The 109,877-nt window shown below is 41.5% G+C and overlaps 1 protein-coding gene, 1 long non-coding RNA gene and 1 pseudogene across 2 annotated transcripts; 2 read left to right on the forward strand and 1 right to left on the reverse strand.

Annotated features, from left to right (window-relative positions):
* Nucleotides 1-816: 816 nt before the first annotated feature.
* GXYLT2 (glucoside xylosyltransferase 2) lies at nt 817-97,501 on the forward strand. The gene is made up of 7 exons (XM_053896688.1): nt 817-1,228; nt 23,708-23,900; nt 32,236-32,367; nt 77,480-77,731; nt 78,841-78,964; nt 89,769-89,941; nt 95,262-97,501. Exons 1-7 carry the CDS (start codon nt 954-956, stop codon nt 95,442-95,444), a joined length of 1,332 nt encoding a protein of 443 aa, XP_053752663.1. The 5' UTR covers nt 817-953; the 3' UTR covers nt 95,445-97,501.
* LOC109254498 (ferritin light chain-like) lies at nt 38,742-40,734 on the forward strand (annotated as a pseudogene).
* Nucleotides 93,810-101,367, reverse strand: LOC128775448 (uncharacterized). Its single transcript, XR_008420145.1, has 2 exons — nt 101,255-101,367; nt 93,810-94,139 (listed from the first exon to the last, which is right to left on the reverse strand). It is a non-coding gene; the product is annotated as an uncharacterized LOC128775448 (long non-coding RNA).
* Nucleotides 101,368-109,877: the final 8,510 nt, after the last annotated feature.

The following is a 109,877-nucleotide window of genomic DNA, read 5'->3' on the forward strand; positions in this document are numbered from 1 at the left end:
AAAAATATTTGCATTTACATATTTATGATAAGCTACGTTTTATTGTAGTGATTATCACAGAGCTTTTATTGGGCACCTATTGTGAGCCAGGTACTGTGCTAGTTTCTTTGAATGTGTTTTTAAATTTAATGATAATACTGCCGCTGTGGAGAGCAGTATTATCATTCCCAGTTTGCATGTAAGGACATGAAGGTTCTAATTGTGCCACTTGCTCAGGATCACTAAGCCAGTAGGAGACTGAGTCAGATTTTAAACCCAGACTTTGAAATTTTTTCTATGACTTCTTTAGACTACGTGGACCTGGAGTGATTTGGTCCAACAGATATCCACCAAGTGCCAGGCCCTGCATTGGGCAAACAGAACAGAGATGCCCCTGCCTGAATGGAAGTGTATAAATAGGTGCACGGGTGTGTGGAAAGACGGATAAAAATAAATGATGGGGAGAATGCATACAATAATGAGATGCAACCGGAGGGTAAGTGAGTGAGTGACCGAATGAGGGAGGAAATGGAATGGTTAGGGAGGGAATGAATGGATGGATGGATGGACGAGTAGATGGAAGGATGAATTAAAGAATGAATGAATGAATGAATGAATGAATGAATGAATGAATGAATGAAGAGGTATTGAGGCTGCCCTACCTGAATCCGAAGCGCCAGTCTCCCGGCTGCTGCCGGGTGGGTGGACGGGCGGCTACTCCACACAGTACGGTAGACGCGGGCCGCTCCTCCTCGAGCCCCGCTCGCGCCTCCTCCTTCCCTCCCGCCCCCTCCTCGTCCTCCTCCTCCTTCGTCGCCCGCCCGCCGGCCGGCCGCCCGGACCCCAGTCCCCGGCGGGCGGGCAGAGGAGGCGGCCGCCCCGCTCTACTGCGCTGGCCCCGCCGCAGCCGCCCGGCGCGCAGCGATGCGCAGAGGGGCCGCGCCGCCCGGGGGCCGCCGCCGCCGCGCCGCACCATGAAGCTCCGCAGCAAGGCGGCGGCGCTGCTCCTGCTCGCGCTGGCCGCGCTGCTGCTCGCGCTGCTGTCTCTGCGCGCCAGCCGCGCCGAGCCCCCCGCGCCGCCCGCGCGCCCCGCGTCCGCCCCGCAGCGCCACCCCGCGTCGGCCCCCGCGCGCCTCCCGGGCCCGGGCGCCTTCCCGGGGGCCGGTCCGCGCGCTCGGCGGCGCCGGCCCCCGCGTCCGCGCCCCCGAGCCGGCCGCCGGGGTGCCGCGAGCCTGGAGAAGTTGGCGAGGTGAGTCGTGGCAGCCCCAGAATCCCCTCTGGGACCCGTGTCTCACTCCCTCAGCCGGTGCCGAGTCCAGGGGAGGCTTTGGGCTGGAGGGACGGACTCCCAAGTTCACCCGCGGGCTGCCCACTTCTGTTTCTTGCTCCGCTGGAAAGTAAGAGCCACCTTCGTGGAGTCCTGTTGACAGCCCAGTGCTGTTGATCACGTACATTTTTGAAAGAGAAGTGTCAGGGAGGGTGGCTTATATATTACATTTCTTAACAGTCAGGGCAAGGCGTGTGTTTGCATTCTTGCAAACGTGCGCCCTTTGTTTAATCTTTCAAAAGCCATCACGATGCAAGAATGCTTTATCTAATTCTCATGTTTCACTGGAGGATTTTTTTTTTTATATATATACCAAAAACTTAGATGTAACTGAGTTGGAAAAGTTAGATGTTTACCAAAGACTAGCTGCCTCTCATTGAACCTTGAATCGCCCTGTGCTTAGAACAGAAGAGGCACTCGACCTAAGTTTATTAAAAAGTTTTCTTCTTGGAAGGAGCGTGGCGTGGCACGGGCAAAATAGAGTGATGGTTTCCCTGTTCCTCGTTGTGTTTCAGACTTAAGTACGGTCCAAGTGTCTTACAAGCAAAACATCTTAACCTTTGACATTATGTTTGATATTCTCTTTCTCTGCGTGGAGTTTAACCCGCCACAGCTTTTCATCGGAGCGTTTTATCTTTGTCCTCAGGGTTGCTGGACCGCCCCCAGGTTAGGGATTTGCGTTCATTTCCTTTGTTGTGGAGAGCTTTTTAACAATCCCCTTGCAGCGAGTCTGTTTCCTCTGCCCTTTGGAAGCTGGTGATGTTTGTAACTGCTGTTGCTGCGTCTGCGTGTGCTGGGCTCTTTAATTACTTGAACTGAGTTGAAGAATTCTTTTTGGCTGTAATGACTAAATCTGTTTTGCCGCTTTTACTGTAAGAGAAAAGACACAAAACCTCAAGAAGTAGCTGTGTCAGCTTTTGTTTCTCTTCTGCCTCATAATAAATGTACAGATGGGTAGTGACAAGTTTTAGAGGGGGAAAAAAACCCCAATGATCTACAGAGTCGCTTTTAAGCCGTTAGAGCCATTTACGGCATTTTATGAATGTATGCATACTTTAAGGCTATATCTGTTAGGAACTGAGGTTTCTTAGAATGTATTATGTTAAGGTTCAACTGCAAGTTTACTATGATTTGGAGTGGATGGTACAACTTTTACTCAATAATAATTGACGCCATTTAACATAGCTAATAACCTTTTGCCAGGTACAGTGCTCACAGGGGTATGTAAAGATAGTCATTGTTGACATATACCGTGCATATATTAACCATGTCAACTACACGGCAACCCTATGACAGTGGTTCTCAAAGTGCAGTCTGAACCAGCAGCAGCCGTGTCACCTGGAGACTTGTTAGAAATGCAGATTCTCAGGCCCTACCCTAGCCCCATGAAATCAGAACCCCTTGGGATGAGGTCAGTAATCCGTGTTCTAACAAGCCCTCCTATTGTTTCTAACACACACCAGCGTTTGAGAGCCTGCTCTATGAAGTAGGCACTAATATCATCCCCATTTTACAGTTAAGGAAGGTAATGCACACAGTTTAGCCGCCTGTTCAAGGTTCATAGATCACGTGTGATAGATAAGGATGAAGATTCAGGCAGCCTGGGCCCCGTACATTCTTACCTGCTATGCTGATGTCCTATGCTAACTAGTCTTGCCTGTGTTTCGTAAGTTTTTCTGAGATTTTTCTAAAGAAACATCATAGATTTTTATAGCGGTCTCATTCTTCAAGGTATTGGGAACATGGGACAGCATCTTCTTGTCTCTATCTTGAACAAATTGGCTCTGACTAGGAAGAGATCATGAACAGAATCCAGATGGATGTTTTAGGAAAGGACTATTTCCATGAGCAGCAGTAGCTCCTGAAGCCATTTTTCTTTTTGAACATATCTCTTATATCATCATGGAAGTCATGGCCAACACCATAGGAATATAGAACAAAATTTAAAAACTCAGGGCAGAGTGGAAAACAAAAAAGCCACCAGAAGTCTCAAGCTCAAATGCATAAAGATGAAAGTCTAGTGTCCTCTGGAGAAGTTGACATTTTCTGGGACGTAATAACTTTTTTTTTTTTTTTTTTTACTACCTGGACAGAAATGGCGACAGAAGATTCTGAGACACTGAGGGAGCAAAAGGAAAGATCTCTGCATGGGCTCCTTTATTGCTTTCCTAATCCTGCTTGGGTTAAATTTTTGTGGTTTAGAAGGAATTTCATTTTAGGGAGGGAAAAGAAAGCCTCGTGTTTTTAGAAATTGGGTGCTTTAATCTCGTTATGTGGCTAGAATCCAGAAGAGATGAAGGTTACGTGATCTCATTTCTCGGGCCTGGGGAGTAGTGAGAGCAAGCTTGCAGTTGGATGTGATACAGTCCACCACCTGCTGACCATCCGTGGACCCGGCTGCCTTGCCTCCCCCAGGGTACTGTTGGAAGTGAAGTTCTGCCACGTCAGCGCAGGAAACATAGCCCTCTCCTTCCACATCTTGTTTTCATTTCAGAGAAGTTTCCAGGGACTTGCCTAGTTAGCAGACAGACCCTACAATTTTATAACTAGTCATTTGTATGCAATCTGTCCTGCGGTGGCCTCTCCTCTCTATAAATATAAAGCCCGGAGGTAAGGTCTAAGCTTTTAGGTCAGGGGTGGGATCTGAAAATGGATACCACGATCTAAGTAGCAGTTCCAAGCACACAAGCGAAATGAAATCTTCCTTTTGTTTTGGTTTATTCGTGATTTATACCTGGCTGACTTCCATAGAGAATTTGAGATGACTTTCAGTAAAAAAAAACATATATAATAAGGCCATTGAAATCATCATAAAAAATGAAAAGTCATAAAAAGGAGGAGGAAATAAGCACTGTTTGTCAAAAACTGAGCCACCATTGTTATGAGGATTAAGTATTAAATTTAGCTTTAAGCTTCCTGGCAGCCATGTCAAAAAGAGAATCACGATGGGCTACCTTATTTTCACTGAATGATAAGAGGAAGAGTTGCTCATGAGGGATGATTTGGTTTTCATGGAAATGAATTCCAAAAAGAATTTTACTGGAGAGTAAACTTTAGCCGACTGTCTCTCCAGTTTGCTTCTGAAAACCTCCTCTGTGGGCCTACGTATGCTAAATGCAGTTGAATAGCACTGCTAATCAGTGCAATGTAGAAAAGAATTTGGCATCTCGAGGCCAGAAAATTGGGTTCTAGTCCCCAAGCCATTTCACCTTAATTTCCTCATCTGTGAACTGAGCACATCAATCCAAAAGTTTTCCAAGATCTCTTCCAGCTCTGACAGTTGATGATCCCGTGATGAGATCATCCAGTTTAGCTGTGAAATCCCAACAATGGCTATTGCTAGGCCCTGTGTGCCATCTCTTGCAAAATCAGTTTCTCATTTATTGGCTGTAGCCTAGAACCCTTACTGATTACTCAATCTCAACCCTCTCCTGAACTTTATTCTTTTTATTCTTGCACTAGCCTGGATATTGCTGTTTTCTCTCTTAAAATATGGTTTCTACACTACTCTAAACTCTGCAGAGGTCCCCTGCCATTTTATTCTGCATTCAGCAAATGTTTATTGCACGTATATTCTGGACCAGGCACTCATTGTACAGTGGTGAAAGGAGTTGGTGCCCTCCCAGAATTTGGGAGGGATGGGGGCGGGGAGACAATAGAGAAACACGTTACACTTGGCAGCCGCCCCGGCTGCCCCAGTGAGAGGAAGTGTGTTTACTCGCTCGTCAAGAGACACCATTTCCTGCGGTTCCCTTTGGTGTCTGAGATAAGTCTTCTCAGAGGGTTCAAGCCTGAATAAAGGTCTCACTTAAGCAGCATGGTGTTACAGAGCAAAATGCCAACACTGCGGCGATCCTGTAATTGTCCGGTAGCCCCACGACACGTTGAAGGTACTGTCTGTGATATTCTGTACTGCTGAGTCTTGATTCTGTTCACATTCATTTTTGTGGATTGGTCCATGATTCCGCCTTGTATCGATCAGCAAGCCATTCTGGTTCAATCTCAAAATATATGCCCCCTCTTGGGGCACCTGGGTGGGCTCAGTCGGTTAAGTGTCCAACTCTTGATTTGGGCTCAGGTCATGATCTCATGATTCGTGAGATGGAACCCCATGTTGGGTTCTGTGCTGAAAGTGCAGAGCCTGCTTGGGATTCTCTCCCCCTCCTCCTCCCCCACTTGTGCACATGCATTCTTTCTCTCAAACTAAATAACCCCCCCACCCCCAAAAAAAAGTAAAAAAAAAAAAAATACCCCCACTCTCACCTTTTCTACTGCTGCCATGCTTACCACTGGCTTCTAACCACCATCTTTTACACGTGGACCTCCACAGCAGCACAGGATCGGGTTGGCATCCCTCCACTCTAGCACCCTCTACAGTTTGTTTTCTGTACAGCTGCTGGGATAATGTTAAAGATGGCAGACCACATCAGGTCTTTTGCTGGTGAAAGCCCTTCGGTGACAGACTTCTTGTCACTGTGAGAAAATTCAGTTTCTTAGTCCGGCCTTCAAGCCCTTGTCTGATTTCAGCCCCATTTAGGTCTCTGACATCATTTTCTACCACTCTGCTTCAGCTACACTAGCCTTCAGACACCCTCAGCTCATTCCTGCCTCAGCACTTTTTACTTGTTCTCTGTGCTGGAATATTCTTTGCTCACATCCTTGGGTTGCTAGCTCCCTTCTTTCAAACTATGCTTTCGTGTTTTCTTCTCAGACGGGTCTTCCCAGCTGCTCTAGAAAAAAGGACCCTTCCCACCATTCTCCACACCCTTACCCTGGTTCGTGTTGTTGTTTTATAGCATGCGTTTTATATGATCATTCTATTTTATTTGCTCCTTTCCTACAATGTACACTTCATGTCTTATTAATCACTGCACCTTGCCACCTAGAACAGAGTGATCTCTTAGCAGGTACTCAATACATATTTGTCAAATGACCTAATGAATGAATTCAGCACCCACCTTGTGCCAGCATTATGCTAAGATTTTACTTATATGAGTAAATTACATATTTAATAATGTTCAAAATAATCTCATAGTGAAGAACAATGAGAAGCATAGTGAGGATCTTTAATTATAAAGATCTTTAATTATAAAATCCTTAAAAGAGAGGGATTCTTTTTTCTTAAAAAAAATTTTTTTTAAGTTTATTTCTTTTTAATGTTTTTACTTATTTTTGAGACAGAGAGAGACAGAGCATGAGCAGGGGAGGGGCAGAGAGGGAGAGAGAAATCCCAAGCAGGCTCCATGCTGTCAGTGCAGAGCCCTATGCAGGGCTCAAACCCATGAACCCTGAGATCATGACCTGAGCAGAAATCAAGAGTTGGACATTTAACCAACTGAGCCACATGGGCTCTCCAATAGATGTTAATTGTTAGTGCAGTTTGGGATTTTTAGAAAAACTGAGAAAGTAGTACAGGGTTTCCCAATACCCTGCACCCAGTTTCCTCCATCATTAAAACCTTACAGTAGTATATTTGTTATAATTAATGAATTAATAGTGTACATTATTACTAGTGTTTCGTTTTTTTTACATTTCCTTAGTTTTTATAGAATGTCCCTTTTCTGTTCCAGGATCCCAGCCAGGATAGCACATGACATGTAGTTGTCATATGTCCTTAGGCTCCTCTTTATTGTGGCAGTTTCTCAGACTTTCCTTGTTTTTGGTGACCTTGAGAGTTTTGACGAGGTCAGATATTTTGTAGGATGCCCCACTATTGGAATGTGTCTAATGCTTTACTCATTATAGTACTAAGTTATGGGTTATTGGGAGGATAGCCGAGAGGTAAAGTACCATTTCCATCACATCATATCAAGTGTATACGCTATTGACATGATTTATGACTGCTATTATTGGCCTTCATCACCTGGGACAGGTGGTGTGTATTTGTTCAGGTTTTTCTACTGGCAGCTTGCCCTTCCCCCCACTCCCTTTCCATACTGTGAAACTTAGAAGGAAGTTTCTGCACAGCCCACACACCTGAAGAGTGGGAAGTGATGCTCTCTCTCCCTCCTTGAAGGTAGAGTATCTATATAAATTATTTGAAATTGTCCTGCAGGGGAGATTTGATTCTTCTCCTCCATTTATTAATGTATTTAGTCATTATATCACTATGAGCCTGTGGATATTTATTTTATACTTTGAGTTACAAGCCAGTAGGACTATTTTGTTGCTGGAATTGTTTCTTTATTGGCCATCAGGAGCTCTTACAGTTGGCCTTTGTTCTTCTTTGACATAATCCCATCGGTGTGTTTTTGGTTTTTGTTTTCATTTCTAGTTTTTTGAGCATTTCCTTACTCTCTGGCCCTACAGGATGCCCCAGGCTCGTCTTGTATATTTTTCTGCTTCAGTTTTTGAATCAGCCATTTCTTCAAAGGGCCCTGATTCCTCTTATTGGAGCCTGGTATTAGAAACCAAGATCTGGGTATGAGGCATGCTAGTTGCTACCGGGATACCATTTCTTTTAGACCCTCACAGCTGACAGATCAAAACATGTATGTGTTAATACTAGCCTACTTATTTACACATATACATATTTCCATATGTAACCGCCTCTGTGTTAAGCTAAACATTACTACCTGGACCATTATAGCTTCCTTCCCTTACCTGTTGGGGAGAGAGAATTTTTTTGGTTCCCCAAGCCCCAGTTTTTTCACATCTCATTGACTTTGATTGGCTTAAATGCCTGTGGTATGGAGAAGGGACTGGAAAGGAGTGGAGGGGTAGGATAGGATTGACTACTTGACTGAAACCGAGCAAAACCCAACACCTGAGTTAGAGATGAGGCCATGACCACCCAAACCACCTGGGGAAGGTGATATGGTAGATCTTATGATTGGCTCCAACCTACATTCCTCCCACCCCTTGCAGTTTGTGGGTGGACCATACATACCTCCAGGAGATGGTCTACACCAGGCCCCACCACTTTCATGGTATGAACTGCATGTATCTAGGACTGAAACATTCAATAAATTCATTTCTTGGCAATGGTTATTGGTCCACAGGTGTTACCTGACCCAAGTTGACCGAATCGACAGACATATTTTATATTATTAGATGAAAGACTCCATGTGCTAGATATGGACAAGGAAATGAATAGTCCTAGTTACTACCATAATTCTTGTAGCAGCACCTTTAGGATGAAGCCATCACTGTGAGCAGTAGAATAGAAAGGAGAATATGGATCCTTGAGGACATCGCTGAGTCCAAGAATCAGCGAATCCTGACTCCTGCCCTGTCTTGGGCCCTCTAGTTACATACTTTGGAGTTGAGGTTTCTGGCATTTTTATCCAAAGTCATCTTGCCCAAACCAGATGGTTCTTCAGATCAAAATCTGCTGCTGTTGATGGAGAGAAAGGGGAATGGTTGCACGGAGCACATAGGAAATGAATGTCCACCACACCATAGAGCAACCATTTTGTGCCTTCAACCTTGTCCCAGTTGGCAGGTGATTCAGAGATAGGTTCTTGGGCCAAATTAGACCCTTTCTTAGGGATTTAAAAAATTGGAGCAGAGACAGTATAATGGCAAACTGTTTCTAGTGGCTAAGACTAAGGTATGAAATTCAGGATTGACAGCCATGTTTCTGCCATGTGGAGAAAGTTGGTGTGCCCTGAGAGTACATGAACCCGAAGTGAGAAACTACACAGAGCAATGGGGGTGGGGGGCGAGGCCTAATGTTGTTCCCAAGGCCAGCTTCTGCCCCTTGCTGACCATGTTGTTTCATCCCTTTCCTAGAATCTGTGAATTGAGTTTCTGTCACTTACCACCAAGGAGTTCTGACTAATTTCGATACGTAGCTACTGCTTTTAACACCTTCACTAAGTTCAGTAAATAGTAGCTATAGTGACTCTTATCCCCATACACATTCACAGATGAGATTCTTTGGAAGAAAATTTGACAACAGATTTTGTTTTTCCCTTTGGAGATAACTCCCTTCACATTATCTCACTGCAAGAAAATAAAAGAATTATATATGTTATATATTTTACTACCATTTAAAATATTTCTTAGAAAAGAGAAAATAAGAGATTTCTGTTGAAGAGGAAATTCCTTTTGTGTTCCTTTCCAAATCTTCCCCAGCACTTGATTTATTCCAGATCATGAAATTCTAAAAATTGCCCCTGGAAAGAGGAATTTCTTGACTTGATGCCTTTATTGGGACTCCTTGATTTTGTGCCAGCAAAGAGTGACTTTGATATATATGAAGGTGATGTTTTGACGTTTGCCCATGCTCCCCCCCCCCCAACCTCTTTTGGCAACAGACAGACTGAAATGGTCTAGTAGAAATTCATCACGGTACCATTTAGAATCCAAGCTTTACATTAAGTAAGAGACAATGGAGAACACGACCCCTTTTCACGGGGAAGGAAACTGAAGTCCAAAGAGGTAAAATGATAATAATAATGTACATAAAGTACCTAGCACAGGGCTAGCTCGTGGTGGCTGCTCAACAAATGACTCATTGTTCCAAGTACTGTTATTATCCACTGTTGTTTATTAGTCAGGAACTGAATCTTAACTAGACCCAGCTAACTGGCAGTCTAACTTTGAATTATTCCTCCTTGGCAAATCATGGCTTTCTCCTAAGTTCAATGATGAAATGAACTATCACAGGTAGAATGCTGGCACAGTATGTAGCACGCAAGAAACTCTCAGCAAACGGGAGCTGGGGCTCAGATGCAGATTAGGGCAGGCTTTTCTTGGATTATGAATTAAGGAAATCAAGACTCAGCTTTCATATGTGATAAATAATACAGGGGCACCTGGGTGGCTCAATTGGTTAAGCATCTGCCTTCGGCTCAGGTCACGATCTTGTGGTTCGTGAGTTCGAGTCCTGGATCCTCTGTCCCCTTGTCTCTGCCTCTCCTCTGCTCATGTTCATTCTCTCTCTCTCTCTCTCTCTCTCTCTCTCTCTCTCTCTATCATAAATAAACATTAAAAAAAAAAATAATACACCACCCCCAGTCTTCTGATCCTCAGTAGAAGCTGAAGGAGTAGATTAGGGAGGATCGTTTTGACTGCCTCTCAGGCAGTTGGACTGTTGATCTGGAGAGTGTCAAGCCTGGAATAGTGGCTCTCTGTAGCTTTGATGTCTCCTCAAGGGCAGGGAGCTATTGTTTGCCAGCTCAGAAAAGTGGAGGGTGAGTGAAGCGTTCACGTTCATGTGCATAGAAATTAGGAGGTTGTTCTCGGGGCACCCAAATGCAGAATTTTGTCCACTGTCGCTGCTATTCAAGGGGCCTGCCTCTCCAGGTTGAGCTTGAAAAGGCTCTGCATTTTCCTCCCTCCAGTTTGGTGAGACTCACGAGGACCTCAGCTGTCTGGCTGCCAGCCTTAAAGTAACAAGCTCTGATGTTCGAGTATCAGATTTTACCCCTCAGGGAGAATGGGTTGTTAGGAATTCCTGCCTTATTTTATTTTATTTTTTTTTTTCCTTTTTAGAGAGAGAGGGACTCTCAAGCAGGCTCCATGCTTAGCTTGGAGCTCGACACAGGGCTCAATCCCACGACCTTGGGATCATGACCTGAGTGGAAATCAAGAGTCTGACTGAACTACCCACGGGCCCCCAAATTGCTGGCTTAGAAGAAACACAAGAGAAGTTGGAAATACATTGGAAATTGGCATTTTAGAAGAAACATTTAGAGTTTAAAAAGTGTACAAAAACTTCAAATCTGATCTGCAGTAAGATAGAGTACTGATACTGCAGTAAGATAGAGTACTGATATGCTTTTTACTGCTCTGCCTAGCCTGTTTTTATCATGGATTTGAAATAGAGAAAAATAAAGGCTTCCTATACATTTCAAGTTATTTAATAATAACAATGATGGTAATAACTAATATTTAATGAAGACTTAAAATATGCAATGCTGCTGTATGAAGCACTTCCACGCATTATTTCATTTCACCTTCCTAAAAGCCTACGAGGTACTATTACTGGATAGGTCAGAACACTTTCTGTTGCAAGAGTTAGAGTCTCAGCTCATCAGCTTATACCACTTAGTCATAAAAGGGGGTTTACTGGATCAGTGCATGGGCACCTTGGATGGCTCAGTCACTTGAGCATCTGACTGTTGATTTCTGCTCAGGTCATGGTCTTGGGGTCGTGGGTTTGAGCCCCAAGTCAGGCTCTGCACGGAGCTTGGAGCCTGCTTGAGATTCATTCATTCTCTCTCTTCCTCTCTCTCTCTCTCTCTCTCTCTCTACCCCTCCCTCCCTCCGGCCAACCCTCCCCCACTCACATTCTTTCTCTCTCTGTCAAAAAAATAAATAAACTCTCTTAAACTTAAAAAAAAAAACAAAACAAAACAGCTGTAAAGTGCAAAGGTTACAGGTATATCCCGGATTTCTAGCCATCTTGCCTCTGTCTTCAACGTTTTTGTTTTTTTTTTTTTTTTTTTTTTATTTATTTGTGGGACAGAGAGAGACAGAGCATGAACGGGGGAGGGACAGAGAGAGAGGGAGACACAGAATCGGAAACAGGCTCCAGGCTCTGAGCCATCAGCCCAGAGCCTGACGCGGGGCTCGAACTCACGGACCGTGAGATCGTGACCTGGCTGAAGTCGGACGCTTAACCGACTGCGCCACCCAGGCGCCCCTTGCCTCTGTCTTCAATCTCTGCTGCCTTCTATGTGGCCACACCCTCACGTGGGTTTCTCCATTGGAGAATTCCAGCAGGTCTGGGCTTACCTTTTCCTCCTTCAGTCACTGCCAAAGGAAAAACTTCATCCAACGAGAGTCCCAGAGTTGCCTCTATTGACCTGATATGGATCCCATGCATATCTGATTGTTGATGTCATTGCCTAGGGAGTGGATGAATCAGCCCCTCCAAACCTCATGGACTGAGAGCAGAAAAGGAATGGTTTCCCCAAAAGACAATTAAGGTTCTCTTATCAGAAAGAAACTCTTGGAAATGGATGCTAGTAAGAAACACCAAAACCAGAAGCAGATGTCCACTATAATCAGTATGCCCATTTTACAGATGTGGAAATTGAGGGTTAGAGGTGGTTAAAGCATTTGCCCGAGATGGAGCAGCCAAGAATTTGAAGCCAGGCCCATGTGCTTTTGAAGTCAAACTGCTTATCACCATGCTGTCCTTGGGAACAGATCTTGCAATTTGAACTACTCGATTGCTTTCTAGAATCCCTTTGAAGAAGATCCTTTGATAAAGTCTCTCTTTATTTTCAAAGATTTTTTGTATTTGTAAGGGAAAAATAGGCTATAAAAATTATCCCTTAAAAATGTCTTAATGTATTTACATAGTTATATATACACATTCACATATATTGAATGTAACTCTGGAAGGTTATTCCATTGTATGTTAACAGTGGTTATGGAATTGGAATTATGGTGCCCCCCCCCTTTGGCTTGTCTGTATTTAAAATTTTTTCTGTGATGAATGTTTGCATTCCTTTTTTTTTTTTTTTTTTTTTTTTTGCATTCCTTTTATAACTTACAAAATAAGTTAAAATATATAAATTATAAAAATTAAAAATCCCTTATTTTTAATCCTAGGAGGATGGAAATTAAATGGAGAGACCATTTCTCCTCCCCTTAAGTTGGTGTTTCATGTTCTTTTTTCGGAAATGGGCTAGAAGTGTCCATTTGCAGAATATGTAATCCTCATTCTTTTCCCTCGTATGTCACCAGCCATTTATTTATCTCAAACTAGCACTGCTAGTTCATATTTTACCATCTCAATAACAGCTTAATTTGAAAAGAAGAGGGAGATGGAGAAATAGAATCTCTTGTGTGTCAGAAACAATCATAAGGGGAACAAATGAAATGAGAATTAGTCCAGGCAGTATCACAGATTTAGAGGGAGAGGAATATGTATAAATACGTTTGTGCATGATGTCAGGTAATGGCGGATGCATGGGTTACGAAGGCAGAGTTGGTAAAGGTGTGCATTGAGCATCCTGCCCCGGGGGGCTGTGCATGGATCGGGTCTAAAATCCTATCCAAGCTCAGATCACTGAGTGTCGAGCCCTGAGTACAGATAAAGGGTTTATTTGCCCGAAGCAGGCTCCTTTTCTAGATCACTGGTGTATAGCTCCAAATAGAGCATAATGATGAAATAATTTTTTGAGAGAATCTCAAAAAAAAAAAAAAAAAAAAAAAAGCTCCAGCTTTTCAAAGTCCAGCTTCCTGAGTCTGAATCCTTGCATTGCCACTTACTCACCATAAAGGAGGTATATGTGTCCAAGGGTTTCTAAAAGCAGACACGCACACATATAGACATATAGATAAGAATGACAACTTCAGGCTTTGAACATCTCCTATGTTTTGAACCTAGACTTTGTTTAGGAGCACAGCCATATTTTAGATATTGTGATCCAAACTAAAAATATGCTATTCGTAATCGAGCATACTTATCAAATAATTGTATTATGCACTCCCCCCCCCCCAGCAGTTTTTTGGCACTGTGTACACACTATTCGTATAATAGCATGGCTTCAAGGCAAACGTCAGCTTCTCTGCCTATCGTGGAAGATTAATGATACTTGATTTAACTCCAAACCATGGGTCATTAAAAGTGATTTAACTGTTAGCACGGTCCTCAGCGTCATGTCTGGGTTTCTAAGTGAAGGCTGTACTCACAGCTCCAGCAGGGAAATTTTTTGTCAGGGGACGAACGTGTTCCCAGACCTGTGGTTTGCAGGGAACTTTATTAGTGTCTCTCACTGCCAACATGTAACGTGGATATAATTACCCATTACCAGACTCCTTCCAGGGGCTGAATCGAGGTGTTTCCACTTCTAAACTGCCACTCTGGCCTCATCTGCAGACCTTCTGCAGGTTCCAAATAGCTATGGTTTCATCTGGAAGGATTCCGCTTGGGAGGGAATCTATTCTTCCCCTACATGTGATTTCTTCAAATTCATCTTCTGCCCTTTTTCCCCCCAAAATATTTCTATATTTCCTTCCCTCTTAAAACAAGTTACCAACAGCACGGTTTTAGACTGTATTTAAAATTTTTTTTCTTTCTAATGTTTATTTATTTACTTATTTTTGAGAGACACAGAGAGACAGAATGTCAGTGAGGGAGAGGCAGAGAGAGAGGGAGACACGGAATCCAAAGCAGGCTCCAGGCTCTGAGCTGTCAGCACCAAGCCCGACAAGAGACTCGAACCCACAAACTACGAGATCATGATGTGAGCAGAAGTTGGATGCCCAATCGATGAGGCACCCCTGTGCCCCAGACTGTATTTTGAAGAACTGGGATTTTCTGCGAAGCTTCCACTGCTTGTCTGTATCACAGCATCAGGTTTATCTGAGTTAATTTAGCTTGTCAGTTCAGGAGAAGCCCTGGTAAGAGAGGTAGCAAGAGACAGCAGGAAAGAGGGTCTGAGTGCAACCAATTACTTGCTTTAATAATTCAGTGTGTTTTGCAGTAATAGGCTACAAAGTAAATAGTGCTACACATAAGTGCCGTATTTCATTATTTATACACTCCAGAAATTGAAGTTTAATTAAGTCACACTCCTGAGACTTTTAACGATTAAGGAGACGCCTCGTGTCGGACAGTGTGGGGCTGGTGAGGCAGCTCTCCCTCTGAGCCTTCTCTGAATATCATTTTTCGTTTGTACAGGGAGGGGTTGAGCCAGGACAGTTGAGGCAGTGTTTTCCAAACTGCAGGCAATCCCGCATCAGAGCCATCATTCTTATAATATGGCTCTACTACCATTGCTAACCTGAAACATTAAAAAAAAAAAAGTTGTCATTAAACATCAGTGATTTATTTACTTAATTAATAGCTTGATAGCGATACAATCCAAATACCCTTTTGAGGTGTACAAGACAGTGGTTTTTTAGTTTTTTTGCAGAGTCGTGCAACCATGACCACATCTAATTTCAGAATATGTTCTTCACCCAAAGAAGAAACCCTGCACCCAGTAAGCAATCAGTCCACATTTGCCTCTTCCCCTAGTCCCTGGTAACCACTAATCTGCTTTATGTCTGTATGGATTTTCCTCTCGTGGACTTTTCCTGTGTATGGAATCATCAATATGCGGTCTGCTGTATTTCCGCAAGGTTCACACTTGTTTAAGGTTCATCCATGCTATAGTTACGTCACCACTTCATTCCTTTAATTGACAAATCGTTTTCCATTTTATGGATATGCCACCTTCTGTTTGTCCATTCATCAGTTGGTGGACTTTTGGGTTAGACTCTTTGGCTATTATGAATAATGCTGCTGTGAACCCTTGTATACAAGTTTGCGTGTGGATGTATGTTCTCATTTCTCTAGGGTAGATAACGTAGGACTGGAATTGTCAGGTCACATGGTGGCTCTGCGTATAGCCTTCTGCAGCACTGGGGAACTGTTTTCCAAAGTGGCTGCACCATTTTACAGCCCCACTAGCAGTGCGTGAGGGTTCTAATTTCTGCACATTCTAAGTTTATTCATTTATTTTTGAGAGAGAGGTGGGGGAGGGGCAGAGAGAGAATCTTAAGCAGGCCCCGCCCTCAGGGCAGAAGCCAGTGTGAGGCTCACCATCGGTGAGATCATGACCTGAGCCAAAATCAAGAGTTGAGCGCTTAACTGACTGAACCGCCCAGGCACCCTCTTAGTGTATTTATTTTAGGGGAAACTTTTCTATCGCGGCCATGGATTGTCGGCAGTAATGTAAATAAGAAATAATCATCAAAGGAGACACTGAGAAGATGAAACAACGTTGCGCATTTCTAACTTGGCCGTTGAAGGTTCTGTATCTGAGTTCTGCTGTCTTTTTAGTTGAAAGGGAGGATTAGGCAACATTAGAAAGCTGTTCAAGACATGTTAGCACCAAGCTGAGACTCTCTCATTGACATTGTTGAAAAAGAGCCGGAAGTGGAATAGCTTTCTCACTCAGACTCAGAGTGATTTGATGCGGTGTCTTAATGATAATTGTAACTGACACATCACCCTCTAGAACATGCGGAATTTGGAGGCACAGATGCCGTATGCAAACCCATCTCATCGTGTTTCCACAGTCGGCTCCATGATTATGTCATACAAATACTCAGAGGTGTAGGGGATCGTGTTTGTTACATTTGGGGGGGTTGTTTTTTCTCATGGTATGGTGTTTTCTAATAACTCTTGGGTAAATTTGAGAAACTGTCAAGGTTACTACATTCTTGATAGGATGATGACCCACTAATGTCATTTCTGGGAATGTGGTCAAAGGACATAATGAAAAGAAGAAAACAGAATGTTGGCACCCACATGTTTAGTGTCAGACTTTTTTTTTTTTTTTTAATGTTTATTTATTTTTGAGACAGAGAGAGACAGAGCATGAATGGGGGAGGGTCAGAGAGAGAGGGAGACACAGAATCTGAAACAGGCTCCAGGCTCTGAGCTGTCAGCACAGAGCCCGACGCGGGGCTCGAACTCACAGACTGTGAGATCATGACCTGAGCTGAAGTCGGACGCTTAACCGACTGAGCCACCCAGGCGCCCCCAGACTTTTTTTTTTTTTTTTTTAACGTTTATTTATTTTTGAGACAGAGAGAGACAGAGACAGAGCATGAACGGGGGAGGGTCAGAGAGAGGGAGACACAGAATCTGAAACAGGCTCCAGGCTCTGAGCTGTCAGCACAGAGCCCGACACAGGGCTCGAACTCACGGACCGCGAGATCATGACCTGAGCTGAAGTCGGCCGCTTAACCGACTGAGCCACCCAGGCGCCCCCAGACTTTTTTTTTTAAATACGACAGAACAGTTGGAAACACCCAACAAAAGGGAAATGCTGATAAGCTGTGGTGTTTTAGTTGGAGGGAATAGTAGAGAGGCAGTGAAAATGATGGTTCTAAAGACTTAGAAAGTGACAAGAAGAATAAAAATCAGAAGAGAAACATAGAATATAAAATTGAAAACAAAAAAAAAATTGAATGCATACTATTAATATAGCTGTGAAAATATGTATTCAGTGGAATAAAGACCAGGATATAACATGTAAAAAGTAGTCATATAGGGCAAGATCCTTTTTCATTTACCAACTTTAATATTTCAACACATCTGTTTTATATTTTTTAGTTGGAAGTGTACATTGTGTATTTTTTCTGATCTTTTTTATTTTTTTTATTATCAGTTTTTTTTTTTAATGTTTATTTATTTTTGAGACAGAGAGAGACAGAGCATGAACGGGGGAGGGGCAGAGAGAGAGGGAGACGCAGAATCGGAAGCAGTCTCCAGGCTCTGAGCCATCAGCCCAGAGCCCGACGCGGGGCTCAAACTCACGGACCGTGAGATCGTGACCTGAGCTGAAGTCGGACGCTTAACCGACTGAACCACCCAGGCGCCCCTGATCTTTTTTATTTTTTAAATTTTTATTTATTTTTGAGAGACACAGAGCACGAACAGGGGAGGGGCAGAGAGAGAGGGAGACACAGAGCTGGAAGCAAGCTCTAGGCTCTGAGCTGTCAGCACAGTGCCCGACGTGGGTCTCAAACCCATGAACTGCGAGATCATGACCTGAGCTGAATTCGGAGACTTAACAACTGACTGAGCCACTCAGGCATCCCTATTCTGTTCATTTTTTTAAAGATAGAGATTTTTTGTTTACTTACATGGCCTTATTTTGATGGTATATAATGTGCCCTTGATATAAATTAAAAGGAAAGAATTTGTAACCACCAGCAGAAATAAGATTTTGGAAGAAAATAAGCAAAAACTGACAGAGAATAAAAGGGAGGGTGTTCCTTTGATGAGGTAGTCAGGGAAGCTCATCCTGCTGTTTAAAAGAAAAGGAGGATCTGAGCAAAGGGAAGAATATTCCAGGCAGAGGACACAGTTTGTTGTAAAGGTCCAGGATGTGAGCATAGCACTGGGTGTCTCAGGTAGAAAGAAGGAAAGGTGGTGGGTGCAGAGGTCACGAAACACAAGGGTCAGGAGGCTCGAGCATCTTCTGAACAGTGGGTGAAGTCCTCAAGAATGCTAGCAGGGATTGGTGGGGGAAGGAATTCTGTGAGTGAGGAGCTAAGTCTCAGGAAGCTGGGAGATGCCAGCAAGAAAGAGAAGGTAGAAGAGTTTTTATCTACAGACTTCACTCTGAAGACACGTGCCATGTCTGGGTGTAGCAGTGAGAAACAAGGAGGACACCAGTCCTCTTATTGCCCCGGGGGCTCCCGGGGCAGGGGAGGAAGAGCAGCCTCCACTTGGAGGTTCTGCTGGGGGGGTGGCATCCTCACAAAGCGGCCATGTTTTCATTAAGTCAGGATGCGAAGAGAATTCCCTAAGGAAAAGCTGAGCATAGAGTGGGTTTTCCTGAGTGCCTGGAGGGAGAGTTTGGGAGAGAAAGGGGAGGTGACAGGTCAGCTCAGATCTTTAGTTCTTGGCTATAGCTGAACTATGGGTGGTTGTGGTACAACTGTGTTAATAAGCAAGCTCCAGGATCTCTCCCAAGCCCCACTGATTCGGAATCTCTGGGGTGTGGAAGTTTGCATATTAACAGGCACCTAGCATGACTATAATGTGCAGCTGGGTAGGGAATCCCCTGCGCTAGATGCTAATTGGTATCTCTTCCAGCTATAAAACTGTAAGAAGGATGAGCCTTTGGATCAGGGCCCTAGCACTGAGCAACAAGGAAGAAATGGATTCAGTGAGCATTTCAAAAGCTGACTCAAGGTGAGAATATGAAAGAGGTGGCGCTAGTCAAAGGGGGTTGGAAACATTTTTAAGCCCCACATTAGGACTCTTTTGTGGTTGCTACACCGTAAGTTTGTTTCCATGTGGCTTAAGTAAAAGGAAATGTATTGGCTTAAGAATCGAACTGTATCCAGTTATGGTCAGGGGCACCTGGAGGCAAGTATTCAAGTAATGCCAGCAGACATGTGACCCCACCCCACCCCCATCACCTTTTGGCTCTGCTTTCTACTGTGTTGACTCCCATTCAGATTCTACCAGTGTGGTGGCCAAGATGGGTACCATCAGTTCCCACCTTCGCTGGAAGTTCCTCAAAATCCTGGACAGCAAGTGTCTACTCCAGTCTCCTTTTATAAAGTATAAATAAGAACATAGTTAGCCATCCGTCAGAACAGTGTTCCGTTCCCTATCACCCATTCCCTGCCCAAACTCTGTAATTCAAGGCGTTAAGGAGTTTTAGGTTTGTAGACTGGACTTGCTTGATCCTCAAAGGTCTCAAGTGACATCGGAGAGGTGCTGAGTGCGTCATTGGTAGGAGCTGGTGAAAGGCACACCATTTCAGTGCCCTTAAACTTGACTATTCATTGTGATCACATGACAGAAATGCTTACTACCTGAAGCCTGAGATTTTTAATGTAATGTGAGAAGTAAGAGAGTGGGGGCAGCAAAGGTCTCGTTAATCCCAACCACTGATACTTGACCTGCCACCAGGAGAGGCCTTTATTTTTCTTTTTTAATACCTGTCACCAGACACCAAGAAAGAATGCAGTCCCTAGCCCCTGCTTTTTGTACTGTGCAGTCCCAAATCATGGAAGTCTGCAGAGAGTAGCCTGTAGGCTGCAGAGGAGGGCAAGCTTTTTTTAATTAAAAAAAAAAATTGTCTGGACACCTGGTTCAGTTGGTTAAGTGTCTGACTTCGGCCTGGGTCATGATCTCACTGTTCGTGAGTTCGAGCCCTATGTCGGGCTCTGTGCTGACAGCTCAGAGCCTGGAGCCTGCTTTGGATTCTGTGTCTCCCTCTCTCTCTCTCTCTTTCTCTCTGTGCCCCTCCCCTGCTCACGCTCTCTCTCTGTCTCTCAAAAATAATAAACATTAAAAAAAATTGTCAAGTAGTTTGGGCATACAAAATAATACAGATATTAACATAATGAATTTCTGTGTACCTAGCACTCATCTTAAGAAATAAAAATTTAGGGGCACCTGGGCAGCTCAGTCGGTAGAGCATCTGACTCTTGATATCTGCTGAAGTCATTGTATGATTGAGCCCCATGTTGGGCTCTGCACTGACAGCCTGGAGCCCGCTTGGCATTCTCACTCTCCCTCTCTCTGCTCCTGCCCTGCTCTTGCTTTCTCTCTCTCACTCTCAGAATGAAGAAATAAACTTAAAAAAATTTAAATCCCCAGAGATAACCACCATCCTGCATCTGATGTTTATCATCCTCCCGTATGTTTACTTTTACTACATGAGTCTGTGAACAACACAGAGTGCTACTTTGCTTGCTTTCAAGCTTCATCTAAGGTATTATTCTTTTGAAAGTTGCTTTTTTCCTCTTTGGCTATGTGACATTCTGGTTTGTTCATTTTCACTGCTATGTAGTATTCCTCTTAAATACATTATAGGGGCGCCTGGGTGGCTCAGTCGGTTAAGCGTCCGACTTCAGCTCAGGTCACGATCTCGCAGTCCGTGAGTTCAAGCCCCGCGTCGGGCTCTGGGCTGATGGCTCAGAGCCTGGAGCCTGCTTCCGATTCTGTGTCTCCCTCTCTCTCTGCCCCTGCCCCGTTCATGCTCTGTCTCTCTCTGTCTCAAAAATCAATAAAAAAAAAAAAAGTTAAATTAAAAAAAAACACATTACATATATTCATGTTCTCCTTTGCATGGACAGCAATGTTATTTTTAGTTCTTCACTATTACAAACCGGGCTGCTGTGAACATTGTTGCATGGGTCTTGTGTAAATGTAAAAGATTTCTTTAGGTTACATATGTAGGTGTAGGACTACAGGGCTGGAGGGTGTATGCGCATCTTCATTCCTCCTAGACATTCCCAAATGGTTGTCCAAAATGTTTGGGTCAACTTATATTGCCCCGGTTCTTTCTGAGCTGTCCCCCACACTCATATCCACTCTGAAGCTTGGATGATCCAACGTTTATTTTATTCCTTAATTTTTGCCAATCTGAAAATAAAATGGAATCGCTTTATTGTTTACATTTGTATTTCCCTGATTACTAATGTCAAAGCCTTTGTTCAAGCAGAAGCTCAATATGTAAAGCTAAACTGGACAGAGTTATTTGGAACGGGGCAGTATTTCATATTTAAGGTAGCTATGCTATTACATTGACTGTTTTCGAACCTTTGGATGATACCTGTGCTCCTAAATGGAGCATAATTTCAAGGAAACGAGTTTTCATTGAATCTTATCAGTAGCATATTTTGGCCAGTCTTTTGCATGATTTGTAACTGACTGTGATTTTAGCATTATCTGTGACACAGCCTTCTGATCCTTTTACATAAGTTATTGGGAGCTGGCTTCAATAGTAGGTATGAAAACCCACCCACAGGGCTCAGGAAGGGAAGACATCAGAGTCCTTATGGCAGGGGTCCTTGAATTTACCAGACATGCTCCTGATTGTGTATCTTTGCTCTCACTGTCTCCTCTGCCTGGAATGCTCCTCACCCAGAAATGCCCATGACTCATATCCTCACCTCCTTCAAGTTGTCGTCAGATCTCACCATCTTAGTGAGGATGTTCCCAACTTTGCACTGCATAAAAATATCTACCAGCCCATCGGCCACTCCTGTATCCCTCCCTGTTCAAGGGTATACCTCCTTCATAGTCCTTATCGCCGGATAACTTTCTATATAAGCTATTTAGTTACTATTTGCCTTGAGTGCTACTTCCTTCTTTGTCTTTCCCCTACCACCTTGACAGTGTAATTTCTTCAAGGGCAGGCATCTATGTCCGTTTTGTTCACTGCTGTCTTCCTGGTACCTAAAGCAGTGCCTGGCGCATGGTAGGTACTCAGTATAGATTTGTTGGTTAATAAATGGCCTGAAGTTAGCAAGAAAAAGAGCAGAGGGGAAAATTTCTGAGAGACACGCACAGAGAGAAAGAGAGAGAGAGAATACATGTGCCAAGACCTGGAGACAACTCAGCAGTCTGCTGACCAGAAGTGAAAATGGATAGAAAGTATGAATATGTGACTGTGGCCACGGTTATGAAGGGCTGTCCACCGAGGCTGGAGGTGCTGGAGGCAGTTGCTAGAGATGTAAATACGAGCCATGATCATCATCACTTTGGACTCAATCTTGAGGGCAGTCAGGAGCCCTTACCTTATTGTAATCAAAAGAATAACACAATACTAATTGCATTTTAGAAGAACTTCACTCTGGTGCCAACAAGAAGAAATCAGAGGGTGGGAGTTAAGGATAAGACTGGAGGCAAGTGGACCATCTAGGGAGCTGACAGAGCAATCGAGGTGAGAGAAGATGGTGGCCTCATCAGGTAGCAGGAGGAGGACGAAGAGAAGAGGACAACATTGGAAGATGCTTAGGACATCTCAAGTGTCTTCCTGTGATCCCTGAAGTCAGTGGAATCTGAGTGTCTCTCGGCATCTGGACTTCGTTGAGCTTCCCCTGAGCATGCTCGTAAGTAACTGAATTGGAAAGCTGTCCGGAGTGCCCCACCCACATCTTCACCTCTCCTCTTGATGAAAGAAATCTGGAGCAAGACTTCCATTATTCAGCAGAGCAGTGGATAATGGAGCAGTGCACTGATTGGACTCGAAGCTTTTGGAAGGAAGGTAGCATTCCTCGTCCAAGTTTCCCTGGCCTCCAACTCTTTTGTGCAAGTAAATTAGTTTCATTTGTCTCAGGGCACCTTTTCCAGGCCAACTCCTTCCAACTTGCCTGCGAATGTCTCTCAGTGGTGTGTTTGAGGCTTGGCTGCATCTCCTTGTCTGGAACAAATCTTTTATTACAAGGAAATAGCTGGATGATGATTCTGGACTCTTGGACCCTATTCCCCTCTCAGCTGTTGACTCAGTATCTGATACCTTGGTAATTTTCAGCTCAACCTGCCTCCTCTCCTGCCTGTTTCTCATTAATATGACTTACATGCTGGAGGCTGAATTTCAAGTCTACCACCTCAGGAATCTTGAGCGAGACAGTTAGGATTAACACCTGTTTCTTCAAGACTTTCCGAGGATGTGATGGAGGCACATATGTTCTTTTCTTTGCTCACCTCCTGGACTCGCATGGTTTTCCTTTGGTGCGGTGGTCATGCATTCCACCGCAACCTAAAACCATCCAGATGATGGAAGTATCATGTTGCTCGTTTCACATGGGAAAGCCACGACCCACCCTTGTCTTGTTCATGTTGCGTTCAAATCTAATTTGCGTGGTCTCTCTGAGTGTGAGCACCACAACCCCTGTGTCAGCTGTTGAAGCTTAGCAATGCTATTTCCAAACATGGGCCATTCGGCAGGCAGCAGGCACTCGACAGCTGAGTGGGGCAGAAAAAGTCTCAGACACCTAAGGCAGGCCAAACAGTGACTCATGCTGCTATTGCCAGGATAAATATGGGAATAAATGGTATTTTTCTCTAAGCAGGAAGAATTGTCAAAATGCTTATCACTTTATAAAATATAACAGATTGTGCCTGTTCATGTTTTGAAATGTTCCAACTATTCACTAGCTGGGTTGTTTTGGGTTTTTTTGTTTTGTTTTGTTTTGTTTTTTATGAGTTTAGTAATAGCTTTAATTTGTTTTTCCTCTTCCTAGGAGGCCTGGAGAACTCAGGAGTTTCCAGGCTGTGCTGCCTCCAGAGCTCTGGATCCACTTGGCCGTGGTGGCCTGTGGCAATCGGCTGGAGGAGACACTGGTCATGCTCAAATCAGCTGTACTCTTTAGCCACAGGAAGATCCAGTTCCACATCTTCACAGAAGACTCTCTGAAGCCCGAGTTTGAGAAGCAGGTGAATGTGTATAAATGGCAGCACCATGTTCCTGAGTGCAGACAGACTGCATTTTGGGAAATGCATATCCTGGTTGCTAATGTATTTCTGCTGTGGACTCAGCTGTGTGGCCATAAACTCTTGACTGTCAGTCTTACTGTTCTTACTTATAATGCGGGGATCATTACACTTGCCTTACAGAGATCGTAAGGGTTCTATGTGATGATGCCCTTGAAGCCCAGGGCTTGAGCCTCTGGTGTCGTTAACATTGTTCTTATTTGGGGGACAGGTAGCTTTTTAAAAAAATCTATTTATATATGTTTTTTGAATGACAAGTAATAGATGTTCATTAAAATAAATTCAAATGATACAGATGTTATGAATTAAAAGGTACGAGTCCTTGCTACCCTCAGTCTCACATAAGATACTATCAGAGTTAATGATTTTGAGTTATTTTTCCATGTTTTTTCATGTGCAGATGTGTGTGTGTGTATGTATGTATCTGTGTGAGTATATGTATATGTGTGTACATGTGTATTTGTATATATAAACATCTGCATGTTTGGGGAGCTATTCCTGCCCGTGGGTCCTATCCCTGTGCTTTAATAAAGTCACCTTTTGGCACTGAAAAAAAATTAAACATCTACATGTTTAACACATGCAATTGTATGTGCCTGGATTCAAGTATGTTTCTTTTACAAAATCAGAGTTATTCTCTATGTGTTGTTCTGGAACTTGCTTTTCCCCCCTTAAAACCATATTGTCAGCATCATTCCAGGTCAGGACTCAAACATTCTTACCTCTTCTCTTCTGGTGGCTGAACAGTATTTTGTTGTATATCTGGATCCTTGTTTATTTGACTTTTCCTACAGTGAGGAACAAGTAATGATTTTTTACCAGTACACAAGGAGAACTTTGGAACCACCTCTTGTCCTCAGTCTAGGTACATGTGTGACTTTGCAGACCAAACTTTGCTTTGTCTCGGAAGTTTTCTCTTGTGGTAAGGCCTCAAGTACTGGGAGAGTGAGACCCTGTTTTGCTCTGTGTCTATTGACTGGGGTCAAAGCAGGGCGGCCTCCTGTCGCCAGGTTGGCCGTACTAATGAGAAATGCCAGAGAGGCATGTTGAGCAGAGAAAGGCTAATAACAGAAAGCTAGAAAACATGTTAGGTTTCCTAAAGAAAAATGTCATCTTGACATCCTCACCAAGGGAAGCCAAAGAACAAATAGTCTTGAAGCTTTGAAATTGATTGGAAACTGCCTTGAAAAAGATCTGAGTCAAAGGAAGGGAAAGGGGATAGAACACACATGGTTAGCTGCTCTGAAGCTGTGGGGACAGGAGATGGTGATGATGGTGATGGTGATGGTGATTATCATCTATCAAGGGCTTCTGATTTGTTTCTTTTTTTTTTTTAATTTTTTTTTAATGTTTATTTTTGAGACAGAGAGAGACAGAACATGAACGGGGGAGGGGCAGAGAGAGAGGGAGACACAGAATCAGAAGCAGGCTCCAGGCTCTGAGCCATCAGCCCAGAGCCCGATGCGGGGCTCGAACTCACGGACTGCGAGATCGTGACCTAAGCTGAAGTCGGACGCTTAACCGACTGAGCCACCCAGGCGCCCCAAGGGCTTCTGATTTGTGATGTACTCTTCTTTAACCCTTACGGGAAGGTAGCACTCCTGTTTCTGTTTTGCAAACAGATCATCGAGGCACAGAGAGTGTTAGTGGTTTGCTCATCAGGTGTCAGTTCAAGGTCACAGACTCAAAGCTCCGTGAGCCTAACCACTGTACCGTACTCCATCTCAAGCTAGTAGGCAGAAGACTCAAATGCAAACCTCACCTCCACTGTGCACCTTCTGCTTGATCTCCAGCAAGCCTGGTGGCCTTTTAGAGCTTCAGCTTCCCTGTTTGTAACTTGAAGCTAGTAGCATTGATCAAAAGAGCTAAGGTATCTGGAATCAGGATAGGCTAGGTCAGGCTGCTGTAACACCTCCTGAAAAGCTCAGAGACTTGCCTTGTGCCTGCTACATGTTTCACACAGGCACTCAGGTCTGGGACCGAAGATGGCAAAGACTGTTCATGCTCTTTTTTTTTTTTTTTTAAGTTTATATATATATATTTTTTAGTAATCTCTGTACCCAACGTGGGGCTCAAACTCACAACCCTGAGATCAAGAGTCTTACGCTCTTCTGACTGAGCCAGGCAGGTGTTCCAAGACTATTCATGCTTTGAGTTGCACCTGCTGGAACATTTGGCCTCTAATGTTCTTGGGATGCCATACAGGAAAGAGAGAGACAAGTGCTTCATGACTATGCATTTCACTCCCTAAGCTTGACAGCGATGTGAGTCTTTTCTGCTCACATGTAACTGCCCAGAAGCAGTCACGAGGCTCACCCAGCGGCAAGGGGCTGAGAAGTGCTCAGTGTGCAGGAAGGGAGGATAAACTAGCTGTGGGCAAACTCTAGCAATGTCTTACACAATATCCATCTAACACGTATTTCTTGAGTACCCACTGTGTGCTAGAGGCTGGGACATGAGACAGAGCAGAACAAACTAGACTTGAACTTAAAAAAGATGAGGGGAAGGAAGATGCGTGTATGTACAATTATGTATATGGGGCAGACTGTGTTTTCCAGAGAAGCCCCAGCGCCCCCACCTTGTGTTACTCGCATCCTCCTGTGCTTCCCTCCTTCATTGACCCAGGATTGGCCTCTGTGACCAGCAGCATAGGGAGGATGCGATGCAACATCAGTTCTGAAGTTAGGATTTATTTATGTATGTATGTATTTATTTATTTATTTATTCATTTAATTTATTTTTTTAATAAATTTTTAATGTTTATTTATTTTTGAGACAGAGAGAGGCAGAGCATCAGTGGGGGTGGGGCACAGAGCGAGGGAGACACAGAGTCCAAAGCAGGCTCCAGGCTCTGAGCTGTCAGCACAGAGCCTGATGCAGGGCTCAAACCCACAAACAGTGAGATCATGACCTGAGCCGAAGTCAGACACTTAACCAACTGAGCCACTCGGGGCCCCTGAAATTACGTTTTAAAAGGCACTGCGCTTCCTATCTTGGTCACATTCACTTTCCCCTTGGGTCACTTGCCGTGGGGTAAGCCACTTTCATGTCAGAGCAGCCGTTGTAGAGGTCGACATGATAAGGATTGAAAGCTGCTTGTAACACACGAGTGAGCTTGGAAATGGAAGGTCCCGCCCCATGAAGCCTTCAGATGACTGTAGCCCCAGTCACAACTTGGACTGCACTCTCATGAGCCACCCAAGCCAGAACAGCCCAGCTTACAGAATTTTGACTCTAGGAAACTACATGAGAGAATACGTTTTTGTGGTTTTGAGCTACTAAGTTTTGGGGATAACTTGTTATAAGGTAATAGCTAATGCATACACATCTACTTATGTCTTACATATGTATGTATGTATAAAAGAGAGTATGCTAATGTAATATTCAGGTGACATTTGAGGCTAGGGCATGGAAAGGATACAGCTTCTGCCTCACTCTTTCTTGGGTTACCTGCCCCAGGAACCTGGCCAACATGTGAGGAAGCCCAAACTAGTCCATACAGAGGGTTCGTGTGGAGAGGCCTGCTCAGAGAGGAGCTGAGGTCCCCAGCACATAGCTAGCCTCCACTGCCAGGCATGTGAGTGGACCAGATTTCAGATTCTAGCCTCCAGCCTTTCAAGTTCCTAGCCGAGGCCACAGACATCATACAGCAGTGTAAGCCATCCTTCTGTGCCTTGTCCGAACACCTGAGCCGTGGAATCTGTGAACATAATAAATGGTTGTTTTACACTGCTAAGTTGGGGGGTAATTTGCCATGAGCCATAGTAATGGGCACATTATAAATTAGGAACTGACTTGCATGGGAAAATCATTGAATTTGAAAAATCATTTGAATTGCTCTGATGACTTTATTCCTTTGATGGCTCATTTCCTCAGGTCTTTGTCAGACCAGTGAAGCTCAACTAACAAAGGAAATTGTACTAGGGTGCTAAAAGACAGGCAGGGCATATGGCCTCATCCCTTTCTCTCCCATGCAAGGATTATGGTGCCAGTTTAGATTAAAAAACCTTGTCTCCTATGTAAGTTACAGAACTTCTCTCAGTCACAATTTCTTCACCTGTATCGAAGGGCAAATGAATCTTACTGTAGAGCATACTTGTGAAGCTGACTCAGATCATCTATTTATTCTTTCATTCCACGAAGATTCTTTGGAGTATCTCCAGTATGTTGGGCACTTTGTTAGCTCCGAAGTAGTAGATTAGCAGCAGTTAGTCTGTGTGAAGCCACAGGAGATGCCGGTGTGCAGGGGCAAGTTACGCCTCCCTCCTCGAAAGTGTCCCTTACAAAACCGAGGCATTGTGGGAATATCCAGTTTCTTGTGATAACTTCTGGTGAAGCTCAGGGCCATATATCTTAGGGCAAAACACAAAACAAAGTGCCAGTTGATATCATGACTCCTCTAGAAGCTGTTTTATGGGTGAATTCTACTATATTTAAGTAGACTTTAAAAAATAATTTTTTAAGCTGTGTGAGTCCAGTATGTCTGGTGATATTTACCAAGTATAATATAGATACTTAATATTTTGGAGTTTCATTTGGTCTTGTCATCTCCCAATATAGAAGCTGAAAATGCCAGCTGGTTGATTTCCTTGCCTCTCTAGGCAACTCACGAATCAGACGTGTGCTTTAGGCTTGGCTCATCTGTCAGGAAAAAGTGGGACCCGGAAGTGGGGATAACCACCGTTGCATTCTGGTGATAGGTAGGGCCAGTGGGATGGCAGCCTTCTTGGTGGGTGTGGTGTGTGGTTCTGCCACAGGAATAGGTGTCAGCAGGAACTTTCAGTGGCTGGAGTTCAAATACATGCATTGATTTAAATGTAAAAGGACTGAACAGTCCAGTTAAAAGACATAGATTGGTAAAGGTAGATAAACCCTTCTAGAAGGTAGGATCCTAAAGATCAAGGAATCAAGGGAAGCAACAGACCATGGGACCTTCCCATTCCCCTTCCAGGGCTGATTTTGGGCTGTTGTGCCGTCGCACAGTTGTACTGAGTGTTTGTGCCCCGTGTCCGTTCTGATGTGTCAGTGCAGTTGTGCTGGGTATTTGTGCCTGGTTGTGGCTTCTCATTGGTCAGTGCCCTTTATAAATCAGTTATTAAATCCTTTATCACTCTTCCTCTTTCTCATTCTGAGATTTCCCTCCCATATATCCATCTCAAAATTGCAAAGTTATTCATTTTTGAAGTTTATTTATTTATTTTGAGAGAGAGAGTGCGTGCACAGTGTGTGCGAGCTGAGGAGGGGCAGAGAGAGAGAATCACAAGCAGGCTCTAGGGAGCCCAACACAGGGCTTGAACTCATGAACCATGAGATCATGACCTGAGCTGAAATCAGAAGTCAGATGCCTAACCAATTGAGCCATCCAGGTGCCCCTCTTCAAACATTTTTATGTGACCATATAAACATTATATGTACATTGTTAAAAAATCATAAAACTATAAAGGAAAAAAATCAACCTTCCTATTAATGGTCAGGGAGAGCAATTTTTATGTATTTATTTATATTCTTTTTCTTTTCATATAAACATCAGAAATGAGATCGTGTCCTACATTCCCTTTTATACCACTGAGTCTTATATTATTGAATTTCTTCTAAAACTGGGGTTAACTACTTTCTTATGTAAAGTACCAGACGGTAACTTTTTTAGGCTTTGCATGCTGTGTGGTCTCGTAGCTACTCAGCTCTGATATTCATTGTAAAAGCAGCCATAGAAATATGTAAATAATTAGGTGTGGCAGTGTTCCAATAAAACTTTTATTTATGGACACCGAAATTCAAATCTCATGTCGTTTTCACATGTCTCAGAATATTACATTTGTTTTTATTTTTTTAACTATTTGAAAATATCAAATCATTCTTGGCTATGTGCTTGTGGTAGCAGGTTGGATTTGATCCTTGTACAACCAACAGCTTGCCAACGCTCATTGTACATTGTTGTCATTAGTTGCTGCATCATATTCTGTTCTGTAGACAAACCCCAGAGCTTATTTAACCAAATTGTTATTTAGGTTGTTTCCAACTTTTCACTGTCACAGACAACATTATGATAAACAACCTTGTAATAAATATTAATGTACTTTTGGAATTTTTCCTTAGAAAATTCTTAGAAGTAGAACTATGGTGTCAGTGGGGAAGCAGATAAGCATACGGAAGGATGCTCAGCATCAAATGTCCTTGGGGAACTGCAGCTGAAGACAGTGAGATACCTACATGCCTATCAGAATGGCTAAAATCCACAACACTAAGTGCTATCGAGGAGGTAGAGCAACAGAAAATCTCATTGCTGGTGGGAACACAAGACAGCACAGCAACTTTGGAAAGCAGTTTGACCATTTCTTAGAAAGCTACATGGAGACTGACCATACAATCCAGCAATCAGACTCTTTGACATTTTCCCTAGATGAATTGAAAAATTGTCCACACAGAAACCTGCACATGAATGTTTATAGCAGCTTTATTTGTAATCACCCCAAATTGGAAGCAAGCAAGATATCTTTCTATGGGTAAATGTAGAAACAAACCATTGTATATCCATACAATGGAACGTTAGTCTGCTCTAAAAAATAAATAAGCTATTGGGGCACCTGGATTTCTCAGTCGGTTAAGCGTCCGACTTCAGCTCAGGTCATGATCTCACAGTTTGTGAGTTTGAGCCCTGCGTCGGGCTCTGTGCTGACAGCATAGAGGCTGGAGCCTGCCTCAGATTCTGTGTCTCCTCCTCTCTCTGCCCCTCCCATGCTCATGCTCTGTCTCTTGTCTCTCAATAATAAATAAATGTTTAAAAAATTTAAAAAAAATAAAATAAAAAATAAATAAGCTATCAGTCTACAAAAAGACATAGGGAAAACTTAAATGCATACTGCTCTGTATAAGCAGCCAATCTGAACAGGCTATATACTGTATGATTCCAACTATATCCCATTCTGGAAAAGGCAAAACTAAGAGACAGTAAAATAATCAGTGGTTGTAGGGGTGCCTGGGTGGCTCAGTCGGTTGAGCGGCTGACTCTCAATTCTGGCTCAGGTCACTATCTTATGGTTTGTGAGTTAGAGGCCCACATTGGGGCTCCAAGCTGGCAGCTTGGAGCCTGCTTGGAATTCTCTCTCTCTCTCTCTCTCTCTCTCTCTCTCTCTCTCTCTCTGCCCTTCCCCTGCTCCTCTCTCTCTCTCTCACTCTCTCTCTGTCTCACAAAATAAATAAACATTAAATAATCAGTGGTTGTAGGAATTCAGTGGGAGGGAACGGTGAAGGGATTTTTAGGGTGCTGAAACTATTCTGTAGTGGTACATGCCTGCCATTATACATTTGTCAAAATCCGTAGAATGTACAACACAAAGAGTGAACCCTAAGATAAGCTATGGACTTTACTTGCTAACATATTGATACTAGTTCATCAATTGCAACAATATGCCACACTAATGCAAGATGTAGGTAATAGAAATGGAAACTGGGGGGTAGAGAGGGAAAGGGGGAAGGGTAGATGGGAACTCTATGCTTCCTGCTTAGTTTTTCTATAAACATAAAACTGCTCTGAAAACTAAAGCCCATTAATGAAATAACATATGCAAAGAAAATAATATATACTCATTGTAAAAGTTCTAAAGAACACAGAAGTAGAAACTTAAAAAATGAAATCACCACCACCACCTCCACAGGTGCCCACATGTAACAATTCAGTGTCCATCTGTAGAGATTTTTCTCTCCATATAAAATATATATGCATATGTTTTCCAAGACAGAACTTATATTATGAAATTTCTTTTTTATTTTGCTTTTTCTAAAACCTAACTATCATAAACATTTTTCCATGCCAGAAAATATAGATCTACCTTATTTTAACTGTTAACAGTAGTCTATTGTATAGTTCTATCATAATTAATTTTCCCAGTTCGTACTTATTGGTCATTTAGTTTGTTCACAAGGATTTTTTTTTTTTTATTACAAAGTAGGTTGTGTTGAAAGTCTTGTGCCTTTATCTTTTGAAGTTGGTTATTGCCAGTTTCCAAAGTGCCCTCTTGGAAGTTTACTCAAATTTATACTCCCCTTGTGTTATTTATGTACCAGCCTCCTAACACCCTTGCCAACTCTGGATGTTATCATTATTATTTTTTTTAATTCTAGCCATGGTCTTTCATTCACTGAGCACTAATAGTGGTGGTGAAGTTAGATTTTCTGTGTAAGTTGCCTGAATAGTGTCCACTTGAACATCCAGAAGCTTCAGATGTTTTCCGTATCTTTGGGGCCTAATCATCCTCTTCTTGTATTCCTTGTTTTTTAGTTACGACAGTGGCCTGACTCATATACAAAGAAGTTTGAGCACCGAATCTACCCCATCACATTTTCGGTTGGAAACCCTCAGGAATGGAAGAAATTATTCAAACCGTGTGCTGCTCAGAGACTCTTTCTTCCGGTAGGAACACGAGCCTTTAATAAGGTGTTCTCAGGAGACAATTGCTCTTGCAAACATGGTGAAATTAACTGGTGTTAAACATTTTACTTAAAGCTGAAAATGTGTTTCTCTCGGATTCTGTAGTTGATTTTCTTACTCTTCAAGATATAGAGAAAGGGTTCTTGTGTGCAAGAAGTTGTCTTTCCAGGGGCACCTGGGTGGCTCAGTTGGTTGAGTGTCCGACTCTTGATTCCGTTCAGGTCATGTTCTGACGGTTCGTGAGTTCAAGCTCCACATTGGGCTCTGTGCTAGCTGTGCAGAACCTGCTGGGGATTCTCTGTCTCCTCACTGTCTACCTCTTTCTGTCTCTCTTTCTCTCTCTCTCCCTCAAAATAAATAAATAAACTTTAAAAAAAAGTTGTCTTTCCACAAGATTGAGGGACTAAGAGCATCCAAAGCATGTCTTGTATTATGAGTCTTTGTGATTATTATTATTTCTCTTATAACAATAACTATTGCCAGATGTAGCCATGCTAGGGAATAGTTCAAAAAAGGCCCAGAGTTCTGGATCAGGCTTTCAGTTTTTAATTTTTTAATTGAATGCTTTTGTTACCTTTTTAAAAATCCTAAATAGAAAAATCACTGAAGATATATCAAAAATTTTTTTAATGTTTATTTTTTTAAATTTTTTTATTTTTTTAACGTTTTTTATTTTTGAGACAGAGAGAGACAGAGCATGAACGGGGGAGGGGCAGAGAGAGAAGGAGACACAGAATCTGAAGCAGGCTCCAGGCTCTGAGCCATCAGCCCAGAGCCCGACGCGGGGCTCGAACTCACGGACCGCGAGATCGTGACCTGAGCTGAAGTCGGCCGCTTAACCGACTGAGCCACCCAGGCGCCCCTTAATGTTTATTTTTGAGAAAAAGATAGAGCGCAAGTCGGTTAGGAGAGAGGGAGACACAGAATTCAAAGCCGGCTCAGAGCTGTCAGCACAGAACCCAAGGTGGGGCTCAAACTCATGAACTATGAGATCATGACCTGAACTGAAGTCAGATGGTTAATCATCTGAGCCACCCAGACCCCTCACCGAAGATATATCAAAACTGATGTCTGTCATGGAGCAAAGATGGCAGCTTTGACTTATGAATTGCACTCTTGATATTTGTGACAGATTTGTGCTTTTGGCAAACATTTACTTGGTGCCCATTAAGTACTAGGCCTTGGGTTAGTGATGGCAATATGGTAATGAGCAAGTTAGTGATAGCCTCGCTCCCTTGGAGTTTGAGCCTAGCAGGGCACTGGACAGGTAATTGAAAGTATGATCTATGCTGAAGTCCCATGGATATATGTAACCTGGGGTTCCACACTGGTCAGAGAAAGGTCATAGAAGATTCTTTTGGGACGTTGCATTTATGCTGAGGCATGAACACCGGAGAAGTGGGGATCACTGGGTGGCAAGGGCCTGGTTGGCAATGAGAGAGAAGAGGGTATTAAGCAGATACAGTAATATGTTCAAAGGCCCTGAATTGGGAAGGAGCATGTTTGGGATAATAAAAGAAGGTAGAGTAACCAGAACATAGAGTGAATGAAGAGGCCAGTAGCAGTTGTATGGTCTGGTCTTTGTGTTAAGGACATTGAAAAGCCATTGACTGATCTCTAGCTTGGAAGTGGCATGATCTGACTTGTGTTTTAAAGAGGACACACTAGTTCATTGCAGTGTGGACAGTGGCATCGCTAGACCAGTTGCTGATGAGGTAGGCTATGGTGGGTGCCCTAAAGATGGATTCAGAACCTCCCCAAGAAGTAGTATTTACCAGTCCTTGTGATTGGCTAGTAGTAAGTGTTGAATTGGGAGAGTACGGTGATAAGTATTTCGCCCAGGTTTCTGACCTGAACAGATATTAAGGCTGATCTGTTTGAAATTGCCTATATTCTATATAGGCCTATATGCTATTAATGACCTTGTTATGGTTCATCCTACTAAGTGGATGGTGGTCTTCGGAGAGATGGAAAAGGCAAAAGGGTGACCTGTTTTCATAGGAGGGAGATGAGTTTAATTTGGGTCCTATTTTGACTCAGAGGTGCCTGGGAGATGGCCATGCAGAAAAATCTCACCATGTGTCGGCTTGAAATCCTAAATGGCAAGTTGGTCCTTTTAGCATTTCTTACCCAGAACCTGTGAGAAGAAAAAGGCCTGGTGGTCCTCTTGGTGTCTGTGCACGCTCATTCACTCATGAAATGGCCTGTTTGTCACATGCCATGGACCTTCATGTGAGGTGGGATTAACCTTATAAAAGTGTGGGTAAGGAACAACTAATTTAAACTGGAACTAAAATCTGTGTGTTGGTAATATAATAACTAATTACCATGTCAGAAGATGAGAAAAAAATGTCAGGTTTCTTTTCCTTATCTCTGTTTTAGGGGGGAAAATGTATTCAAAACCCAAGTTCCTATTGGAAAATTGTCTCTCCCACCTATCCAAAAAATATAAGCAACCCAGTGGAGCCACATTTGAATTTTCCCTGACCTTGAGTTGTGCCTTTATTGCCACGATTAAAAAAACAAACCTACCACATGATGGTTTTCATTCATTCCCAGCTAAGTAAGCATTCCATTTTGAATGACAAATGAGTGCTGGTATTCCTTATCTGCTTTTGATAATGGAAACTAGCCCTCCTTAAAAATAATAAAGAGGGATTGTAGTTGACAGGACATTTACCTTCTCCAAGTCGTGTATCATAACAGCAGATTATGAGCCTGGCATTTTGGGGCATCAGTAGAATGTATTGAACCTCAGGGTAATTTGAAGTAAAGTCTAGGTGATGTTTTCCTTGAAATTCATCTCTTTAAAACCAAATCAAATGTATTACTGAGCCAGCAGAGTGAAGATGGAGATCCCAAAATATGAACATTCTAGCAAGTGGTAGGTCAGTCGATTGAGAACCACAGTCTCACCCATATTCTGAGGCAGTGTCATCTACCCCAAGCCTGTAGAAATAAAACCCCTTCTCACATAAGATCTCACTATCAGAATAAGATCAGAGTACAAGCCTGCAACCAAAGCCTATTAGTTTCTTAAGTACAATTAGTGGAATTCAGATCCCACCAATTCACGATTTATGAAGTCCCAGAAACGAGTGGACCTTTAATTTTCTATTTCTGTGAATAATGGTTCTAAGAGCAGGACCATTATTAGTGCAAAGTAAGCTCCAGCTGGCTTGTACTAGTAAGCTGTCTAAGATGCATACCACTTTCAGGTAACTCAGAAGTTGAAAGTATTTAAAACAATCTGTCAATTACAAATAGATAAAATCTGTTCATTCAAATTTATCCTAGAGTACTTTTCCCTTTTCCTTTAGTGACAGCCGTAAAGCTTTCACTATGGTAAAAATAATGGAGTGTCATGAATTCATAATACCTTTCTCCCATTTAATTGGAATTACTGAGATTTTATAATGGCTCTATACATTTTGTTGCACACTCTGCCTCCTTGATTCCAACAATCTATGTCCTCACTAATTGTGGTCTTCTGGGGACCCTAGAGATATTTAAAACATGACAGGGATCATTGAATTGCAGAATCTTCAGAGACTTTATTGGCAAATGGCATCCATTGTGGAAATTCACATTAGGTTAAGGTGCTATGTAGTTCTCACTCAAGGAGAAAGGCCCCCTTTAACAAAGTTTTGATAAATTCCAAGATTACAATAATGTCTCATGTCATTCTTGCTCCCAACACTTGGCCACAACCATCCATCTCAGAGGAAGAAGTTAGTGAAGGATATTGTCGTGAGAGGTAGGATAAAATTGCTTACATCCTTGACCTGTAAATTCTTCCTGAATTTTCTGGACATTTCGATATTTCTAACAAAGTTGACTCATCCTTTAATATTTCAAAGGCATACCATGACAAATAAATAGAAATCTTAGATTACCTAGGTTTTCTACATCACATCTCAAGTAGCAATATGTAATCTTTCCTTTTTCCGCTTACAGTTTGTTAAAGAGGTTTGTAACTGGTTCCAATATTTGGAAAACTGTATACTTACAAGAAATATTTTAATGAGCCAGCTATAAGCTAATGGACAAGAGAGGTTACCTGACTTATAAGAACTTTCTATAATTAAGGTCAGGCCTCTGTGCTATTATTAATATTATAACTCAGCGTTAGCAGTTAACATTCAGGCTTCCTTGGAACCAGTGCTTTGGACGTCAACAAATACTGACAGATATATGAGAACATATTAAAAATCCTTAGTGAGAGGAACATCTATTAGAATCACTACAAATGATGTCTCTGTATTTCATTAAACATTAAGAAGCCATAAATTATTAGGATAAGATGAGCTATCAGAAAGATCCCTTGAAAATGACCCTCGATCCCAGTTTGGTTGAACAAGCTTTCCACACTCCTTATCATTTACTCACACACTATTAAAAGCTTGACATTCAGGATATTAGTTACAACTCTTGGTTACCTGTGAAAAAACTCAACTCCCAAGTAGCTAAAGAAAGAAGGAAATTTTTTGGCCTGACAGTGAAATGCAGATGATCCCAAGCATAGGACTGATCTGGGGGCTCACATATGTCACCCAGCTCTGAGTGCCTCTCCCTCAGTCCTTCCAGGGCTCACTCCAAGAGTATAATGATTGCTTGAAGCAGCCTGAGATCCAAATGCTAGAAGCTTAGCCTAGTAGAAAAAGCAGAAAAAGCAGAAAGGGTGGCTACTTCCAAAATGGTGGCAGAAGAACTCTGTGCAAATGTTCCCCAGAGAGATAGGCATAAGTGGTGAAAATTATTTTTAAAGCAACTATCTAGAATCTTTGGACATTATGATAAGGACCTAAGCAAATAAAGAAACAGATTATTCAAGAAAATCTACTAATGTAACCAAATCCAAGCTTGCTTTGCTCACTACATAACAGGCCCATAATCTAGAGGCAAGATGTTAGGGTAAGTAAAGTGACTTTATTTGGAAAGCCAGCAAACCAAGGGGATGCAGACCATTGTCCTAAAGAACCATCTCCCCTTGGCAGGAAATTTGAGCTTCTTTTATGTTGTTAGCAAAAGAGGGAACTGAGAGGGAATTGGAGTCCAAAGATGACTGATGTCTGTAGATATCTGAAGAAGGTTGTGTAACTTCTTTGTCCTTGGTCAGTGATCTTTGTGTACAGGAATCTGGTCATGTCATTCCTGTGAATGTTAAGCATATCATAGTCATTTCTGTATGTGCTTCCCTATCTCCTCAGGTAAGGTAGATTTTGGGTAGAAAGCAGTGTTTCCAAACCTTAGCCGTAAGCAAAATGTCTTCGCTGATTAACATGGCTACCTCTAGGGCTAAAGCAGAAGTTTCTAAGCTTCCGTCACACTAGCAAGGGAAATAGAAGCAACATGGAGTCAGACATGCTGGTTTTCTCCCTGTTACAGTAAAACTTGGTAAGAAAGAGGGAGAGTCTGTGACATTTGAACCTCCCTCTGGTCTCCCCTTCCAACTCAGCATGATGGAATGTCAACTCTGGGCAATTCAGTCAAGAATACAGGGATCCTTTCTCCCCAGCTCCTGGTTGAGAAATACGGTATTAACTTAGGGAGGGCAGGCCATGAGGAGTTCTCATCTCTACAGCTATGTATCACAGAGCTTAAATTCCAGGCAAATGTAGCCAACATCCTGGGGCTTCCTTAATTAAGAGGAAGCTGGTACCTTCATGAGAGCAACAAACTAAACTATAAGCTAGTTAGTTTACCAGGGAGAACAGGGAAAGAGACAGATAAAAAGTGCCTTCTTGGTGCCAGAACAACGTTCAAAGTCTGGCCTCAATAACTATCCCTGCAAATAAGCCTAAATTGAATTGGATCAGATGGAGGAGCACTTAGTGCCTCAAAAACAATTAGCTGGCAGTTAGTGGAGGGTAATAACTGGGTGTAATACCATCAGAGGTAGACAGCTTAACAGAAAGATTAGAGAGTCAGTCAAAGAGAGGTGATAAAACCACTATCATTTCAGGATGGCTGTGTGCATGCCCCAGGCTGCACCCACTGAGGAACAATACCACAGGCTGCATAGAGTGGGTGAAGTGGACTTTCCTAAAATAGTCCAGGCAAGATTCTAAACAAATGAATAAATAAATAAGCATCAAAGGGTGCCAGGGTGGCTCAGTCAGTTAAGCGTCTGACTTCAGCTCAGGTCATGATCTTGTGGTTCGTGAGTTCAAGCCTTGCATCGGACTCTTTGCTGACAGCTCAGAGCCTGGAGCCTGCTTCAGATTCTGTGTCTCCCTCTCTTTCTGCCCCTCCCCTGATTGCTTGCTCTCTCTCTCTCTCTCTCTCTCTCTCAAAAATAAATAAACATTAAAAAATTAAAAAAAAAAAGAAATAAAAAACATCAATAAGCCCTGTAGGTTGGAGTTGCTAAAATATATTATCTAAAACATCCTATCATGCTATAATACATTAACATGCTAAATACATTATCCATATTTTTTCATCAAAAAAATTTGAGGCAAAGAAACGGAAAACTGTGACTCATTCACAGGAAAAAATGCAAGCAATAGAAAATGCCTGTGATAGGACCCAGATGTCAGATTTAATAGAAAAGACTTCACCCCTTGGGGGCCAGGCCTCGCTCTGGTCACTTGATGGGGTCTCATCCCTAGGGACATAGTACAGCCCTGGGGCTCTGCTGGTGTGGGCTCAGGACCTGTGGGTACCAGCCTGATTCCTGAGGGTCTGACCAGGAGGTAGGGACATCACCACCACTTGGGACCCCAGCTCTCCCCAGCTGTCAGTAATTAAAAGCAATCTAACACGCATATACACGCACACACAAATAAACGACTTCAAAGCAGCCATTATATTTTCAAGCAACAAAAGGGAACCATACTTAAGTAAAGTAAGCTGTGATGACAATATTTCATAAAACTAAGAATATCGGTGAAAAGATGAAACTTATTTTTAAAAACAGCCAAATGGAACTTCTGGAGTTAACAGTTACAATGATTGAAATGAAAAGTCATTAAAGGAGCTCACCGCAGATTTGAAATTAAAGTAGAAAGAATTGGTAAATTTGCAGATAGATCAATAAAGGTCATGCAATCCAAGGAACAGAGAAAAATAATGATTAAAATTGACCAGAAACTGAGAGAAATGTGCAACACATAAAGCAAGTGAGCATATGCATGATGAGAGTGCCAGAAGGAGAGGGGAAAGAGAGAGAGGAATAGAAAAAACTATTTGAAGAAATAATGGTTGAAAACTTGCCAATTTGATGAAAAACTATCTACCCATCAAAGTTCACAGAACTCTAAGTAAGATAAACTCAAGGAGGTCCACATGCAGACAAATCATAATAAAGATCCTGAAAGACAAGTCTTAAAAGTAACAAGAGAAAAACAACTTGTTACATACAAGGGAACCCCATTATGATTAACAGCAAATTTCTCATTAGAAACTGTGGAGGCCAGAAGGCCATGGGATGACATATTTGAAGTGCCAAGGGGTGGGGGGAAACTGTCAACCAAAAATCTTATATCTAGCAAAACTGTTTTAAAAATGAAGGTGAGATAGGCTGTGTGCCCAACAGTCCTCTGGATCTGTTTCTTGCTTCAACGGGGTTTGGATGGAATAGACCCAGGCATGCCTCTTCTACCAGCCTCCTACCACCCTCCAAATTTTTTTCAGTCTCAACCTTCAGAGCCATCTTCTCAGCTACCCTCTGCCTCCGGGACCAGCCAACACCCTGTATTGAGCTTAGCTCCTTATTAGCAATCAAATATGAACTCTCAGATTCATCAGAATTATTCCACAGAAGTGGATGCTGCTGTCAACCACCTGGTCAGCGTGGATCTACCGGCCTCCTACACCTACCTCTTTCTGGGCTTCTATTTCTGCAAAGATGTAGCTCTGGAGGGCATGGGCCACTCTTTCCACAAGTTGGCTGAAGCAGAATGAGCCTACTGAGCTGTCTCTTAAAGATGCAAAACCAGCACCGCAGCCATGCCCAGGATGTGCAGAAGCCATCCTCAGATGAGTGGGGTAAAACCTTGGATGCCATGGAAGCAGCCCTCGTTCTGGAGAAGACCTGAACCAGACCCTTTTGGATCTGCATGCCCCGGGTTCTGCCCGTGCAGACCCCTATCTCTGTGACTTCCTGGAGAACCACTTCCTAGATGAGGAGGTGAAACTCATCAAGGAGATGGGCGACAAGCTTTCTAACCTCCCCAGGATGGGCTGGGCAAGTATCTATTTGAAAGGCTCACACTTAAGCATGACTACGAACTGCTCAAGCCCAGCAGCCTTTGAGGGGCCCTCTGGCATCCCTGTGGTGTGGGGGCTTATGCCTGAGCCTCTTCTTGAGGCCACAAGGCAGCTTTTAAACCACCCTGGAGCCCTGGAGCCCTCTCCCAAGCCATGAACCAAATGGAAACAATAAGAATTTTCACAGAAAAAAAGAAGAAGAAGGAGAAGGTAAAATTGAGTCATTCCCAGATAAAGAAAACAGGTAGTTTGGTGCTAGCAGAACTGACTTATAAGCAATACTAAAGAAAGTTCTTCATGCTAAAAGCAAATGACTCCAGACAGTAATTCAAAATCACTTCATAAAAAAGACCCTTAGTAAAGGCAATTATGTAGAAAAGATTATAATGAATATTTCTTTTCTTAGTTCTTTTTAAAGTAATTTCTGCACCCAGTATGGAGCTTGAACTCATAACCCTGAGATCAGAAGTCACATGCGTTACTGACTGGACCAGCCAGGCACTCCTATAATGAGTATTTCTTATCATTTATTCTCTTAATTTATTTTGAAAACAATAGTATAATACAATATGTATGTAACTGTATTGTTGGGACTGTAACATAGAAATGTAATGTATTTAAAAATAATAACACAAAGGTGGTTAGAGTTGAGCAAAGTTGTCAGGGATAATAAAATGATACCAAAGAGTAACTCAAATCCACAGGAACAAATGAAGAAAATCAGAAATGGTAGAAGAAGGTTAATATAACAAACTCCATAAATATATCCTTGTTCTCCTTCCTCTCCCAGCTTCTTTAAAACATATACAATTAATATTTGCAAATGACATATCGGACAAAGGGTTAGTATCCAAAATCTATAAAGAGCTCACCAAACTCCACACCCAAAAAACAAATAATCCAGTGAAGAAATGGGCAGAAAAAATGAATAGACACTTCTCTAAAGAAGACATCCAGATGGCCAACAGCACATGAAAAGATGCTCAACGTCGCTCCTCATCAGGGAAATACAAATCAAAACCACACTCACATATCACCTCACTCCAGTCAGAGTGGCCAAAATGAACAAATCAGGAGACTATAGATGCTGGCGAGGAGGTGGAGAAACGGGAACCCTCTTGCACTGTTGGTGGGAATGCAAATTGGTGCAGCCACTCTGGAAAACAGTGTGGAGGTTCCTCAAAAAATTAAAAATAGACCTACCCTATGACCCAGCAATAGCACTCCTAGGAATTTACCCAAGGGATACAGGAGTACTGATGCATAGGGCCACTGGTACCCCAATGTTTATACCAGCGTTCTCAACAATAGCCAAATTATGGAAAGAACCTAAATGTCCATCAACTGATGAATGGATAAAGAAATTGTGGTTTATATACACAATGGAGTACTACGTGGCAATGAGAAAGAATGAAATATGGCCCTTTGTAGCGACATGGATGGAACTGGAGAGTGTTATGCTAAGTGAAATAAGCCATACAGAGAAAGACAGATACCATATGTGTTCACTCTTATGTGGATCCTGAGAAACTTAACAGAAACCCATTGGGGAGGGGAAGGAAAAAAAAAAAAAGAGGTTAGAGTGGAAGAGAGCCAAAGCATAAAAGACTCTTAAAAACTGAGAACAAACTGAGGGTTGATGGGGGGTGGGAGGGAGGGGAGGGTGGGTGATGGGTATTGAGGAGGGCACATTTTGGGATGAGCACTGGGTGTTGTATGGAAACCAATTTGACAATAAACTTCATATATTGAAAAAAATAATAAAATAAAACACATACAATTACATGAAGTAGCAATTATAACAGTATATTATTGGGTTTGTGACAGGTATAGATGTAATACATACAACAAAGACATCACAAAATGGAGACAAGAGAATAGAGCTATATAGGACTGACATTAGTGTATCTTACTGGAATTAAGTTAATATAAATCTGAAGCATATTTTGATAAGATATATATGGTAAGCCCGGGAGCAACCACTGAAGAAAAATATGGTAAAAACAAATCACTATCTTAAAATGTTACATTAGAAAATATCCACTCAATGCAAAAGAAAGCAGTAAAGGAAGAGTACGGGAACAAAAGAGACATGAGACATATTGAGAACAAAAAGTAAAATGACAGACATAAATTCAACTATATCAATAACATTAAATGAGAGTGGATAAAACACTCCAATCAAAAGGCAGAAATTGCCAGAGATAGTTGATAAAAAAAAAAAAAAACATAATGTGCTATGTACAGGAAACATACCTTAGGTTCAAAGATACAAATAGGTTAGAAGCAAAATGATGGAAAAAGATGTCAATCAAACAGCAACCACAAGATAGCTGGAGTGGCTATACTAATATCAGACAGAACAGAACTGAAAAAAAATTGCTAGAGGAAAACAGGCACATTTTATAATGCTAAAAACATTAACCGACCAAGAAGATATAACAATTATAAATATACAACATGAAGCCCAAACTGACAGAATCGGAGGGAGAAATAGGCAGTCCACCAATAATAATGGGAGACTTTAATGCCCACATTCAATAATGGGTTACAATAGGTAGATCATCAACAAGGAAATAGACCTGAACAACACTTAAAAGCAATTGGACCAACAGATACCTATAGAGCCCTCCACCCAAGACTGGTAGAACACACGTTCTTCTGAGTGCATGTGGAACATTTCCATGGCAGACCACATGTTAGGCCACAAAACAAGCCTCAATGAATTAAAAAGGACTGAAGTCACGTAAAGTATGTTCTCTGACCACAGTGGAATGAAATTAGAAGTCATTAAGAGAAAGAAATTTGGGAAACTCACAAATAATGTGGAAATTAAACAACACACTCCTAGATAACCAATGGGCCAAAAAAGAAATTACAGAAAAAATTAGAAAATACTTTGAGATAAATGAAAATAAGCATACCAAAACTTATGAGAGCAGCTGAAGCAGTACTTAGATGGACATTTATAGTTGTAAACTGCTACATTACAAATGAGGAAAGATTTTAAATCAATATTTTAACCTTCTACCTGATACACTCGAAGAAGAACAAGCCAAATCCAAGCAAGAGCAAGGAAGGAAATAGTAAAGATTAGAGTAAAAAATAATGAAGTAGAGAATAGAAAAGGAATAGAGGATAACAACAGAACTGAAAGTTCGTTCTTTGAAAAGATCAACAAAATTGATAAACCTGTAGTTAGACTGAACAAGAGAGAAAAAGAAGACTCAAATTACTGAAGTCAGGAATGAAAGAGGGGAGATGAATACCAACATTAGTGATATAAAAAGAATTGTAAAGCAACAGTATAAAAAACTGTATGATAGATAACTTAGATGAAATGGACAACTTTGAAAATGACAACTCAGCACAGAGCCCGAGGTGGGGCTCAAACTCACAAACGGTGAGATCATGACCTGAGCCAAAGATGGACGCTCAACTGACTGAGCCACCCAGGCGCCTCTGGTAGAGGTCATTTCAGAGAATGAACCCCAAAGGCAAAAGTTACAGGGTAAAGACTGACCGTTCTGATCGTCTATTCTTTAATAATCCGTGCAAACAGTAAGAAAGTACTTTTGGGGCGCCTGGGTGGCTCAGTTGGTGAGCGTCCAACTTCAGCTCAGGACTAGATGGTTTCGTCAGTGAGTTCTACCAAACCTTTAAATAATTAATACAAATTGTTTCCAATGTCTTTCAAAAAAAAAAAAATAGAAAAGAAGTAAATATGTCCCAACTCACTCTATTAGGCCACATATTAACCTGTTACCAAAACCATGCAGTGACATCACAAGATGTCAGACCAATTACAGACCAATTACTCATGAATGTAAAAATTCATGAGATGGAAAAATCTTCAACAAATACTACCATAGAAAATCCAGCAACTCAAAAACGGATTATATACTATAGCTAAGTGGGATTATCCCCAGGGATACAAAGTTGGTTTAACATAGTAAAATCAATTAATGTAATATAATATGTAAACAGAATAAAGAACAAAAAGGTCATGAATATCTCAATAGATGCAGAAAAAAACTGACAAAATCTAGTACCCTTTATGAAAAAAAAAAAAAACAACCAAAAACACATTCAACCCTAAGAATAGAAGAGAACGTTCTCAACCTGATGTAGGGCTTCTATAAAAACTTCACAATTGGTGTTATACTTAATGGCAAAAGACTGAATTCTTTACCTCTAAGAGCAGATAAAAAATAGTTAAATGCTCTCAAAATTTCTTTTCTTTCTTTCTTTCTTTCTTTCTTTCTCTCTTTCTTTCTTTCTTTCTTTCTTTTAGAGAGAAAGACTATGCACACACACACACGCTTGCATGAGCATGGGAAGGGCAGAGGGAAAGAGAATCTCCAGCAGGCTCCACACTCAGCACTGAGCTCTATGCAAGGCTCGATCTCAGGACTGTGAGATCATGACCTGAGCTGAAATCAAGAGTTGGATGCTTAATTGATTCAGCCACCCAGACGCCCCTATGCTCTCAAAATTTCTATTCAGCATTGTAGTGTAAGTTCTAGTTGGGGCATTCAGGCAAGAAAATGGAATAGAATGAATTCTGATTTGAAAGAAAGAAGTAAAACTATCTCTATTGTCAAATGACTTCATATCGTATATAGAAAATCCTAAGGAATCAACTTAAAAAATAATTAGCATTAATACACAAATTCAGTGGGGTGCCTGGGTGGCTCAGTCGGTTAAGCATCCATCTTCAGCTCAGGTCATGATCTCATGGTTTGTGGGTTCGGGCCCCGCATCAGGCTCTGTGCTGACAGCTGGCTTCGGATTTTCTCTCCCTCTCTCTTTGCCCTTCCCCCACTCACACTCCAAGTGTCTTCCTCCAAAATAAATAAATATCAATACAAATTTAAAAAATAAACAAATTTAGTAAGGTTGCAAGATACAAAACCAAGACACAGAAATAAATTGTATTTCTAAACACTTCCAATGAGCAATCCCGAAATAAGATTAAGAAAACAATTCCATGTATAATGACAAAAATAATAAAATACCTAAGAATAAATTTAACAAAATGAGTGTAAAATCTGTACTCTGAAAATTGTAAGAGTCGTTGAAAGAAATTGAAGAGTTAAATGGAAAGACAGCTCATGTTCATAGATCAAAAGACTTAATATTGTTAAGATGGCATTAGTCCTCAACATTGTCTACATAGTCAGTGCAGTCTTTAGCAAAATCCCACCCGACTTCAGTGCAGAAATTGACAAGCTGATCCTAAAATTCATACAGAAATCCAAGGAACTATAATGTAAGTAAACTTCTAGCCAGGCTAACTAAATAAAAAAAGAGAAAGGACACAAATTGCTATTATTAGAAATGAAAAAGGGGACATCATTAGTACAGATTTATTTTGATGGACATTAAAAGTTTAATAAAAAAAATACTAACATTTCTATGACCACAAATTTGATGTTAAATGAAATGGATTGATTCCTTGAAAGACACAAACTATCAAAACTCACACAAGAAGAAATAGATGATCTGAATAACCCTGTGCCTATTAAAGAAATTGAATCAATAATTAATACCTTACAAACAGAAAGTACCAGGGCCAGATGGGTTTGCTGGTGAATTCTATCAAATATTTAAGGACGAAGTTATACCAGTTCTCTACAATCTCTTTCAGAGGATAGAAGAAGGGGGAATACTTCCTAACTCATTATATGAGGCCACCATTGCTCTAATGCAAAACCAGACAAAACGATAATAAGGGAACTATAGACTAATTATCTCTCATTAACACAGATGCAAAAATCCTCAACAAATTATTAGTAAATCAAATCCAAAAAAGCATAGAAAATATTATACACCATAACCAAGTGGGATTTATCCCAGGTATGCAGGGCTGGTTCAGCATTAAAAAGTCAATTAACAAGGTGCCTGGGTGGCTCAGTCAGTTGGGCATCCAACTTCAGCTCAGGTCATGATCTCGCTGTCTGTGAACTCAAGCCCTGCGTCAGGCTCTGTGCTGACGGCTGGGAGCCTGGAGCCTGTTTCAGATTCTGTGTCTCCCTCGCTCTCTGCCCCTCCCCCACTCATGCTCTGTCTCTGTCTCTGTCTCTGTCTCTCTCTCTCTCTGTCAAAAATAAATGAACATTAAAAAAAATTGTTTTAAAAAGTCAATTAGCGTAGCCCATCACATCAACAGGCTAAAAGAGGGAAAGTACATGATCTTATTAATAGATGCAGAAAAAACAGGGGCGCCTGGGTGGCTCAGTCGGTTGGGCGGCCAACTTCGGCTCGGGTCATGATCTCACGGTGGTCCGTGAGTTCGAGCCCCGCGTCGGGCTCAGTGCTGACAGCTCGGAGCCTGGAGCCTGTTTCGGATTCTGTGTCTCCCTCTCTCTCTGACCCTCCCCCGTTCATGGTCTGTCTCTCCCTGTCTCAAAAATAAATAAAATGTTAAAAAAAAATTTTTTTTTAAATAAAAAAAAAATAGATGCAGAAAAAACATTTGATAGACTTCAACATTTATTCATGATAAAAACTGTCAGTAAACTAGGAATTAAAGGGAACCTTATCAACTTGATAAAAAACTGTCTATAAAAATCCCTACAACTGGGGCATCTGGGTGGCTCAGTTGGATGAGCGTCCAGCTTCAGCTCAGGTCATGATCTCATGGTTTGTGAGTTTGAGCCCTGCATTGGGCTCTCTGCTGTTAGCACAGAGCCTGCTTCACATCCTCTGTCCCCTGCTGTCTACTCCTCCCCTAGTCACACTCTCTCTCTCAAAAATAAATGAATAAAGATTAAAAAGAAACCCAACAGCTAATTTTGTACTTAATGGATCTTACAAAGTAAGCTTTAGGACCTTAATAGGATAGGGAGACTCAATATTGTCAAGATGTCACTCCTTCCCAAGACAATTTATAGATTCACCTCAATTCCAGTCAAAATCCTACCAAGTTACTTTACAAATATAAACAATCTGTAAAGTTCTTATGGACAGGCAAAAGGCTCAGAATATCCAATACAGTGTTGAAAGAGAAGAACAAAGTTGTGTAACCGATGCTACGCAGCTTTAAGACTTACTCTAAAGCTATAGTAATCAAAACAGAGTTGTATAGGCAAAAGAATAGACAAATAGATCAATGGAACAGAATAGAGAGTCTATAAATAGACCCCCATAAATACAGTCAACTGATCTTTGACAGAGGAGCAATACAATGGAACAAAGATAGTCTCTTCAACGAATGGTGCTGGAACAACTGGATATCCATATACAAACTGATAAATATAGATGCAGACCTTACATACTTCACAAAAAGTAACTCAAAATGGGTCAGATACTGAAGTGTAAAATGCAAAACTATAAAACTCTTGGAAGATAACATAGGAGAAGACCTAGATGACCTTGGGTACCATGGTGGCTTTTTAGATATAATGCCAAAGACATGATCCATGAAAGAAATCATTGATAAGATGGACTTTGTTCAGTTTAAAAGCTTCTGCTCTGTGAAAGACAGTATCATGAGAATGGGAAGACCAGCTATAGGCTGGAAGAGAATATTTGCAAATTTCCGATAAAGGATTATTATCCAAAATATACCATAAACTCTTTAAAACTCAACAATAAGAAGCAACCTAATTTTTTTTAATATATGAAATTTATTGTCAAATTGGTTTCCATACCACACCCAGTGCTCATCCCAAAAGATGCCCTCTTCAATGCCCATCACCTACCCTCCCCTCCCTCCCACCCCCCATCAACCCTAAGTTTGTTCTCAGTTTTTAAGAGTCTCTTAAGAAGCAACCTAATTTAAAAGTGGGCCAAAGACTGGGGCGCCTGGGTAGCTCAGTCAGTTAAGCGTACGACTTTGGCTCAGGTCATGGTCTCACAGTTCGTGGGTTTGAGCCCTGCGTTGGGCTCTGTGCTAGCAACTCGGAGTCTGGAGTCTGCTTTGGATTCTATCTCCCTCCCTCTCTCTCTCTCTGCCCCTCCGCTGCTTGCTCTCTCTCTCTCAAATATAAATAAACATTAAATTTAAAAAAATGGGCAAGGCTTTAATAGACACCTAATCAAGGAAGATGTACAGATGGCAAATAAGTATATGAAAAGATGCTTTATATAATATGTCATCAGAGAAGTGCAAATTAAACCAATAATGAGATACCACTACACATATGTTAGAATGGCCAGAAGGAACGCTGGTGTTACCAAATTCTGATGAGGGGGTGGACCAACAGGAATTCTCATGCCTTGCTGGTGGGAATGAAAAATGGATGGGGTGCCTGGGTGGCTCAGTCAGTTAAGCATCCGACTTCGGTTCAGGTCACGATCTCATGGTTCGTGAGTTCAAGCCCCACATCTGGCTCTGTGCTGACAGCTAGCTCAAAGCCTGGAGCCTGTCTTCGCATTCTATGTCTCCCTCTCTCTCTGTTCCTCCAGTGCTCGTGCTGTCTGTCTGTCTGTCTCTCTCTCTCTCAAAAATAAATAAAAACATTGAAAAATTAAAAAAAAAGAAATGAAAAATGGTACAGCCACTTTGGAAGATAGTTTGGTGGTTTCTTACAAAACTAAATGTACCTTTACCATGGGACCCAGCAGTTGCACTCTTGGTATTTACCCAAAGTAGCTGAAAACATGCCCACACAGTAACCTGTACTTAGATGTTTTAGCAGCTTTATTCATAATTTTGAAAACTTGGAAGCAACCAAGATGTCCTATGGCAGGTAAATGGATAAATAAACTGGACACATCCAGATAATGGGATATTATTGAATGCTTAAAAAGAATTGAGCTATCAAGCCCTGAAAAGTCATGGAGGAAACTTAAATGCATATTACTAAGTGTAAGAAGCCTATCTGAAAAAGCTACACATTTTTGATTCCAGCTATATGACTTTCTGTTAAAGGCAAAAAGCTATGGAGGCAATGAAGATGTTTGCCTGGTTGGGGGGCAGCCAGGGTAGTGAATGAACAGGCAATGCACTGAGGGTTTTTAGGGCAGTGATAATATTCTATATGGTATTACACTGGTATATATATGTAACTATACCTTTGTCCAAACCCAAGAATGTACAACACCAAAAGTTAACCATCATGTAAAGTATGTACTTGGGGTTATTATGATATGTCAATGTAGGTTCATACTTGGTAACAAATATACCATTCTGGTGAGCGATGTTGATAATAGAGGAGACTATGCACGTGTAGAGACAGGAGATATAGGAGAAATCTCTGTACTTTCTCTTAATTTTTTTATGTACCTGAAACTGCTCTTAAAAATAATCTTTATTAGAAAGAAAGAATGAAAGAAAGAAAGAAAGAAAGAAAGAAAGAAAGAAAGATAGATGGAGGGAGTGAGGAAGGAAGGAAGGAAGGAAGGAAAGAAGGAAAGAAGGAAAGAAGGAAAGAAGGAAGGAAGGAGAGCTCAAGGGACCCAAAATATCCAAAACCAACCTGGAAAAGGTGAGCAAGGTTGAAAGATTCTCACTTCCTGATTTTAAAATTTACTACTAAGGTACAGTAACCAAGCCAAAGCAGTACTGGCATAAGGATAGACATATAGAGCAATGAAAGAGAATTGACTCCAGAAATGAATCCTCATAGTTACAGATTCATTCAATGGAGAAATAGTAATCTTTTCAACAAATGGTGCCAGGAAAACTGAACATCCACATGCAAAAGGATAAAGTTGTATTCCCTACCTCATGCCATATTAAAAAAATTAATTCAAGTGGATCAAAGACCCATATTGAAGAGCTAAAAATGGAAAAGTCTTAGAAGAAAATACAGGAGTAAATCTTCAGGACCTTCAATTAGACTGTGGTTTTTTTTTTTTTTTTTTTTTTTTTTAAGATATGATACCAAAAACCCATGGAACAAAAGAAAAACTGGATATTTGGACTACATCAGAATTGAAAACTTCTGTGCTTCAAATAAGACCATCAAGAAAATATAAAGAAAGACATCCACAGAATGGGAGAATATATTTGCATATCACATATCTGATAAGGAACTTGTTACAAATAATTCTTACAACTCAATAATAAAAAGATAAATAGCCCAATTAAAAAATGGGCAAAGGATCTGAATAAACATGCCTCCAGAGAAGATATAAAAAGAGGAAATATACATATAAAAGATGCTCAACATCATTAGTCATCAGGGGAATGAAATCAAAACCACACTGAGATGCCACTTCACCCCACTAGGATGGCTGTAATCAAAAAGACATTATAACAAATGTTGGCAAGGATGTGGATAAACTGGAAGCCCTGTGCACTGCTGGTAGGAATATAAAATGGTGCAGCTGCTTTGAAAAACAGTCTGCCATTTCCCCAAAAGATTAAACATAGAGTTACCCGATGACTCAACAACTCCACTTCTACATAATGAAGAGAAATGAAAACATATGTACACAAATATTCATAGCAGCATTGTTCCTAAGAGATAAAAGATGGATACAACCCAAAAAGATGGATACAATCCATCAACTGTTGACTGGATAAATAAAATGCATTATGCGTGTGAAATGGAATAGTACTTGGCAGGAAATAGAAATGAAGTAAGTATTATTGATACATGCTACAGTGTGGGTGTGCTTTGAAAGCGTGCTAAATGAAAGGAGCCATTCAAAAACAACACATATTGTATGATTCCATTTATATGAAATGTACTGAATAGGCAAATCTATTTATAAAGATAGTAGATTAGTGCTTGCCTAGGGCTAATCAGGATGTGGAAAATAGGGAGTGGCTGCTAATGTGTACAGAATTTCTTTTTGACATGCTGAAAATGTCCTAAAAGTAGATTGTGATGATGTTCAGCAATCAAAAAGAATGAAATCTTGCCATTTGCAGCAACAAGGATGGAACTAGAGTGTATTATGCTAAGCAAAATTAGTCAGAGAAAGACAAATATCATATGACTTCACTCATATGTGGAATTTAAGATACAAAACAGATGAGCATAAGGGAAGGGAAGCAAAAGTAATATAAAAATATAAAAACAGGGGCTCCTGGGTGGCTCATTCAGTTAAGCGTCTGACTTCGGCTGAGGTCATTATCTTGAAGTTTATGAGTTTGAGCCCTGTGTCAGGCTCTGTGCTGACACCTCAGGGCCTGGAGCCTGCTTCAGATTCTGTGTCTCCTCCTCTCTCTGCCCTTCCCATGCTCATGCTATGTCTCTCTCTCTCTCTCTCTCTCTCTCTCTCTCTCTGTCTCTCAATAACAAATAAACGTTAAAAAAAATTATATATATATATATATATATATATATATATATATATATATATATATATAGACAAGGAGGGGGACAAAACACAAGAGACTCTTAAATACAGAGAACAAACAGTATTGCTGGAGGAGTTGTAGGGGAGGGGATGGGCTAAATGGGCAAGGGGCATTAAGGAGGACACTCACTGAGATGAGCACTGAGCGTTATATGTATGGGATGAATCACTGGATTCCACTCCTGAAATCATTACTGCATTTTATGCTAACTATTTGGATGTAAATTAAAAAAAAAAAAAAAGATTGGGATGATGTTGTACCACTCTGTGAATATATTAAAAACCATTGAATTGTTCACTTTAAATGGATGAATTGATATGTAAATTATATTTCAGTAGAGCTGTTAGAAATCAAAAGCATGGTACTTAATAACTGTCATAAAAATTCTGGGGTAGGAGCAACGAGGTGGCTCAGTCAGCCAAGTGTCCGACTCTTGATCTGGGCTCAGGTCATGATCTCACAGTCATGAGGTTAGTCATGTGATCATGCCATACATCAGGCTCCGCCCTGAGCATGGGGCCTGCCTAAGATTCTCTCTTCCTCTCCATCTTACTCTGCACCTCTCCTGCTTGCTCATGTTCTCTCTTTCTGTCCCTGTATTTCAAAAATAGAAAAAAATCCTGTGGTATATTGTGATTGCCCCTGAATGGCTCATGTGCCCATCCCTGAATAATCATTATGGCCAGAAAGGTAAGATACTCTGATTAGCCCAAGTTAAATCACATTATCATCCATGGGCAACAGGGGCCACCTACATGTGAACCACAGGTATTTGATTTTTTCACAGGAGAGAGGGTTGTTCTTCTCAGAAGATGAAGGAAGATATGCTGGAGAGGCCAAACAACAGATTATTATCTGAGTTAAAAATGACTAGTTCTTGGGGCGCCTGGGTGGCTCAGTCGGTTGAGCATCCGACTTCGGCTCAGGTCATGATCTCGCGGTCTGTGGGTTCAAGCCCCGTGTCGGGCTCTGTGCTGACAGCTCAGAGCCTGTAGCCTGCTTTGGATTCTGTGTCGCCCTCTCTCTCTGCCCCTCTCCCACTCATGCTCTGTCTCTCTCTCTCTCTGTCAAAAATAAATAAACGTTAAAAAAAAATTTTTTTAAAAAGAATGACTTGTTCTATAACATCTCTTCTCAAGCCTTCAGATAGGCCCTTTTACTTTGTTAGGATAAGGAATATATATATATGGTGGGGCCTTTAAGAAACTTAATAGCCATAGTACTAGGAAGCATGTAATGGAGATAGAAATTAATTTGAGATATATCAAGGCAATATGGTGTGGTTGTTAAGGCTATAGACTCTAAAGCAGCCCAAATATGTTCAGATCTTGCTTATACCACTTACTGCTGTGTAACCTGAGGAAATTACTTTTCTTTGCCTGAATTTATTCATCTGTAAAATGGGAATAAGAATATTGCCAACTCACAACAACAAATTTGTAAATAAAATTGTAAAAATTTTAGTTAATACATTTAACATCCTTAAGAATTGTGCCTGGCACATAGTAATTGTGAGCTTCTATTTTTATTATAGTTAGTATCATTTTAAGGACTGATATGTGGCAGGAAGCTACTGAGATTATTAACTTATTTCGCAAAGGGACCTTATCTTGGCTAATAGCAACAAAAATTTTTATGGTCTATTTGGCCAAGCCATAACCAACACAGAACAATTAGAACATACCTCAGCAGAGAACACCACTGTTATAATATCAGACACACTGTAGAAAATTGCCTTTTTGTTCCCAACATGATTACCCTCCTAGTAGTTCTGGAATTATCATGTTTGTTATGAAGCATAAGAATCATAACTCATATTTGTTGAGTACCTACTATAATTCTCTGGTTGCAAGCAATCAAAATTGATTCAGACTGAGTTAATAGAAACCCAGAGATCACGAGACATTTGAAGAAACTCTAACAGAAATGATAAAGGTCAAAACAAATCTCAAAAAAGATAGTTTCTCAAAAAAGAAACTATCAACTTAGAGAAAATAATATATGCAGGATAAATAAAACTTCTAAAGAAATTATCATTAGTATCCTCAAAGAAAGAAGATATTACATGAAGAAGCATAGGATTTTTTTGGGGGGGGGCGGGGAGAGAGCATGTAAGCAGGACAGGGGTAGAGGAACAGGAAGAGAAAGAATCTTGAGCAGGCTGCACGCTGGGTGTGGAGCCTGATGTGGGGCTCAGTCTCATAACTGTGATATCATGACCTGAGCAAAAATCAAGAGTTGGACACTTAACTGACTGAGACCCAAGAAGCATAGGATTCTATCAAAAAGGAAACATTTAGAGACTAAAACCAAAATGTTTATAAATTCAAATGTGTAGGGGCACCTGGGTGGTTTAGTAGTTTAAGTGTCTGACTCTTGATTTTGGCTCAGGTCATGATCTCATGGTTTGTGAGTTTGAGCCCCATGTTGGGCTCTGTGCTGACAGTGTGGAGCCTGCTTGGGATTCTCTCTCTCCCTCTCTCTCTCTCCCCTCCCCTGCTCACTCTCTTGCTCTCTCTCAAAATAAATAAAAATTTGATAGCAGACATGAGCAACTCAATACAAAAACTGCAGAAAAAGTTGAGGAAATTGTTCCAAAAGTAGAGTGATAAACAATAAAAACCAATGAGATGAAGAATAGCAGTGAAATGAACAGAAAATTAGAGGAAAGATCCAATATATGAGCAATAGTAGTTCTGAAAAGTGAGAATAGAGAGCACAAAGGATAGGAATCAACATTGAAATTAATTCCAAGAAAATTTCTTACAACAGCAAGACATAGATTTCCAGGTTGAGGGAACCACCAAAAGACTATTGCATTAAATGAAAAAAAGTCATACATCACCAGGTAGATTGGCTTCAATTTTCAGGGTTCCAGTCCAAGATGGCAGCATAGGAGCCTCTTGAATTCACCTTCTCTCATGGACACCCTGAGTCTACAGCTACACATGGAATAATTCCCTCTGAAAGAAATTTAGGAACCAGCTGAGTGATTCCTACACATTTGGCAAGCAAGGAAATACCCATTTTACCCACATTGAAATGGGTCTTGGCACTCTCAACTACTGGGAACCACTAAGAACAAAGAAGATGTATTGAACCATCACAAATGTTTGAGAGACATCCTAGAGCTTGAGTGAGATGTATAGGAGACTGGAAGAGGCAGCTGTTTTATCTAATGCACAAAATCCAACACAGAGAGTCAAGGAAAATGAAGAAACAGAGGAATATGTTACAAATTAAAAAACAAGATAAAACTCCAGAGACAGACCTTAATAAAATGGAAATAAATGATTTACTTGATTAAAATGATAACAGTAATAAAGATGCTACCAAAGTCAGAGCACAATACATAGGCAAAGTGAGAATTTCAACAAAGAGATAGAAAGTATAAAAAAGTACCAAACAGAATCACAGAGCTGAAGAATACACTAACTGCACCAAAAAATTCAAAATTCAACTGCACCAAGGGATTCAACAGCAGACTGGATCAATGGCAGAAAGGACTTGAACTTTGAGAACGATAGAGAGAAAACGTCATATTATGTGTCAATAGTGAAGAAAGGGTCACATCCAAAGGATTAGAAATCAGAAGGGCCCCATATTTCTCAAAAGCAATAGTGGAATTGCTAAAATATTGCAGCAATGCCTTTGAAATTCAGAGCGACATCATTTCCAACCTAGAATTCCATACCCAGCCAAACTACAAACCAAGCACATGGGTAGAACCAAGACATTTCCAGATGTGCACAGTTTTCAAATATTTACCTCCTCTGAGTCTTCTCTCAGGGAGCTACTGAGAATGCTGCACCAGAATGAAGGAGTAGATCAATAAAGGAGAGGACATGGGATCCTGGGAGCAAGGAATCCCACAAAAGAGATATAAAAGAGTTTTAGGGGAAAGAAAGTGAGAGCTGCACAACAATCTGATTAAAGCATATCAGGAAGCTGTGGAATGAACTTTGCTAAATATGTGTAAAACTAAGCAACACAATAACAGCAAAAAAGGCAATTATTAATTCCAGGGAAAAAAGAATTGTGGTAAAGTATTGTGGTTCACTCCATGGCTTGATTGGAAATAGTGTTTACATGCCATCATAAGATAACAGTGTATATTGAGCTAAACAGTACTTTGGTATGCTGTATTAGGGGATGAGAAGTGTGTATTTGAGAAGTATGGGGGGGTTGGGAGTTTGTGTGAAAGGGAGTTAAATTATCTTCCAGGGTAGAAAGTCAATAGATAAGACATGTGTGATATAATAAGAAATACATATCTGGACTCTGCCCCTGGTTTTTGATACATAGCTCCTAAAACTCTTGTGATTTCCTGAGTGAGAGGGGTGCTAGGAATACCTTTTGTTCTAGTATTTATTTGGTCTTTGACCCTCTTCCTGACACAGAGGTCCTAAAAAAATCTTGTAATTTCCTGAATGATTAGGGTAATAGGAGCATCTTACACAGATATTCTAAATTCCTTGGAATTCCCTGGGTGATAGGAGTGTTTTTTGTTCCCCTGAGGTGACTCTTATTGGGCTGGTCATCAGAAAGACAAAGTCATGATTAGAAGCTTGGAACTTTCAACCATACTCCCCATCCTCCAGGAAGAGTAGAGGGAGATTAGAGATTGAGTTAAACTATCATGCCCCTGTGATGAAGCCTCCATAAAAACATGTAGACTTTGGAGTATAAAGAGATTCCTGGTTGGTAAATATATTCATGTGCCAGGGTGGTGACTTACTCCATGCTTTGTGCAGATGGAAGCTTCTGTGAGCGCAACCCCTCTGGACCTCACCCTATGTACTTCTTCATGGGTATCCTTTATTATATCCTTTATAATAAATCCATGAAAACATTTTCCTGAGTTTTCTGAGCTGTTACAGCAAGTCATCTAACTTGAGGAGTAGATCATGGGAACTCTCATGTACTTGTAGCCAAGTTAGACATAAGTGTGGGTACCTGGGAACCAAGTACTATGATTGGCATCTCAAGTGGGGTGCAGTCTTGAAAGACTGGGCCCTTATCCATTGGCATCTGCACTAACTCAGGTGGTTAGTGTCATCATTGAATTGTAGGATACCCAGTAGATCCGCAGTGTTGGAGAATTGACACATTTGGTGTCAGAAGTGCTGTAGATCCAGAGAAATAGTTGTTATTTTAACATATTATTTAGTGACTTGAATGCACATATCCAAAACAATTTAAATTGTATTTTAAAAAATTTTTGATGTTTGTTTGTTTTTGAGAGAGAGAGAAACAGAATGCAAGCAGGGGAGGGGTAGAGAGAGAGGGAAACACAGAATCCAAAGCAGGCTCCAGGCTCTGAGCTGTCAGCACAGAGCCCAACGCGGGACTTGAACCCAAGAACTGTGAAATCATGACCTGAGCCGAAGTCAGATCCTTAACCTACTGAGCCACTCAGGTGCCCCTCAAAAACAGCATTTAAAGAATTGGAATTGATTGTTAGTTGTGAAAGTAGTAAATGCAGTGGGAGACGTGGAAATTTTATTTGTCCACTTGTCTCTCTATCTGTATTTAATTATTTACCAAGCCTTTGTTAACTTCAACCCTTGTATTTGTTAAATTGTGGAAAATTATCTACTGGTAACTCTTCAAATCAATTCAGTGGATTACGATCAGATTTCAAAAAAGTAAAATAAAGTAGAATACAATAGTGAGCATGCATTGCATAGAGCAAAGACAAATATTATTTTTGAATTTTTCGTTTCTGTTTCATATATTTATGCACATACTAGAATCATGATGTAAATGCATTTCTTACTGTGAGATGCAGTTGAAAGTAGTTTGAGAAATGGGCTTCAAGATGTATCTTCAGGACGTCCCACTGAAAGCAAAGAATGTTCGGGATGTGGCCCAAGACCATGCAGTGTCTGTTGCACTTAACACTGGGAGGATCTTTAAGTTTATGGTTTCGTTAACTCTTCACAACTCTGATTTGTATCCTTTTTATAAATGAGGAAACTGAAATTAGCCCAAGTTTCTTCTATGATATAGGTATTCTGCCCTACTTCTTGCATTTTCAGAGGGCCCCGTTTTCTCCTGTACTTACAGAAAACGTTACCAAAGTGTTCCAGAATACCTCCCAAGCCTTCCATTCCTCCACTATGAAATGGGTGTAACGCAAGCACATATGTCTTTGCTTTGCTGTTTAGTGAGGCTGTTATATTTAAAATTGCTACACCCCTCGCTTTGCTTTTCCCCTATTCTGCTGTCTTCAGTTAGAAGACTGCATGATGTATTTATCTGTTTCTTTTTTTATTTTTTTACTTTTCCCACTAGCATGTGAGTCCTGTCAGGAGAAAGATCTTTGATCTCCAGCACCTAATAACAGATGGCACTCTGTAAAAGTATTTCAATGCATGGACAGATGGGAGGGAGGGAGGGCAGGAGGGAAGGAAGGAGGAAGGAAGGAAGGAGGGAAAGCAGGAATGAAGGAGGGATAGAAGGAAGGAGGGAGGGAAAGAAGGAAGGAAGGAGGGGAAGTAGGAACAAAGGAAGGAAGGAAGGAAGGAAGGAAGGAAGGAAGGAAGGAAGGAAGGAGGGAGGAAGGGAGGGAAGGAGAGATGGAGCATCGACTTACAATCAGGGCTTTAGCAAGTGCTTCAAAGAGCAGTAGAGAGGATTTGAAGGTATAACGCTCGTAAGAGTGTCCAGCCTTGCACACAGTAAATACTCAGTAAATGTTGGTTGGATTTGATTTTCAAATATATGGAAAGGGAAAACATTCTTAGAAAACTAGTCCAGTTTTAGGGAAGACCTACAGTTCCTGAAGACCTACTGATCCTGTTTTCAGCAACTCCCTAGCAGAGAACACATCCTCTGGGGAGGCACCATCTGACCAAAAGACTAGAGTGCTCTAAGTGACAGTTTCCCTGGCTACGAGATGTCTACAGTCAACAGGAAAAGATAGTGTGTACTTGCTGGCTGGGACTGCAACACCTGATAACAGGAGGAAGAAAGCCAAAAGGGATGGAAGCAGATGGAAGATCTGAGACAGCCATCATCTCAGAACGTACCGGAGAAACCAGACACCTTCAGTAATGCAAGGCCTGTGGAAAACGTCCTGCGTGCAGCTATGACAGTTGGCCACACAGCTGCGATGATGAAATCAAGACCAAATACAAGTTTGATGAGCCAGAATTTTAGGAGAACCATCCCAAACAAAGCCATCATTTATTTGCCCAACTTGGAGGCAGTCTGATTGTGTTTGCATGGAGATCAAAGATTAAAGTGATCAGAGGAGTCTGTTAATGGGGAGCATGTGTGACTGCAGTCATGACATTGGTACATTCTGCTCTTTTTTAAAACTTCACAAAAATGAGTATGTAAGTTACATGTAATTCCACAAGAGGGCACAATGGAAGCAAAAATACAAATTGTTATACTTTAATTTTCTCCTGTGCCACCGTATTTTATGCTGGTAATTTAATGATCAACCTTAACATCTCAAAACAGTTAAATTGGTGGATCACTATTTAATAAAAAATGGGTATTTATTTTTGTACAGACTCCCAGTGTTTGTACAGGAAAGGGGAGCCTGGGTGGCTCAGTCGGTTGGTTAATCGTCTGACTTTGGCTCGAGTCATGATCTCACTGCTTGTGAGTTCAAGCCCCACGTCAGACTCTGTGCTGACAGCTCAGAGCAGCTGAGGAGCCTGCTTTGGATTCTGTGTCTCCGTCTCTCTCAGCCCTTCACCTGCTCGTGCTCTGTTTGTCTCTCTCTCAAAAATAAATACTACAAAAAAATTTTTTTAAACCGGAAAAAAACAGTATATAGGAACAGTACTTTCCAAGTGTTCGTGATTCTATCCTATCTTAGGCTAATTTAACATTATCAAATAGGATGTTTGAGAATATTCAGCATGGAACAGAAAGTCCTTTGCTCTCTGCACATCCAAAGTGAAAGGAAAGTATCTCAAAGCAGACAATTAGCAAGTATGTATAGCATGATGCCACTACTATTTTTAAAAATCCAAATGCACATATGTGGGTGAGTGTATATATACACACAGCCATTCATTCAACAGTGTTTATTGAGCCCCAGCTATGTAGCTGTCCCTGGAAATATGGTTGTAAGCAAGGGAGCCAAATTTCCTGCTCTTAAAACTTACATCCAAACCATGAAAGAATGACCAAAAAAAAAAAAAAAAAAAGGTATACATTTTATTTTAGGTAGTTAAAAGAATTATGGGGAAAAAAACTTATGAGTTTAAAGAGTGACAGGGAGTAGAGATCTCTGAGGAGGTAATAAGTGAGTTAAGATCAGAATGCCTAGCCATCCTACAATCACACGTGTAGATAAATGTGTAGAAAGAGTCAGGGTGCTGTTCACTGAAGTGTTTACTATGAGTTCGTTCTAATGAAAAGAGAGAGGATGTGGGGGCTTGGAGTAGTGTTGTGTAGGGAGGGGATAGACAGGAAAAGAGGAGCTTGAATTTCTGACACCACAGACTGCTGCCTTGGCTGTTTTGCTAACACACAAGCATGCATTTGTGTATTGTGTACATTGGAGAATTTCTTAAAATGGCAAACCAATAAGAAAGAGAAGAAAACAAGAACATAAGAGCTTTTCATAATGTATGGAAGCTAGAAGACATATAGACACACTGTGAAAGTACAGGCCTCTTTGTGACCAGGTGTTCTGGGTCTGGCTGTATTTACATTAATACAAAAAAATAAACATGGCAGTGATAATAGAGAACAGGATGGTTGTACCACCCTGGTTACTCATCTCCCTGCCAACTGTGTCCCTTCCCTCCTGCATGCCACTCCTGGATTTTTGGATTTTGAATGCTACTCTTAGCCTGTGAATTCTGAGCTCAGAACCTTTTCAGAGTCTCTGTTCCCATGTAGGATCCAGTCCAAACCCTTTTGTTCAGGGTTTTTGTTCAGGGCCAGCCTTTTGTTCAGGGCCCTTTGCATTTTGACTGAGTTCACCTGTTAATTCTTCAGCATTATTCCAAATCATGATTTCCCTGTCCAGCCAGGCTGGTCTGCCATTGTCCTCCTGAGATGCTGAACATATTATCCTTCGCCATACTGTTGCCTGGGGATGATGCCCTGGCCACTTCGCTCCTCCGCATCCAGCCTCACTTATTAAAATCATACCCAATTCTTTAAAACTCACCACGACACCCTAATAATCTGAACTCAAATTTCTCATTACCTTCAATAAATTATTTCTCAGCATCACACAGTCATACAGGCTCCCAAGGTCAAACATCGATTTGGATCCATGTTTTTGATAGATAAGTAGATAGATAGATAGTTAGATAGATAGATAGAAAGATAATTATAGATATATGTGTATGCATTGGTTAGTATACATAGGTGCACTTCCTAACTATCCACTGAAAGAGGCTAGAAGCAGAGTGTATTGTGGTGCTGGAAATTAATGATGTGTTAAAATATAAAATGAATGGATGGATGGATGGATGGAGCGATGGAGGGAGGGATGGAGCGATGGAGGGAGGGATGGAGCGATGGAGGGAGGGATGGATGGAGCGATGGAGGGAGGGAGGGAGTCATACTGAAAGGGCATGGGAAGCAATCTGAAAGAGCCCCATATGTCCAGACTCGGAACAGCATGGGCAACAAAATAAGCAATGACAGTATGGACCTATAACCCCTGAAATAGAATAATTTTCCATAAGTCCATACTAATATAAATAAATAACTGAATGGATAAATAAATGGGGAGAAGTGACAGCTCTTCCCTTCAGAAGAATTCGAATTAACATTTGTAGAAAGAATGTGGAAAATAGAAAATGACCATTAGAATGCCATAGTACTAATGGCTGTAAGTAAGATCTAAAATTAGGGGGTGAGGGACGCCTGGGTGGCTCAGTGGGTTAAGCGTCCGACTTTGGCTCAGGTCATGGTCTCACAGTCTGTGAGTTCGAGCCCCGCGTGGGGTCATGTGCTGACAGCTCAGAGCCTGGAGCCTGCTTCAGATTCTGTGTCTCCCTCTCTCTCTTCCCCTCCCCTACTCATGCTCTGTCTCTCTCTCTCTCTCTCTGCCAAAAATAAATAAACACTAAAGAACATTTTTTTTCAAATAATCTATGCTCCTTTAAAAAAAATAAAATAAAATTAGGGGGTGAAACTTTAACCAGAAACGAGATGTTTGCATGTTTCAAAGCATTTCCTCCAGAATATTTGGCAATTATGAAGCGGGAAATAATATGTTTATTGCAGAGAATATTGGGAGACAGTACCTTAACCAAGTGATCAAGGATCACATCACTAGTAATACATATCAACATCATATACGCCCAGATATGATACACTGAGAAGGGCACTTCACCTCTGCTGTGTTCTTCCCAATGATGCATAATCTCAGTCTAATCATGAGAAAACACCAGACAGCAAATTGAGTGACTTTTACCAAGTGGTTGACCACTACTCTTCCAAGGTGTCAAGATCATGAAAAGACAAGGAAAGACTAAGGAAAAGACAAGGAAAGATTGGAGGAAATTAGGAAAACATACCAACTCAATGCAAGGTGGGATCCTTGATTGAATTTTGAACCAGAAAAGGGACATTAGTGGAAAAGCTGCTAAAATCAGAGTCAATTCTATAGTTTTAAGTTAGTAGTGTTGTACAAGGTTAATTTCTTAGTTTTGACAAGTTCTCGGTGGTCATGTCACACGTCAACACAGCGGAAGCTCAGTGATGAGTACGTGGGAACTCTCTGGACTCCTTTTGAAACTCTTTGTGAAAGTCTAAAATGGTCATAAAATAAAACATTTAAAAACACATACATACATATACACTGGTTCCAGGCACCAACACCAGACCTAATAATTCAGAATCTGGGGTAGGGACCGGGGATCTGCATTTTAAACAAACTTCATCAATGATTCTCGGGTACATGGAGGTTCAAGAACAACTACTCTGTGACTAACCACATCCACCAGTCACGTGAGCATGTACGGTTAGCATTAGGTGAAAATCAGCATGAGCCTTGGTATCAAAGAACCCTGGTTTCACTCTGCCATTTTTCAGCAGTGACCTTGGGTATGTTATTCAAGCTCATCTGTTAAATGCGGGTAATAATACCACCTTAGCAAGGTTTTTGAGGTACCATTGTATATGAAATGCCCAGAAGGATGCTTAACATGCAATGGGTATTGAGTAAACAAAGGGATTAGTTTATTTTTCCTTTACATTTGTAAATTAGTTTATTGACAAAAAAAAAAATCTGTGGATTCATTATTTCATAGAGTTCTGTGACCTTGGGCAAATAACTTAACCTCTCTGTGTCTCAGTTTCCTCATCTATAAATAGATAATACTATTATTATCTACTAATACTACTAATAATACTAATACTACTACCTATTAGGTTGAGCTGGTGGAACAGGGCTTCGCACATAGTGCTATATGAGTGTTTATAATTATTATAATTATTTAGCCAGAATAGTATCTTACCTACCTAATTATTTTATGGGATTATTGTTTACATGGGTCTCAGGCTATTATTACCCCTTCTGATCAGTTTTCATTCTTCAGATTTTCACCTCTCTTTACTAGAGGACCTCCCAGATTACCCAGACGTTGGTGGAAATGTTCATTTTTATTCAGCTTTCTCTCTTTCCTCAAAAGTTCTTGTCTCTGTAATAGCCTGTTTCAATATAGGTCCAGTGTGCATTTTTTTCAAAAAGGAGTGTGACAGAATGGTGGAGGAAAAGGGTACTTATTTTTACTTATTTTTATCAAGTTGCAGATTTATGTTGCTGTGTACTTTCCTTTTTTCTTTTCGTTTGGAGACTGGAATTTTGGTCCCAGCGCGGAAGGTCCAGAAAACCTTAGAAGCTCTGTTCCATCCAGTTGATCTTCCTGTAGAATGAGAAGGGGCAGGGGTCACCAAACATTTTCCCAGAATCTGCTCACCCACCCCCCCACCTCCCCCCCCCACCCCCCCGCAGGGGAAGACTTTCTGTTAAGAGAGCTGGAGGCAGGTAGCGGAGGGGTTGCTCTCTCTTGCTCCTTTCTTGCCCCGAGATGTCCTCTTGGTCAGCTTTGATAGACATCTTGCCTGGAGGAGAATGTGCTGTACGACTGATATTTCAAAACAAGAAGAGAAAAAAAGGACAGGGACCTGACTGAACTGTGGAAATGAAAGAATGAAAGAATACCTTGGAAAAATGCCTTGAGTATATTTGGCTTAGGGAGGTGAAAATTCACCAAGGTAGAAATAGGTTAAGTAACCCCACGGAGTACATTGTGTAAACCGCACTTTAATTGCAAAGGCGTGGTAACAGTGCCTGTGTTTCCCTTTCCCCTGTTTTTACTGTAAGATATATGCAATATAAAATGCTTTTAACCATTGGAACTGTGTTTAAGCCTCCAGTGCTGTGGCCCTGAGTACATGCAGGGCTGTGCACCTCCATCCGTCTCCAGAGCTGTTCCATCTTCCCACACTAAAATAGCGTCTGCCTGGGGCTCCTGGGTGGCTCAGTCGGTTGAGCATCCAGCTTCGGCTCAGGTCATGATCTCACAGTTTGTGGGTTCGAGCCCCGCGTTGGGCTCTGTGCCGACAGCTCACAGCCTGGAGCCTGCTTCCGATTCTGTGTCTCCCTCTCTCTCTGCTCCTCCCCGATTCATGCTCTGTCTCTCTCTTTCCTTCAAAAATAAATAAAAACATTTAAAAAAAATTAAAATAGTGTCTGCCTTTCCTGTGCCTTTCCACGGGAGCACCATTTCTTCACTCATGATCTGATTTAGTAAATACAGGGTCTGTGTCTTGCTGATTCTGACTAGATCAATTGTGGCTATTTTAGTCATAAGCAGGTCTCTTATTTTTCATATGCATAGATGTCTTCTTCACCCGGCCAAAAAAATATTTCTTTTTTTCTACTTCTCGAAACCTTGTCCTTTCCTCCTCTCTGTTGCCCCCTCCTGCTCTAACCCTCTTTACATGTTTTTACCTTCTTCTGATTATCGTTGATGGCATTTTCCAAAGGCTCCCTCTCTAGAGTTTGGTTCTACTTGGATCTGAATGGCTCCTTTGTCTTTCCTTCTGTTCTGTCCTCCCCCCTCTGGTTCCTTTACCTTTCCTTCAGTTTTAAGGACGTTGTAGAGATGCTTGAGAGGTAAGGGAATGGAATTATATGCTTAGCCCCTAGCTGTCTTATATTATATGCTTAGACCCCTTGGGTCTTCGAGACTTCATTTGCTCACAGACCATCTCATTTCTCAGGACCTGTCTTATCCACTGATCAGCCTTAAAGCATTTCAAGTTTTACAGTGGTTCTGATGCAGGTCAGCAGTTGAATTCCTTAGTTTCTGTAAATATTTATTGGATGCCTAATCTCTATACCAGGCATTGTGCTAGGTACATGGACTTCAGAAGTTAAGTAGACACAGAGGGTCTTGCCCTCACAGAGCTTCTATTCTAATCAGGGAAGCAAGCAGTAAATGAGAAAATAATTCAACAAAGGCCACTGGTGTAAGAAGTGGTGGGAAAGGGTTCTTAGGTGTTGTGATGAGGAGACTGGTAAGGGGGAAGGGTGGGTGTTCTCCAGGAAGCCTTACTGAGGAGGTACCATCTGAGCTCGGATCTGAAGGATAAGTCAGAACTGGGTGTTCTAGAACAGTGAGTGGAAAGCTCTGCTTCCCATGGGGGAAGGCTTCACTGACAGCCCAGGGAAGTTGCTTATTCCCAGTCACAGAAACTCAATGGAGCTTTATGGACAGGCTCCCAAGGAGGGGAGAAACATCAAATCATTGCTAATTTATTTACAGCAGCACGTATGATCTGGGAACGTCGTCCATTTTCACACTAATCATAGTTCTGATTTTTTAAGCAATTATCTAAAACAATAGCTCACAAACCTTGAAACTGACGAAAGCATCAGAGGCTGCACATGTATTTCATAGCCAATAAACATGCTCTTTTTTAAAGAATTTTTTAATGTTTTATTCATTTTTGAGAGAGAGAGCAAGCAGGGAAGGGGCAGAGAGAAGGGGGACAGAGGATCCAAAGCAGGCTCTGTGCTGATAGCAGAGCACCCAATGTGGGGCTCAAACTCATGAGCGGTGAGACTGTGACCTGAGCCAAATTCGGGTGCTCAGCTGACTGAGCCACCCAGGTGCCCAAATAAACATGCTCTTTTTAAGCATATTTGGAGACCTTATCTTCTTTACCTCAGATGTCAAGAACTTAGGGAATGTAGTGAGAGAACATTCCCAAAGCTGATTCCTTGGTAAATAAGAAGTCCCCAGTTTCCATTTATTTTCCTTCTGAAAGAAGAGATTTATGTGTTAGTGCCTGTCTCAGCAAAGACTTAAGACTCCGACAGAGGAGACCTTGGCCGTATGTAGGAAGAGAATCAAGAGCTTATTGGCTCTGTAGTAAGTTATTTCACTCCCCAGCCTCTGCTGACTTTGACAGTAACAGAGTGATAATGAAAAGTTTAAGACCCTGAAGCCAGAAAAACCTTAGGTTAGGCTAGGAGGTGAAAGAACACCACTGATAGAAGACGAGGTTGGAGGTGAGCAGAGCATGTCCATTCTCCAGGGCCTTTTATGGGCGATGGTATGTCTGTGACTACTTAAAGTTCAGTGACAAGTCTTGAGGGGGTTTAAGAAGGAAAGTGGTATCCTCTAAAGTAGATTTTTTGAAAAAGCCTCCCAAGCAGTTCATAATGGTATAAGGATCAAGCCATCGGGAAGATGTCACCCACCTAAATGAGTAACAGAACTTCCAAAGCTACAAAGCAAAAACATACTTAGACAAATAGACAAATCCACAGGCTGAGTTGGAGACTTCAACACTTCCCTTTTTATAATTGACTGATTAATGTGAAAATGAGTGATGGTCCCAAATCATAGCTGGATTCTTTTTTTTTTTTTTTTTTTTTTGGTTTTTATTTAAATTCCAGTTAGCTAACATAGAGTGTAATATTAGTTTCAGGGGTACAATTTAGTAGTTTCACACTTACAACACTCAGTGCTCATCACAATAAGTGCCCTCTTTAATTCCCATCACCTATTTCACCCATCCCCCCAACCCACGCCCCCTCTGGTAACCATCGCTTTGTTCATTGTAGTGAAGAGTCTGTTTATTGGTTTGCCTTTCTCTCCCTTTCTCCCCCCAAGGATCATTTGTTTTGTTTCTTAAATTCCACATATGAGTGAACTTCAAAATGGATTAAAGACCTCAATGTGGGGGCGCCTGGGTGGCTCAGTAGGTTGAGTGTCCGACTCTTGATCTCAGCTCGGGTCATTTTCTCAAGGTTGGTGAGTTCAAGCCCCACATCGGGCTCCACACTGATGGTATGGAGCCTGCTTGCGATTCTTTCTCTCTCCCTCTCTCTCTGCCCCTCATGCATGCCCTCTCTCTCTCTCTCTCTCTTTCTCTCTCTCTCTCTCAAAATAAACATGGGGCTCCTGGGTGGCTCAGTCAGTTAAGCTTCTGACTCTTGGTTTTGGCTCAGGCCATGACCTCACAGTTTCGTGAATTCAAGCCCTACATCGGGTTCTGTGCTGGCAGCATGGCACCTGCTTGAGATTCTGTATCCCTCTCTTTCTGCCCCTTCCCCATGCATGCTGTCTCTGTCTCTCTGAAATAAATTAATAAACTTTAAAAAATATATTTAAGAAATAAATACATAAATACATAAATACATAAACTTAAAAAAGCGTTTTAAAAAGACATAAAGGTGAAGCAAGAAACCATTACAATCCTAGAGGAGAACATAGGCAGTAACCTCTTCGACATCGGCCAAAGCAACTTTTTACTAGATATGTCTCCTGAGACAAGGGAAACAAAAGCAAAAATAAACTACTGGGACTTCATCATATCTGTTGATGTAAGTGAATTTGCAGCAATTTCACAATTCTCTACCCCTTCTTTAATGTCTGGAGGTAAAATTCCATGGAGCTCCTTTGGTTAGAATAAACAAACAGAAAATCAGTATGGGTATAGAAGTCCTTGACAACAGTATCAAACCAAGTTGACAGCTACAGAACTTATAGAATACTCCACCCAACAACTGCAAAATAAACCTACTTTTCACATGTATGGGGAACATTCACCAAGATCCACCATATGCTGGGCCATAAATTTGAGAGGACTGAAATCATGTAGACTCTGCTCTGTGACTACACGATAATTAAGTTAGAAATAAATAACAAGAGATGGGGCGCCTGGGTGGCTCAGCTGGTTAAGCGTCCGACTTCAGCTCAGGTCATGATCTCACAGTTAGTGGGTTCCAGCCCTATGTCAGGCTCTGTGCTGACAGCTCAGAGCCTGGAGCCTGCTTCAGATTCTGTGTCTCCCTCTCTCTCTGCCCCACCCCCACTTGTACTGTGTGTGTGTGTCTCTCTCTCAGAAATAAACATTGAAAATTTTTTTTTCTGATGAATAACAAAGAAATCTGGAAAATCCCAAATGTTTGGAAATCAAACCACACACTTGTAAATAACCCATGGGTCAAAGATTAAAAATCCCTCTGGATACTCTGTGAAGAATACATTCCGGGGGGATAAGTGTGGACACAGACTAGCAAACAGACCTTTCCAGACTTCTGGGGGAGCTGTAATCATGCCTTGGAGAGGGAGAGTAAAGGGTAGATTCACATGTTCTTGGAGGAAAAGCTGATGGAACTCTCTAGGGTTTGGTGTGGGCAATGTGAGTAGAAGGGGAAGCATCTGACCTTGGGTTTTCTGTCACATCTTTTTTTTTTTTTTTTAATGTTTATTTCTGAGAGAGAGAGAGAGAGAGCGAACAGGGGAAGAGCAGAGAGAGAGGGAGACACAGTATCTGAAGCAGGCTCCGGGCTCTGAGCTGTCAGCAGAGTCCAATGTGGGGCTCGAACTCAGGAACTGTGAGATCATGATCCAAGCCGAAGTCGGACGCTTAATGGACTGAGCGGCCCAGGCGCCCCCATGGTTCACATCATTTGACATCTCCCCTTTGGTCTCAGGATCCAGTCAGCATAGCTTCTGTTGGGGCCCTGCTCACTCTGCTAGTCTAATCGCTCACCAGCCTGGCTTTCCTGCTTTCAGCTTCAGCCCCACCCGGCACCTTGCCATCCCATTCTGCATCATGCTCTCTCTCTCTCTCTGTTGTGGACCTTTTCACATGCTGTTCCACTTACCTTTAGAACTCTTTGCCCTGCTGTTCACTTATTGCTCAGCAGAGATGCTGCTTCTTCTGGGAAGTCTTCCCTGCTTTCACCGGAGACTGGTTTAGGGGCCCTGCTGTGTGCTTCCGTGCTACCCCTGTCATCCCCCACACCTCACTTTGCTCTGCCTTTTACCTGCCTCCCCCATTAGACCTCCTTGAGAACAGAGGATATGCCTCGTTCTTTCGATACTACTTCTACAACTGCCGCTACTGCGATAGCCAGGTACTTGTACCCCACACTGTGAACCAACGATCTTAGCCCTTGAGCAGAGCATGGACTGCCAACATTGACCGAGTGCCTGCTATGTGTTTGCTGCACACTTTGCACGCCCCGTCTCATTTCATCATCCCAGCAGTGCTATGAAGTGGGCTACCTATGCCCCTCACAGGATGAGAAACTGAAGCTTAGGAGGCGTCAGTGGCTTGCCCAAGACCACACACTTAGTAGCAGACACGGGATTTGAATTGTTTTCAAATACAGTAATCCTGTCTCATCCGCGTTTTGCTCTTTGCAGTTTCGGTTACCTTTGTTCAGCCTCAGTTCAGAAGCAGGTGGTCCTCCTTCTCACATAGGGCCAGAGGTCCCTTAGTAGCCTGACGGTTCGTCACAGTGCCTGCGTCACTCACTTCCCGTCAGGTCATCTCATAGGCGTTTTATCATCTCACATTGTCATAGAAGGGTGAGGAGAGTACAGTAAGATATTTTGATGCTTATTTTTATTTTTGAGGCGGGGAGGGGCAGAGAGAGACAGAGACACAGAATCCGAAGCAGGCTCCAGGCTCCACGCTGTCAGTACAAAGCCCGGCACGGGGCTCGAACCCACAAACCATGAGATCATGACCTGAGCCGAGGTCGGACACTTAACGGACTGAGCCACCGAGGCACCCCTAAGAGAGACAACAGTCACGTAACTTATTACAGTATATCGTAATAATTGTTCCATTTTATTATTAGTTATTGTTAGCCTCTTACTGTGCCTAATTTATAAATTAAACTTTATCATAGATATATATACAGAGGAGAAAACACAATATAAATAGGGGACTCAGTATTATCCACCGTTTCGGGCACCCACCAGGGGTCTGGGAATCTATCCCTCCTGGACTGGGCGGGGGGTTGCTACTGTAATTAGACTTCAAACCCAAAGCTTTTAACAGCCAAATTGTACTGTCAAAATCAGAACAGGACTGGAGCAAAACAAACTTGAAGGTAAGCTGTTGAGCCCTTGAGAATTTTGTTGCCTGTGGCCAGCCTCTTGTCCTCACAAAGCACAAGGAGCCAGCAGGTTGAGGCGGTGAATGGAGCAGGTCCAGGAGTGCCCATTACACCCGCAGGATCGTGTACAAATAGCTATTGTGTGCTCCCTATTTGCCCCGCTTTCCTAAGAAAACAAAGGCCTCATTTCTAGCACTGACTGATTTCCATAAGGGAATTAGAATGGCTAATTTTACATCCTTTCGGTAAATATTCCTCTTCCCATTATATCATGGCCAAATGATCTTCTTCAAATTAATACCCGCAATCATTGCTGCAGAATTAGCCTCCAGAGACACACTGTTACAGAAAGAGTGAGGTTTTTTTTTTTCCTTTTCTCCTGGTGTTTTGTTGTTTTTTTCAGATAAAGAGTAAAAAGGCCTTCTGGACTTGTTTTCCCTCAAGGTAATAAGTAGATTATGATATTAGAAAGTTCAAAAACTTCGTTTCTTCTCTGCCTGACTCTGTGTAAGAGGTTTTTTGTGGTTGACGTGTTTTGAAGGGCTGTGGGCATTGCTAGGAATGGTGGCTAATTACACTTGACGCCTGACGAGGGAGAACAAGAGCCTTCTTACAGTAACAGCACTGTTAGTTATGGAGTACTTACTGTCCACCAGCCATTGTACCACGTACCTCGTGTGTGTTATTTCTCTGGGTCGTGAGGACAACCTGGGGACAAGGGTGGTGGTGGTGATACTGCTTTACAGTTTTTACAGATGGGGAACTGAGGCCTGGAAAGCCTGAGGGTCTTGTCCAAAGTCACAGGGCTAGGAGGTCATCCTGCAAGGAACTGAACTCACAAATACCAGACTGGAGATTTTAAGGATTGTCCCTTCTCCGAAGTGTATCGTTAGGGCTGCTTCTGTGTGTCTGTTTGGAAATAGGGCCTACCTACCAAAACTCTAAATGCTTAGTTTAATAAGCTCACGCCCTTGTAACCACCACTGTGGTCAAGCACTAGATGATTTGACCATTGCCCCAGACACCCCCCCCCCCCATCCATGTATCCCCTCCCAAGATCACCCATGGGCTTCTTTACATTTCAAGGAGCGCTGATGCAGAGGAGGGAGTGAAGGAACTAGGCTTCAACGGTCACAAATGGGCCGTTGCCCTGCGAGGGCCAGACAGGTAACTCGGGAATGACACATATCAAGTGGCATCTCAGTTAAAGGTGACTCTGTGGTACCTTTTGTTCAGGTTAAAATCCTTGGACTTGCACTTGACTTTTCCCTTGTCTCACATGACACGTAGAGTCCATCAGGAAATCCTGTTGGCCCTGTCTTTAAACTACATGGAGGATTCAACCACTACTCCCTTGCTGGGTTGCCACTACGCCGTCACATCTCAACTGAATTATTAAAATGGTGTCCTCGGGCACCTGGGTGGCTCGGTCGGTTAAGCGTCCGACTTCGGCTCAGGTCATGATCTCGCGGTCCGTGAGTTCGAGCCCCGCGTTGGGCTCTGTGCTGACAGCTCAGAGCCTGGAGCCTGCTTCCGATTCTATGTCTCCCTCTCTCTCTGCGCCTCCCCTGTTCATGCTCTGTCTCTCTGTGTCTCAAAAATAAATAAACGTTAAAAAAAAAATTAAAAAAATAAATAAATAAAAATAAATAAAAATAAAATGGTGTTCTAACTGGTCTCCCTGCTTCCCCTGCATACCGCAGTCATCTGTTCTCAGTGCAACATCCACAGTGACCATTTCTCTGAGTCAGATCGTGTCACCCTTCTGTTGAATCTCGTCAGTGGCTTCCATGTCATTCAGGGTAAAAGCCAAAGTTCTTCCCAGGGCAAACAAAGCCCTAAGTGGCCCATGTACCTCTCTGTCTCCTTCCCTGACTCTTCTTCCGTGTGTTGGCCCTGGTCCAAGCACACTGGTCCCCAGCTGTTCTGGAAGTGTGCCAGCCTGCTTTATTCCCATTTGCTCACCCCTTCTGAGCAACACTTTCTCTCCAACCTGATTCAAAATTGCAAACTCCCTGTGTCCCTGGTACCCCTGGTCCCTTTCCCTGCTTTATTCTTCTCCTGCTTACATACTATATCATCAGTATAATGTATCTTATTTATTATCGGACTCCCTCATGAAGGCAAAGATTTTTGTCTGTCTTGGTCACTGCTGGTCACCCCTGGCACCTAGTGGACCCTCCATCAATGTTTATTGTGTAAATGAGCAGGAAATGCAAGGAGTGCCTGTAAACCAGCACCAGCAGATTTTTCCCTTGTAGGATGCAGGCTGTTCTTGCTGGGGCCGTCGATTTCTTTTAAGACAGAAATGCAGATATTTCTGAGAAACCTTCAGTTTTTAAAAAATGTTGGCAACTAATTCAATTTTTTCAAAAGGCTATGTATGAAATTTTCTTAAAAATCCATTCACTGGCTGAATTTGACCCACAGGCCTTAGTTTGCAATCTGTAGCATAGGTTGAACTGGCTTTGCCTTTTGTAAAAAAATTTGTTTTCATGCTTTATTTATTTTTGACAGAGAGAAAGAGAGGGGGAGAGAGAGAGAGAGAGAGAGAGAGAGAGAGAACAAGCGGGGGAGGGGCAGAGAGAGAGGGAGACAAAGAAACTCAAGCAGGCTCCAGGCTCTGAGCTGTCAGCACAGAGCCCGATGCAGCTCACAAACCACGAGATCATGACCTGAGCAGAAGTCAGATGCTTAACCGACTGAGCCACCCAGGCGCCCCTGGCTTTGCCTTCTTAACTGAAGACTTGCAAGTTTTCCAGAATTAGCAGCTAGAAAATGTATTCCTAAATTTTTCTTCCATGTCCCTTGGTCCTAGTCCAGGAAGCACATCTCCAGAATCACACATCACCAGAGGAGGGGTTAGATATGGCTTGGAGAAGGTTTATAGAGGGTTTCCACCTAGGAAGCATTCGGATCTGGGGCCTGTGTGGGTGCCATCTGGTGGTGCCAGCACTGGAATCCAAGTGTCCTTAAATGTTTCTCATTGGTCTTCCAGATACGCATCACTTCTTGCCATAGTACACGATCCCAGGCAGTCCTCCAGGGCAAGACTTGCAAGAAAATATGAACTAAAATGAATTGCAATGCTGAAACCCTGAGGTGTGCTCCGTGTAGGCCCAGACCCTGAAGTGTGATCAAAAAGGCAACCTCTTACCTTGTTGGTTGAAGTCCAAAGGGGTCCACTTCTAGAGAAGTAGTTTGGCAATATGTATCACGCGTACAAATGCATGTACTCTTTGACTAAGGAATTTACCCTACAGAGAAACTCATGTATGTTGGAAATGGGTTAAGATGAGGAGGTTTCTCACTGTGACACTTTTTTTTCATAACAAAAGCTTGAAAACGACCTAAATGTTCTATAACATGTAAGTAGATAATAATAAGTAAAAAACAATGAACAAAATCTTTGTGTGCCGATACGTCAAGTCCTCCTGCATGACTGTTTTATTTATTTATTTTTATAGCAGGCCGATAACATTGTGTATGCTCTGCTACCATTTGTAGCATGAAAGGGGATTGTACATGCATAGCTCTATACATGCATAAAATATCTCTGACACAGCAAAGGGCAGTCCGTTATCAGCGGTTACCTCTAAGAGAGGGAGTTGGTAACAGAATCACAAGGAAGAATAAACTGTCAATAAATTTACTTCAGGATATTTTTATTTTGAACTGCGTAAATATTTGCTACAGTAAAAAGAAATGCCAGGGTACCTGGGTGGCTCAGTTGGTTAAACAGCCAAGTCTCTGTTTCGGCTCAGGTTATGATGTCACAGATTCATGAGCTCAAGCCCCACCTGGGGCTCTGCGCTGACAGCGTGGAGCCTACTTGGGATTCTCTCTCTCCCCTCTCTCTCTTTGCCCTTCCCACACTCGTGCTCATTCCGCGCCCCCCCCCCAAATAAATAAATAAATAAACCAACAAACTTGAAAAAATTAAATTAAAAAAAGGAGAAAAAGAAATGCCTTATTATGTGCTTAGAAATTTCCCTAGAAAGGCACCTATTGTAGTGTTGTTTCTAATAATAAAAAACTGGAGCAGTCTTTCATATCAAATAATTGGATATGGGTTAAATAAAAATTTTACCCAATGTAAGTGAGTTTATTCTCATTTTATAAATGTCTGATACAACTTTTTTTGCCTTTTTCTCTCTTGATTAAAGATATTGCCTATAATGAGAAAAAATGAAATATGGCCTTTTGTAGCAACATGGATGGAACTGGAGAGTGTGATGCTAAGTGAAATAAGCCATACAGAGAAAGACAGATACCATATGGTTTCACTCTTATGTGGATCCTGAGAAACATAACAGAAACCCATGGGGGAGGGGAAGGAAAAAAAAAAAAAAAAAAGAGGTTAGAGTGGGAGAGAGCCAAAGCATTAGAGACTGTTAAAAAAAACTGAGAACAAACTGAGGGTTGATGGGGGGTGGGAGGGAGGGCAGGGTGGGAGGGAGGGCAGGGTGGGTGATGGGTATTGAGGAGGGCACCTTTTGGGATGAGCACTGGGTGTTGTATGGAAACCAATTTGACAGTAAATTTCATATATTAAAAAAAAAAAAAAGAAAAAGAAAAAAAAAATTTAAAAAAAAAAAAATTAAAGGAAAAAAAAAAAAAGATATTGCCTATAACTTCATGTTGGAATATCTCCATTCTTCAGATCTTTTTAGTTTGTTTTTTTTTTCCAGACCTTCTTCAGAAGAGTCTTTTTGTTTTCTTCTTTTTTGTTTTGATGAGGAGTGGTAACATTTTGAAGAAGAAAGTAATGATAACTTGAATAAAAATGATTAAGGCCAAGAAAAAAATTAGGGTGATCAAGTCAGCAAGCTTATCACTTCTTAGCCTTTTGGCTAAGATCAAGTGCAAATCACCAAGCTTGATTCTTTTGGGCAGATGACTGCATAACCCTTAATTTATTAAAACATTACATTGTGAGCTTTTATTCAGGCCTTATTAGATAATCAGCCATAAAGAGAAATTTGTACTATTTCACATGGGTTTAAATAGGTTTCTCTTCCTCTCGAATTCTGTAATTCTAAGTTAGCTTTATATTGGAACACCATACAGTCTCTTTTCCATGAAAACACATTCTAGAAAGTGACTTAATCTTGTTATAACCTTATTAGCCAAAATGCAGCCATCATTAGCATTATTTGACATATGAACTTGGGCAGAGCCCTTTATTTTGCTTTAGTTTTTCTTCCCAGTAAAATAAATTGGCAGAATGTTGAGCCCTTGGGATTGTGTTGGACATACAAGACATCATAATTGTATTTACATGTAGTTCATAATTTTTATCATAACATGCATTTACTAATACTTTTGTAGAGAGTTTGCCCTTGCTCCACCGTACTCTGGAACTGTAATTAAAAAAAAAAAAATTATCAAACAGAGGCTAATCTGTGGCAAATTTTTTTACTTTTCCATAGGAAAATAAGAAAAAATAAGGATAAGGTAGGGGAGTTTTTAAGTATGTGTGTTCAATTCGAAGGATTCATCTTAATTCTAAAATCGAGATTGTCAAGTGGTTAAGATGGATGTCAAGATAATCTTTTAAGAAATGATAGGTGATCATTATTATTATTAATTTTTTTTGTGATCATTATTCTTAATTTCATTTTATTGGTTTGTAAAATCTATTCCTCTACTAGATGAGAAAGAAAGCTGAATCCTGTGGCTGATCACCTAAGCTCTGAAATCATTCAAATCTGAAATCTGCATGATACCTACATCGTATAGTGCACATACATGTTCATCAGTTTTAAATATTGGAGATTCCAATGGAATATTGTCTTAGTCGGCTTGCCGTAACAAAATACCATAGATTGGGTGGCTTAAACCACAGAAATTTCTTTTCTCATAGGTCTGGCGGCTGGAAGTCAAAGATCAGGGTGCCAGCATGGTCGGGTTTTAAGTACCTCTTCCTGGCTTGAGACACTGCTTCTCATTATTTTCTTTCATGATAGACGGAGACCAAGGTGTCTGGCCTCTCTTCTTATAAGGGCACTCATCCCTTCATGAAGACCCCACTCTCATGACCTAATTGAACCTTAATTTCCTCCCATAGGCCCCATCTACAAATACCATCACGTTGGGGGTTAGGGCTTTAGCAGGTGAATTTTGAAGATACAGACATTCACCCCATTGCAAGTGTCACTATGGTAGTAGGTGTTGTGGTGCTGTTTGGATAACATTAGGCCAGGGATACAGGAATATTCAAATCCTTCCTTAATTAAGCTACCACTAAATTTGCGGAATAATGGCAAAACAAGGCAAATAACACTATTACTAACTAAGGCTTTGAAATCTCTAACTCCAAGGCAAAACTCTGGTAAGCAAAGCAGTTAGGACAGGAGAATTCATTTGCTTTATTAGATGGCTGGCTTGAAAGAACAGCAATAGAGGTTGAAATCCACAGCCCATGAGCCAAGAATGGCTTTTACATTTCATATGGTTAAAAAAAAAAAATCAAAAGATTTTGTAGCATCTGAAAATTCTATAAAATACAAATTTTAGTGTCCGCAAATAAAGTTTCATTGGAACACAGCCGTGCCCGTTCCTTTATGCATTGTTGTAACTTTCATGCTACCATGGCAGACTTGTATTGTTGCCATGAAAAGAGACTGAAAGAGACTGAAAGATTTATTATCTGACCCTTTAGAGACAAAGTTTGCCAATCCCTGATCTACAAACCAAGCTTGCCAATGATTTGTTTTCGCCTGTTCCCGAGACTAAATCTTAGCTGAAAATGTTTATTCAAAAAGGTGCAGTTATACCCATCGGCACTAGAAGAAATGGATCCAGAGACAGAGAGTATTTACCCCAAAGCCTGGCATGAGCTAGTCTAGGGATTGTCCACTTCAGGCTGTCCAATGCCAGACCCTCATTCTAAGAAAAACTGAGAAAGACAGATGGCTTCACTGAAGGATGAAAGTACACAAGAGACCCTCAGTCCATATGCTGATGGACTGAAAGTTCAACCCTTCCCAAATACAGTCTAGGGTCCTAGAATTGAAGCAAACTAAATGAAGGTTTATCTTCCTTTGAGTCTCTACCCTTCAATTAATATGTATCCTTGGAGTCAAAGGAGGAATGGAAGCTAAGAGTGGTACCACCCTTTGTGCAATTCAGCCTTGACCAGTGAAATTGATGGCACTGTTGACATATCAGCCTACTTCCTCTGTTTCTGATTTGTTTTTGTTTTGGTTTCTCTTCCCTCCCTGCCCCCCCCCCCCCAACACACAAAGGTGATTTTAAAGGATGTGGATTCACTTCTCTATGTGGACACCGACGTTCTCTTTCTGAGACCTGTCGATGACATATGGAAGCTTCTGAGGCAGTTTAATGCCACCCAGCTTGCAGCCATGGCCCCTGAGCATGAAATCCCCAAGATTGGCTGGTACAGCCGCTTTGCTCGGCACCCTTTCTATGGCTCTGCGGGAGTTAATTCAGGAGTCATGCTGATGAATTTAACTCGTATAAGAAGTGCCCAGTTTAAGGTAAGGAAATACTTTATATTTCATGTTTAAAATTCAGGATTTTGTCATTTCAACAGTGATGTTCCTAGATTGTCAATGTACTGCTTTTGGAAGTAAGGGGCTTGTAGGTGAGGAAGGAAGGAGCCAGGGAAGAGGAAAATATTTGCAAAGTTATGAAATGTTTGTTCAGGAAGAGCCCAGGTGTTTATGGTATTTAAAGCTACAGCACAGTTACTATTCAAGAATGTTATGTTGCATTTCTGAATTCTATAATGTTTGAATTCTGTGTTTACCCAAAGCTTCAAAAACCATGGAAAATTTTGTGAAATTATCCTAGGGATATATTTACATATGTATACAGAGATATTTGTACAAGGCTGCTCATGGCCTCATCTTTTATCCTAGTAGAGAACTGGAAAGAACTTAAATAAACCTCAGTAGAGAGCTAGTCAATTAAAAAAAATCATCCTCTAATTAAGAAGTAGATCAATCTATAGGTAAGATACATAAGATCTCTAAAAAGATATTAAGGGAAAAAAGTTAAAATGCAACAAAGCATGGTACCATAAGTATGATCTCTTTTATGGCTTAGAAATTTCCAGAAGAAATACCTAAGAGAATACCTGATTGTTAACTGTGGATATTTCTGGGAAGAGTGGGGGTGGAAATGGTAGGAGGATGTAGGAAGAATACTCTTACTTTTTAATTTTATCTTTGTGTGCTATTTGAATATTTAGTCTATAAATGTGTTGCTTTTATTTTAAAAGTAAATTATGTTAAGACAAGGAGAAGGTGTTTTCCCTTAGATACCTTAACTCTGCCATCTGTATTTTGTTCCTTCCCCTCTGAGGCAGGAATTAAGCATAAGAAAGAGAGTTTCAATTTGGGCATAGTTGGAACCACCCAACTAGTGGTTCCTGGCCCATCTAGTATCTATGTGCTACCCCATCTGGCAAAACTCTACAGTTTCCAGCCCTAGTTTTGCTTTGTCCTATGTCTTGAGGCCATCAGGGCCCCTCCTATTTGCTTCCTAGGGGGGCTTGGGGGCTTTGGGGTCCTCTGCACTGTTTCTCAGTGGACAAAATGTATTTGCTTTGCCTCAGCCACTCTAATGGTTGTCTCTTTTCCAGAACAGCATGATTCCAACAGGCTTGGCTTGGGAGGACATGTTGTACCCTCTGTACCAGAAGTACAAGAATGCCATCACATGGGGAGACCAGGATTTATTAAATATTATTTTTTATTTCAATCCAGGTAGGCTCTCTTGCGAGAATGCCCTTTGTGTAGGAGTTCACCCACCTCGCCCCTCAGAGCGCATTCCAGCCTGGTCTGCTATTGACTGAGCCTGAATTGTGCCTGTGTCCCCTGTGAAGTGCGTCCTTTCATTCACCCCCTGGGCTTCTCCCAGAGGCGGCCCACACACTTCTGACACAAAAGGCCAAATGTTGAAACCTCCAACACTGGACTCTGTTTTTTGAGAATATCTTTTCGATTTTTGCCACACCATTCTTCTAAGAAGTGTGGTCCAAACTAATGGCAGGGCACAGAACTGAATGACAACATTATAGGCTAGGCACGAGGCCTTCCACAGCTGAACAATGGCTAGATTGAGGGGAATTGATTTCTTGAGATCCCTACAGTTAAGTGACTTGTCTGGGAGTTAAATGAGCCTAAAATAAGGACTTAGATTCCCCAGTTCCTTTTTCTTTTCACGGGAGGCAAAAGATGTTCTTAGATTGTTACATCAGTGATTTGGCGGAGTTGGGGGACGGAGGGAGAAGAACATTTCTGATCTATGTTTCTTGGCTGTTGTCGACACCTAAAACTAATAAAATTTCCCTCTTTCTTCTTTGCTAAAACCATTATTTATGTTGTTAAAAATCAAAACCATGTTTTCTTCTTGAGAAAGACCTTTGGGGGAGAAAAAGGGCACTCCTCACCTGGACCTATTCCATCCATTTCTTTGAAAAAATCCTGAAGTAGAGACTCCTGTTTATAAAGACTTCTTTCTGTCTGTCATGTCACCTTGGAAGCGCCTACTTTGTACTTGCAATTTTTTTTAAACAAAACTCTGAACTAAAACCTAATGTCGTATGTCGTTGGATCTAAATGGAGCAAATCCTGGAAAAGAAAAAAAAGCAGATTGAAACCGAGTTTCTGGGGAAAATTACCACTACTAATTCATTGATGAAGGGAATGTCTTGGCCATTCACTGGTGGCCTGTTTTAATCCATTTCCCTCTGACAGTAACAGGGAATTTAAGGTCTGTATCTCCTCCTTTTCTTCATAAGCAGATTTCATCTTTTTTTCTAGGTGTTGATGTATTAGTTAGGACTCTTGGTTGCATATAAAAGATCCCCCAAGTTAGCCCAAGCACAAAGGATACTTTTTTATAAGCAAACTGATGTCTGCTAGAAACCAGGGCGGGAAGGCCAGCAGACTCAGCCCGGAACATGAAGCAGGACAGGGAAATTGATGAGGATCCCAGGTCGGACTTGCTTTCTCCCACTGAGGTTGTTTATTCTTCTCGTTGTGGACCTCATTCTCTGCTCCTCAGGCCTCAAAGTAGAGTACCAAGGCTTCATACTCCAGGTGCAGCCACATGGAAGGATTAACCCCCAATTCCATCCCAATTCCAAATTCCCAGGGGGAGAAAGCAGACGGTTCCAGCTAGGCCAGGAGCATGGAGCTGAGAAATCATGGCTGACATTTATTATTTACTAAATGCCAGGTGCTGTTCTAAGCATTATCTTCTCTAATCCTCAAAACCACCCGAGAATATAATCCCCATTATACAGACAAAGATACCAAGGGACAGAGAGTTTGTTCGATAATTTGCAGCACTGCTAATGAGTGACGGAGGAGGGGTACAAACCCACACCACTCCCAACTTCAGCCCTATGGGTTTGGGAGAGAGGGGAAATTCTAAACAAGGGGAATCCTACAGAGCTGGGCAGACATCCCAAAATGTATCTCTCCACTGAATTATTTGTCCTTTAAATATTGCAATTTTCCCTCTGTAATGTGGCTAAAACTATCTTTTACAAGCCCATCTGTACATACTCCCAAATAGGAATTCAAAAGATTCGCACAATTTCCTCCCCAGAAATCCTCTTAGCCTGTTGCAGATTATTTGAGGACGTGATCAGTGAGTAAATAATACTTGAAGGCAGTTGTAAGCAGCTTTACAATTAGACAGGAGCCCTTGTCTTTAATTGGAGCTGAAAACCAGCTGGTTTTCTCTGTGCTCCCCATCGTAAATCCATTGAGTACTTGAACATTATAAAATAATTTTTCAAGTTGTTCTAAACCCTGGTTCTGAGCAGGACCAATAACCAAGTTTTCTAGCTTTAGATCAGCAAATTACTAGGTAGCTCCTTGATTATTCTTTGTGTCACCTGCATTGGATCTTCCTTTTTCATACCTTTTTCAGGTGCTTTATTAAACATGAGATCTTTGAACTGAAATCCATTGGTATCTTTCACATTATAAGCCTTTTCTTTGTTTATATGTGTTGCGATCACTCTCTCTAAACCCGAAAACTATTTTGAAAAAAGATGTGTCACCTTTATCCCTAGAAAGGAGAGAGGGAGAGGAGATTGGCCCCAACACAGGATATAAACATATTTGCTATTATGGTTCTGTAAGTTGCCATGGACAAAGAAGCAATGCACAAAAAACCTGAACACATGTCTGGAACATTACTCATAGCCTCCTGTGGTCAATAACACCACTTTTTAAAAATGTGTGGTTTTTTTTTAATGTTTATCTATTTATTTTGAAAGAGAGAATGGGAGGAGGGGCAGAGAGAGAAAGAATCCCAAGCAGGGCTCTATGCTGATAGACGCAGGGCTCAAACCCATGAACCGTGAAATCATAACCTGAGCTGAAATCGAGAGTCAGACGCTTAACCAACTGAGCCACCCAGGTGCCCTTTAAAATGTGTTATAGTCAGGCCAGCTAAGGAAGGGACCAGGGGGCGGTCCTGGGAACACATGGGGCAGATTGTGCTAGGCCTCTTGGGAATCTGCTAAGGACCAAAGCTGATTTCTCTGTCCCTCAGAGGCCCCAGGATCTCTGCTGTCCTTGCTTCTCTCCACGCCTACCTGATTCCATTCTGTTTCTCAGCATTCTCTTTATATGTGGCCCAGCCTAACAAGCCCACAGCCAATGATGATGCATATTTGGTAACAGCCCCCTATGTTTCCTAATTCACATTCTTGAAGAGAAAGAGAGACCAAGGAGAAAGAGAAAGAGAGAGAAATTTGCCCAGCCCAGCCTATAACTGATTTCCAGCCCAGCTGGAACTTAGTTCTCTTTGGATAAGGAGACCACCCACAATCTGGTCATCAGGAGCCAGAAGAGCAAGGCCTTGTGGCATTTTCCTTTCTCAGACATGAGCCCCTAGGTCTCTCCTTTCTTCGGGAATAATTTTCATAAAGGTGGGCTGTGCACAGGGAAGGAAGGAAACGAAACCAGCCAAGTATAGACGACAAGGCAAGGCACTCAGCCAGAGAGTAACAGTAGGATGCTGCCCACTGGGAGAGGGAAGAGCTGAAATACCCCTGGAATATACCCAGGTTGTCATGGGCTAGAATCTACATAGGGTAGTTGAGTGAGGGGTTTGGTGGGGCCACAGGGAGCAGGACACATACTCACATGGCACAGGTCTCTTCAGTGGCCCCATTAGGGCCTTGTTCTCACACTGCCAGGGTCACTGGAGCCCTGCACTTGAGTGTGCAGCCACCCTGGACCCTCCCCCACCCCAAGAGCTCCCAGGATCTGACAGCAATGAGTGTGTTGTCAGAGTTGACAGCCCCCACTATCTGGTGTTAGGACTGTTCTGGGAGACTGGAAACACCTTATTGTTTGGGGAATCTGGGGGTTTCATGAGCTCTGATACAAAGCACAAGAATGAAGATTGTAGGCTCCTTGTGGTAAGGGATTGTATCTACTTTTTGTCTTTCACGTGCAAGACTTCACGCCTGAAGCAGGGTTGGTCTTCAGAAGTGTTGGCTGGTTGAACACATGGATTTAAGAGAATGAAGTGAAAAAGGGAAGTGAACAGAGGAGAAAGTCCACAGGAGGGAAAGCGAGGAGAGGAAGGAGAAAGAGAAAGTAAGAGAAAGCCGAAGAACACATGTGGTAAAGGAACGTATAAGGTTCCATGCACTCATTCATTCAGCAGGTATTTTTGAGCGCCTACTATGTGCCAGCCACCATGGTGGGCACTGGGGATATGGCAGCAGACAGAATGGACAAGTTCCTCTTTTCATGATACCCACCTTTTAATTGGAAGAGGTAGACTTCCAAAGAACAGCAACTAGTTCCAAATCACACGTTGTGATAAATGCTATCAAGGGAACAGATGAGAGGTTGAGAGAAAGAGCCTGTCTGGAGGGAGAGGATTGCTTCTTTAGATTGTGTGATTAGGGAGGCCTTCTTGGAAGAATTAATTGCCCTTCTCTGGAACAGGGCACATTCTGGAAGAAGGAAGAAGAGGATGCTAGGAAAGCCTAGTTCCAGAATGAGACAGTAAAGAAACAAAACTAAAAAATGAAAATAACTGTTAATGATGCAATCCAACAGCCTCCATTCTGTTGGTAATATAGCAAATGAGGAGTAAGCCTGTTTCACCATGAAGTGAAGATGACCAGGCATTGAGCTCTTCCATAATCTTAGAGATCTCAAGAGTTCGCAATAATCAGAAACGTAAGGAATAATCAATTCACACAGTACTTTGCAAATAGTTAGGGGGCTCTGGAAATAAATGTAGACTCCTGAAGGGATCACTAACGGACTCTAGAGCCATAGATAATCAGTTAATGAGCTTCTTTATCTATGTAAAATGAGAGGAAAATAGCAAAGACTCAGGGCTTAAACAGGGCTTGGCTTGGAAAAATATTTTAAAATAAATTGCAGTGGTTTAAGGCTCTGGGGATTTGGAATTTTAAAACCACTCACCGTATTATTTCCCGAGCAGCAGAAAGTAACCTGGACATTTCCCCATGCTATCATTTTTAACCATCAGATTTTGACAGCCCTGATAATCGTGCCCTGATAATCGAATAGATCCATTTCAGAATGGTTATTGATCACATGCCAAATAACCATCATGAGTCCACTCTGCATGTTCATCAACTGATCTCCATAGGGGTTGCCTCTTCAGTCCACCCCTCTTCTCCTTCCCCCCTTAAAAAATGGAGATTGCAAAGTGTAACCCATGCAAAATTTGTGAATAGAGACACGTCTGTTACTTTTTAACTGCCCACTCTTGATTTTCCTTTCTTTGGGTAACAGGGCTCCAGTTTTCTCAGGGGAATTACTTTTCCCTCTCTCTCTCCCTCTCTCTCTCTTTCTGTCTCTTCACCCCCTCCCTCTCCCCCTCCCTCCCCATACCCCATTCGCTCTTGCAAGCAATCTTAGAGCCTAGTCTGCTCCTGACTCCCACTCGCCCAGTCAGACCATGTCCTCCCAACCTGACTGGGGATCCAGGAGTAGAAAGTAGCCAAGGTTGTGGAACTGGCAGCAGTCGTGAAAAGCTGACATTAATTAGTGCCCACCTCTCAGAGCCCAGGAGCTGTCCCACTTCTTGACCCAGTTCAGCTTTACCTCTGATTTTATGAGCCACCCGCTCTTTCCAAAGGCAAATTCCTTTCTCTTACTCATTTTCTCCTTCAAACTAGAATCAAAGTTAGTTACTTGCAATCCACTATAGACTGATATTTCTTGAATGTTTTAGGTCAGAGCATTCTATATATGACAAGTTTGTTACCATTATCTTCCCCTTGGAAGAGACTGAATTTATCCTAGCGAAATTGAACGGCTCATCTTTTGTAAAGCACACTCTGATTTCCAGACTCTTCACCATGATCCAGCCATTTTCTCCTCGAATGCTCTTCCAGGCCTGCATTTCTGACTGTCAAAGTCCCATCCTTAGTCTGTAAGCCTGAGTTCAAATGGAACTTTACTTAAATGTCCTCCTTTCTATGAAACCTGATAAAAACATGTTCTCTTACTATATACTCTATGCTGTCTCCTGTACAAGAGTATAAATTCTCTGAGAGCAGGAGCAGAACCTTATCATCCAACGACACCACTGCCTTGCAGTGTGTGAATAAATGCTTGTTTCAATGTATATGCTCCATGTGTTTTGTGTTTCTTCCTCTGCAAAATTCTGAAAAGGATTGTAAAAGATGTGAATTGAATTCTATCTAGAAACCAGTTGCATACTCAGAGTTCAACCACTGGGTTCTTAGGTGGTCTTTGGGAGACCGGTAAGCCCCTAAACTTATGAGCAAATGTTCTTAGATATATCCAGTTGTACTTTTCCAACGATGGGGTCTAAAGCTTTTGTTAGATTCTTTTTTTACAATTTTTTAAAAGTTTATTTATTTATTTTGAGAGAGACAGAGGCAGTGCAAGTGGGGGAAGGGCAGACAGAGAAGGAGACAGAGAATCCCAAGCAGGCTCCGCACTGTCAGCTTGGAGCCAGATGTGGGGCTCAAACTTACAAAACCGTGAGATCACAACCTGAGTTGAAACCGAGAGTTGGACACTTAACCGACTGAGCCCCCCAGGCATCCCAAGCTTTCATTGCATTCCGAGAGAGATGTGTGGATCCATAAAAGTTTAAGAATTACTGGCCACCTGCATAGCTACAAACAGTTGGAGTAAAACATTTATTACCAATGTACTATGTGTTGGGAACTATGCTAGACTCATTCCCTTGATTTTGTTTTATCCTACCAGTGACCTAATGCAATAGTTCTTAACAGTAACATTGGTGATAATTATTACAGCTTACAGTTATTGTATGCTTTCTAATGTGCTAGGTACTCTTCCAAATACTTATTTTATTATTTTTTAAAATTTACATCCAAGTTAGTTAGTATATAGTGCAACAACGATTTCAGGAGTAGATTCCTTAGTGCCCCTTACCCATTTAGCCCATCCCCCCTCCCACAACCCCTCCAGTAACCCTCTGTTTGTTCTCTGTATTTAATAGCATCTTATGTTTTGTCCCCCCTCCCTATTTTTATATTATTTTTCCTTCGCTTCCCTTGTGTTCATCTGTTCTGTGTCTTAAAGTCCTCATATGAGTGAAGTCCTATGATATATGTCTTTCTCTGACTGACTAATTTCGCTTAGCATAACACCTTCTGGTTCCATCCATGTAGTTGCAAATCGCAAGATTTCATTCTTTTTTTTTTTTTTAATTTTTTTTTTTCAACGTTTTTTATTTATTTTTGGGACAGAGAGAGACAGAGCATGAACGGGGGAGGGGCAGAGAGAGAGGGAGACACAGAATCGGAAGCAGGCTCCAGGCTCTGAGCCATCAGCCCAGAGCCTGACGCGGGGCTCGAACTCACGGACCGCGAGATCGTGACCTGGCTGAAGTCGGACGCTTAACCAACTGCGCCACCCAGGCGCCCCGATTTCATTCTTTTTGATTGCCGGGTCATACTCCATTGTGTGTGTGTGTGTGTGTGTGTGTGTGTGTATATATACACACCCCACATCTTCTTTATCCATTCATCCATCGATGGACATTTGGGCTCTTTCCATATTTGGCTATTGTTAATAGTGCTGCTATAAACACGGGGGTGCATGTGTCCCTTCGAAACAGCATTCCTGTATCCCTTGGATAAATGCCTAGTAGTGCAATTGCTGGGTCATAGGGTAGTTCTATTTTTAGTTTTTTGAGCAACCTCCATAATGTTTTCCAGAGTGGCTGCCCCAGTTTGCATTCCCACCAGCAGTACAAAAGAGATCCTCTCTCTCTGCATCCTCGGCAACACCTGTTATTGCCTGAGTTGTTAATGTTAGCCATTCTGACAGGTGTGAGGTAGTATCTCATCATGGTTTTGATTTGTATTTCCCTGATGCTGAGTAATGTTGAGCAGTTTTTCATGTGTCGGTTGGCCATCTGGATGTCTTCTTTGGAGAGGTGTCTATTCATGTCTTTTGCCCATTTCTTCACTGGATTATTTGTTTTTTGGGTGCTGAGTTTGATAAGTTCTTTATAGGTTTTGGATACTAACTCTTTATCTGCTATGCCACTTGCAAATATCTTCTCCCATTCTGTCAGTTGCCTTTTAGTTTTGCTGATGGTTTCTTTCGCTGTACAGAAGCTTTTCATTTGGAGGGGATCCCAATAGTTCATTTTTGCTTTTGTTTCCCTTGCCTCCGGAGATGTGTTGAGTAAGAAGTTGCTGCGGCCGAAGTCAAAGAGGTTTTTGCCTGCTTTCTCCTCGAGGATTTTGATGGCTTCCTGTCTTACATTTAGGTCTTTCATCCGTTTTGAGTTTATTTTTGTGTATGGTGTAAGAAAGTGGTCCAGGTTCATTTTTCTGCATGTCGCTGTCCAGTTTTCCCAGCACCACTTGCTGAAGAGACTGTCTTTATTCCATTGGATATTCTTTCCTGCTTTGTCAAAAATTAGTTGGCCATACGTTTGTGGGCCCATTTCTGGGTTCTCTATTCTGTTCCATTAACCTGAGTGCCTGTTTTTGTGCCAGCATGTTCCAAATACTTATAAGCTCAGTTAGTACTCCCCAGAATCCTTCTGGACAAGTGATATTTACAGTCCTCCTCCTTTTACAGATGATGAAACTCAGGCCCACAAAAATTATGTAATTTGCCTGAATGCATGCAAGTAGTGGTAATCCTGTATTCAAACCCAATGGGTTGACTTCAGAGCTTGCCTCCTTAGCCATTACACTGTACCGTCACAGCCAGCACATGATAAAGCTGGAATTCAGCCCCAGATAATTTAGCTTCCTTTTACGGCTTCTAAATTGGGGTCCAGATAACTCACCAACGTCATAGAACCAGGAGGTGATAGAAGCCAACTTCGAACATAGCCTTTGTTTGATTCCACAGCCTTTCTATTCATCCTCTGCCTTAGAGTGCCCTCACTGGACTAGGTCCTCTACGGAGGCTGCAAAGAGGCAGAAGGTTTCCTTTTTTAGTGGGTCCTGCATTACCTGGGAAGAGGCAAAAACCTCCATCACCAGTCTCAAACAACACAAAGGCAGGAACCACTCTCCTTTGTCCACTGAATACATAGCAGGCGCTCAATAAATATTTGTTGATTCAATCAGCATATTTACAGAAACAGAGATGGCTTCTAGAGTGATTCACTCAGCAGGGAACATTAGCAGGTGCTTAAGCAGGAATTGCAATTGCAGATGCAGGCAGGTATCAGAAATGAGTGATGGGATTCACGGGGTTACAAAAGGCCACAACTGGGCTGAGGTCAGACACCGTTTAAAAGCACACAGGCAGGGGCACCTGGGTGGCTCGGTTGGTTAAGCACCAACTCTTGGTTTCAGCTCAGGTCGTGATCTCACAGTTCATGAGTTCGAGCCCCGCGTTCACCTCTGTGCTGACAGCATGGAGCCTGCTTGGGATCCTGTCTCTCTGCCCCTCTTCTGCTCACTTGTGCTCTCTCTCTTTCAAAACTCAATAAACTTTAAAAAATAATAATAAAAAATAAAAGCAAAAAGCATTTTTAGATATTTTCCCTCATGGAACCCTTATGCCCCCCTCTGCACTATTGGGCAGAAAAGTCACACAACTAAAAGAGGAGTTTAAATCTAGATAATGTGACTTCAGGATGAGCGCTACTCTCTCCCAGCTATGGATTAAAAGTGTGGAAGTGAATGTAAGAGCAACGTCATGGCGGAAAGGGGTCCTCCAGAGAAAAGGAAAAGCTCACAGGGTGTTGGGAATGCTTAGGAATTGGAGGGTGCCTGGATGTCAGCATGGCCTGTAAAAACTGAGTGGTAGAATTATTATACACAGTCTGCCAGAGAGGATGTGTGCTTTCCATCTTGAAGTTCTCTGTAATTCTCTAAGCTGTGGTCCTTTCCATGAGAAGGGAGAGCTCTCAGCCCAACAAAGGAGCACAGCTTTATGTTGCTCTTCTGACAATGGTAATTGATTTGCTCTAATGCTTCTGTGTTCTCACTGGGGGCCTTTCTCATAAACAGTGACAAACATTTGCAGAGAGCTTTCATCCATACTTCTCCAGCCCCAGCCCTGAAAGGCATCAAGCTACAGAGCCAGGAAGCTCAGTGGTCATGACTTTATTGCTGATTTTACAACCCTAGCTACCAGGAGGAATTTTTCTGAGTCCAACAGAATTCGAGCCGAGTTTTTCAACCTTGGCACTGTTACTTTTATGGGGGCTGTCCTGTTCGTTGTGGAATGTTTCGAGTATCCCAGGTCTCTACCTGCTAGATACCAGTAGTGGCCTCCTCCATATCTCCCTCCAGACATCACCCAAAGGCCCCAGGGGAGCCCTGGCAAAGAACCACCAGCTTAGAGACGCACACACAAATATACAAGTGTGCACATGATTGCTCACAGTGTATATAGTCACCTTGACACAGGGGCTTTTTTTTTCCCTTTGCTCTTTTGGGGGGATTCCCCCCTTTACCCTTGTAGGGTTTTTTTTTTGTTTGTTTTTCCTTCCTGTTGATTTTGTTTGTTGTTTGGTTTTTAATCCAAAGAGGAATCTTTGCTTCGATCTTGATTCCCATTCAAGTCTGTCTATTTCATAAAACCTTTACAAAGAGGGGATTACAAGCGCTAGCATTATTGACCACCACTGTGTGCTTGGCATTCTGCTGAGTGTTTTTTACATTTAATCCTCACAGTAAGAGGGAGGTCCTGTTGTACCCATCTTACAGATGAGGAAAATGAAGCACAGAGAGGTTGACTCACTGGCTCTAGGTTGCACTGTTTTTGAGTGAAGACAGTTGGGATTCGGACCCAGGCTGTCTGCTGACCTTGTCTGCCTCCTTGTCCGTGATACACTGCCCTTCTTTTTTGGGTGAAACCTACAGCCTCATTAGCATGTGCCTCTTCAATTCCCTACCTCAAAATAAGGACAAAAATGGAGTGACATCAGGCCTGTGGGTCATGGTCACATTCCCATGCACTGAAATCCCGTGTGGTGTGCAGATTATGGAAACACTGGTTTAAGCACCAGTCATGCAGAGGAGAGCCGGCACTGACTGCGGACATGTCTTTCTCTTGTCACCGCCAGAGTGTCTCTATGTGTTCCCGTGCCAGTGGAACTACCGTCCCGATCACTGCATGTACGGAAGCAACTGCAAAGAAGCTGAGCGGGAAGGCGTGTCTGTTCTGCACGGGAACCGAGGCGTCTACCATGATGAAAAGCAGCCAACTTTCAAAGCACTCTATGAAGCAATACGGGATGTAAGTGTGTTCTTGCCGCTGTTCAGCACACACATGCTTATTCAGCACGAGACGGTACAGGCGCTTTGGTCACCAGTGCCTTTGAAGGCCAGAGAATCCCCCAGAAGCAGTGAGTGATATCCCTTTCCCCAATCCCAGTCACTATTTCATTATATCCACTTGCCCCCTCACACTATATCCACTCAGTATTTACAACTAAGTCCTCACACTATATCCACTCAGTATTTACAACTAAGTTCACTTAAGGAGGAAATTAAATATCATCAGAAAGAAACCCAGTGCCATTTGCCATAATAGAGGGGAATGCGTTAGGGTAACGATAACATAATAAGAACAAAATGATATTATGCAGCTCGAGCTTAGCCTGTTGCCTGGTTGCCAGCATCCTGTTGAACAAGTGGGCGTGGAGGTGGTCGATTAGGACAAGGGGTCCGACTGTAAGTAAGAATCAAGTGTTTATTTACATATTGCAACAGTGTACTCAAGAGGCAAAAAGAGGCACTAGCCCCCGTGTTGCATTTTTACCCGGCAAAGGGTACTGATCAGCAGAATGCAGCCTAGAGGCAAAAGTCATCTCAAGGCCTCTGCATCCTTAGGACCCTGACCTTAGGCCAGGGGAGGAGGAAGGAGAAGGGAAAAAGGGAGGAGTGGAAAGATACCACCCTCCCAAACCATTCCCCCCCTCCCGTGTCCATCCTCCCCATCCCTTGTGCCTGGGAGGCCTCAAAATGGGGTGCCTGGGATGGAAATGCAGATATGCATCTGAGCGTGGCTGGCCCAGGGCAGGGACCTGAGTTTTTGACCCCAATTCCTTCAAATAAACTACAGGGCGTTGCCTGTGCACCAAGTCAGATGTCACAAGGGTAGCTCCCAGCCCCTCCAGAGCCAGCCAGCAGTACTGTCATTACCTGTGATTGAGTCTGAAAGATCACACAGTAGAATTTAGGCCTGGAGCTGGACTTCTCACTGCCTGAGGTCCCCTCTTACAACCTTGAAGGGATTGATTAGCAAGTGCTAGTGAATTAAAGATACCTGGGAACTATTTTCTTGCAGTAAATGGGAAAGTTGATAAAAACCTCACTTTGGGGTTCACTACCTAAAATCTCAAATACTGCCTGCTTTTGCCTTGCATCCCACACTGTGGGAAACGCTGCATTCGATGTTGCTTTTTATCTGGAGATTGTTAGGAGTGGCACAGATTCAGGGATGTCCCTTTTGAAACCGTAATTCCAAGACGTAGAGTAGGGGTCAGCAAACTCAGGCCAGATCTGCCTTGCTGCCTGTGTTTGCAAGACATGTGGGCTATGAATGGTTTTGTAAATCACTGGGGAAAAAGGAAAAGATGAATATTTCGTAATGTGAGACAGTGATATGAAATTCCAATCTCAGCATTCATAAATACAGTCTTATTGGGACACAGTGACACCCATTCATTTATGTGTTTGGCTGTAGTTGGTTGGAAGCCATCATGACAGAGACGAGTATTTATAACAAACTGTGTAGCCCACAAAGTCTAAAATATTTACTATCTGGTCCTTTATCGGAAACATTTGCTGGCCCCAGACATCAAGTATGTAGATTTAGAGGATTTTTTTCTTAAGAATTTAGAAACCCTCACGGTGTCACAAGTGGGCTTTGGTGGGAGTGAATCCTGAGACACAGGCATATATTTTTGTGTGTGTGAATACTGTGCCTCTTGCTGAGGAGAGTCTCTGGAATTTCCAGAATTTTCTCTGCAGGGAATGAGTTTAGCCTGCATGTAAGCTAAGCTAACACTGCTTTCTTCTCCTGCATTTCCTGCTGGTGGTTTTCAAAGACCAGGTGATTTAATTACACAGAAAATTTGCTCTGTACTTAGTGCTACCATCACGTTAGATATTCAAACATGGCTCCAGGGGCAAAGCCATTGAGGAGTAGAAACAGAAGTTCAATGAGTATGCAGCAGGTATATATACCTCAGAGCCGTTCTTGGGTTTCTTTTGTGATCTGTCAACCCTAGTCTGGAATTGAGCAACTGTGGCTCGAGTTACAATACATCTTGTTTGCTTTCTGGAGGAGCAGAAAGAAAACGAATAACTGTGTCATAAATGATCCTGCCAAATACCCTCAATGATGATCCTCCCATGGGCCTAAAGGGACCATTTTCACTGAATCATTTCAGACAGGAATGCTCACTAACCCCATCCTGAAACCTGATTAGAAGTAGACTCCCTCTTGGAAGACATGTTTCCCCGCTGTCCCCAGGGCTGGGCACCGTCATGTGGTGGGGTCAGGGCTTGGGGTAGGGGTCAACGGACCTTGGTTCAAGGCCCAATTTTTGCCCCTTTCTGGTGATTAGTCGTTAACTCTTTGCTCTTACCTTACTGGGCCTCAGTTTCCTCATCTGTGAAATGGAGATGATAATATTACCTACCTCATAAAAGTGTTGCAAGAATGCAACAAACTGATGGTTTTTAAACTTGTAGTATGGCACATGACCTATGGTTGTGCTCAATAATTAGAAGTTATTAACAGTTTCACACTTGCCTCCTTTTCTACCTTGTCCACATAGTCTCACTTGCTCTCTCTCTCTCTCTCTTCCTAAGTATTTTCTCTCTCTCACACTGTATTTCTTTCTCCCTTCATCCCTCTCTGAAAATATTCTTCTTGTCCCTCTCCCCTTTCCCCCTTTCCTTCTGTCCCTCTTTCCTGCTTCCTTTCCTTTCCATCTCCTGTCTCTCTCACACACACATCCTAAGCCTGTGTGTCTGTGTTTGGCAAAGGGGACATGCAGTCTCCTCCCATCGTGACCCAAGGAAGTCATCTATCAGGTACACGTTCTGTCAGTAGTTCTTCCAACAATCATCTATTGCAGGAACAATTCTAGCTTATAGAAACTCAGAAGTTAACAAGACTGACAAAGCCTGGTCCCCAGGACGCATATATTGTGGGTGGAGGAAGCCAGACTATACTCACATAAACAAAGAAAGAAGAAAAATCGTACCAGGTAGTGAGAGGTGTTAAAAGGGAACCGAAGCAGGGCGATGGGCTGAGAGTCAGGGGTAGGGAGGAGCGTTAGTGAGCTGGGGTCCTCAGGGGGCCTCTGCTAGCCTGGTAGTGTGATTAGTGGGGGCAGCCCTGGGGCAGTTTAGGGGGAGATACTGCTAAGGAGAAGGAATAAGCCAGGGAAAGCCCCTGAGGCAAGGGTGAGTTTGGTGAGCCCAAAGGACAGGGAAGAATTCAGTGTGGCCAGAAGGACAGAGACACCAATGACAATTCCAGGTCACATGGAGCCTTGAGGACAAGAGAGGAATTGGAATCTTACTTTAATTGCAGCGTGAAGCCCCTGCAGGAAAGTGATACGGTCTGATCTTTGCTTTAAAAATATCACCTCAGTAACTCAGTGCAAGGAGGCAAGAGTGAAAACACAAGGGCTATTGATGAGAGTTACTGGAGATATCCAGGAGCAACATGGGGATGGCATGTACTTGTGTGGCACCGGGAAGGTTGGCAGTGGTGGCCACATGTAGGATTCGTTGGAAAGACAGATTTTACAGCATTTGTGGATTAATGAAAAGAGGGACGTGGGAGGGAAGAAAGAATCAAGGATGACTTCCAGGTTTTGACCTATTTTCCTATTACTAGGGACACCATGATGAAAAAGGAGTTGATCAGTAGTCTAAATTGTGCTGCGGAAGAAAACAGTTGTCCCAAACATGGTCCTTCTTGCGTTACATAATGCATAATCTCCTTCTGGGAAGAAATTCGCATTTCTGATAAACACGCTTATGCAATATTTCTGATGAACTTTAAAGGGATTAAGGCTTGTTCTAGGAAACCAGACACCCACCCACTCTGCTGCCAGGCAAGCATTTACTGACCTTTTCACTCTTCTTTCTTTTTTTTTCTACTCTCTTTGTATAAAATTTCCTCGCCAACAATGAATCTTTAACTTCATTTACTAGAGGCCTTTTCCATTTCAACCAGATTATAATAAAAATTTGACACATGCTCATAACTACATGATCTTCAGGATCTATTTTCGAAAATTCTGTTTATAGACACCTTCCATGGGAAGACAAGAGAATGTTTTTTTAAAAATGGGGCACCGGGGTGGCTCAGTCAATTAAGCATCTGACTCTTGATCTCAGCTCAGGTCTTGATCTCAGGGTCGTGAGTTCAGGTCCTGCGGCGTTGGGCTCCACACCCCACAGGGAGTCTGCTTGAAAAGAGAAGAAAAGAAAAGAAAAGCACAGGATTACATGGGAAAAAAACCAACAAGCAGTGTTTGGTACCTGAATTATTAAAATGAATTTCATTGATGTTAGATTTCACTAGTAATTGCCAAACTGTGGACTTCATCAGATTACTATAGACATACCCTAGAGTTTCTTCATTTAAGATTGAGACAAACACAGGGGCACCTGGGTGGCTCTGTCCCTTCTGCATCTGACTCTTGGTTTCAACTCAGGCCATGATCTCATGGCTCGTGGGATGGAGCCCCGCATCAGGCTCTGCAGTGGCAGTGCACAGACCCTGCTTAAGATTCTCTCTCTCTCTCTGCCCTTCTGTCTGTCTGTCTGTCTGTCTCTCTCTCTCTCTCTCTCTCAAAATAAATAAAAAAATTGGAAAAGAAGAGATTGAGACAAACAAAATATGTGAGGAATTCAGTGTCTTATTGCAGGTGGTGTCACATCTCTACTTGAGCCTTGCTTCTCTTCAGCAAGAGCATACTATGTAGAGAATATCCTGTCCCTGAAGATACATGTTGGTCTTAGCTTTTAAGAGTTTTAAGGACCCAAATAAACCATCTTTAAAAAAAAAAAAAAAAAAAAAAAGAACAAAAGAAAGAAAGTGAAGCCCAAATAGTGTAAAGTAATTGCCTCAGGTTGCACAGGATTGAATCAGGTTTTGAATTTCTATCCTCAGAGTTCCCTTCCACTATGTCTAAGAACATCCAAACTGAGGCACCTGGGTGGCTCAGTCGGTTAAGCGTCCGACTTAGGCTCAGGTCATGATCTCACAGCTCGTGAGTTCGAGTCCCGCATCAAGTTCTGTGGTGACAGATCGGAGCCTGGAGCCTGTTTCAGATTCTGTGTCTCCCTCTCTTTCTGCCCCTCCCCCACTCATGCTCGCGCGCTCGCGCGCGCTCTCTCTCTCTCTCTCCCAAAAATAAATATTTTTTAAAAATTAAAAAAAAAAAAAAAAGAACTTCCAAACCTATGCTTGCATGCTTAATTCCCTGCTTCATTTTTTGGTAAATGTTGTTTGCGTTTTAAATGGCATTTCAGTAACTAAAATAAACATTTTCTTTCATTTTTTTTTTTAAACCATTTTTCAGTTTCCCTTTCAAGACAATCTCTTCCAATCCATGTATTACCCTCTCCAGCTGAAGTTTTTGGAGACTGTGCACACTTTATGTGGACGAATCCCACAAGTGTTTTTGAAGCAAATCGAGAAAACAATGAAAAGGGCTTACGAGAAACACGTCATCATCCATGTGGGCCCCAACCAGATGCACTGAATATTTTTCATATTGTCGCAAGCGGATTGGGCATCTCAAGAACAAGGACATGTCCATCTTTAAGCTGCCTGTGTCTCTTTCGTGTGAATATTTAATGGTGCTCTGTGACAATTGCATTTTAAAAGCTTCGTTAAATGTTGCTGAATTAGTCGCCCCTAAAAGGAAATGTGCTTTAATTTTTTCTAAAACGGTATTTATCTCTCTCTTTTTAAAAAAAAAAAATATTATTACACACTTAGCATTGTTCAAGCAGGTTGAGCTAGCTGTGAAGAGGAACTTTTGTGAGCCTTCCATTTCCTGTTCAGTGTCTGAGACAATGTCAAAGGCATCTCGTGTTGTATATTTATCTAGTATTCTTGAGACTCTTTCTATGTAAATGACTCCCCCATACCCTTCTTGTAAAAGTAATACATGCTTGTTGTAAAACAGAAAAATGTTCAAAGGTTGTAGAGGAGAGGGGCACCTGGGTGGCTCAGTTGGTTAAGTGTGCAACTCTTGATTTTAGCTCAGGTCATGATCTCACGTTTGGTGAGTTTAAGCCCCGCGTTGGGCTCTGCTCTGACAGCGTGGAGCCTGCTTGGGATTCTGTCTCCCTCTCTCTGTCTCTGCCCCTCCCCTGCTTGCTGTCTATCTCTCTCTCAAAATAAATAAAAATAAACCTTAAAAAAAAAAGTTTGTAGAGGATGTAGGCCAGTGGACCAAAATCAAGATTAGATTAGCCATAATCCTACCAACCAATTATTTTAAAGGTAGTTACTTCCAGCCTTTTTTTTCCTACTCATATATTTATTTGTTGGTTGTCTTTTCCATTGTAATACATATCTGAAACAGGTAGTTTGAGTAAAAGCTGGCCCCTATGCTGAGATTTTTATGTTGAGACAAAAATTTAGACAAAATGATTGTATTTACAGAGCTGGAAGAAGTATTCAAATTTCAACTAATTGGGCAGTGTTAAAGGATGAAGCATATCTGGGGGTATTTTTTAAGAAAAATTGTTTAGATTAGTGGAAGGTTAAATCATAAGAAATATTTATGCAACCATACCTTCTGAAAGGAAATTCAGTCATTGTGTTAAACGCAAGGGATCAGTTTAACAGAGATGTGTTTTTGTGTTTAACTACAGACAAAAACATTTTATCTCTTACTTCCATAGGTGTGACCTTCTCTCTTCTTTAAACTCTTGGGCAACGGTTGGAAATTGAAGGCCAACTTCAAACTTAACGTGTACAGAATAGATAGTTCAGCTGATTCCATTGGCAAGAAAATTCAACTTCCTACCAGCCTTGGAAAGGTCTCTTTAAATGTTTTTTCTTCTCTAGGCTGACCCATCCATTAGCCAAGGAACTGGGCAGGTCTTATCACCTAGCTACAGTAGAGGAAATTCTATATTCCCCAGAGGGATCTGACTTAATCCCTTGTTGCTCCTGTAGCTGGTAACAGGGTAAGAACATTTTTTATAATGCTTTATTTATCTCAAAAACCTTGTGCCTAAATGATCTTGATGTTTGCAACAGCCTAATGAACTTAGTAGGGGCCTCTATCATTGGACAAAGAAGGAAATTGTAACCCAAAGAAACAAGCATACCCAATATAATTGCTGTTCTGTAACACATACAGGTATGTATAAGATGCATCCTCTTTTACAGAGGAAGTTTGGAGACAAAAATATTAAATACTTTTCATCACATATAGATAGTAATCTAAAAGTATAAAATGAAAAATAATATTTTGTTAATGTAAATATGGTATGCTATATATTGGAACCTGGTAGGATATCATAGGTACTATATCCACAGAAGAAGTCTTAACCGTGCAAAAATATATGAAAACCTCAGCACTACAAAGAAATATGTAGATGCCAATTAATATTGGGATCTAGTACCATTATGGTAGTAGCAAATTTTAAAATGTTAAAGTATTAGCCCATACCCTCCTTTTGATCAGTTGGGTGTCAGGTGATTTATTTTTGTTAAGGAAATTACCATTAAGATGTGGAACTCTTCACTGTTATATTTTATGTTTCCTCATTTCACCATTAAAGGTGATGTCATTTGTTAGTTTATATCTAGAGTCTGTGGAGGAATTTTTGGATTGTCTTTTGGATGGAGGAAAAGTACCCTACATACCCACAAATATGGTTTTACTGAAAGAGCCAGGATGTGAACATTATTGCCTGACTTCCATTCCAGTTTTGCTACATGTTCAGCATGGCCACGAAACCCTACAAACGTCATTCACATTTTTGGTGGTTTATAAACCTAAAAAAGTTCTATTCCTCCTCTGGTGAGTCCTACAAAAAATGTGCTATAAAGACTTTGAATATAGAAACGCCTTTTCTTTTATGAGAATCTTACCCGCAACTCTTAACTATTGGTTCTGGTCTGAATACATAGAATCAGATTTCCAGCAAAGGTCCATGATACAATTCTAGAACATTCTAGAATGATGCATGATGAGAATGTGAAACCTTAGAATTTAGTGTGGTTTTCTGCCTTGGAATTTCTTCATGGTATCCTGAAATTTTGAGGTGAGTCTGGTGGAGAATCTGCAGTTAATTTTCTCTCGCAATCGCTACTACCTGAAAATGCTAATTGTTTTCCATCTAGTATATTACCATGAGGCGGTGTTTCCTCTGCCTTTGATAATTCCCAGACAACTACTACATTAATGCCTTTGAAACCTGGGAACCACAGATTTGAATTTGGTGGACTCCTAAAACATGTACCCTGTGATCTGAAGTTTGCCAAAGGTTGGGTTGTTCCATATGGCACGTAGAATCTATACAGGAAGAGCATGACACTGGTTCTGTCATCCCCTCTTCTTGTTTCCTTCAGAATTCTACTCAAACACATGTGACTACAGAGTTCCACTGGAAAAATGAAAGAACAGGGTCTAAGAGCAAAATGTAACAGTATTGTTGTATGCATTGAGACTGAGACGTTCAATAGTAGGGTCACTAGAAATGCTTACAATATTTTTCTTGCTGAGTTTTTCTTTTCTAATATAAACCTCAGAAATTGTGACTTACATTGAAAATTTCAACATTAAAAAAAATTAACTGGCTAGAAAATATGTTCAAGTTTTCCTTCAACTTCCTGAATGACAGTTTAGCATTTCAGGGTATAACACTCCAGCTTTGCTATTTATTTGAAATGTCTAATACATATTCAGGACTTCCATTGCAAATTGTGACTATGGGTGTATTTATTATTGAAATGGGTATTTATATGGACTCATCCAGGGTGGAGAGTATTTATCTTATTACAATTATGGTGTTGATAAAACAAGCATGCCATACAAAAACTTATTCACGGTCACAAAATAGGGATCCGGTGATAGAGTAATTACTCCAACCCACCTGGAGGACAGGACAACATTTGTACAAATTTAGGTTTATGTATAAATTTTGCCTGTTATTTATACAAACAAAAAAATAGGTTGCATGTATTGGATAAGCTAACATGAACAGGATTTTATGACTGAATTTAGAAACACACTGAGTTCAGAATTATGTTGGATGTCATGGGGGTACAAATTATTATATCATCAATTAGTATTATGGTAAGCAAGCTTTCTTAGGTTTTTCTGTTTCTTGGGTCCTATGTTTTCATCTCCCTTTCACTTCTGCTTTTCCCTTCCTGTCTTTGATGCAGGCTTCTAAGCATTACCAAGAGGCTTGGTGTTAGTGGCAGAGTGACAGAACTTGGGGAACCCTGTGCAGGCAGAAGGAAGTTCTAATCCTTAGATGGAATCTTTATGATAAGAAATTTTCAAAAAAATTTAAAAACCATGCAACACATACATAGACATATACACGCACGCACCGCACATGCCTTTTACAGAAAGAGCTCTGTGAATCCATTGTGCTCTGTGAATTGAATTATAGAGAGTGACACCTTAGGTCAACTCATTTCACAGTGACAGAGCTGGTATTTGAAGCCGATGAGATTTCTCTGCCAAACAGAGAAAGTTATCCTAGTTTTTGTTCTTCCCAGGTCAAAACTGGAAATAGTCTCGTGAGTCCTCAAGAAAAAGCACTGGTGTTTGTGTCACCGTATGCCCGAGTGTGTAAGAATCTGGTGCGGTTTCTGCGTCATTAGTTTCACGTTTGTGTTGTCCCTGAAAAGTGCGCCCGTTGTTTATAGCTCCCAAGGAAACCCTGAGTAGATTTTTTATGTTGGAAAACTTATTTCTTGGTGATTTTTCTTTGGGAAGAAATGCACATTAAAAAACCAACACTCCAAAGAAAATTAATTGTTACATCAAATTAAAAGAAACAGAAATATTATGATTTAATTACTTGTCCTTTTGAATGCCATCTCCTGTTTTATCGATTTCTTGTTGTTTTTGTTTTTGTTTTTTTAAATTAAAAGCTTTAAAAAAGACATGTCTTTTTTGGTGTTATTTTGGAAGTGTGTTTCTTTTCTTTTATAAGATTTCAAGTTTACGGGGCGGCTGGGTGGCTCAGTCGGTTAAGCGTCCAACGTTGGCTCAGGTGATGATCTCACAGTTTGTGGGTTCGAGCCCTGCCTTGCGCTCTGTGCTGACACCTCGGAGCCTGGAGCCTGTTTCAGATTCTGTGTCTCCTTCTCTCTCTGCCCCTCCCCTGCTTGTGCTCTGTCTCTCTCTCTGTCAAAAATAAACATTTAAAAAAATTTTTTTTAAGATTTCAAGCTTAAAATTTTATATTAAATAGTAATATTTAATTCCTTCCTTTTAAGGATTGGTAAAGTAATATTTGGTTTGGTAAACAGCTTAGCCTATTTTTAAAAATCATTAAAACTTTGCTTCATTTTAAAAAAATGCCGTATTATAGGGGTGCCTGCTGGATTGGTCCACAGAGCATGTGACTCCTGGTCTCAAGGTTGTGAGTTTGAGCCCCATAAAATTTAAAAAAAGTATTTTTCAAATGCCATACTATAAATTATATGCTGTTTGGTTTTAATGGTGTTTTGTGTTTGAGATACAATGAGCAGAATTTGGAGGATGTAAAAATCAGTTGTCCCCATTCCCACATTTTATTTAGCAAAGTTGAAACTTACTTGTAAAGCTAGTAACATATCAAAAATAACTGAACTGTACCATGAGTTTTTGAGTCTTTATAAAGGTTTTCCCCCCAATCCCTAATCTCTTTTTTAAAATCAGCACAAAGTACTCCATGCATCTACTGAGTTCCCTCCTTATATTTTAAAACATTTAAAAAGCTAAGATACTTGAATATGTTTTTCTGGAACAAGTGGGAACCCACAACCAATCATTATGTGACATATAAGCTTCAGGAACTACATGCAGTTTACATTGAGTTTAAATCCTAGCCCCACCATTCTCAGCCTGACCCTCTTTCCACTTCATACTTCCCACCTACTAGGACAGGGCTGAGGATGACTCTCCTTCTGGATTGTGGTGAGAAATAAACACAGAAACACAAAATCTCAAAATTTTTAAAATTCCTTGTTTGTGGAACTCTACCTCCACTAAGTAAATGGCTAACAGATTAAAAAAAATTTTTTTTTAAAGTCTATTTATTTATTTTGGGAGAGAGCCTGTGTGCACAAGCATGAGCGAGCAGAGGAGGGGCAAAGAGAGGGGGAGAAAGAGAGAATCCCAAGCAGGCTGTGCACTGCCAGCATAGAGCCTGATGCAGGGCTCGAACTCGAAAAACGTGAGGTCATGGCCTGAGCCAAAATCAAGTGTTGGAGGCTTAACCAACTGAGCCACCCAGGTACCCCTGGCTAATGGATTTTTAAAGGATATCAGATTGAAGGGATGCCAGCTGAATCGTCTGCCATGATGTCAGAGATTTTACTTACCGGAACATCGACATGCTGAAGTTCTGCTTTACAGGAACATAGGTGGAAATGTTGGAGACTCTCTGGCTTCAGTAGTTTTTACCCTTCCCAAAGCAATCCTATTTTAGTTGGCTTTCTTATCAAGTCCTTAAGCTGGAACACAGTTCAAAAGTAGCTCTCTGGTATGCCATCATGATCCTATGGTATTCCCCTTCCTTCTCCTCCTTTGTTTTATAAGCTGGTAAACGTCACCAGCATCCATCCCCTCGCTGCCTCATTCCAGAAACCTGGCTGTTATTCTTTACTCTCATCTGCTTTCTCTCCCTCCTTGCACACCACCCTCCTCGTTGAATCATCATTTCCCCACTAAAACACCCCGCCCCTGATACCAGTTTCTGCGGTAGCAAAAACCCTTCGAATTGTAAGTGACCACACACAACTTCAACCAGTACAGGAAAGCCAGAGAATACCTCCAGAATATTAAGAGTCCACTTCCTGTATTTATCCTCACTTTTGCCTCCATTGAAACTAGTACTGTCTGTGGTCTTTTGATCTCTGGCCTGGATTGTTGTTCTCATGCCTGTCTTATCTCTGCATTCGTTCTGGCCCCCTCCAAACCACAACCCACCCCACCGTGTGTGAAGAGTGGTTCCTTTGTTCCTATGATAATGTCCAAACTTCTTTCCAAACTGCCCAGAAGTCCCTGTGTGATCTTACCTTCTGCCTATCTTCCTGGCCTTGTTTGAGTTATTCTTCTCCACTCTACTAATCATCACTTATGCTGGCTTGTTTTCTCTTTCTTTAAGAAGCCAAACTCTTACCCATCAAGAGGCTCTGCATGTGCCTGGAATCCTCCAACCTGCAAATTCACCTGGCAAATTTCTAGTATCCTTCAGGTCTTGACTTAAATACCATTTTCTCAGAAACCTTCTTGGATTCCCCAACCCTCCCCCCTTCCCCCCACCACACCACCATAGGGGCAGATCCTCCTCTTACATTCATTCATGTCAACCTTTTCCTTTGCAGTGTATATTATAATAGCAACAATACTTATTTGCGTAGAACTTTTAGTTTATTGACTGCCTTCCCCACTAGACACAATGTTCCTTGAAGGTATGTATATTCCTTGCTGATCTTGTTCCCTGTTCTATGCCCATCACCTAACTCAATGACTAATACATTTCTGGTGCTCAAAATATATTTATTGAGAATAAATGAGGTGATTGTGCTGCATCATGAATTGGGACCAATTCCTATCCACAAAACTTCATGACACTCTGTATTGACTTTTGAGTGTTGTTCTCAAAAACGATTTTTTTTCCTGTAAATGTTCAGGGTTCTAGGTTATAATACCCTATCCTCTAAAGTCTCATTCATTGAAAGTATATTGATTCATTGAATTTCTTGGAGATTTACTAACTTGTCCTAAAAGTGACATGGTTGGGTTAGATAATGTTTAAATTCCTTTCTACTTAAATGCTCTGTGTTTCCATAATCTGTTTTTTTGTGGCTCTCTTGTGGACATTTGTAGGATTTTGGCTGCCTGGAAACCACACCACGCATGGTCCAATTTCTGAATTAGTTAAAACTCTTTCAATTGCAAGTGACAGCAAATACAATTCAAATTAATATACAGGAAAAGACACAGAGAGAGGGAGACAGAGAGAGAGAGAATGTATTGCCTCATGTGAGTGAAAAGTCCAGAAATAGCTCTGAATTCAAGGCTTAAGTGATGCCAAGGGAAATGTATCATTTTAACAATGCTTTTTTTCATTAATATTTTATTGAAAACCACACATCCTTCTAGGATTCCAGCCATAAAACTTTCATGTCATTTCAATAGAATCAGTCCATCTTTGGAAAAATACATTGTCTCCGTGTCCAGCTGAAAAATTTTGTTGTCAACCTGGGTCAAGACATCAAGAAAAGTATTCTCCTGGTGTATGTTTTAAAATTAATATATCTTTTTCCCTTCATTGAGAACTACCATTGACCAAATAAGGCTCTCATACCAGAAATGACTCACCAACTAATATGAATGGATGATGCAGTGGGGGGTGCATTCTCATAAACTATTGGACAAGAGTAATTTATTACCATCCCCCCCGTCCACAGTCCCATAGACTCTGAGAGGTGAGAGTCAAAATCATGAGCATAGATGTGTCTTCTCAGGCTAGAACTATAAAGAGACTCTTGGGAATGACTTTGCCTGTTTATTGAGCATTTAGATCTTATCAGAATAATAGCACTTCTTGATTCATAGGGACACATGTACCCCAATTGTTTGTAGCAGCAGTTTCAACAATAACCAAATTATGGAAAGAGCCTAAATGCCCATCAACTGACGAATGGATGAAGAAGATGTGGTTTATGTATATGATGGAAAACTACTTGGCAATGGGAAAGAATGAAATCATGCCAATTGCAGGAATGTGGATAGAACTGGAAGGTATTATTCTGAGTGAAATAAGTCAGCCAGAGGACAGATACCATATATTTTTGCTCATATGTGGATCTTGAGAAACTTAACAGAAGACCATGGGGGAAGGGAAAGGAAAAAATAGTTACAAACAGAGAGGGAGGGAGGCAAACCATAAGAGACTCTTAAATACAAAGAACAAATGGAAGGTGGATGATGGCATGGGGGGAGAGTGGAAAATGGGTGATGGGCATTGAGGAGGGCACTTGTTGGGATGAACACTGGGTGTTGTATTGTAAGTGATGAACCACGGGAATCTACCCCAAATACCAAGAGCACACTTTACACGCTGTATGTTAGCCAATTTGACAATAAATTATATTTAAAATAATAATAAATTTAAAAAAATTTTTTTTAAGGATTGCTACTCTGTGCTTTGGGTCTAGTGACAGAGCAAGTCTAAATATCATATTAGGAAATTGAGTTCTCCTGCATCTAAATTATTGTTATTAGATATGATTGCAAGCAGACAGAGTTAAAGGAAAAATAAAAGAGCTGGTACCAGCTTTGGCACGTTTAAATCTTGATAGTTGTTTATAAGTGTTCCCCTGATATTCTGCTATTGTCTGCATGTGCATGGTTGTGTAGGAGAGAGCTAACATCAAACTAAGAAGCTGTGTTCAAGTGAGAGGAAATTTAAACTTCTTAAGGTTGCTGTCGGTCTGTTTAGTTGTTACAGTATCTGGCATGTAATGGATGACCAGTACAGAATGCCCTCCCTTGTTTCCTTAACACACATTATTTCCATGCATGTCAGCTTGAAATCTAATTTCCAGCCCCTGGGACTCTGTCTGAAGGTTCTATTTCCACTGCAGCCTGCTCCTGCTCATCTATGGACAGGCTGGAAGTGTTGGAAAATTAACACATCTGAGAGTAGCCCTCAACCATTGATTGACAGGGCTTGGTGGATACATACCCCAGCTCTCTCTCCTCTCAGGTTGAGTGACACTTGGTTTTCTGTCCCAGAATTCTCCACTCTTGAGAGAGAACTCAAACTACTCACACAGAATTCTTCACAGAAAGAGTGCTCAAACTCCCCACACAGTAATTTCCTTGATAATATATTATTTTTTAATATATAATGAAATTCAGATTGCATTTATTTATTTATCTTTAATATAATTTTTTGTCATGTTTGCTAACATGTTCACTTCCTTCCCTTCCCTGTCTCACTTTCTCCTCTTCTACTGGTGTTTCCTTGGATTTGGCCCCAAATAAACCACTTGTACTCAAATCTTTGTTTCATCATCTGCAACTGATAAATTTTTCATGCCAATAAAAAATCAAAATTAATACTTATGATCTTATTTTACTTATTATGAATTTAATTCTTCTCCTTCCCCCAGTGTGTCTCCCCCTCCCACTTTCTCTCCCCTTTTCCCTGTTCCTCCTCTTCCTTTTTTTCTCCTCCTTCTGTCTCTTCTTTTTCTTCTTCTTCCCTTTTGCCTTCTTCTTCATCTCTGCTTGCATTTGGGAAGATTTTAATTAAGCCCCCACACAAAATATTTGGAAATTAGAATTCTTATACATCCTCCTATTGAGTTTTCTCCCATCACAGGATTTTATTAGCTATTATTATTGTACATATTCAAGCTGTATAACATTTATACTCTGAGCTGTAGCATGGTTATTACTTCCATTATATTATAAATAAGCTTAGTTGGATGTTTTTATTGATCTTCAAAGATTCCCAAATGCTTTGAGTTCCATTATCCTTTATTTCCTTTTTAAGGTATGCATTTAAAATACATTATATTTTGGACTTGGGTTTTTCTTTTGTTTGTTAGGTTTATGAGTTATATTTAGCTAGTCATTAATAGTTTTGTATAACTTTGTCATGGGTAATAACTGAAATACCATAAACTACTCATATTTAAAAGGTATAGTTAGATTGGTTGTACCTTATCTATGCTCACTTGAAACTATCTTCACAAGGTAACAAATATTTCATCACCTCTAATAGTCTCTAATCTAATAGTCTCTTCATACCCCTTTCAATCTATCTCATTTCCCATCTGTGTCCCTGGCTAACTGTTGATCTACTTCCTGTTACTGTACATGAGTTTGCAGGTTCTAGGATTATATATAAATGAAGTCACACAATATGTGCTCTTTGCTTGACTTCTTTCACTCAGCATAATTGAGATTAGCCCACATTGTTGCATGTATCAATAGTTCATTCCTTTTTACTATTGAGTAATATTTCTTTCTATGGATTAACCATAATATGTTTGTTCATTCTCCTGTTGACAGATTTGCTTGTCTCCAGTTTGGGGATTTACAAATAAAGCTGTTATGGACATTCATGAACAAGTTTTTGGACATTTTTTTTCCTCTCGGTCAAAAACTAGAAGTGAAGTAGGTGAGGGGCACCTGGGTGGCTCAGTCTGTTAAGGGTCCTACTTCAGCTCAGGTCATGATCTCACAGCTCATGGGTTTGAGCCCTGTGTTGGACTCTGTGCTGACAGCTCAGAGCCAGGAGCCTGCTTCGGATTCTTTCTGCCCCTCCCTTGCTTGCTCTCTCTCTCTCTCTCTCTCAAATATAAAATAAAACATAACAAAAAATTTAAAAAAATGAAATAGGTGAGTAGTACAGTAGTATAGTAAGTGTATGTGTAATTTTTCAAGGAACTGCTAAACTGTCTCCCAAAGTGGTTGTACCATTTACATTCCCGCTAGTACTTCCAGCTGCCCCACGTTTTTGCCAAGATTGTGTGGACAATCTTTTTAATTTTAGCCAATTTAAACGAGTATGAAGTTATGCCTTATTGTGTTGTTTTTAATGTTTGTTTATTTATTTATTTTGAAAGGTGTGGAGGGGCAGGCAGAGGGAGAAAGAATCCAATGCAGGCTCCAAATTCAGTGTGGGGCCTGACATGGGCTTGAACTCTCGAACCGTGAGATCATGACCTGAGCCAAAATCAAAAGTTGAACACGAACCGACTAAACCACCCAGGCATCCCTCCTATTGTGGTCTTAAGTTGCGTTTTCCTAGTGACTAATGATATTGAGCATCCTCTCATGTGTTCATCTGACATTCATATATCTTTATAGACAAAATATTTAAAATATCTTTTCCATTTTTTAAAAAAATCAGGTTGTTAATATCGTATTGAATTTTGGGAGTCTTTACATAGTCTGGATATAAATTCTTTGATATATGTGCTGCAAATATTTTTTCTTAATCTATGGTTTGCCTTTTCATTTTCTAAATGGTGCTCCATTAATGCATTTTCTTTCTTTTTTTTTTATTTTTTTTAACGTTTATTTATTTTTGAGACAGAGAGAGACAGAGCATGATTGGGGGAGGGTCAGAGAGAAGGAGACACAGAATCCAAAACAGGCTCCAGGCTCTGAGCTGTCAGCACAGAGCCCGACGCGGGGCTCGAACTCACAGACCGCAAGATCATGACCTAAGCTGAAGTTGGGCGCTTAACCGACTGAGCCACCCAGGCGCCCCATTAATGCATTTTCTAAGAGCAAAAGTTTTTATATTGGTAAAGTCCAGTTTGTCAATTTTTTCTGTTTTATGCTTTGTGTTTTAAGAAGTGATTGCCTATCCCAGGTTACAAAAATAATCTCCTGGTTTTGTATTCAAATATTGTATAATTTTATGTTTTATACTGCAGGGACTGAATGTGTCCCTCCAAAATTCTTCTGTTAGAATCCTAACCCCCATGTGATGGTATTAGAAGGTGTGTCCTTTGAAAGGTAATTAAGTCATGAGGGTAGTTTAATGCTCTTACAAAAAGAAACATAAGAGACATTTCTCTCTCAGCCATGTGAGGATACATGATCCATTTTTAGTTAATTTTTATGTATATGGCAAGAGATAAGGGTTGACGTTCATTGATTTCCGTATGGTATTCAGTTGATTCAGCAATCGATCCTACTGACTTGTGTTTAGCTAGACATTAATGAATAGATCAACATTGAATAAGGAGAATCAAAGGCAATAGGCCCTGTATTCATTCATTCATTCAATTACTATTTATTGAGTGTCTATTAAGTGCTAAAGTCACTAGTATGCTTTCGGAGATCCATGATAAATAAGATACAATCCCAAATTTCAAATAGAATACATTTTAATTGAGGAAATAAATATAAAATTACAATATGATAGGAGAAAAGTGTACTGGAGCTGTGTGTTCATTTCAAGGTCAATTTAAAAAGTCATAAATTGGGGGGCACCTGGGTGACTCAGTTGTTTGGGCATCTGACTTCGGCTCGGGTCATGATCTCACGGTTTGTGAGTTCCAGCCTCTTGTTGGGCTCTGTGCTGACAGCTCAGAGCCTGGAGCCTGCTTTGGATTCTGTGTCTCCTTCTATCTCTGCCCCTGCCCCACTTGTGCTTTGTCTCTCTCTGTCTCTCAAAAATAAATAAATGTAAAAAAAAAAAAAAAATTTTTTAAAAAGTCACAGCTTGGGGCACCTGGGTAACTCAATCGTTAAGTGTCCAACTCTTGATTTCCACTCAGGTCATGATCTTACAGTTGTGGGATCAAGCCCCACATCAAACTCCAAGCTGAGCATGAAGCCTGCTTAAGATTCTTTCTCCCTCTCTCTCTGACCCTCTCCACTGCTCGTGCATGCTTTCTCTGTCTGTTAAAATAAATAAGTAAACGTTTAAAAAATAAAAATAGGGGCTCCTGGGTGGCTCAGTCAGTTAAGCGTCCGTCTCTTGATTTCAGCTTATGTAATGATCTCACAGTTCATGAGTTCGAGCCCCACATCAAGCTCTGCACTGAGAGTGCGGAGCCCGCTTGGGATTCTGTGTGTGTCTCTCTCTCTGCCCCTCCCCCTCAAAAATAAATAAAGAACGTTAAAAAAAAAATTTAAATAAAAATAGGGGCACCTGGCTGGCTCAGTCTGTTGAGCATCCAACTTCAGCCCAGGTCAAGATCTCATCATTAGTGACTTTGAGCCCCATCAGACTCACTGCTGTCAGTGCAGAGCCTGCTTTGGATCCTCTGTCCCCCTCGCTCTCTCTCTGTCCCCCCTACCTGTCTCTCTCTCCCTCTCTCTCTCTCTCCCTCTCTCAAAAATAAAGAACCATTTAAAAAATAATAAAAATAAAAAGTCATAGCTAGCTAGTATTTAAAAAAATGAAATAGAATATCAGTGCATATTAATATTGTTTTACAAAATCACGTTTTAATTTCTTATATCTTTCATATATTTCTTATATGCGTATTCGGTTTCAATATAAAATGAATTTTTTACTTCCATTCTTGGTCAAAAATGTTTTGGAGTCTCTATGTTAGAGATGTATACAAAGTGTTAGGCAAGCCAATGAAAGAAGCAATAAATATCTAGCACAGCGTTGGGGGACACTCAACAAAGAAGGGACAACATTTGAGCAGAGTCTTAAGGGAATGATTAGGTGAAGGGCATGGCAAAGAGAAAGGGTAGCATGTGCAAAGGCCTAAAAGTGGGCACAGTAACAGCAAATGCCAGGAATTGTTGGAATTCTGTGTCAGAAGGAAAGAATGCCAGCAGGTGTCCCAGGGCAGAGAATGGGTGTAACAAGATGAGACCAAAAAGATAGTCTGGGGAGATACTACAAAGGATCTTTATGACATACTGGTAAGATTAGCTTTAGTCCCTGGGCTTGTGTTTCTCAAAGTGTGGTCCCAGAGATCACTTTTGTTAGACTCAACTTGGGCAGTAGTTCTGAAAATGTTGTTTCTGAACCAATAATATTGGTAGCATTGGTATTACCTGGGAAGTTGTTAGAAATATAGATCTTGGGCCTCACTCCAGATCTGCATCAGAAATTTTGGGGGTGAGGCCCAGACATCTGCAATTTTTTGTTTTATGTTTGTTTCGAGAGAGAGAGAAAGAGAGAGAACGCCTGCACATGTGAGTAGGGGGGAGGGGGAGGGAGGGAGGTGGGGGGGAAGAATCTTAAGCAGGCTCCATGCTCAGCACAGAGTCCAGCACGAGGACTGATCCCACGACCCTGGGATTGTGCCCTGAGCCAAAATCAAGAGCGGAATGTTCAACTGAGCCATTCATGGGACCCAGACAGCTGTATTTTAATAAGCCCTCCAGGTAGTTCTGATCAGCCTGAAATTTGAGCACCACTGATGTAGAAGTTTGCTAAAATGGGGATTCCTGGCTCCCCTGCTCCAGGCCTGCTAAATCACATTCTCTGGGGTAAGG

Source organism: Panthera pardus, unplaced genomic scaffold (genome assembly GCF_024362965.1).
Source record: "Panthera pardus isolate Hobbes unplaced genomic scaffold, ASM2436296v1 HiC_scaffold_8, whole genome shotgun sequence".
Lineage (NCBI taxonomy): Eukaryota > Metazoa > Chordata > Mammalia > Carnivora > Felidae > Panthera > Panthera pardus.

Coding starts and splice junctions, on each gene's coding strand:
- GXYLT2 (XM_053896688.1), top strand. CDS start 954: ATGAAGCTCCGCAGCAAGGCGGCGGCGCTGCTCCTGCTCGCGCTGGCC. Junction 23,901..32,235: donor AGCCCGAGTTTGAGAAGCAG/GTGAATGTGTAT, acceptor CTTGTTTTTTAG/TTACGACAGTGGCCTGACTC. Junction 32,368..77,479: donor CTCAGAGACTCTTTCTTCCG/GTAGGAACACGA, acceptor CAACACACAAAG/GTGATTTTAAAGGATGTGGA.